The 113925-nt window shown below is 37.2% G+C and overlaps 4 protein-coding genes and 1 pseudogene across 4 annotated transcripts; 4 read left to right on the top strand and 1 right to left on the bottom strand.

Moving 5' to 3' along the window:
• The first annotated feature begins 1797 nt into the window (after positions 1-1797).
• LOC115429615 (arachidonate 12-lipoxygenase, 12R-type-like) lies at positions 1798-10446 on the top strand. The gene is made up of 14 exons (XM_030149223.1): positions 1798-1966; positions 3102-3300; positions 3392-3473; positions 4327-4452; positions 4559-4662; positions 4852-5018; positions 5191-5334; positions 5436-5639; positions 6500-6586; positions 6687-6856; positions 8086-8207; positions 9514-9614; positions 9794-9964; positions 10150-10446. The coding sequence occupies exons 1-14, from the start codon at positions 1817-1819 to the stop codon at positions 10327-10329; spliced, it is 2007 nt and encodes a 668-aa protein (XP_030005083.1). The 5' UTR covers positions 1798-1816; the 3' UTR covers positions 10330-10446.
• Positions 10447-15290: 4844 nt separating this feature from the next.
• Positions 15291-24996, top strand: LOC115429609 (arachidonate 12-lipoxygenase, 12R-type-like). Its single transcript, XM_030149211.1, has 16 exons — positions 15291-15360; positions 15759-15789; positions 16102-16274; positions 16480-16678; positions 16770-16851; positions 17059-17184; positions 17291-17394; positions 17582-17748; positions 18176-18319; positions 19483-19686; positions 19769-19855; positions 21306-21475; positions 21632-21753; positions 21889-21989; positions 22167-22337; positions 23651-24996. Exons 3-16 carry the CDS (start codon positions 16125-16127, stop codon positions 23828-23830), a joined length of 2007 nt encoding a protein of 668 aa, XP_030005071.1. The 5' UTR covers positions 15291-15360; positions 15759-15789; positions 16102-16124; the 3' UTR covers positions 23831-24996.
• Positions 24997-34719: 9723 nt separating this feature from the next.
• On the top strand, positions 34720-35348 carry LOC115428041 (60S ribosomal protein L17 pseudogene; annotated as a pseudogene).
• A 5328-nt stretch (positions 35349-40676) lies between these two features.
• On the top strand, positions 40677-55163 carry LOC115417811 (arachidonate 15-lipoxygenase B-like). The gene is made up of 15 exons (XM_030131978.1): positions 40677-40699; positions 42676-42848; positions 43658-43856; positions 43957-44038; positions 44410-44541; positions 44617-44720; positions 47031-47197; positions 47438-47581; positions 49795-49998; positions 50080-50166; positions 50266-50435; positions 51834-51955; positions 52697-52797; positions 52975-53145; positions 53851-55163. Exons 2-15 carry the CDS (start codon positions 42699-42701, stop codon positions 54028-54030), a joined length of 2013 nt encoding a protein of 670 aa, XP_029987838.1. The 5' UTR covers positions 40677-40699; positions 42676-42698; the 3' UTR covers positions 54031-55163.
• Positions 55164-92290: 37127 nt separating this feature from the next.
• On the bottom strand, positions 92291-113346 carry LOC115429505 (hydroperoxide isomerase ALOXE3-like). Its single transcript, XM_030149017.1, has 15 exons — positions 113267-113346; positions 111857-112032; positions 109503-109707; positions 109290-109368; positions 108594-108716; positions 108366-108469; positions 106887-107053; positions 104721-104864; positions 102895-103098; positions 102095-102181; positions 101814-101983; positions 101359-101480; positions 100824-100924; positions 98505-98675; positions 92291-94457 (listed from the first exon to the last, which is right to left on the bottom strand). The coding sequence occupies exons 2-15, from the start codon at positions 112007-112009 to the stop codon at positions 94278-94280; spliced, it is 2010 nt and encodes a 669-aa protein (XP_030004877.1). The 5' UTR covers positions 112010-112032; positions 113267-113346; the 3' UTR covers positions 92291-94277.
• Between the last annotated feature and the right edge of the window lie 579 nt (positions 113347-113925).

The raw sequence follows: 113925 nt of genomic DNA, 5'->3' as shown, positions 1-113925 counted from the left end.
CCATCACTGTACTGTCAGTCACTGTCAAGCACTTAACCCTACAGGAATTTGAAATGGGATTTTACTTACATCATCAGTTTTATATGAGGAGGTGTTCATTCATGTCCATCAACTTTCTTTAGATTTGGTCACACCCTCCTGCACGTATGTAGCTATATATATGTAGAGTCATGGTGAGATTTCACTGAAGCTCCTTGCTCACTTTCTCAAGGTAAGTCAAACTTTTTAATATTAATTTATTTACCTGGACTGTAACATACAGGGTGGGGAAGCAAAATGTACAATATTTTGAGGCAGGGATTGAAAGACAGTGTATGACCAATTAGTTTATTGAAAGTCATGAGAATTTATTTGCCACAAGAAAATTGACATAATAGAAAATGTTTTTATTCTATGTGTCCTCCTTCTTTCTCAATAACTGCCTTCACACGCTTCCTGAAACTTGCGCAAGTGTTCCTCAAATATTCGGGTGACAACTTCTCCCATTCTTCTTTAATAGTATCTTCCAGACTTTCTCGTAATAGTTTTGCTCATAGTCATTCTCTTCTTTCCATTATAAACAGTCTTTATGGACACTCCAACTATTTTTGAAATCTCCTTTGGTGTGACGAGTGCATTCAGCAAGTCACACACTCTTTGACGTTTGCTTTCCTGATTACTCATATGGGCAAAAGTTTCTGAAAAGGTATGGATAATAGTGTTAGGTATGATTATGACATCAATATATGTTTGGTTTCAAAACAATTGATGTAGTCCCTGCTGAGAAAAAACAACTAAATGTTCATTGTAAATTTTGCTTCCCCACCCTATACACTCTGACTCATCTTGGTATTCATTTTTTACTATATTTATTCATTTAACATTTTTATTCAACCGAAACAAAATAAATGTGAATGTTAAAAATCTACCCACATTTAGATATAAAGGGAAGCCAGTATTAGAAGAACAAAATACATATCACAACAATCATAGTACACAGACCTTTTCACTGCACATCCACAAATGAAATAATATGAATATAATGGAGTAGACAGATTTTACAGTCACAGTTACTCTAATCCAGGGGTGTCAAACTCTATTTAGTTCAGGGGCCACATACAGCCTAATATGATCTAAAGTGGGCCGGACCAGTAAAATAATATAAATAATAGTATGAGAACTTATAAATAATGTCAACTCCAAAGTTTTTTTCTGTTTTTGAGTGAAAAAAGTCAAATTCCGTAGTGAAAATGTTTACATCTACAAACTGTACTTGAACATAACATGACCAAATATGAACCTGAAAATTCTTAAGAAAAATAAGTGCAATTTAAACAATATTACGCCTCAGTTTTTCATTTATACATGTGCATCACAACTTACAGATCACAGCGGATCTACAAATATACAAAACATTTAGTAAGAGGCAGAACATTGTTAAAATTCCACATACTTCTCTTCAGAAATTTCAGGTTATTCAAATTTTTTGCAAAAGGCTAGTCTGTAAATGTAAACATTTGTGTAATTTTACTTTTTTTTAAACTAAAACATAGAGACAAATTTACAGTTTTCATTATTTATAGGTTTTTTTATGATAGTATTTTATTGGTCTGACCCACTTTAGATTGAATGGACCTAAAATGATTTTAACATCCTTGATTGTTAATGTCTTCAGTGTAATTTTTGCATTTCACAAATTCATCCCACGGGCCGGATTGGACCCTTTGCCGGGCCAGTTTTTGCCCCTGGGCTGCATGTTTGACACCTGTGCTCTAATCTGTTGAAAATGGTCACTGTTCTTTTCTTTCAACCAGGATTCTTCTGTTCTCCAGTGAAAATGGTGCAGTACATCGTGACCGTGTACACAGGCCGCCGCTTACTTGCTAATACAGTCAACAGTGCCTACATTAAACTGGTGGGCACAGAGGGGGAGAGTCACCGCAAGCTGCTCAATAATGAAGATTTTGCATCCTTCCGTGTAGGATGGGTAAGTTTTCAATATTCCTCTCCATATTTTAAAGTATACCATACCATACCATACCATACCATTAGAGCTGCAACCGATTCATCAACTCAAAGTGATCCAAAAAAATCATTTAACCACTATTCTCCTGAATCAAAGCTTTGTTTCCTTCATTTCTCTGCTGTTAAACATTGGTTCCACTGTTGTGTTTCGCACGGATGCTTATTAAAGAAGCTTCAATTCAGGAAAACTGCAATAGAATACACTGGTCTACAATTTTTTAGAAATGATTTGCTTCAGAGATTAAATGTGCTAAATGTTGCGTATTTTAATAAGATTAATTGGAAAATAAATGACAAAAGTGCCGGTTTGCTGATCTTTTCAAGGTATATGATTAAGTGTTATTACACATATATGTTGGTTTATGTGCATTTATATAATAGTTTTATAAATCTTCCACTAAATAGAACCTGTAAAGTGAATGTATTCTAATGTGCAGACAGTGTTTTGAAGTAGATCTTGTAGCTTTGAGACAAATATTCCTTTTGAGTCAAACCCATTCTCTCGTTAATTCTTGAATTTCACATTTTGACCCAAGGCTGTATCTTGGAAAGTTCAGCCAACCAGCATTTTTGACTTGATTTTTCTTTATCAGTGACTCTCATGTGGTAAAATTTCATTACTTTTATTCTGGAAGCATTTTCCTTGTAGACCAGTGATATTTCCCTTCAATCAATTCAAGTTGATTCAAGCACCTAATTGATTAATCGGTTATAGCTCTACATACCATACCATTCCACCTTTATTTGTATAACTCATTTAACCAATACAAAGTCCCCAAAGTGCTGCACATATTAAAAACTAGCATAAATAAAATAAAAAAAAACAAACAAACAAGAACATGTTCATGAGCATACAATCAACAATATAATAAATATATTGAATAAAAAACAATCAGAGGATTACACAATTATCATGCCGGGTCAAAAGTATGTAAAACATGCTTCCACAGCTTTACCTCTTGGAAATGATGTGCATGAACTAACAGTGTAAAACCACTGTATGGAAACTGATGGAAACTCTCATCACCTTTAACTGTACAAAGCCTAAACAGGGTATGTTTCTCTAAACATTTTCAACCTTTCTGTCTCTTTCCAAGCCATCTACATTTGTTGTGACCTCCCATAAGCCACTTGGAAAAGTGGTACTGATAGAACTAGAGAAACGCCATCTTATTTTGGGAGACCCTTGGCTTGTTGACAAGGTGGAAGTGCAGTCCACTGAAGGAGAAACCTACAAGTTTCCCATCTACAGCTGGCTCAGTGACAGCTTTGTCCATCGATTCAGAGAGGGAACAGGTTTGTTCAACTTGTTTGTCTGTCTCATTGTACCCAGTACTGTAGATACAGCAAATTCATACAATATCCTGTCTGTGCCTTTTCTTCAAAGCTCTGAGAGACTGTGATGATGACCATCTTCTTGGCAAGTACTCCAGGCAGCAGGAGCTGAGAGAACAAAACCAGACATATCAGTGAGACTCTCAAAAAAGCATTTATTATATGAAATTACACTTTTTATATTGATATATCCACAGTAAATAGTGATAAATGAATCATATGATATTGTTATTAAGTAAAAATATTGAATATGTGAATACTAGTACATTACGCTTGAATAGAATCGAATAGAATCGAATAGAATAGAATAGAATAGAATAGAATAGAATAGAATAGCCTTTATTGTCATTTTGTGCTCAATAAAATTAGGAGTACTACTCCAGTCACTGCAAACAATATGAATAAAATAAAACAATACGTCAGAAAATAAGAATAAAGTAAATATAAAATTACAAAAAACTAAAACGTAAAATGAGGAAATAGAATATAAAATTTAACAAAAAGTAGAAGCTGAGAGAATAAAACCACACATATCAGTGAGACTGTCTATTTGTATAAAACACACAAAAAAAGCATTTATTATCTGAAATCCTTCTTTTTATATTGATATATCCACAGTAAATAATAATAAATGAACCGTATGATGTCGTTGTTAAGTAAAAATATTGAATACTAGTACATTAGGCTTGAATAGAATAGAATAGAATAGAATAGAATAGAAGCAGAGAGAACAAAACACACGTCATTGAAACTGTGTCTGTATTAAACACACAAAAAACTGTTTATGTGAAATTACACTTTTTATATTGCTATATCCACAGTAAATAATGATAAATGAACAACCATATGATACTGTTAAAGATAAAAATGTAAAGTGTACCCTTCTTTGACATGTTATTAATTTAAAATACTGAACATATGAATTTTAGTACATTAGGCTCAGATTGTAGTGTTAGGTCTAATTTGTGCTTTGTCATTTTTTCACAGATGGAATGAAGACAGTATTCCCCACTGCATGCAAGCAGAAAATCCAATAAATCCTTTGTCTCTGCCTCGTGACGACCAGTTCTCCTTTACTAAGGGTGCAGAATTTCTCTTCACAGCAGCTGCTGGGTAAAGGTTTTCAAGTTCTGTCTGATATCTGCCTTGTCTATTGTTTGGCTAATTAATCAAAATGACTGAAAGCATTATATCAAGTTCCTCTGTTGTCCTTCTCCAGGCTGGCAGAGCTGAAACTGACTGGACTGGAAGATTGCAAAGAGAACTGGAAGTCATTTGATGATATTAAGAAAGTGTTTCCCAAGAGAAAAACTGAATTTTCAGGTAGTCTACTGCAAAATACCAACAAGGCACTGAATGAACTGAATACATCATATGTATAAAAATGTGAAACATATATATATATATATATATATATATGAGAAAAGTTTAGCAAATTGCTTACAAGTTACTCTTCCAGCTGAGAGCTAGTCTCTACATTTAACTGTATTAATACCATTGTTCTTTTTCCAGAGTACACCCAGGATCACTGGGAGGAGGATGAGTTTTTCGGGTACCAGTACCTAAATGGAGTTAACCCCATGATGATTGAACTCTGCACAACCCTGCCAGACAACTTCCCTGTCACTGATTGCATGGTCTTCCCTGATGGTAAAACTACCTTGGAAAATGAAATGAAGGTGATTGTCTCAAGCTCTGAAATGAAGTTTACTGAAACTGTCTTACTTGATTTGATCTTAACTTTAATGGGGTTCTTGAACTTACACGTTTTGTTTTTTTTTTTGATCCATGTATCCATTCTGTAGACTTGTTAGTAAAGTCATTTCTCCTCCTTATTGATATTTCTAACAGAACGGCAACATCTTCCTGGTCAACTACAAGAATTTGGATGGAATACCGGCCAATGTCATCAATGGGAAGCAGCAGTATCTGATGGCTCCTCTGGTCCTCTTCCACAAAACACCTGAAAACAAACTGATGCCAGTTGCCATTCAGGTGAGATTAATGATCAAATACAGGGAAAGGTCCGATTAGAGCAATTATTTTCGCGTCATGGCTAATCTTAAAAACTATTGATTCCTTTACTTATTCTGCAGCTGAAACAGCAACCAGCTGAAGACAACCAAATCTTTCTTCCTACTGATAATAAGTACGACTGGATGTTGGCCAAGCTTTTTGTGAGAAGTGCAGATTTCAGTGAACATCAGCTCAACTTTCACCTGCTGCGTACTCACCTGATGGCTGAAGTTTTTACGATGGCAATGCTGCGTAACCTGCCCATGGTGCATCCTCTATACAAGGTAATGATGGTACATACTGGAGGAAAGACATCCACTAATATTTACCTCCACCAAGGAAGTTATGTTTTTGCCAGGGTTGGTTTGTTTGTCTGTCTGTCTGTCTGTTTGTCTGTCCGTTAGTGTGCAACATAACTCAAAAAGTTATGGACAGATTTGGATGAAATTTTCAGGGTTTGTTGGAAATGGGATAAGGAAGAAATGATTAAATTTTGGTGGTGATCGGGGGTGGGGGGGCCCACGGGGGGGCCCACTGATCAGCCTTGGCGGAGGTCTGCGCTCTCCGAGTGCTTCTAGTTATTGATGATATTACCTCCGCCAAGGAATAGCAGAGAATATGTTTTCATCAGGGTTTGTCTGTTTGTTTGTATTTGTCTGTCTGTTTGTTAGCAAGATAACTCAAAAAGTTATGGACGGATTTGGACGAAATTTTCAGGAAATGTTGATGCTGGCACAAGGAATGAATGATTAAATTTTGATGGTGATTGGGGGGGGGGGGGGGGGGGGGGGGGGCTGATCTGCCTTGGCGGAGGTCTGCGATTTCTAGTTAATAAATGGTCCTCTAACATTTATTAATGTTATTACCTCCGCCAAGGAGGTTATGTTTTTGCCAGGGTTTGTCTGTCTGTCTGTCTGTCTGTTTGTTTGTCTGTCCGTTAGTGTGCAACATAACTCAAAAAGTTATGGACAGATTTGGATGAAATTTTCAGGGTTTGTTGGAAATGGGATAAGGAAGAAATGATTACATTTTGGTGGTGATCGGGGGTGGGGGGGGCCCACGGGGGGGGCCACTGATCAGCCTTGGCGGAGGTCTGCGCTCTCCGAGTGCTTCTAGTTAATAAATGTTTTTTTCTTTTTCTTAGCTCCTCAGTCCTCACACTCGCTACACCCTGCAGATCAACTTCTTAGCTCGAATTCGCCTTATATCCCCGCAAGGAGTTTTCACACAGGTAGAACAAAATATAAACTAATCAGTTCCTTCAATCAATTATTTTTGAATACTCCACAGAGCTTTAAATATAATCATTTAACATATTTGCTGCCCTCTAGTTCGCAGCCTCTGGTGGAAAGGGTATGATTCCATTCCTGGTCAAGTCACTGTCCTCCATTACCTACGACTCCCTCTGCATCAAAAAGGACATTGCTCAGCGAGGGATGCAGAACATTACCAACTTCTACTACAGGGATGATGGATGTGACCTCTGGGATATCCTTGAAAGGTATTATTGATAATTTACATTTGGAATCATGGTCATTTGTATGATGTGATGCCAAATCATGGTTATATTTGTATTGTGAGGATGGTGTAAAATTGCACTCACAGTTACTTAACATTAGGGGGGAGATTTCTGTTTTATATTTCATACACTTAAGTTGCTATACTGAAACAAACCAGTCTGCCTTAACTTTTTTTTTTATTTTTTTGCTAAAGTTGTCCAAATTAGAATAGGACAGATCAGTTGCACATCTGTGTAAATGAGTAAACTCCAGCAGTGAGCACCAATCCACACAAGAAAGTAACCTGAAAATACAAATATAAGACTGTAGGTTACATGTTTCACCACCAAGCTGATCTCTAAATTGTGAACCAGGACATCTACTGTTTTACTCTTGCATGTATATTTATGTGTGCAGTTTTTTCTTGAACATTGGAATCTCTTACCTCTCTTCTACTTTATCCAGTAGTTTCTTTGCAACAATTCTGTTGTTAAACAAAAACAATCTTTTCTGAGCACCATGATTGTTTATTGCATTTTGGTTTTAAGCAGTGACAGAATGGTTAAAATCTAAACTAAGTATCATCAAACAGGGGTGTTTGTTAGGAGGAGGAGGTGTAAAACATCCATGTGTTACTTAAAGACCTCAATAAGTAACATGTTCATATGGAACTAAACAACAAGTCCATTTAAGTTTTTTGTAGCCTTTTTCATTAAGTTTTCCAAGAGATAAAACTTAATTTACCTTAATTTTTGTTGCAATGAACCACTCATTTTCACTGAAGGATCTTTCCTCAATGAACAGGGGATATGAGTAACTTGGACAATACCACCAGAGTGGACTTGTTTTTTAGGTTTAGTCTACAAAAGAAGACTTTTTCTATATTAAGCCAAGACCTGGTATCTTTCTTTAACCCAAACCCAGACTTCTCATGGTGCCAATACCTACTCCTAAAAAAAATACACAATGCTCCCTCAGCTAAAATTAGAGATTCATTTGCCTTTTCACAGAACCATATACATTATCTGCAAACAATTTGTATGTGTTCATTTAAATGTTTCTCTTCATATTTGCAGTTTAGTTGCATGTAAACATAGCTTATGAGAAACTGGGTTAACATAACTAACATCATATGTATGACTGTGTTTTTAAAAGATGGAAATAAAAGAGTGCCATTGTTATATAAGAAATGTCTATTACTGAACTTAAACAATATCAACATTTTTCAAAGGTTTGTGAATGGACTGCTCAGTCATTACTACAAGACTGACGCTGAGGTGGTGGAAGACTCTGAACTGCAGAAGTGGATTCAGGACATTTATGAACATGGTTTCTTTTCTCAAGAGACCACAGGTAGACCTGAACAAAAATGATCTTTCTGACAATGAATGGCCTATGATATGTGCAACCACATATTATAACATTTACTTAGAAATCAAATGTACACTCACAATCTATGAAAACTTTGAGACCATATTTTTTGACATAATTTTTGTTTTGAAACCCTAAATTGGAATTTTTTCATATGAATCATTTGTTTAGGATATTGGCATACAGAAACAAAAATCTAAAGTTTCAAGAATAATTTCAAAACAAAACCTTACCATAAGAAAATGGCACCTGCCAAACACAAAGTCACAACAGTCAATACTGGGTATGGCCTCCGTTTGCTTCGATGCAGGCGGCGATCCGTTGGCGCATGCTTCGGACTAGGTGTCGTGTTGTGGCGTTCAACCAGGTTTGTGATTGTGGGTTGGGAACAGCCCATACATACGCCTGGCTATATCACTGTAGCTCAAACCGGCCTCCACCATACCCAGTGCCCGGAGACATTGTTCACGTGATAGATGTGGCATGATGCCGTTCACTGGACTAACTATGGTGGCCTGTTTTGGGCCTTTATATAGGCCTTCAAAACCAATCCTCAAATTGTGCAGATACCCACTGAGTATTGCTCAATGTGTATTTGGTCCACTTTTGCAAAGAGACCAACCCATGTGCAATGAACCCTGACAACATGACAACTCATCATTATCTCAACTACTCGAGCACTAAGTCATCAATAAATCCACAATGAATAATTACAACCCCCTTACAAGTAGAAATATGCATACATTTCTACCTCAAAGTTTCTATTGACTGTCAGTATATATTTGTAGGTAAGGCTAATGACGTTCATTTTGTCTTCTGTTTATGTAAATATACTATTTTCTTTTGCTCAGACGGGGTATAGTTTTTTTAGATGTTACCTGCGTGACAGTTTCGACTGTGACTCCAGTCTTCCTCAGAAGCGTCATCCGACGTGCTGCTGACGTGTCATTTATCAGCTGGTCAGCTTGACGGACCAATCAGAGCCTGTTGAGCCAACCGTGCCTCCTCCGCCTTGGGTGGTCTCTGGAGGAGGGAATCCCAGGTGTGCAAGAGGGTGTACACGGAGGAGGCACGGTCAGGCTCGACGGGCTCTGATTGGTCTGTCAAGCCGACCAGCTGATACATGACACGTCAGCAGCACGTCGGATGACGCTTCTGAGGAAGACTGGAGTCACAGTCGAAACTGTCACGCAGGTAACATCTAAAAAAACTATACCTTGTCTGAACAAAAGAAAATAGTATATTTATTTAATGTATATTTTTCATGGACCTGAATGATTTTTATCAGGAATTCCTCAGAGATTTACCACTGTGGCTGAGTTGGTCAGGTTTGCCACCATGGCCATTTTTACTTGCTCCTGTCAGCATGCAGCTGTGAACGGTGGACAGGTAAATCCTTTTCACTTACGACAAACATCTGCTATTTTTTTTACTTTAAATCAAGTATTGTTTGTTAACCTTTTACAGTTTCCTTTACCTTGGAGACGTTTTGTCTCTTGGTTGTAGTTGTCTTTCAGAAATTCCTCAGTATGATGGTAATAACATTTAGAATCATTCATCTACTGCAGTTTGACTACGGTGGCTGGATGCCCAACACTCCCCTCACTCTGCAACTTCCTCCACCCACCACTAAGGGGAAAGCCAATGAGGACACGGTACTGAAGACCCTCCCTGATGTCAACGCAACTGCACAGGGCATTGCCACTGTTTGGCTTCTCAGCAAACAGTCCTCTGACTTTGTAAGTACTCAATAGTCTATAAAGAAGTGCCCAGAACTCCATAAAAAGTATATAAATCATATTGATGTCCATGAGCATGTCAACAGTAGGATAATATACCAACAGAGCAAAAACAGCACCACAAACTCCTGGAAAAACCTCATTTCCTGAACTTTAAAATTGTCTGTAATCCTTTTTCTGACTAGGTCCCTCTTGGCCAATACCCAGAGGAACATTTCACTGAGGAGAAACCCAGAGAGATGATCAAGAAATTTCAGAGCGACCTTCAAGCACTAAGTGTAAAGATCAACAACAGAAACGAGAAGTTGGAAATTCCATACACATACTTGGATCCAAAGAATGTAGAAAACAGTGTGTCCATTTAAATGTCATAAATGTGAAGATTTCAAATGGAAACTGTCACAAAACCATCTTACATAAATCAAATATAGCCAATTGTCATCACATCCAAGATGTTATAAACTATAATTCAGCAACTCTGTATTCAAACGTATTTGGCTGGAATGGCTCATCATTACATGTGTGTATTAAAGGTTGACTGACAGTGGATGTTTAAAAACTGACACAATAAAACAATAATTTGGAGCATTCACTTTAAAAGATATTACATGTCTGAAATTAATCTTTCACCATTTATGGAACTGTTGAACTTATGGTCTAACAAAGAAATGCATTATAATTAAACACCAGGGGGGATTTTATTATTTAGATCTACTTATTTCCCTCAAAGTTACTTTATGCAGTTTAGAAGGTTAAGCTTAGGCATCAGCCCATCAGAGACTAAGACTACGTTCAGTCAGCAGGTCTTCATGCACAATTTGGATTTTTTGTTGGAATCCGATTTTTCTTGTGTGCTCATTCATATTACACAATAAATTTGACTTCTATCAGTTTGAGTATGAACTGAATATGACCCTGAAGTGACCCACATTCGCAAAAGAGGTCCTGACGTAATACGTGGCCACATGGGCATGAACTGTGTTTACTAAAATAAATCTATTTTTCCTGCTCCTCCTCCTCCTGGGATGTAGAATTGTGACATTTGTCGAATTTCGATGATGTAAAGGCCAGATAAATGCGACCTGGCCTTTCAGACTGAAGTCGCATTGGAAAATATCGAATACGTATCGGATTTAGGACCACATATGAAAGTGGCCTGGTGGCCTTGTGCTGTTCAAACTGTCTTTAACAGATTGGATACAGGTTTCATATGGGGAAAAAAAATCGGTTTTGGGCTGCATTTTCCTTCAATCTGAACGTAGCCTATTGTGCTGTTACCAAAACTTCCTGTGCACATATGATCGTCTATTTGGCTCAAAAATTCCACATCACAAGAAGAAAAAAATCTCTTTTGTCCATAAAAATATACACCCAGTAGCTCCCAAAATTGAGATACCCTTTACCCTTGACATGATTTCACTGTAATATTCCAAGTAGCTGCTTTAGAGGAACTGGTTTTAGTATAAAGTGGACATTCTGGGATTTGTTTGTACAGTTGAGTTTTCTGAAATTAGTGGTGCAAAACTGAAGGCCTTACAGTGTACTTCTTAATGAAGCACTGGCTCCTTTTTTTTATACGTCTTCAGCTTTGTTTTCTCACAAGCTGTCCACTTTGGTGGTTGGTACATGTGTTTAGACACTACATAATTTACAGTAGTCGCTTTTCCATGGACCCTCAAATAAAGTAAACATAAGTTGCGCAAAAAAATTTACCTAATGGAAAAAAGACAATTTCGCCAAAAGTCTCATTTTTCGATTAAAAGTTTTTGCGCTGGCAAGAGGTGTTTTTTCGGGCGTAGCACAAATGGTATGTCACACAAAACTGCAATGGAAAGACCTTTTATTGCAACTAGAGTCAGGTGAATTAAAAAACCGGATGTTGACTTACGTTACAACAAGCAAAGAAGAAGAAGAAACATGTCGCGGTATGTGTGGACACACCAGGAAACCCACTCATTTTTTAATTTAGCACGAGATACAGGGGTAACATATAATAATAATGAATATATCTGTAAATCAACACCATATTTACGTTGGTTGCCATGTTTATGGAATGACTTCTCGTGTCATCTCGTGATAATAAATAAATAAATCATCACATTTATGATTTAATGGAAAAAACGACTTTACACACTTCTGTTTTTTCGACATTTAGTAAATATTGGAAAAGTTTTGCGCAGATGTCCAATGGAAAAGTAACTAGTGTTATTATTATCTCACTTCTGATGAGAATTTGTCTACATGTCAAAGGAAATTATGAAACCTTAACAATCCAATCCAATACACAAATTTAATGATCACTCCTGTCAGGGTCTTTAGAGGAATCCACTCCAATTTAGAGTTGTGCAGCAACCTTAAAGGTTGATGTTTTGCTTTTTCAAAATGGAATTATGCATTTTAAAACATTTCCCTGTGGTCTACATAAACTGTAAATGCTATGTTTGGGTCTGAATTCTTCATTAATTCAACTCCACAGGTCCATCTTCAACCCTATTTTTGAGTAATGACACCAGAAAGGTCGTTTTGAGCGCTGGCCCTTCAAATGCAAATGAGTCACTTCACACCCCACCCCCTCCAGGTTGTTGGCTGTGCTGCTCTGTCCCGTTCAACCAACAGTTGAACATTTTACATATTTGGCTCAAAGTTTGGACATATTTTCAGTATGGACTACAACCGCTGCTGCTGACAAACAATTATGGTGTACTCGGAGAAATGTTCGTCAGAAGTCTTGACCTTATATGTGCAAATGTGGTGACACAACTAGTTATAGACGTAACAAATTAAGCAGGAACTGAAACATGGATTTTTAAAAATAGTGACGAGGAAATCAAAGTCTGGTGAGACAGAAACATGACAGTCTCTTAGTGGTACTAATAAATACAGGGGTTGGACAAAATAATGGAAACACCTTCACCTCAAGATGATAATGCCCCAATCCATACAGCTAGAATTGTTAAAGAATGGCATGAGGAACATTCTAATGAAGTTGAGCATCTCGCATGGCCGGCACAGTCCCCAGACCTCAACATTATTGAGCATTTATGGTCAGTTTTAGAGATTCAAGTAAGACGTCGATTTCCACCGCTATTGTCTCTAAAAGAGTTGGAGGGTATTCTAACTGAAGAATGGCTTAAAATTCCTTTGGAAACAATTCACAAGTTGTATGAATCAGTACCTCGGAGAATTGAGGCTGTAATTGCAGCAAAAGGCGGACCTACACCATATTAAATTATATTTTGTTGATTTTTTAAGGTGTTTCCATTATTTTGTCCAACCCCTGTAAGTAACTTTTGTTAATGTCACTTGCACATTTATAGAAGTCACCTACTGCACACTTGCTACTTTATCATTATTATTATTGCTACTTCTTGTCACTTTAGCCACTTTAACAAACATATTTATATTGTTTATATTTCTATCTCTTCATTATTTCTATCGTATTGACGCATACTGTTCTTGCACTGCTGTACACACTTGAATTTCCCCGTTGAGCGACCAGTAAAGTATATTCAATTCAATTCAGTTCATGATTGAAAATATAGCTAATGCACTAAATCCTCCAGTAGTATTTTTTCTTAGGACACAGTTACTCTTGCAAAAATTAACTTGTGTAAAAGATAATGAAATCTAACGTCTTGTTGCAGAACTTTCTTTATCAGATTTTGTAACAACGTCATTTTGTAGTGAAACCTCACTACAACCTGTGACCACAGAGGGGTTACATCACACAAAAAACTCAAATCAGAGAGACCACATGAGTTTTGGGTTCTTATATCTATCATTAAATACCTGCAATTATGAAGAGAAATAATGTGCTCTTTCAGTTTTTTGTGACAGTCACATAGATGTTGAATCAATCCATACACTGTAAAAAATGACTGTAGAATTAACACCAAAAAGTTGTAAAATTGCAACATAAAAAAACTGTAAGTGACAATACAATGCAAAGTTGTTTATTTGAAAAGATTTTTGTGTTAACGATTGAATCAAATATAGCTGTAGTTCTTACAAGAAGAGTATCTGAACAAAACCAGATTTGTATGTAGAAATGATGCATTTCTATTGTTTTTAGAAAATAAAACTGTAAATTGAAAATCAATGTGGTTAAATTGCAGGACCATAATGTTGAAATAACAGCATATTTGTTTTATAACGGCATATATATATATATATATATATATATATATATATATATATATATATATATATATATATATATATATATGTGTGTATATATATATATATATATATGTGTGTGTTATAAAAAAGTAAACATTTAATAATGTAACATTTTAAACTCGTTAATTAATGGGTTGGTAGAGTTGGTAGAGCGGCTCGTCCAATAACCAAAGGGTTGGTGGTTCGAATCCTAGCTCTGACTGTCCATATGTCCATGGAAGACACTGAACCCTAAATTGTTCCCAGTTGGACCTGGTGGATTTGGAAAGTGCTTTGGACACCATGAAGGAGGAGAAAATGTGCTAAATAAGTGCAGTCCATTTACCAGTTAAATCCAGTGTTTAATCTACAAGTTTAAAATGCTAAATCTATATGTTTAAAATGTTAAATCTACATGTTTAAAATGTTAAATGTACATGTTTAAAATGTTAAATCTACATGTTTAAAATGTTAAATGTACATGTTCAAAATGTTAAATCTACATGTTTAAAATGTTAAATGTACATGTTTAAAATGTTAAATCTACATGTTACTCCGTAAATATGTTTACAGTTGGATGTGTTTTTTACAGTATTGTTCTGGAAACCACAGCTGCCAGTTTTTTTTTCCCATAAAAACAGGATTTTTTTTTTTTTTTTTACAGTGTAGCTATTGTATATATTTTGTTCTTTCTTTAATAGTTAAATACCTACATTTCAACATTGCACTAATAGCTTTATTTTGTCTTTAAAATCTGATTTTAATATCAATGAGTACACAGCAAATCAACATTTTGACAGAAAAAGGAAGTCTGCATGACCTGGAACCCATAACAGTCCAACTCAGAAACCCACTTAACAGTGTGAAGATCTTACACCTGGTAAAACATGATTAAATTTACTTTACAACTTCATCTACTTCCATTGTTTCTTTTATTATCTTATGGAAAGTAGCAGAATGAAAACTAGAAGTGTTTAATAAACTCAGGGACACAGCACTGCAGTGTGTTGAATATGAAGACATGAACAGAATCAGACAGAGCCAGTTGTTGTTTCATCATACGGTTGCTTGGTTCAATAACTTGCATCATCTTCAGCAGTAGTAACGGTACTTGTGGATACATGTTTAAGATTTCATCATGACAGTGACTTCTTTAGATTTGGACACATCCCTTGTATGCAGATGTCACTATAAAAAGATGCAAAGCGATGATGAGATTTGTCATTCACTAAGACAAGGTAAGAGCGAATTTCTGTTTTTGAAGATTTCTGAAAGCAGACGCATTATTCTATAACATGGCAGCATCAGGTTCAGATTGTCAGAAGGATGGTGTACTTTCTGAGTGTTAAATTGGAGCATATTTATTCATTTCATAACACCTGTTTTCATTTTACTTTCTTTTATTTATATATTTATTTTCCATTCTCTTTTTTCTGTACAGTACTTTAAATTACCGCATATTTCATTGTTACTGTACTGTTGCTTTATTGATGTCTTCTGGTTCTCTTTTGAAAGATACCTTTAAATAAAATCTTGCATAAAATTATTTTTTAATATTATTTAACAAGAATGATGCTTGTTTAAATGTTTTTTTTTTTTTTTATTTATTCATTTATTTATTTATTTTTTCTCCCAGGTCAGAAGGTAATCATCTTAAAATAAAAAAAGTAAGTGGCACACCTGTTCCACACCTGTGTCATACCTTGTACACAGTGCCTCTAAAAAGACAGTATTTACTAATACTAGTACTAAAAGACTTTCAAACATGACCAGTCTATCTTCTGGCTCACTCGGGTGTTCTATCCAGTTTTTCTACAATAGCAGGATCAGGAAAAACTTATTGTCCGATATGGGAAATTTGTTTTGGACAAAAGTGCTACACTTTACTGCTTTCACATAGTGGAATGTGTGTAGTTTTTTCTGTTCACTGCGTCACAGTCAACCTAATTTGCTGAAAATGGTTCTTTTCTTTCAACCAGGATTCTTCTGTTCTCCAGTGAAAATGGTGCAGTATATCGTGACCGTGTACACAGGCCGCCGTTTACTCGCTAATACAGTCAACAGTGCTTACATTAAACTGGTGGGCACAGAGGGGGAAAGTCACCGCAAACTGCTCAATAATGAAGATTTTGCATCCTTCCGCGTAGGATGGGTAAGTTTTCAATATTCTTCTCCATATTTTAAAGTAAGTAAAGCATGCTTCCACAGCTTTACTTCTTGGAAATGATGTGCATGAACTAACATAGTGTAAAACCACTGTATGGAAACTGATGGAAACTCTCATCACCTTTAACTGTACTAAACCTAAACAGGCTATGTTTCTCTAAACATTTTCAACCTTTCTGTCTCTTTCCAAGCCATCTACATTTGTTGTGACCTCCCATAAGCCACTTGGAAAACTGGTACTGATAGAACTAGAGAAACGCCATCTTATTTTTGGAGACCCTTGGCTTGTTGACAAGGTGGAAGTGCAGTCCACTGAAGGAGAAACCTACAAGTTTCCCATCTACAGCTGGCTCAGTGACAGCTTTGTCCATCGATTCAGAGAGGGAACAGGTTTGTTCAACTTGTTTGTCTGTCTCATTGTACCCAGTACTGTAGATACAGCAAATTCATACAATATCCTGTCTGTGCCTTTTCTTTAAAGCTCTGAGAGACTGTGATGATGACCATCTTCTTGGCAAGTACTCCAGGCAGCAGGAGCTGAGAGAACAAAACCAGACATATCAGTGAGAATTTCTATTTGTATTAGACACACAAAAAACATTTATTATCTGTAATTACACTTTTTATATTGATATATCCACAGTCAATAATAATATATGAACCATACAATGTTGTTATTAAATTTAAATACTGAATGCTAGTACATTAGGCTTACATACAGTCCAAAGTTTGTTGTTAGTTCTAATTTGTGCTTTGTCATTTTTTCACAGATGGAATGAAGACAGTATTCCCCACTGCATGCAAGCAGAAAATCCAATAAATCCTTTGTCTCTGCCTCGTGACGACCAGTTCTCCTTTACTAAGGGTGCAGAATTTCTCTCCACAGCAGCTGCTGGGTAAAGGTTTTCAAGTTCTGTCTGATATCTGCCTTGTCTATTGTTTGGCTAATTAATCAAAGTGATTGAAAGCATTATATCAAGTTCCTCTGTTGTCCTTCTCCAGGCTGGCAGAGCTGAAACTGACTGGACTGGAAGATTGCAAAGAGAACTGGGAGTCAATTGATGATATTAAGAAAGTGTTTCCCAAGAGACAAACTGAATTGTCAGGTAGTCTACTGCAAAATACCAACAAGGCACTGAATGAACTGAATACATCATATGTATAAAAATGTGAACTATTAAACATTTCTTGCATTTGCTCCAGAGAAAGTTTAGCAAATTCATACAAGTTACTCTTCCAGCTGAGAGCTAGTCTCTACATCTAACAGTATTAATACCAATGTCCTTCTTCCAGAGTACACCCAGGATCACTGGGAGGAGGATGATTTTTTCGGCTACCAGTACCTAAATGGAGTTAACCCCATGATGATTGAACTCTGCACAGTCCTACCAGACAACTTCCCTGTCACTTCTTGCATGGTCTTCCCTGATGGTAAAACTACCTTGGACAAGGAAATGAAGGTGATTGTCTCATGCTCTGAAATGAAGTTTACTGCAACGTGATATCATCACTTGGGTAAATATACACGACCCTTTTAATTGGCGTTAATTGGCCCGTTATCTGTATGCATTATAAGCTTTCTGTGTGTATGTTCATTTCGTGTCAAATACCACACACTGAGGGTTAGGGTTATGTGAACCAGAGATCTTGGCGTAAATTGACACATGATCAAATGGCGTTGAATAACATGCGAAAGGATGAAAATGCAAACGTATAGCATGATAAATGCCAAAAGAACTGGTGTAACATACAATGCTATTTCATGAGATCAGTCTCTTAACTGAAGCTGTAGGGTTCTTGAACTTACATGTTTTTTTATTAATGTAATATCCATACTGTAGACTTGTTAGTAAAGTCATTTCTCCTCCTTATTGATATTTGTTACAGAACGGCAACATCTTCCTGGTCAACTACAAGAATTTGGATGGAATACCGGCCAATGTCATCAATGGGAAGCAGCAGTATCTGATGGCTCCTCTGGTCCTCCTCCACAAAACACCTGAAAACAAACTGATGCCAATTGCCATTCAGGTGAGATTAATGATCAAATACTGGGAAACGTCACATGAGAGTAATTATTTATACTGCTAGTACTAGTAGTACTAGTATGGAATATAAGAGTAAAAACTCCATAAAAAACAAAGAGTTCAATAAAATAAAAAAACCAAAACATTAAGAGCAGGTTGTGCTTGCAATAAAATTAGAATGAAAATAATACAACTCAAACATGCCAACAGGACATGCCTGCCTGATGGTTGGTGCATGAAAAGAAAAGGCCTGCTCACACTCTTTTTCTGGAATTGCCTCTCACCCCAGATTCCTGAGACTATAAAAAAAAAAACAACACACAAGCATGCATCTTCACCAAGTCAAATCAATACAAAGGTGTCATGCCATTAACAATTTTACAGCTTAGCAACACCTTAAAAACAGTAACACCATAAAATTAGCTCTGACCTCTACTGGTAGCCGGTGAAAAAGGCCAGAATTGGAGTAGTCACTACACAAGCTGAGAGCTCTTCTTTGGGAAACCAGAAATAAACCCATTTACAGTAATCCACTTGTAAACCAGTTACAAATGCTTGGACAAGGATGTTGGCAGGTCTGATTTTAGCAATATTTCTCAAATGAAAAAAGGTGACACTGGTGACCTCTTTAATATGAGGGTAGAGAGAAAGTATCTTATCAAAAAACACCAAAGCTCCTAACTCTGTCTCTGCAATGAATAACACAGTCATCCAAACACAGAGTAAAAGTGTCACATGAATGACACAGCCTCGCCAGTTCAATAATTAGCATTTCTGCCATTGATAAATTAAGCAGCGGGAAATTTGCTGACAACCAGCTCTCAAAAAATGCCAGACAGGCCCCAGGTTTATGTGACTCAAAGCCATCTCCTATGGCCAGTATGACATACAACTGCAAATCATTGGCATAACAATGAAAATCAATTTCAAATGATCAAAGAATCTGACCCATTGATGCTTGGTGAGAAAAGCAAAGGACCCAGAACAGAACTTTGTGGAACCCCATGCCTCATACCACAAAGTTTAGGTGGTGTTAAACAAAACACTGAGCTTTCTCTGACAGGTATGAGTTAAACCACCAAAGAACCTGGCCTGACATGCTAACAAAGTCCACAAGCTTGTCCAACACCATGATATTCTTATCCTCTTAAAACTGTTATTCTACAGCTGAAGCAGTGTCCAGCTACAGACAACCCAATCTTTCTTCCTACTGATGATAAGTACGACTGGATGTTGGCCAAGCTTTTTGTGAGAAGTGCAGATTTCAGTGAACATCAGCTCAACTATCACCTGCTGCGTACTCACCTGCTGGCTGAAGTTTTTACGATGGCAATGCTGCGTAACCTGCCCATGGTGCATCCTCTGTACAAGGTAATGATGGTACACACTGGAGGAAAGACATCCTCTGACATTTATTAGTGTTATTAATAAATGTTTTTTTTCTTTTCCTTAGCTCCTCAGTCCTCACACTCGCTACACCCTGCAGATCAACTTCTTAGCTCGAATTCGCCTTATATCCCCACAAGGGGTTTTCACACAGGTAGGACTTCTAAATGCAAAATAAAACTAATAAATACCTTAAAGCAGCGTATGACTTTCATCACAAATTTATTTCAAATTTGTAAAACCGGAGTGATAGCCAAATTACCATTAATCCATTCGTTTTTCTGTGCTCACGGACCTGAATCACCTCCCTCATAGTGAGCAACTTCAAAGATGACTCCATCATAAACATATTCCACTTGTTTACATAACAAACCAAAATGTCACGAGGGTCTTTTTGGAAATTTTGTCACAAAGTGTATTGTGGGAATGGGAATTCCACACAGCAGCAATTGTGCTGTCTCTTTTTGAGTGCTGAATCCAAATGCCACCATTACCTCCATCCACTGACTAAATGTAACAGGGTCAATAATTTAGCAACAATGTGGGTATGTATATTATATTGTGTATTGTTATAGTTACACAAAATCTGTTCATTTTATTTCACTTTCTTTTGGTTGGTGCCTGACATTGTGGGCCTCCAGGTCAGTGTGCGGAAATTTTGGTTTTGGTCTGTTCCCCTGCGAATAATTTACAGTGTGACACTGCGCATTATAACTGGAGTTTTCGCGCCTTTGCCTCTTCCCTTTTGTTCCGGATTTCTGTGGGAGAGATAAGCAGCCATACAGTTCGTGAAAATTTTTGGTTTAGCCTCTGTTAATTTAATTTTTTTTACATGAACCGGCTAGTTTAGGCTGTATCAGGCGCTTGTGATGTGCTTAAACACATTTCTTTATTATTTGGTTTGTGCAGGAGTGTGTTTTGCGGGGATTGCTGACTGGAGGTCTTTATGTTTTATCATTTTTGTCAGGTATGCTGTATATTGTTTTAATTATTCAGTGTATTTTGTGCCCTTTTGTTCCGGATTTCTGTGGGAGAGGAGTGTGTTTTGCGGGGATCACTGACCGGAGGTCTTTATGTTTTATCATTTTTGTCAGAACAATAAACGGAGACTGCCTCCAAGGACACACGTGCGGGTCTCGTCATTTAAAAAAAAGAACACAACGCAGAGTCCGACACCACCGGTTACATATACTCATTCTTAAAAACAACCCTGGTGGAAATTTATGCATTGTAGCAATCTGGCATGTTTCCTTGCCAAATCTTTGAGAAACCACTTTCGCTGGGTCGCTATTCCCACAATGCACTTGGTGACAAAATTTGCGAAAAGGCCTAATTGACATTTCGGTTTGTTATGTAAACAAGCAGACTGTGTCTATGATGGAGTCATCTTCATTGTTCACTGTGAGGGAGGTGATTCAGGTGCGTAAGCATGCAAAGACTAATGGATTAGTGATAATTAGGCTATCACTCGGGTTTTACAAATTAAAAAAAAAAAAGTGATAAAAGACATACGCTGCTTTAAATAGATTATTTTCGAATACTTCACAGGGCAATAACAAAGGCTTTAAATATTATATATGATCTTTTGACATATTGCCCTCCAGTTCTCAGCCTCTGGTGGAAAGGGTATGTTTCTATTCCTGGCCAAGTCACTGTCCTCCATTACCTACGACTCCCTCTGCATCAAAAATGACATTGCTCAGCGAGGGATGCAGAAGGTTACCGACTTCTACTACAGGGATGATGGATGTGAGCTCTGGGATATCCTTGAAAGGTATTATTGACACTCTGAATTTAGAAATATGTTCATTTGTATGATGTCGGTGCAGAATCAAGTTGGTATGTGTTGTGAAGATGGTATAAAATAATTTTCACAATGAATTCACAAATAGTACATGTTAAAATTAAACCACACCAACATTTCTTGAAGGTTTGTGAATGACCTGCTTAGACACTACTACAGCACGGATGCTGAGGTCATGCAAGACTCTGAACTGCAGAACTGGATTCAGGACATTTATGAACATGGATTCTTTTCCCGAGAAAGCACAGGTGGATCTGAACAAAAAAAAATTACTCAGTGATCTATGATATGTGCAATGACATATTCTAAACCATAAGTATGATTATAAATCTAATGAATATTTTTCATGGATCTGAATGATGTTCACTCTGTAATTTTATCAGGAATTCCTCAGAGATTTACCACTGTGGCTGAGTTGGTCAAGTTTGTCACCATGGCCATTTTTACTTCTTCCTGTCAGCATGCAGCTGTGAATGGTGGACAGGTAAATCCTTCTCATTCACAATAAATATCTACTAAAAGTTTTCAAAATTGTGCAGTGGGTTATTAACCTTTTATAGTTTCCTTTACCTTGGAGACATTTTGTTTCTTGCTTGTAGTTGGTTTTCAGAAATTCCTCAGTATGATGATAATAACATTTAGAACCATTCATCTACTGCAGTATGACTACGGTGGCTGGATGCCCAACACTCCCATCACCCTGCAACTTCCTCCACCCACCATTAAGGGGAAAGCCGATAAGGACACGGTACTGAAGACCCTCCCTGATGTCAACGCAACTGCACAGGGCATGGCTACAGTTTGGCTTCTCAGCAAACAGTCCTCTGACTTTGTAAGTACTCAATAGTCAACAAAGAAGTTGCCAGAACTTTATACGAACTATATAAATCATAATAATGTCCATGAACATGTCAACAGTGGGATAATATACCAACAGAGCAATAATAAACACCACAAACTCCAGGAAAAACCACATTTCCTGAACCTTAAAATTGTCTGTAATCAAGAGACATACCCACTATGTTTATGTTTATGTTTATGCATTTGGCAGACACTTTTTTCCAAAGCGACTTACAGGGGAAAACCAATCAAATCACTCAATCAATCAAATTTTATTTATATAGCGCCAGATCACAACAAAAAAGTTATCTCATGACACTTTATATATAGAGTTGGTCAAAAACCAGACTCGAAGCCAATTTACAGAAACCCAACAGAATCCTCTAGGAGCAAACACTTGTGACTGGTGACAGTGGCGAGGAAAAACTTCCCTTTAACAGCAGAAACCGGTAGCAGACCCAGACTCCTGGAGGATGGACGTCTGCCTTGACCAGTTGGGGTTAAAGAGAGAGGGTAAAGAAAGATAAAAAGAGAGCGCAATAGAGATAGAGACTGGGGGAGAAGGGGGGAGTAGGGGGAGACACATGGAGGCAGTTGAGGATAAGTGAGTGATGATGATGAAGGCAGGAGAGAGGCAGGACCACCGCAGCCGGTCCAGAGATAATCCTGGGAAAATCTGTTATAATCCTGGGAAAAACCTTATTAAAATATTTAAAATGGAATGTCTGACAGTGCTAGGACAGGAGGTGCTCTCGGAAGAGCTGGGTCTTCAGGAGCTTCTTGAAGATAGGCAGGGATGCCTCTGTTCTCATAGTGCTCGGTAGAACGTTCCACCAACATGGAACGACCCATGAAAAGAGCCTGGATTGTCTTGTACAAGGTCTGGGGACCACCAGACAACGTTCCCCAGACCACTATAAACGACTGGATTGATGTAGTGTACAATATATATGTCATGGAGAGAATCACATTTAATTTAAGATGTAAAACTGATATTTTTACTGAAAATTGGTCAAAATGGCTCACTTATATCGTAACTGTGAGACCGGACTTTGTATAATTTCAAAGGATCCTCAAACTTTACTGTAAAGGAAAAAAATAATAATATGGGTGTACGAGTATATTGATGCAGGTGTGGGATGTAGGTATATGTGGACTAGATGCTGCTCTAAGGCTGGACTCTCCTCCCCTGTTGTTTGTTTGTTCTGTATTGTTTTGTTAGTGTAAGTATTTGTGTTATGTTTTTCTCAAAAACAAAATAAAAAGTAAATTAATAAAATTGTCTGTAATCCTTTTTCTGACCAGGTCCCTCTTGGCCAATACCCAGAGGAACATTTCACTGAGGAGAAACCCAGACAGATGATCAAGAAATTTCAGAGCGAGCTTCACGCACTAAGTGTAAAGATCAACGAAAGAAATGAGAAGTTGGAAATTCCATACACATACTTGGATCCAAAGAAAGTAGAAAACAGTGTGGCCATTTAAACCTGAAATGATGCAGCTATAAAGATGGAGAAGAATATCACAAAGCCATCCATCTTACAATAAACAACCTGCTTACTAAATCCTTCTTGGTTTAATGTTTGCCATTTTAAATATTCTCAGTTTTTGCTGAAATCTTAGGTAGTTGCTTAAGAATGTGTTTTTGTCAGAAAGGCTGGTAAAATGACTTGATGTGAATAGAGTACAAAATGAATATCACTGAAATGTATCAGCTATACACATCCTGGAGAAAAAATTGTCTTAAAATATTCTTCTGCATCTGGGTTGAGCCTTCTGTTATCCATACTACAGTCTAATACCTCTGTGTTGGCACATGTAATGTTTTTGGCTATTGTAAACAATAGGAGGAATACTATTACAAAAGACAATGGCATTGTCTGCATACAGTCTGATTTTTCGGTTATGTTGCTCTGCACAACAAGTCACTGTAACTGCAACTGTTCATTCAGATATGTCAGAATGAACATATTTTTGGTTTAGAAATGCTTTTTTGGTAAATGACGTAACTTTAAACATACATTAGCAAAACCTCACCCTACTTGCTCCCCCCCTTTAAAAAAAAAAACATGGCTGTACACTCCAAAGTAAGTGATATGCACAGATGTGAATCGAGGGCTTGTTCTTATTCTGCAGAAACAAATGTCAGGCAGATATTACTGACAGGTAATTCTCAGGTTTTGCTCATTTTATCTGAATATGTGCATTCTGATCAATAATTTCCAGTGTTTTGTTTTCAGCAATTCTTAATTGGTTCAGTTAATTTTTTGTTCTAATGAGAAAAAAGAAATCACCCTCTTTAGATTTGGATGGTGGGATTGACTCATCAAATAATGCAGATATTTTGCCTCTGAAGTCTGTCTTGAATTTCATTTTTCCTGAATTTCTGCTTTTTTGTTTTCAGTTGTTTATTGTTTAATGCAGAAATCAAGAATGCCATGAGTTATTTTACTAAAGTTTACTAATAATAAAATGCAAAATACTATGATAGTACAATATAACTCACAATCCTGGCAGTTAATACCCAAGAAACCAGTGGCGGCTGCTCGTCTTTCAGAGAGGGGAAGCTCATTGTCGGCTTACATAAGAAAAAAAAAGTCAAGTTATTTAAACATAAATTCGGCCCTCCATTCCTTTTTAAGAAAATGGTCAGTGACCTTATTGTACATGTATTTATAGGATTAGTGGATCAACACGTTTTAAACATTTTACAACAATAGACAGTTTAGGATGTTTGAGTCTTTATGGGCTAATGAACTTCACAGCTGAGCCACATCATTTAAAAAAAGGGAAAAAGTGAATCTGCAAAGGCTTGTAGAGAAATGTCAACAGCCAATTGCTTTGTGACTGAAACAATGATGATATACACCTCTCAAATTCTGTGGGAAATGTGGCGATTCTCATTCCCACTGCTAGATGCCCTGGAGAGTTAGCTAATGTGTGTTTGTGTGGTCATGGGTCTTGTCTCAACAGTTAGAGGAACGACTGTAGCAGAGACTTAAACTGCAGGTTTTCATCTGACATGCACAGGAATTAACACTCAGAGGATAACTGACATTTTGTGCAAGATGTTTTCCTTTTCAGAATTTGTGATCAGGGTCAAGTCCTCCCTACAGTCCATGTTGAGCCGCATTATGTAATAAATTCCCAAAATGTAATAAAAGTTCAAAATGTAATAAGAATGTCACGTCATCTTGTAATAAAGCTGCATTATGTAATAAACTGACGCATTTTGTAATAAACTACGTTAATGCATTATATAGTAAATTTTTTCACATTATGTAGTAAGTTATTACAATTTGAGAAATTTATTACAAAATGCACTTGACACATTTTTATTTAAAATATAAAAAGTAATAACATTGTTCATTATGTAATAACAATCCAAATTAATATAATTTCAGAGCAATTTTAGAAGAAATTAGTCACAGGAGTAACAGGTAATGTAATCAGAACTTTAACCACACAGTTTAAAGATTAATTTAGCACATTGTTATTATATTGCCGTGTCAGTTGTGTCTGATACAGTATCTTATGATTTTGGAAATGAACCATGTTATAACATTTTCCTGAAAACAAAAATATACATGGCAAAACGGAGATTTATCTGTGTGTTTGTGCCAAGGTTATAATAGTTTTGGATTTTTAATTATAGTTTAGTTTTAATTAGTTTTGACTTTTTTTTCTCTAATTCAGTTCGTTTTAATTAGTTTTTAGAGCATGTTTGCTAGTTTTTATTAGTTATTTTTTTCTGAATGCTTAGTTTCAGTTTAGTTATTTCATATATTTTTCATATATTTTATCTTCCTCACCATCCTGTTCAAAGAAATTAGTGAGGTGCGAATCAGTGGGTTACTCTGGACACTTTATGTGGGGGTCAGGTTAGGGTAGCTCATTGACTGAGCAGAGACACAAACACATATGCAGTACAATGTATAAATTCCCTATAGCAGGTTGGGGAGGGCGCAATCCATACACAACGACACTTACGTGTAAACAATGCAAAGATGTACAAAGCGTGAGAGGAGATGCACAAAGCAGCCAGCAGTAAACCAGATAGAAACATATATAAACCAGCTAACCAGCAGTTAAAGCAGATAGAAACATATATAAACCAGCTAACCAGCAGTAAACCGCACAGAAACATATATTAACCACATATAAACATATATAACCCAGTCCATCAACAGTAAACCACACCTTAGCAGATATCTCATATCTTAATCATCTCCAGTTCCATTATTAGTCAGCTTTGCTTCATTTCAGTTCAGCTAGCTGTAGCTAGGAACATCAAACGTTTTTTAACATCATAACAGGTTCCATACCTCTGTAATTGGATTAGTTTTCATCCTCCTCTTTTCTCCTCTTCTAAACGGTGCAGTTCAGGGCTTGGAAGGCCTTTTCATGGTGATAAACTCTCCAGTTTTTACCTGGATGCTAGTTCAACACTGACTCTGTCATTCAGCTCTGCTCTGTCTCTGTCACTCACGCACACACACAGTGAGAAGAAAAAAAAAAAAAAAAAAACGACCTCATGTATCACTAAAGTAAATTCCAGACAGGACTGTGCTGCTGTGTCCCAGCTTTAGTCTGTATGTTCCAAGTAGAGTGGGGACCAGAAGACGACTGGAAACCACCAGTGACCAAACATGACAGACTGTGAAGTGTCGTATGGTGCTGCTAGCTAAAACTGCTGGAGTGAAATAAATCAATTTCATATCAATCCGACATTGACAAAGACGAAAACGAAGGGAATTTTATCCATAATTTTTATACGTTTTAGTTTTGTAAGCTCACAATACAGTTTCAGTTAGTTATCATTTTTTTCTTTTAATTAGAGTTTTTATTTATTTCAGTTAACGAAAATGTTTTTTCAATTTTAGTTTTTGTCATTTCGTTCGTTTTCGTTAACGATAATAACCTTGGTTTGTGCCTATTGTTTACACGAGAATGATGGACAGACGCTTTGAAAACGGAGTCTCCAAAGTGGAGATTTTGGCAAACAAAGGAAATATTCTACTACTTCACATGGAATGATACATTATAGTGGAAGAGGATGGAGCTGATAAGGGAATTTACAAGTATTAAATGAGAAAATAAGGAAGTTCGGTGCTAGCGAATGTTAGCATCTTAGCTAATTAGCACCATCTGCTTAACAGGATCTTCATGTATTTACTTGATATAGAATAAGGCTTTTATGAGGTGTTTCCACATCTTCATACTTCATATTTTGTTTATCAGTCCTTTATCTGTTCAGTGGAAGGTAAGTTGAGTAATAATTTACGTCCATGCAGCGGTCCTCATGCACCAAGACAAAACGTGACTGAAAAACAGACAGCAGCTGTTAACGACTACAGAACCAACACAGTTCGACTCAGAGTTCAAACCCTTTTTCATCGGCTCTGGCACATCAGAAAAGCAGTTTGTGATTGTAAAAAAAAAAAAAAAGTCACTGGCTCATCCACTTACGTTGCATTGTATTGATTACATATCTCAGATTTGTCTGGAAAACTACATCTCCATAGGTTCATGGTGGAAGTAAAGTTTGTTGTGATTCCTTTCAGTATTCTGATTGGTTATTGGTACTCGATTGTCTCACCTCACTGCCACCTACAAGCCTAGCATGCTCTTGACGGTGTAGATATATGGGGCCGTGGAAACGCAGACTTTTCCGAAAATGGTCACATCTGCACGAGTTTTTTTTTTTTTTTCAGAGAGGGGGAAATATCTGTTTTCAAAACTACCTGGCTATGTGTAAGCCTAGCATTGGAGACATTAAACTGAGAAGAGTAAGGGGTTTATCACTGAGTTGTTAGAGATTCAAGTTTTTTCCTCCTTTGTGTCCTTGGGTCAGACTCGGAACCTCAAACTGCTCCCAGAGGCTGTTCCATGGGTGTGCTCCTGTGTACGAATGGGTTAATCAGACACACTGAAAAGCACATAGAAAGGTGGTGGTTCAACTGTCAGTATTTTTTTTAATGCTTCACCTTAGGCGTCCTGTTGTGAGTCTTTCACAATCTTCCTTCTTTGTTATTTAGGCCTGGTCCATAATCATGTTCCTCTAACACTGACTTGACATTTCCTGAATGCACTGGTGCTGATTTGCTTCTCAGAGGGAACTTTGGATTATGTTTTCATCGTCAGGCCAGAATACTATTGTAACAAATTCTGTAGATGCAGTTTGTGCATTTAATTTCTATCCCATTTTCCTTGAACTTTCAAGTTTTTTAATAAAGCACCAAATGCATTGCGTCATACTTATGAGCAATGTCACAGTTGCGTAGGTTCTTTAGAAATATATCCACATATATCCACATGCATAGCTGTCCTTTACCATCATGACAACTTTGGCAACGACTTGTCTTAGACTTAGAGAACAGCAACTCTCTCCTGCTCATCACTTCTGGACAGAGGAAATGTCTACTGTAGAGCACAACCAATATGGGGTGTTTGGGGCCGATACCGATATTGGGGGCTAAAAAAGCTGATATCCAATATATCGGCCGATATCCGATATTGGCTGATAACCGATATATTGGCCAATATATGAAATAAGAACACTGATCTACACAGGATATAATAATCTTATATTAGATAATTGTGGACAGGTGGATAAACAGTTGCATAAATCTTTGTTTATCTCACAAATATAATTTACACAACTTTCAAATGCAAACTATGCAATCACAAAAATAATTAGAGCAAAAAATATGACTGACCACACAATTATGTTTTCACTCACAAATTTTGATGTGTCTGCCTCACGGCACTACAACTTATGTTGACTAAGGACTAAACTGAGCATGTGCAGAGTGAATTAGGTGAGTCCTAAGTTGTTCCTGATTGGAGCAATTGCAAGAGTTACAACTGACCCGTGTTACAACTGTCCCCAGTCTCCCCTACACTATTAACACCCAGGCCTGCCTGCAGAATGAAACTGTGCGGTAGACAGGAAGTGCATGGACATGGGTGTGGGTGTGTGTGTGTGTGTGTGTGGGGTGAATACTTCCGGGGGGGGGGGGGGGTGGTCCATGATTTTCAGAGGGTTAGTGGTCCATCCTCGTCAGAGGGTGCAGTAGCGGTCTGTAATTTTCGCTGGGGTGGGGGGTCAGAGCAAGGTTATAATAGTTTTGGATTTTTCCATCATAGTTTAGTTTTATTTAGTTTTGACTTTTTTTCTCTAATTCAGTTAGTTTTAATTAGTTTTTAGAGCAGGTTTACTAGTTTTTATTAGTTTTGTTATTTTCTAAATGCTTAGTTTTAGTTTAGTTTAGTTTTAGTTTCTTTATATCTTTTGTCTTCTTCACCGTGGAATTCCATTAAATCCCAGACAGGACTCTGCTTTCTCCCAACTTTAGTCTCCATGTTTCCAGGTAGAGTGGGGACGAAAAGACAACTCTAAACAACAAGTAACAAGAAGTGACAGACCGTTAAATATCATATGGTGCCAGCAGCTAACATTGCTTGAGGGAAATAAATCGATTTCATATCAATCCGACATTGACAAAGATGAAAACGAAGGGAATTTTATCCATAATATTTATACATTTTAGTTAGTTTTGTAAACACACAAAACAGTTTCAGTTAGTTATCATTTTTTTCTTTTAATTATAGTTTTTATTTATTTCAGTTAACGAAAATGGTTTTACAGTTCTAGTTTTCATCATATCGTTAGTTTTCGTTAACGATAATAACCTTGGGTCGGAGCGGGTGGGGGGAGTGGGGGATAAGCAGTCCATCCTTGTCAGAGCGCGCGAGCTGGGGGTGGATTGTGTGATTCCGTGATTATGTGATTGTGTGTGTGTGTGTGGGGGGGTGATAGTGTCACTGTCTGAGCAGGAGCGAAAGTGAAACTAACTCACTTTAAAGTTCCTCTTATTCTTCGGGCAGCACACACACACACACACACACACAGGAACAGCGAGTGACAGAATCTCCGCACAGCAAAAAAAGTTAATATTTCGGCTACATCGGCTACATATTGGCCGATGTCGATTAATTGGTGACACGCTATAATCGGCCCGATTAATCGGCCGGCCAATTAATCGGTCGGGCTCTAGTCTACTGCACAGCGGGTTATTGCAGATCCTTTGGGGCTCCGATGAGGAATAATCAGCCCGCTTATTATGAGCTACCGGTACAACTACTACCAACCCTTATGGCAGCAAAATGCTAAGGTCAAGCTGCTCTTCACCTACGCCTGTCATATAATAACATAATTCCTCATAATCAAAACTGTTGGTGACAGTAGCTCCAGGATAACGGTAACATACTCATCTGTTGACCAGGACATGTCCTAGACAGACCTGGTCAACCTGGTCTTGCAGAATTCCGTGTACTGGCCACAGACCTCTACATCAAATCTGTCATGGTTATCACGGAATCGCCAAAAAATTCTGTGATGGGCCCACAGAAGTGATACACAGTGGTAAACTCTCACACCCCAACATTTGTACACTGAGCTAATTCTTCCCTCACCCTAATCACACACTAAGCAAGAGTTTGCCTGCAAGGCTGGCAGTTCTGCCTGAAGGCTGTGGTTGCTGTTGTGCGTAATTTATGAGATAGCTTGTATATTAATGCATGATACTGGAAATAAATCTGATAAGGCCCTAATGATTGTTTTGTTTGTATGTGGTTTTTTCACACACAAGTAAAGGGTTGGTCCATAAAGCTGACACATACTCTTTAAATGTCATAACCCAACGCTTTTGCACTGATCTAATTATTCCTTCACACGAAGCAAGAGTTTGCCTGCAAGGCTGGCAGTTGTGCCTGAAGGCTGTGGTTGCTGTTACGTGTAATTTATGAGATTGTATATAAATGCACGACACTGGAAATAGAACTGATAAGGGCCTGATTTATGTACTGTATGTATGTATGTATGTATTTATTTTTAGCAAATTGCATCATGAATAGCGGCTTTTAGACACTCTTCTGCTGTTGGTTCGGATACATAAGGTAGACGGTGAGAGAGATTTAAATAACATTTTTTGTACATACAGGGTGGGGAAGCAAAATTTACAACAAACATTTAGTTGTTTTTTCTCAGCAGGCACTACGTCAATTGTTTTGAAACCAAACATATATTGATGTCATAATCATTCCTAACACTATTATCCATACCTTTTCAGAAACTTTTGCCCATATGAGTAATCAGGAAAGCAAACGTCAAAGAGTGTGTGATTTGCTGAATGCACTCATCACACCAAAGGAGATTTCAAAAATAGTTGGAGTGTCCATAAAGACTGTTTATAACGTACAGAAGAGAATGACTATGAGCAAAACTATTACGAGAAAGTCTGGAAGATACTATTAAAGAAGAATGGGAGAAGTTGTCACCCGAATATTTGAGGTACACTTGCGCAAGTTTCAGGAAGCGTGTGAAGGCAGTTATTGAGAAAGAAGGAGGACACATAGAATTAAAAACATTTTCTATTATGTAAATTTCCTTGTGGCAAATAAATTCTCATGACTTTCAATAAACGAATTGGTCATACACTGTCTTTCAATCCCTGCCTCAAAATATTGTAAATTTTACTTCCCCACCCTGTATAGGTGCACTGAAGAATACGGACAGTTTTGCAGTCGTCTAGAAACCTGCACAGCTAATTTCTTCTTGTGGATCTTATCATCCCCTCTCATGCAGTCTGTGTGAGCTGAAAGCAGAAGTTTCCCCTTGGATCTCTGAGGACTGACTTAATCGACTTCTGTGAACTGTGGCTGTTTCTCTGATATTGACCTTTTCCCCCATAATGCAGGCTTATGTACAACATCCTAATGTTTTGTTATCTGTTTGTACTAGATAGCTTAATTTACTTTAGTTTACTGTTTTACCTCCCAGCCTTGCAAAAGACTAAACTAAATATTTTTTCTGACTAAACCGTATTAATCCTGCCTTCACGTGCCATGGGAATTATGGTGAAAGCTAGTTACGAACTCAAAAATTGCACATGAACGCCCCCTCATGTCGTATTTTCCACTGGGGAACTGGGAAAAAAATTTGATACACAAGCTGCCGTGATGAAAATAACCTTTGAACTTTTCAACATGGCAGAGAGCAAATGATAAACAATACTTTTATTAATGTTCTGCTGCTGTTAGTGTTGTGTTCTCTGCCTGGACGTTTGAGGGAGATGGCTGCGTTGTGTGAGTTTTTGAAAAGACCATGAACTAGCTACGTGTCCTCACTCGTCCGTAGTTTATTCAACGACAGCCATTACAATAATGATCTCAATGACGCACATGCGTACAACAACTTCCTCTGAGACAGTATAAATCAATCAGACATGAAACATCGAACAAAACGGTGCATTGCTAGTTTTAAATAAAACTTTTATAAATACATTAGCTTTTTAAACAAAATATGTAATGATTTTAATAACAACCATTTTAAATGTAATATTAAATCTAGTTAGTAAATAGTAAACCTATATTTTCTCTCATTAACAAAATATAAATGTAATTATATTGTACCTGTGTTCTTCAGTACTAATATATATAAAGCTATAATAATACCTGAGAATAAATAGACTTCTTAATGACCCATGGACAACATTTCAAAGAAATAATGCACTTTTTAACCAACAAAAATTAAGGCATTTTAACCTTTCACATTAGCTGATGATTTTGCACATTTATTGCATACGCAATTTGCAAAAAAAAAAATTAATTAAATGTTGTAGCAGACGAATTAACACATCCAAAACTCTTTTACCCAAGTAGGTCAGGATAAATTGTGTGTCGGCCACTTTTCGTTTTGCTACGACAGCAAAACCACTTCAACACAACGCACTTTTAATTTAAATTCACAAGTGGAAAGGATCATTCCCAATAGCACATGAAGGTCAAGGTCAGAGACAGGGCCATTTTATGAATATATTGGACACATTTGCAGCTCACCTATCATCTATATAAGTCTATAACAATAATAATAATAATAATAATAATAATAATAATAACTCTTCTCTTCCTGGAGGTGACATCAATGCCTGTAAATGACAGGCCTGTCCTGGGAAATAGATGTCAGAAATTTTTAACCATCTCATTGAAAAAAGGACAAAAAAAATATCACTCTTTCATCTATAATAAAGGTACAACTATGGCAAATACCTCACCCATTTTCCTCAATCACATTTTAAAAGCCACAACTAAAATACAGTGACAAAAACTCAGTTAGAAAAACAGTATAGGGTTATTGAAAATACACTATTTCATCAAGACCAGGGGTGTCAAACATACGGCCTGGGTTAGGGTTAGGCCCACCAAACGGTCCAGTCTGGCCTGTGGGATGAATTTGTAAAGTGAAAAAAATTGCACCAAAGATATTAACAGTCAAGGGTGTCGAAATCCTTCAGGGGTTACATACAGCCAAATTTGATCTGAAGTGGGTTGAAGTAGTAAAATACTAACACAATAACCTATGAGTTATGAAAACTCCAAATTTTTCTGTTTTGGTTTGAAAAAAGTTAAATTATATGATGAAAATATATTTTTATTTATAAATCATCCTTTCACAAAAATGTGAATAACATGAACAAATACATTATTGACCATAAAGTTGGAATAAAATATTTTTACCTCTTCTCATGAAATGATTGTGACAGTGTGATTTATTCTTGATAGATAAAGTGTAACTGGGACTTTGTATGTAATCATTGTACCTGGTCAAAGTGAATACTGATGTGTAGAAATAGGAGTAAAAAGAGGAATATGTCAGAAAACAAAGTTATTCCAACTTTTTGGGCAACAATGTACAAAGAACCTGAAATGCCGAGAGAAATTTGGAATTTTAACAGTATTATGCACATTCCTAAATATGTTGTGCCTTTGTAGATGTGTGATCTGGAAGTTGTAATGCATGTGTGTAAATGATGAGCTGAAGTATAATACTGTTAAAATTGCATGTACTTTTCTTAATAAATTTCAGGTTCTTCATCTTTATTCACGTTTTTCAAATTTCTTTGAAAAGATAGCTCATAACTGTAATTTTACATTTTTGCACTCAAACATAGAGAAAGAGTTAACATCATATCTAGGGTATTATGCTGTTATTTTACTGGTGCGGCCCACTTGAGGTAGAATTGTTTTGTATGTGGCCCCTGAATTAAAATAAATTTGACAGCCCTGATCTAGAAGAATCTTTCTTTGTCAGTATGTATTGTACAACACACACTACAACTGACACTCTGCTTTTCACCAGCTGAACCTGCAGGAACACACCACACACTGTAGACCAGGAGCAGACGGCTGCAATGACAGGCACCCAGGGATTTATGAGGTTGAGCACCTTTTCCAACAGCAGGTCAGCACATCAGCAAACAATTTCTCTGCTGGTCTGGAGAATCATGCATCATCATCATGCATCTTTTGTCTCTTCCTTCCGCGGCCTCAGAGATATCTGAAAATGGTCCGCTACTCACTTGACCCCGAGAACCCGACTAAATCATGCAAGTCGAGGGGCTCCAACCTCCGTGTTCACTTTAAGAACACCCGTGAGACAGCCCAGGCCATCAAGGGCATGCACATCCGTAAAGCTAACAAGTACCTAAAGGATGTGATTGTCAAGCACCAGTGTGTCCCTTTCCGTCGCTACAACGGTGGTGTTGGAAGATGTGCTCAGGCCAAACAGTTTGGCTGGACACAGGGACGTTGGCCAAAGAAGAGTGCTGAGTTCCTTCTCCACATGCTCGAGAATGCTGAGAGCAATGCTGAGCTGAAGGGTCTGGATGTGGACTCTCTGGTCATCGAGCACATCCAGGTCAACAAGGCCCCCAAGATGAGGAGACGCACCTACCGCGCCCATGGTCGCATCAACCCCTACATGAGCTCCCCCTGCCACATCGAGATGATCCTCACGGAGAAGGAGCAGATCGTCCCCAAACCAGAAGAGGAGGTGGCCCAGAAGAAAAAGGTTTCACAGAAGAAGCTGAAGAAGCAGAAGCTCATGGCACGGGAGTAAATAAGAATAAAATTCCAAACTTCTTAAAAAAAAAAAAAAAAAGAAATCCCTTTATTTGGAGCTCCATAGAAAGAGATACCCCTCAGACGAAGACTGAGACAGTCTGAACCCAAAAATACAAATCACCCTGTAGTCTTCTGTCTCCCATGAGAAAATTATGATGTGTGGAAAGTGTTTTGGTTAGTGTCAGGAACTTAAAGATAAGACCCCTGTGAGAAATGTTGGTTTGGCCTTCTACTGTGGACACAACACAAAAGAGGTCCAAACTGCTCTATAATACACAGTGACATGAATATATCTGAAATAGAGTTAGAAGCCTATATGATATATGAAATATGTGAAAATATATATGAATATATATTGATATAAGTAATTTTGCCATTACAAAACCAACAACCCTTCAGTCACAAGGGCAAGTTTGAAATTTTTTTTCCACAGAGGTGGGGGACTTCGGTCAAATAACTTGATTGAATTCAGACTACAGTCACGTTTTTGAGGACTTGAGACAATCTTGATAAAGACTTAATGAAAAACTTTGATTCATACTTACAACTTCTGTAAAACAAATATCTCTAGGATTTCTCAATGTTTGGGGCTCTTGTCTTTTTACCTCTGCCAAGGGGGTTATGTTTTCATCTGGGTTTGTCTGTTTGTTAGCAAGATAACTCTAAAAGTTATGGACGGATTTTGATGAAATTTTCAGGAAATGTTGATACTGGCACAAGGAATAAAAGATTACATTTTGGTGATCATCGGGGGAGCGGAGGCAGATTTTTTGCTTGTTTGTCCACCTGTTAGCAAGATAACTCACAAGTTATCTTGCCATGACAGTCCTTTTGTGAGCCATTTTTAGCTTACTGGCTGACAGGCCATAAGCTATTGTCGTCATGCGGCATCCATCAGTGTCGGCGTCTGTTGTCGTCGTCATCTGTCGTCGTCTGTCGTCCGTTACAAAAATTTCAATCGTGTTCTTCTCCAAAACTACAATTCCGATTGACTTCATACTTGGTATACAGCTTCTTTCTAATGATGTGAACAAAAGTTAGTGAAATTATTTGGATCCGGATCTGATTCTGGATTTGATGCCACTTTGAAAAATTTCCCCATTATAAGAGATAGGAAGTGGATGGATGCAATAACTCAGTAAATATAAATGATATCAAGTGTAAATTTCTACAGTCCAGCCCTGATGGGGAGATGACCAAAACATAATGTCCACATGCGGATCAGGATCTTCTTCTGGATCCGGAAACTTGCGGAAAATTTAACATGGGCTCTTATGGGGAAAACATTTCAATTGTCTTTTTATCCCAAACTCCAGTTCTGATTGACTTCAAACTTGATATACAGCTTCTTTATGATGATGTCAACACAAGGTATTGAAATTATTTCGATCCGGATCTGATTCTGGATTTGGTGTGACTTTAAAAAATTTTCCCTTTATAAGAGATAGGAGGTGGATTGATCCAATAAATCAGTATCAATGATATCAAGTTGGAATTTGAATTTTTTTTACAGATCTGATTGGAATATGACCAAAACATGGGCTATTTCTGTAATATAATAAATACACAGAACTGGGTGATAATAAATGGCATCTGGATACATTTCCCAAAGCTTTTAATTTAGCCGGTAAGCTACAGGGCCATTGGTCCTATTTTTTTTTTTGGAACAAGTTTCAAATGCTTTAGTACAACCATACAAATGATTATGTACAATTCTCTGCTGTTTCCTACAATATCAATTGCTTTTGTTATGTTAACCAAAGTGTATTTTAATGGGTCTCTGTTGAATAGTCTCACCCCCCCCACACACAACATTTAGGCATTAGTTTATCACATAAGTCTTTACATGCAAAATGGTTGAACAAGTTGTCATAATATGTCACAGCAGATGCTTGCATAAGATACTCTAAAAGATTCTTTCTACGCTGCATCACAACAGAAGATATTTTTTTGTGATGTACAGTAGATGAGAATTTGTGGGTGAACAAACAGGAACGTCAGCAGGTGTAGGAAGACTGGGCTGTAATTCCTACAGCACTGTATGTACAGTTTTCCCAAAGGAGATTGATTGTCTTATGTTCACATTTTCTACTTTTGTGTTTTTTCTATATGCCGTGCAGTGCTCTCTTTTCCTTTCTGTATCGCAATGACATGGTCTGAATTATCATCAAAACTTTAGCCATAGTTTACATCAGAACATCCCTCCAGAATACACTGTTATATTGACAACATGACTACGCTGTTGAACTGTCTTATCTGTACACAATGACACAAAGATTTGTCATTCTGATGGCACTGACATGTTCATTGCCGCAGATATTTACTTTTGAGAGATGAACTAAGGATTTTGAGCGAGAGACTGGACTGGGTTTTGCAGGTAATCTGTGGTGTTTTGCTATTTGTACGAATTGTTTTGGGAAATGCACCGTTTTGCAAATGTCGAGGACAATTCGAGAAATGTACCAAAGCGACTGAGGAAAAACTGTAAGTGGTTTTACATTTGGAAGATTCCTCATACGTACTCTGGACTGACTTGATTAATTATTAGTATGCCCTGTTTTTGTGTGTTTTCTAAAACTGTCATATGCTGAAAAAAACTGGATTCATCAGTTAAAAAAGTCAGTCCGTACCTTTTTTTTGACACTGATTGAAATGATCTTGGCACATAAGTAGTGTAACTGGATCAACAGGTGTCTTGTGTTGCTCAACAGTCACACAAGTTGGGTTCTGTATTATTTTCCTGGAATTTTTTTTTTTTTTTTACTTGGCAATGAGCTGGTTATTCAACGGTAAGCAAGTCTTTTTGGCAGTTAAAACATGTTTTTTTTTTTTTTTGTTTGTTTTTGGTTTTTAATGAGCACACTACTTGATGCCAAGAAACTGCTCAGCTAAATAAGTCACACCCAGTCACTGCTGTTGTTTTGCCACTATTGAAATTAAAATTACCTTTGCACACACCTAGAAATCATTAATGTCACTGTGATCATTCAGAAATTGAACCTGGGCGCTGTATCATGATGCAGAAATAAGTTATTAGCAAAGTACTGTAACTTCTGGTTTAACCCTTTGTTTTCTGTATCACAAAGGTGGTTTACGTCGTATTGGTATAAACCAGGGGTGTCAAATTCATTTTAGTTCAGGGGCCAGATTCAGCTAAATTTGATCTGAAGTGGGCCGAACCAGTAAAATAATAACATAATAATATATAAATAATGTCAACTCCAAACTTTTCTCTATGTTTTAGTGCAAAAAAAGTTCATTTACATTATGAACAGGTTTACATCTACAAACTATCCTGTCAAAAGATGTGAATAACATGAACAAACTGAAAAAATAAGTGTAATTTTAACAATATTATGCCTCAGTTTATCATTTACACATGTACATTAGAACTTACAGATCACAGTGGATCTACAAATACACAAAACATTTAATAACAGGCAGAATATTGTTAAAGTTGTACGTGCTTCTCTTAAGACATTTCAGGTTATTCACATTTTTTGCAAAATTATACTTTGTTTTAGTGTAAATACATGAAAATATTTACATTTACAAAGAGAAACATTTGGAGTTGTCATTATTTATCTGTTATTATGATAGTATTTTACTGGTCTGACCCACTTGAGACTGAATGTGGAACCTGAACTAAAAGGATTGTTAATATCTTCAGTGTAATTTTTGCATTTCACAAATTCATCCCAAGGGCCAGACTGGACCCCTTGGCGGGCCAGATTTGGCCCCCGGGCCGCATGTTTGACACCTGTGGTATAAACCATAACCCAGCAAACATAACCTCTGTTAATCTTATGTAACCTTACAGTACTATATACAGCACTATGCAAAACAGGTTTGTTGATTTAGGAAAGTAAACCAAGCAGCATTAAAGTAAAGACAATTTAGGGCATATGATTGAACATTGCTGGCCACAATCATCCATATTTTCATAGTTTTCTCAAAAGGATAATATTACAGAACACTCAGCAGGTGAACAGTTTATTTTTCGTCACAAAAAGTGGTAAAGTGACTCAGAAATTCCTCCCTGCATAAATCCAGAGAAGGTGCGCCTCACTGCTCAGCTCAGCTAATCCCTGGAATGATCATTGTCTGGGAGAGTTAAAGAGCCATTAATCAATAAGGATTAGTGGATAGAGTACGGAGTTAAAAGGGCACTTCCTCTAGCCAAAAAATATAGGAATAATAGTGTCAAAATCTGCAGCCACATGCAATTTCACTTTACAATAACTCACCTCTGTCTGATGTCTCTGCTCATAAACCTGTTTGAAACTAGAAAAGCACTCAGAGAGCACAGACCTCCGCCAAAGCAGATCAACCCTCCCCCCCCCCCCCCTCAATCACCACCAAAATGTAATCATTTGTTCCGTGTGCCAGTATCAGCATTTCCAGAAAATTTCTTCTAAATCCGTCCATAAAATTTTGAGTTATTTTGCTAACAGACAGACAAACAGACAAACAAACCCAGATGAAAACATAACCTCCACCGTTCCTTGGCGGAAGTAATTAAACTTTACCGATATTTACTAAATGTTAAAAAAAACCAGAAGTGTGTAATGTCAGTTTTTCCATTGAATCACAAATGGGATAATTTTTTTTTAATTATTATTATTGTGAGATGACATAAGAAGTCATTTCATAAACATGGCGACAAACATAATAAGAAAAGCAGTCGGAGAGCGCAGACCTCCGCCAAGACAGATCTTTTTCCAGTGGTAGAGTGTTCGACAGTCCTGCAAGCCATGCACAAACACTTGGTTTCATAGTGGATTTCCAACATTTGGTTATGGTGTATTTAGCTTGTAACATGCATAAGGTAATCATATATTTGTTGGTCTTGCTAAGGTTATGATTTGCAGGGAAAAAAACAAAGATACAGAGTTTGGCATCTATTAATAATTTTATACCTGTAACATAAAAAATCATTTCTTCACTTTTATTTGATTTTATTACTTCACTCCAAAAAGCCTGTATTTGTGGGCAGTCCCGTAGGAAATGGTATAATGTGCCCTTTCTGCCACATTTGTAGCATGTGTCTGGAATATTGGGGTTGAATTGAACTATCATGTCACATTTAATTCTAATAATAATGTATTTTGAATATGGATGACATAGAAGTCAAAGTGTTGTTTGTTGACTTGGCACTTGATCATAGCAGTTTCTTGATTCCTTGATTCCTTGATTACTTGCGGTGACTTGATGTGATTTTTTTTTAACCACTTGCATCTTCATTTCCAAACAAGTAGTAGTTCATACATGCCCAACATTTTATCTGGAAAAATATTTTATTACACTTGGACACACCTCCTGTGTTTGCTTATATATATGTGAAGCGATGGTAATGTTTCACAGGAGCTTCCTCCCCACTTGAACAAGGTAAGAGAGAATTTTTTTGAAGGCTTTCTGAAAGCATCCAATGTACTGTAATTGGACTATAACATACATAGTAGGGTCTGGTTTACTGTTCCATTCAGATTAAGAAAATGGTAATTTAAGATAAGTTAAATACAGTATTTTTTTTTTTTTTGAGGGTGTTGGTTTTATTTTCAAATAAATTTATTACAGGTTTTATACACTCACTCAGTGTTCATTTTTATTACATTCAATCAAGGGAGTAGGTTTGATTTTGATATTGGTGGGGACACAAAAGTGCTCCAAAGCACCACTCCGGAAAGTTGATATTTTTTTGCATTTGCGATCATAATTTCACATCATGTCGAGCTGATCAAACAAGCAAACAATCATAGTCAGAAAAAAAAAAAAAAATCAGTAATTGACAAGTTTATAATGCATATCTGAATATCTAAGGACAATACAAGAATTTAATGCATTCTGCGATGTTTTTCTAATGATTAACATATCCATTATTATTTAATCTCACCTGTGAGTTTTCCACCTCTCCTCCTCTACCTCCTCCTGCCTCTCTACTGTCTGTCACCTGACAAAAATATGTTGATGCATGACATATGAACAGATTAGGGATACAATGATCATAGAGTTTGATGGTACAGTTACTGCCTGAGCGAAAAAGGCTTTTAGTTTCAACTATTATATGTAATTTATTCCCCAAAAATATGGATAAAATCACATCTAGAATCACATTTAGAATCTGAGGTTTTATTGTATTTTCCCCACAAATTTTCTTTTTTGTGTTTTTTTTTTAAACAGTTGCTCTCTTCCATAGAAATGCATTAAAATAATAAGTAAAGTAACTTTTAAAAAGTGTTTCTGTTTGGCATTAACCCCCCAGTATCCCATCCAGCGAGGCCCTTACTTAGCATCAAGTGTGCCTTTTTCGCACACTTGTGGAATAATGTCAAATAAAAATTCATACAGTTTGTTTTTAATTCTTTTACACTTTTTTTCTATTTCATCAACTTGAGCTGTAAATAAAAATACCAAATACTCAATAATTGTCACATTTTTTAACCCTTTCATGCATAGTGGTCGCTACAGTGGCCAGCTATTCTCCAGCTGTTCTCTTGTATTTGTGGGTTTTGTTGTTTTAGTTCCATATCAGCCAACACAGTGGACAATTATGCACCATCACAAACACTGCAATCCCTACCATTACTGTAACTTTGCTGTTTTTGATAAACCTCCTCTGCAGTAATATGTTTTTGCGCAAATCAATTGCTAATTGTTATTAGACTGTAATTAACAGTTTTCTTGAACAAAAAGGTTTTTGTTTTATTTTTTTTTTTGCAAATTATCTCCATAAAGTGAGTAATAATTAGAGTATGTTAAAATGTGAGAAAATATCTGACTAGTGGAATTAAAATATTTTTATATAATAGTTTTCAGACAGTGTATCACTTTCTGATGATGTGACGCTAAATTAACAGGCAATCAGACACTCCCTTCTTTAAAAAAAAATTTTAAAAAAAATGAACAGCTCTTTACAAAGACTCGGTTCCCATCGTTCATTTCAAAGAGCCGTTCAAAAGATTAGCTTCGTTCGTGAACGTCACATCACTAATTGGTAGTGACAACACAGTAGTGGCTGGATATTGGTAGGGACGTGTCCCTAGCGTCCCTATGCAATTCTACGCCCCTGCATTCAATCATTTAACATGGACGATGTTCATTGATCAACAGAAGACATTTAAAGGAATGTGACAGAACTAGAGTTCACCAGAAATCCTACACTTCTTGTTCCAATGTTAAAGAAAGCAGCTAACAAATTGGACTTATAAAAACATAGTTGATGGTCATTTTTAACATACACAGACTTATTCAGTGCACATTCACCAATGAAATAATGTCACAACATAATGGGGTAGACGGCTGTTCATTGAGACACAGTCAATCTAATCTGCTGAAAATGGTTACTATTATTTTCTCTCTACCAGGTTTCTTCTGTTCTCCAGTCAAAATGGTAAATTACATAGTGACCATATACACAGGCCGCCGTTTATTTGCTGGTACAAAGAACCATGTCTACATTAAACTGGTGGGCACAGACAGGGAAAGTCCCCGGAAATTGCTCCAGAGTGAAGAAAGTGAAGGCTTTGTCATGGGGCTGGTAAGTCTGAAATTTTCCTCTCCACACTTTAAAGCATCAAAAACACACTTCCACAACTTTACCTTTACAAAATTACGGTCTTGGATTAATATAATCTGTAACAATGGTCCTCAACCTTTTTTGGCTCGTGAACACATTTTAACATCACAAATTTCTGACAACCCCAGACATTCAAAACAGAGACTTTTTTTTAATAAAATGTATTTGTTTTTGATCATGTAATAGTTTGCTATACTATGCTGCAAATAAACATTAATTTTAGACGACATTTAGTCTATATAATGTATATTATTATGGATGAGGGCAGAAAAGTCAGGTGTAGATTACTGCACAAAGTGAGAATTTTATTTTCCTTGGTCAGGATATGTACAGTCAGTCCAGCTTGGATTTACAAGACTGACAATTAATACTGAACAAGAACTCAAACTATGAATTATGAAAGAGCTGCAGCATCTGAAACTGACCACAATGAACATTTGACAGATAAACAGTACCATAGTGCTTCAGTTTCAGCTTCACAGTTTGTCATGTCTTTAATGTATTGGGATTGTCTCTCTCAACTCACAATATATTTTTTATTAGTAAGTTTTTGTTTTTATTTTTATGCATTACTAGAAATTTCAGGGGACCCCATTTGAATTCCAGGTGACCCCACGTGGGTTCCTGACCCCAAGGTTGAAAAACACTGATCTATAAAGAATATACCACTTTAGAGAAACTGATATAAACACTCACTGTCTTAACAAAACCTAATAATATTTGATATTTGTCTTTCTGAACATGTTAAAATATTTTTATTATCCTTCCAGAGTTCTAGTTTTCTTGTGACCTCCACTAAGCCACTTGGAAAACTGGTGCTGATAGAACTAGAGAAACGGCATAAAGATTCTCAAGACTCCTGGCTTGTTGACAAGGTTGAAGTGCTGTCCCCTGAAGGAGAAACCTTCACGTTTCCTGTCTACAGCTGGCTCACTGACCGCAATGTCCACCGGATCAGAGAGGGAACAGGTTTATGAAAAGCTACTTACCTGTCTCATTACACCCAGTATTGTAGATACAGCAGCATTGTGCAAAATCATGTTGTTGTTGCTGTTTTTTCTTTTCAAAGCTCTGAGAGACTGTGATGATAAACATGAACTTGGCCGGTACTCCAGACGGCAGGAGCTGTGGGACTCAAATGATACCTATGTGTGAGACTGTCTATTTATATTAAGCACAAAAGTAATATATTTCCACCTGAAAACACTTCTTTAGACTGATACATTATGGAATTTCCCCTTGTGGGACAAATAAAGGCTTATCTTATCTTATCTTATCTTATCTTATCTTATCTTATCTTATCTTATCTTATCTTATCTTACCTTATCTTATCTTATCTTATATGCAAAATAAATAATTATAAATTTACAACCATGCATTGATATACATGCAATGGTTTCTTGAAGTGTATCGTGATATAACATTTTATAAAGTTAAACACTGATGAATACTAGTATATTAGGTTTACACAGTTGATTTTCTAAAGGTCTTCACTTGTGTATTCTTTGCTGTTTTTTCACAGCTGGGGTGAGTTTGCTCCAGGACTTCCTCGCTCCATGCAAACCCAAAATCCAATAAATCCTTTTTCTCTGCCTCGTGACGACCAGTTCTCCGTTACTAAGGGTGCAGAATTTCTCTTCACGGCAGTTTCTGGGTAAAGGTCTTAAAGTTCTAATTAATCAAAGTGACTGAAAGCATTGTATCAAGTTCCTCTGTTGTCCTTCTCCAGGCTGGCAGAGCTGAAACTGACCGGACTGCAAGATCTCAAAGAGAACTGGAAGTCAATTGATGATATTAAGAAAGTGTTTCCCCGGAGACAAACTGAAATGTCAGGTAGTCTACTGCACAGTATCAAGTAATACTTGGACATACGTTAAATTCTATCTGTCTATCTATCTATCTATCTATCTATCTATCTATCTATCTATCTATCTATCTATCTATCTATCTATCTATCTATCTATCTATCTATCTATCTATCTATCTATCTATCTATCTATCTGTCTGTCTGTCTGTCTGTCTGTCTGTCTGTCTGTCTATACACAAACAGGGTGTATAAAAAAAAATATATATATACATTTTGAAAAAATTACCCCCAGTTCCGCATTTGATAATTTTTGGAATTTTCTTTTATGGACATTGGTAGGTAGGGGATTGGTGGATATTTGTCCAAATTTACAGACCCAGGTTTTCATGCATGAGTGAGCAGGGGCAAATTGTGCAATCCAAGTTAAAACTGATTTGCGCGAAGTAGCGGTGGGATTTAAATCCAATCAAAGGTCACGGGAGGAGACACTGGGCATCCATCTTGTTTTCCACAAAATTGCCAGGTTACAGCATTAACACTTTGGACACCATGTTGGTTTAATTTCTTTACCCATGGCAGCTGTTCCCGCCAAGGTTATAATAGTTTTGGATTTTTCATTATAGTTTAGTTTCATTTAGTTTTCACTTATTTTTCTCTAATTCATTTAGTTTTAATTCGTTTTTAGAGCATGTTTGCTAGTTTTTATTAGTTTTCATTTTTTTCTAAATGCTTAGTTTTAGTTTAGTTTCAGTATTAGTTTTAGTTTTATCGTATCTTTTATCATCTTCGCTGTCGTATTCACATAAATCCCAGACAGGACTCTGCTGCTTTCTCCCAACTTTAGTCTCCATGTTTCCAGGTAGAGTGGAGAAGACTCTAAACGACAAGTGACGAGAAATGACGGACCGTGAAATACCATATGGTGCTGCTAGCTAAAATTGCTAGAGTGAAATAAATCACTTTCTTATCAATCCTACATTGACAAAGACGAAAACGAAAGAAATTTTATCCATGATTTTTATACGTTTTAGTTAGTTTTATAAGCACACAGTACAGTTTCAGTTAGTTATCTTCTTTTTTTTTATTTATAGTTTTTATTTATTTCAGTTAACAAAAATGTTTTTTCAATTCTAGTTTTTATCATTTCGTTAGTTTTCGTTAACAATAATAACCTTGGTTCCTGCCTTTCAAAGTTAATTCAACTCGATAGGCCAAGTTAACTCTAACCCTAACCCTTTTTTTGATACACCCTGTGGATATATATATATATATATATATATATATATGTAAAATCCACCTCTTGATACCACCACTATGATGTCACAATTATAGAAACCATGAATATCATTGAAAAAAACACAAAATAACAAGGCATGGCATTAAAGAGAGAGACATTTCGTGTTTTGAGGGTGACTACCATTATTACAAAAACAACTTTTTAGAAAAAAATAAAGCCCACTCACCAGAGATGCACATTATTTATATACAACGTCCAGTCTTATTTCTTTGTGCAGGAAAACTTGAGTGACTCTGTCATAGAGGTGATCTGTGCCTTTCACTTCCATCATTAAGTCCTTTTTTATGTCCATGGAGGCCAAGGCTGAGAGTCTCCTCTGTCCAGTGGTATTCCTTACATAAGTTTCTATTGTCTTGTGGGCAGAGAATGTCCACTTGACCAGCTAGCTGGTGTCAGGGTTGGCCGACCTTTCCTCACGATGTCCAGCTTTTCTGGAAAAGTCCGCCTTGAAAATGTATTTTTAAGTATGTCCGAGACCAAATCATTTTCCTCTCCTCCATCAGCCATCGTGGTCATAAAAAATCTAGCTCAAATGTATTAATAGTTCAGTTCAATTATATGACCTTTATTGGCATGAATCAAAAAGAATATTGTCAAAGCTGTATCAAATAAGTTTTCAGTTTTAGTAAGTTTTCAGTCAGTGTCTCATGACAGTCCACCACTGTGACAGAAACTCAAGAACTAAATACATGAATAATATACTGTTGCCCGTATAGTTGGAATAATTTTTTTCAGGCACATTTTATTCCTATTTATACACCATACTAATCACCTATGACCCAGTGCAATGATTAAATACTGAGTTTCAGTTACACTTTATCTATCAAGAATAAACCAAATTGGCTCAATCATTTCATAAGAATAGGCAAAAATGTTTTATTCCAACTCTATGGGCAACAGTGTACATAAATTTAAAATGTCAAAGACCTTTGGCTTTTGCATGAGAAAACTTGAGAAAACGGCCAAGAAGTTGCTCTTTAACCAAAGAGGTGGTCTCTACAGCTACATGTAATAATACCAAGATTTTTGCTTTTTCCAGAGTACACCCAGGATCACTGGGAGGAGGATGAGTTTTTCGGGTACCAGTACCTAAATGGAGTTAACCCCATGATGATTACACTCTGCACAGCCCTGCCAGATAACTTCCCTGTCACTAATTGCATGGTCTTCCCTGATGGTAAAACTACCTTGGAAAATGAAATGAAGGTGATTGTCTCAAGCTCTGAAATGAAATTTACTGAAACTGTCTTACTTGATTTGATCTTAACTTAACTTAGCATGATAAATGCCAAAAGAACTGATGTAACATACAATGCTATTTCATGAGATCAGTCTCTTAACTGAAGCTGTAGGGTTCTTGAACTTACATGTTTTATTTGATCCATGTACCCATACTGTAGACGTGTGAGTAAAGTCATTTCTCCTCCTTATTAATATTTGTAACAGAACGGCAACATCTTCCTGGTCAACTATAAGAATTTGGATGGAATACCTGCCAATGTCATCAATGGGAAGCAGCAGTATCTGATGGCTCCTCTGGTCCTCTTCCACAAAACACCTGAAAACAAACTGATGCCAGTTGCCATTCAGGTGAGATTAATGATCAAATACCGGGAAAGGTCAGATTAGAGTAATCAGAATCAGCTTTATTGGCCAAGTATGTGAACACATACAAGGAATTTGGCTTTGGTTTTTACATTGCTCACGACATATAGTTCCGACATGAACCCAGACAACATTAGGACCTAGACACAATATAGACAAATAGTCCACTAGAGACAGAGATAACAGTGATTTGAGATTTACAGTGGATTTACAATGGAATATGTACAGAGTGCAAATTGGAGTTTTATACAGTGAGTGGGTGTGTGGGTCCGGTCTATTAAAAATATATGTATATGTGTATATTATTTACAGTGGGTTTTACATTGTAATATGTAAAGAAAGTGCAAATTGAAGTATTTATAAAGTGAGTGGATATGTACAGGAATACAGTCTGTAAAAATATATGTTTATGTATATATATGTAACCGGTGGTGTCGGACTCTGCATTGTGTTCTTTTTCTCTTTTAATGATGAGACCCGCACGTGTGTGTCTTTGGAGATAGTCTCCGTTTATTGATCTGACAAAATGATAAAACAAAGACCTCCGGTCAGTACCCCATGTAAAGCGAACTCCTCTCCCATAGAAAACCGGAACAAAAGGGAATACATTGAATTATTAAAACAAAATACAACATACCTGACAAAATGATAAAACAAAGACCTCCGGTCAGTACCCCATGTAAAGCGCACTCCTGCACAAACCAAATAATAAAGAAACATGTTTAAATACATTATAAGTGCCTAATACAGCCTAAACTAGCTGGTTCATGTAAAAAAAATTAAATTAACAAAGGTTAAACCAAAAATTTCTACGAACTACATGGCTGCTTACCTCTCCCATTGAAAACCGGAACAAAAGGGAGGAGGCAAAGGCGCGAAAACTCAAGTTATAGTGCGCAGTGTTACACTGTAAACGGTTCGATGGGGAACAGACCAAAACAAAAAGTTCCACACACACTGATCCGGAGGCCCACAATGTCAGGTACTAAACCAAAAGAAATTAAAATAAAATGCACAGATTTTGTGTAATTATAACAATACACAATATAATGTACCCACATTGCTGCTAGATTATTGACCCTGTTACATATATAAATTATTGTAGTGCAAATATGTTTTTTATAGCATATACAGGGTGACACAAAAAAACGGGAACTTTTTAACAATCCAATAAAACCAAGAGTGATGGAAGAAAAATATTTTATTCATAGCAATTGAAACCTTAAACCATGCCATTTAAGAAACAATGATGGAATTTTCATTTTTTAAAAATTACTTCCTGAAGATGGCGTCCTCCTGTACGAATGCATTCTTGAAATCTGCTGTTGAGATTCCTCATTGACCGCTGCAACATTTCAGCTGGGATACTGTGAATTTCATCCTGAATTCTCTGTTTTAACTCATCCAGAGTTCTTGGTCGAGTCGTGTACACTTTACTCTTGAGATAGCCCCACAAGAAAAAATCACAAATGGACAAATCTGGCGATCTAGGGGGCCAGGGAACGTTACCGAATCTTGAGATCACACGGTTACCGAACAATTCTCGGACAGCCGCCAATGGTTACTATGGTCACCCTGTACAAGTATGGGGTGACCCAAAAAAACGGGAATTTTTGAAGTGCGTATTGGCAGACATGAGCAAGTGGCAGCACTGCGAGACAGTGACCTTGAGCAAGTAAACACACCCCCATTTTAGTAACCATTGGCGGCTGTGCGAGAATTTTTAAGTAACCGTGTGATCTCAAGATTCGGTAACGTTCCCTGGCCCCCTAGATCGCCAGATTTGTCCGTTTGTGATTTTTTCTTGTGGGGCTATCTCAAGAGTAAAGTGTACACGACTCGACCAAGAACTCTGGATGAGTTAAAACAGAGAATTCAGGATGAAATTCACAGTATCCCAGCTGAGATGTTGCAGCGGTCAATGAGGAATCTCAACAGCAGATTTCAAGAATGCATTCGTACAGGAGGACGCCATCTACAGGAAGTAATTTTTTAAAAATGAAAATTCCATCATTGTTTCTTAAATGGCATGGTTTAAGGTTTCAATTGCTTTGAATAAAATATTTTTCTTCCATCACTCTTGGTTTTATTGGATTGTTAAAAAGTTCCCGTTTTTTTGTGTCACCCTGTACATTTTTGTAATTATTTTCTTGTCATGCCTAATGTTAAAACTGTTGATTCCTTTTCTTATTCTGCAGCTCAAGCAGCATCCAGCTGAAGACAACCCAATCTTTCTTCCGACTGATGATAAGTACGACTGGATGTTGGCCAAGCTTTTTGTGAGAAGTGCAGATTTCAGTGAACATCAGCTCAACTATCACTTTCTGCGTACTCACCTGATGGCTGAAGTTTTTACCATGGCAATGCTGCGTAACCTGCCCATGGTGCATCCTCTGTTCAAGGTAATGATGATACATACTGGAGGAAAGACATCCGCCAATATTTATTAATGTTATTAATAAATGGTACTTTCTTTTTCTTAGCTCCTCAGTCCTCACACTCGCTACACCCTGCAGATCAACTTCTTAGCTCGAGTTCGCCTTATATCCCCGCAAGGAGTTTTCACACTGGTAGAACAACATAAAACTAATCAATTCCTTAAATCGATTATTTTTGAATACTCCACAGAGCTTTTAACATAATCATTTGACATATTTGCTGCCCTCCAGTTCTCAGCCTCTGGTGGAAAGGGTCTGGTTCCATTCGTGGTCAAGTCACTGTCCTCCATTACCTACGACTCCCTCTGCATCAAAAAGGACATTGCTTACCGAGGGATGCAGAAGGTTACCGACTTCTACTACAGGGATGATGGATGTGAGCTCTGGGATATCCTTGAAAGGTATTTTTGATCATTTACATTTGGAATTATATTAACTCTGATGATATGATGCTTAATCATATTTATATTTATGCTGCTAGATGGTATTATTTTTTTCATAATTCACATTCACATTAGATATGAGAGCTGAGACTTTATTTTTTCACAGAAATAAGTAGCCACATAGCCACAAACTAAATTTAAATTTATTGCTGAAATGGCTGAAACAAGAATAATAAGACAGATCAGTTCAAATGAAGGATAGTGGGGTACATTTTTCTTCTGTTACGCCCCGGCCTAGGGGTTCACCAGGGCGAACATAATGTGCTCAACTTTTGTCCCCTCCCAGCTCCCAAGCACACACGTCAGTCAAAAACTAAGATTCACAATATTTATTATCAGTATCTTGTTCAACTAAGGAAGGGTTAGGGGAGGGAGCGGCTAAAACAACAAACAAAATATCTTCTTTTACAATTTACTACCTTACCTAACCAAAATAAATGCAGGAAATAAAATACAGAAAACTTACCTAACTATCTAACCAAAAACAGGAGAAAATGGGAAAACAAAAGAGCCGACCTCCCCTACCAGAAAAAGGTTCGATTTAACAAAAACTATTTACAAATACAAACAATCGGAGTTTTCCACGAGCACGAAGACTGACGGTCACACACACGAACACAGGGTTGGGAGCTGACAGGAGGCAAGAGCGAGCAAGGATGGGAGCTCCAGGGCCATCTTTAAAGGGCTGGGCAATCATGCTCCACCAATCAGAAACCTGCAACAAACGGAAACAAAAAGGGCACAGCACACCTACAGGACGGGGGAGAACACACACACTAAACAGAAAACACATACATATACATATAAATAGATAAATTATGACCCAGGGTCATAACACTTCATTGACTTCAACCACACACAGGACTCTTCTACTCTTGGATGTCTGTTTGTGCATATACCTCTCTTCTGCTTCATCCAACAGTTCCTTTGCAACAATTCCGTCACGTTTTTCATTGTACCAAATACATTGTCTGCAAATGGCTTCTAGTTTTTCAGAGCCACCATTTTTGCCTTTTAAAAATTACATTATTTACATTTAATCATTTTGTAACAAGATTTGTAACAAAATATATTTGCAGATACAATTTCATCACATATGAACATAATAAATTAGAGACTGGACGAATATACAGTGGGAAGAAATAGTATGTTAACACTTTGACATTTCCTAGATTTCTGCATGACGGCTCTATTCAATAAAGCCATGAGTTGCTTGCATGTTTGGTATTAGGTAAAGAACATTATATTTGACTATACTTCTGACATAGATGCAGATCTGATCACTTTTTATAAAAATTCAAAACATTTCATTACTATTATCTCGCTGAACTTAAACAATATCAACATTTCTTAAAGGTTTGTGAATGGACTGCTCACACTCTACTACAAATCAGATGCTGAAGTTGTGGAAGACTCTGAAGTGCAGAATTGGATTCAGGATATTTATGAAAATGGATTCCATTCTCAAGAGAGCACAGGTAGACTTGGAGAAAAAAACCTCTTTCTGACAATGAGTGGCCTATTACACTGGGTTACAAAACAATGTTTTTTGCAAGTTGTCTAGGTTTTTTCAACTGAATTAGGACCATTTTGCACCGCTAAATCCAAAAATGACATCTGTTTTTCCCAATCAGGTCAGGTTTTTTTGCTAATTTGATTTTGAAAAATTTGATCTTCTCACAAAATTGATTACATTTTTGTGACTTTATCAATTGATTTTTTATATAGTTCTCACCCAAAATATATGTTTTAAGAGAAAAAAAATCATTTTCTAACAGGATGTATTTATTATTTATTATGTATTCACCACAGATGTAGCAGAATACGTCAGGCTTATTTTTGCAAGATCTTCTAGTCGAAGCCATTTCATTCACCTGTAATATCAAAAAAAACATTAATCATAAATTGGCAAAAGTAAAATCTTCAGAACTCGTTTATTGCAAGAAATATGAAAGAATTTTGTATCATATGATGTGAAAATGCCCATAAATGTAAGCAAAAATGTTAAAAAGCCAATATGTAGCATAGTTCAGAAAGTTGACCTGATTGAGCAAAATTAATGTGATTTTTGGATTCAGCACACCAAAATTATCCTAAATCAGCTCAAAAAAACTTAAACAATAAATTTGTTGTTGACCAGTGTTATGTGCAATAACACATTGTTCCATAACTATAATATGGAAAATATATTTTTCATTGACTCTTTGTAATTTTATCAGGAATTCCTCAGAGATTTACCACTGTGGCTGAGTTGGTCAGGTTTGTCACCATGGCCATTTTTACTTGTTCCTGTCAGCATGCAGCTGTGAACAGTGGACAGGTAAATCCTTCTCATTTACAACAAACATCTACTATCATTTTTCTAAATTGTGCAGTGGGTTGTTAACCTTTTATAGTTTCCTTTACCTTGGAGATGTTTTGTCTCTTGGTTGTAGTTGGCTTTGAGAAATTCCTCAGTATGATGGTAATAACATTTAGAATCATTCATCTACTGCAGTTTGACTACGATGGCTGGATGCCCAACACTCCCCTCACTCTGCAACTTCCTCCACCCACCACTAAGGGGGAAGCCAATGAGGACACGGTACTGAAGACCCTCCCTGATGTCAGTGTAACTGCACAGGGCATGGCCACTGTTTGGCTTCTCAGCAAACAGTCCTCTGACTTTGTAAGTACTCAATAGTCTATAAAGAAGTGCCCAGAACTCCATAAAAACTATACAAACTAGAAGCACTCGGAGAGCGCAGACCTCCGCCAAGGCTGATCAGTGGCCCCCCCCGTGGGCCCCCCCACCCCCGATCACCACCAAAATTTAATCATTTCTTCCTTATCCCATTTCCAACAAACCCTGAAAATTTCATCCAAATCTGTCCATAACTTTTTGAGTTATGTTGCACACTAACGATCAGTGGCCCCCCCCGTGGGCCCCCCCACCCCCGATCACCACCAAAATTTAATCATTTCTTCCTCATCCCATTTCCAACAAACCCTGAAAATTTCATCCAAATCTGTCCATAACTTTTTGAGTTATGTTGCACACTAACGATCAGTGGCCCCCCCCTTGGGCCCCCCCACCCCCGATCACCACCAAAATGTAATCATTTCTTCCTTATCCCATTTCCAACAAACCCTGAAAATTTCATCCAAATCTGTCCATAACTTTTTGAGTTATGTTGCACACTAACGGACAGACAAACAAACAAACAAACCCAGGCAAAAACATAACCTCCTTGGCGGAGGTAATCATATTGATGTCCATGAGCATGTCAACAGTAGGATAATATACGAACAGAGCAATAATAGACACCACAAACTCCTGGAAAAACCACATTTCCTGAACCTTAAAATTGTCTGTAATCCTTTTTCTGACCAGGTCCCTCTTGGCCAATACCCAGAGGAACATTTCACTGAGGAGAAACCCAGAGAGATGATCAAGAAATTTCAGAGCGAGCTTCACGCACTAAGTGTAAAGATCAATGACAGAAACGAGAAGTTGGAAATTCCATACACATACTTGGATCCAGCGAAAGTAGAAAACAGTGTGTCCATTTAAATGTCATAAATGTGAACATTTCACATGGAAACTGTGTCACAAAACCATCTATCCTACATAAACCAAGTTTCACACTTGAGTTTTGATGATATGGCCATATCTGTGCACCATTTTTCTCACCAAACATAGCCCACCATTGTCAAACCTAATGAATAAACTTTCATTTAGCAGCTCTTTATTCAGACATAAGTGACTGGACTGCACAGCCAGTCTCTTGGTGATGGAACCATTTTACATTCATAAATAAATAAAAAAATAAAATAAAAACTGAAAGATAATCAGCGGTATTCTGCACAGCAATGTTTGCATGAATTTCCATATAATGTAGTTCTGCTCATGTCTTTAGAAAAAATTTTGCAACAATTGTGTTATGGAAAAATATTACTCTACTAATTCGTCTATAATAAAGAAGGATAAGATCAAACGTTCAGTGTCAAAGAAATCACTTTATTTGGAGCTCCATAGAAAGAGATATCACTCAGACAATAGACTGAGACGGTCTGAACCCGAAAATACAAATCCCATGTAGTCTTATGTCTCCCATGAGAAAATTATGATGCGTAGAAAGTGTTTTGGCTAGTGTCAGGAACTTAGAGATAATACCCCTGTGAGAAATTGTCTCCATTCTACTCAGGTGTTGGCCTGGCCTTCTACTCTGGACACAACACAGAACAAGTCACACTATCTGAAATAAAGTTAGAAACCCATATGATATATGAAATACATGAATATATATGAATATATATGGATATAAGTAATATTGCCATTACAATTGTATGAGTCTGAAATCTGATAGAGATGTTTAATATCTGTTGTTAGAGCTTATTTAGTGTCTTTTTTTGCTTGAAAGCATAGATATAAGAAAGTGTAAACTGGGAATTCATTTTGTTGCTGTAGTGGGCTTTCAGAAAATGCCTTTGTGATTACTTTTGCCTTCATGTTTTTCACTTTTTGCGTCATATGCATTTATAACCATGTGTTTTTGAGGTATAATGACTTGATGTTAAAGGCATATACACTGAACAAAAATATAAACGCACCACTTTTGTTTTTGCTCCCATTTTTCATGAGCTGAACTCAAAGATCTAAAACTTTTTCTACAAACACAAAAGGCCTATTTCTCTCAAATATTGTTCATAAATTTGTCTAAATCTGTGTTAGTGAGCACTTCTCCTTTGTCCTTTGCTGAGGTAATCCATCCACCTCACAGGTGTGGCATATCAAGATGCTGATTAGACAGCAGGATTATTGCACAGGTGTGACTTAGGCTGGCCACAATAAAAGGCCACTCTAAAATGTGCACTTTTACTGTATTGGGTGGTCCAGGGGGGTCAGAAAACCAGTCAGTATTTGGTGTGACCACCATTTTCCTCGCACAGTCTTCTTCATGAATTCTCTGAAACAGCTTTGGAGATGGCTTATGGCAGAGAAATGAACATTCAATTCACAGGCAAAAGCTCTGGTGGAGATTCCTGAAGTCAGCATGCCAATTGCATATTCCCTCAAAACTTGTGACATCTGTGGTATTGTACTGTGTGATAAAACTGCACATTTTGGAGTGGCCTTTTATTGTGGCCAGCCTAAGGCACACCTGTGCAAAAATCCTGCTGTCTAATCAGCATCTTGATATGCCACACCTGTGAGGTGGATGGATTATCTCAGCAAAGAAGAAGTGTTCACTAACACAAATTTAGACAGATTTGTGAACAATATTTGAGAGAAATAAACCTTGTGTGCACACAGAAAAAGTTTTAGATCTTTGAGTTCAGCTCATGAAAAATGGGAGCAAAAACAAAAGTGGTGCGTTTATATTTTTGTTCAGTGTAGAATGTTTGCTTTTTAAAAATGTTTTAATGATACATATACATCTGATGGACATCAGTCAAGTACAAGCTGAATAAAAATTACATTCATTACCTTCAGTCTTCCTCTACAATTGATTGATTTGAGTCTCCTGGTATCAACACTAGTGTTCATTCCTTTTATGTTTACATACAGTACAGAATGAAAACACTAGAAATCACTGTAACTACAACTATTTATTAATCTAACAGGCCTACAGAGTATGAGTACCAGTGGAGGGCACTAGGGCACCATCCCACCTGTGACACATAACTGAATAAGGCCCTGTCCATATGAAGACCGTCTTAGTCGTATCCACAAAAGTTTTGTATCGGATAGGCCTTTCATCTACATTAAACCGACTTTTTGAAACCAGGTCCCAGATTGGACAAATTTAAAAACAACGGTTTTGCGTCTTTGTATGACCAAAATGCAACTTGTCATAGCTCCACCTCTCTAACCTTTCGCACCGGAAGCAAGACACCACTTCACAACAACAACAACAATGGTGGACTACAGACTAGTGCTCGTGCTACAACAACTATTGAGCTTATTGGTAACGTTGAATCAAAATCTTCAGCTAGTCTTTCATTACAATGAGCAACAAACAACCATAGATAACAATATTCACTACATCCTCTTGGGTGTACCACGGAGAGGGGCAACCAGGAGGAAATATCAGATCAGATCCAGTAGAACCAAGTAGGCTTTATGCGCATGCTCCACGTCTTCTTCTCCGTTTTTTTACTAGAGTATTACAACGTATGGTATGTATTTTTGGTCAAGGACCAGACTAACAAAAACGGCAAGTTGATAGGACCAATTTTTTGGGAGATATTAGTAATTTTGGAATACAATAGCCTTACATTCATGTTGCTATAACCAAAACGCTTTGGTGCTGACTGCTGGACAAATACAGTAAAGCATGCACTAATACACAACAGCATAAAACTACCACATCTAGAACCCATGGATCCCCACAGGTCAACACACTGGTCAGTCCCCCCAGGAATTCGTGATATTGTGATCGCAACTATTAACGCAAATTCAACCAATCACCACGAATTCTGCGTGGCGCTGCAATTTCATCCAATCACCGCAAATTTTCCACAAATTTGACTAATCACCTTAGCCCCTTTCTTCCACCCCCGTCTACGTGACATGTACATCATCACGTTCACTTCCTTTTTGACGGTTGAGAAGATGAAGGCATGTGCGATTCAAAACACTCACATTTACCGACAAATATCACTGCCAAAGTTCGTGCAAGTCAGTTTCCAGATGTGTTACACAAAAGCAGAAGTATACTGTTCTGCACTGCCTGCAATATTGTGGTGGAACACGAATGAAAGTGGACGCTCCACAGACACTTTTCAACCACAAAACATGCAGGAGAACGGCTGCAACTGGAAGAGGAAAGACGAGACAAGTCCCAAAGACAGAGGCTGTTGGATCCAGAACAAGAGCAAGAGCGGAAAAGGTCCAGGTTAGCGCAGATCTACTCTATAAGGCAATAGAAGAGAAGAAGAAAGAACCTGTGGAGGCATGCTTTCCTTTCTGTGTAGTGTGTGTGTGTGCGTGAGGGAGTGCGAGCGTAAGTCTGTGTGTGGAGTTAAAAAATGAGCTCACAAACAAAACTCTGATTGGGTGGTGTTCCGTGACGCTGTGTTCTCATTGGCTGGCGTTCTGTGACGCTGCGCTCTGATTGGCTGGTGTTCCGTGATGCTGCGCTCTCATTAGCTGGAGTTCTGTGATGCTGCACTCTCATTGGCTGACGTTGTGTGACACTCTGCTATCATTGGCTGGCATTCTGTGACGCTCCGCTCTCATTGGCCGGCATTCTGTGACGCTGCACTCTGATTGGCTGGTGTTCCATGACGCTGCGCTCTCTTTGGCTGGAGTTCTGTGACGCTGCACTCTCATTGGCTGGCGTTCCATGACACTGCACTCTCATTGGCTGACGTTGTGTGACACTCTGCTCTGATTGGCTGGCGTTCTGTGACGCTGCGCTCTGATTGGCTGGCGTTCTGTGACGCTGCGCTCTGATTGGCTGGCGTTCTGTGACGCTGTGCTCTCATTGGCTGCTGTTCAATGACGCTGCACTCTCATTGGCTGGCGTTCCGTGACACTGCGCTCTCATTGGCTGGTGTTGTGTGACACTCCGCTCTCATTGGCTGGCGTTCTGTGACGCTGCGCTCTGATTGGCTGGTGTTCTGTGACGCTGCGCTCTCATTGGCTGCTGTTCAATGACACTGCGCTCTCATTGGCTGGAATTGTGTGACGCTGCGCTCTCATTGGCTGGCGTTCTGTGACACTGCACTCTCATTGGCTGACGTTGTGTGACACTCCGCTCTCATTGGCTGGTGTTCCGTGACGCTGCGCTCTCATTGGCTGACGTTGTGTGACACTCTGCTTTCATTGGCTGGCATTCTGTGATGCTGCACTCTGATTGGCTGGCGTTCTGTGACACTGCGCTCTGATTGGCTGGTGTTCCATGACACTGAGCTCTCATTGGCTGGAGTTCTGTGACGCTGCACTCTATTTGGCTGGCGTTCCGTGACACTGCACTCTCATTGGCTGACGTTGTGTGACACTCCGCTCTGATTGGCTGGCGTTCTGTGACGCTGTGCTCTCATTGGCTGCTGTTCAATGACGCTGCGCTCTCATTGGCTGGTGTTCCGTGACACTGTGCTCTCATTGGCTGATGTTGTGTGACACTCCGCTCTCATTGGCTGGCGTTCTGTGATGCTGCGCTCTGATTGGCTGGTGTTCTGTGACAATGCGCTCTCATTGGCTGGAGTTGTGTGACGCTGCGCTCTCATTGGCTGGCGTTCTGTGATACTGCGCTCTCATTGGCTGACGTTGTGTGACACTCCGCTCTCATTGGCTGGTGTTCCGTGACGCTGCACTCTCATTGGCTGGCGTTCTGTGATGCTGCGCTCTCATTGGCTGGCATTCCGTGACGCTGCGCTCTCATTGGCTGATGTTGTGTTGAAACTCCGCTCTCATTGGCTGATGTTCTGTGACGCTCCGCTCTCTTTGGCTGGCGTTCTGTGACGCTGCACTGTCATTGGCTGGCATTGTGTGACACTGCCCTCTCATTGGCTGACGTTCCGTGACGCTGTGCTCTCATTGGCTTATGTTCCGTGACGCTGCGCTCTCATTGGCTGATGTTCTGTGACGCTGCACTGTCATTGGTTGATGTTCCATGACGCTGCGCTGTCAAGGTTCAGATATTTGTCCTTAATGTATTTGATCACGTTGATCTGGAAAATGGAGTTTCCCTGAGAGGAATCCAATACGACCACGTCCATCTGTCTTTGTTTACGTTTACGTTTACTTACTAATTATATTCCCTTAATTATGTATAATAATAAATAAAAGTGTGATTTATAAATGTGTACAAATGCCCTTGTTGTTGATACATATAATTACTGGAATTCTATGTAGTTCTTTGAGGATTTTTCCGCCCTACACAAAGGATTCGTCAAAGCCATATATTATGTTTCTGTCAGTGTATGGACAAAATAGCTATTACCTCCACCAGGCGCTATTGTGATCACTTTGCTTTGTGTGTTTGCGTGCGTGCGTGTTTGTTATGGACAGATTTTCATTAAATTTTCAGGAAATGTTGATACTGACACAGGGAAGAAATTATTACATTTTGGTAGTGATGGAGGGGGTGGGCGGGGGGAGGGGCACTGATCTGCCTTGGCGGAGGTCTGCGCTCTCCAAGTGGTTTTCTTGTTATTATTATTATTATTCATTCATTCATTCATTTTCTGAACCCGCTTTATCCTCACTAGGGTCACGGGGGTCGCATGGAGCCTATCCCAGCTACATAGGGGCGAAGGCGGGGTACACCCTGGACAAGTCGCCAGTTCATCGCAGGGCTGACATATAGAGACAACCAATCACTCTCACATTCACACCTATGGGCAATTTAGATTAACCAATTAACCTATTAGTGCATGTCTTTGGATGGTGGGAGGAAGCTGGAGTACCCGGAGAGAACCCACGCAGACACGGGGAGAACATGCAAACTCCACACAGAAAGGTCCCACCCCCCGTCATTTATTATTATTATTATTATTATTATTATTATTATTATTATTATTATTATTATTATTATTATTATTATTATTATAAAATTGCAAAAGTCAACATTAGGTTTGTTTATTTAGTAAAAAGTTCTAATGACCACACAAACGTAATTTCTTAGTCTCAGTGTATTAAAATCCAATCTGGACATATGTGTAGTAGTATGTGCAGCAGTAAAAACAAAAGTTCCTAAGGGAAAAAAAATAGCTTTTATAAACCAAAGTGGTAGTATTTACTGTGACTTGCCATTGCACTTAACATGTCTTATTATAATGTGCGTGTGTGTGTGCGTGTGTGTGTGTGTGTGTGTGTGTGTGTGTCTTTTAAGACTGTGAACATATTTCCTGTATTTTCTTCTATTTAAGGAAAAGAAAACAGTTAACTCCCCTATTCAAAAACAAACTTAGTGGTCAAAAGTCAAATGATCAAATCTATTAACATCTTTTAACTGACTTTCTGATATAATTATTAATTTGATGTCACCAGCATGATAAACTGCTGTCATGTCTCTAGAGCCACATCAAATTTAGGCAAAGGCTCAAATCCGGGTTGTCTGACAGAATTAGTCTCTCCCTGATTTCTTGTGTTTGTCTGATGTGCTTTTTAGTGTATGTCTCTTTATTTGACTCTGCAGACTTACCTGTACATATTATGTTGTGTACTATATATGACGAGCCACTAGATGGTGTTAATGTCACATTTTATTCAACCTCAGCATGGCTCTGAGGCACTGGTTTCCATCTGTGTCCCATCCCTTCACTTAGATTTCAAAAATTAAGGCATGAATTTCAGACTTAACAGTTCTGCTGCTTTCTATTTTTACTGAAGGGGAGGCAAGGGGTGCTGTTTTTGGTTTGGTTTGTTGTTTCCTTGGTAACATTTTAGCAGCAAAACTATTGGATCAATTCATACCAAGTTGGGTTTATAGATTGCCAGTGACCGTGAATAGATGTCATTACATTTTGGGAACAGTAGGTCAAAGTTAAAAATTTTAATGATTTAAAAAAGAAAAAAAAAAAAAAGGCACTACTTGTTCTCTTGTCTTTATTCTCACCAGCAGAATTTATGCATTTCCACATCACTTTACACAAATACATAGAATTCCAAAGTCTCAAAGGTGTGCATTTTTATTCCCTACAAATGTAATATAAACGACACATTTCTGTTTTACTTATTCCCACTTAAGTCATTTGTCGGACTAATGTAGTCAAGTGTCACTGGAAGTTAAATAACAAGTATTAAACATGGTCAGAATATTCAGCTAAGATCAAAAATATATGATCATCAGCTGGCGTTGAGCATCAGGCCATCAGCTCAATGTTGATTAAATTTTGGCTCCATGTTGTTCGTAAGCTGTGAAAACTAATTTCAGTCCACCGTAATGAAGTTTGCAGCTGAGCCACATCATTTAGAGATAGAGAAACAAATGAAACTGCAAAGGCCTGTAGAGAAATGTCACAAGCAATTGCTTTGTGACTTATAAACAATCACGACATACACCTCTTGAACTCTGTAGGGAATGTGGCGATTATCATTCCCTCCCACTGCTAGATGTCCTGGAGGACTACCTAATGAGTATCTGTGTGGTCAGGGCTCTTGTGTTGACTTACAGTAAAAAAAAAAAAAAAAAAACATCTATAGCAGATACTTAAAGGGTACCTGTAATGAATTTGGATTGCTAGTGTGATACGGATCGTATTAAATGGGAGTTGAATGTGTGACTTTAAATCTGGCTCTAAAAAAATGTTGGATGAACATCATAAATCATACATCATGAACCAAAATGGAGAACCAAAAATGTAATGTTACAAGTTCTTTTGCTTAAAGAGTCTTTTTATTTTTGCAAGTCTTAAGTTATATTCTGAGTTATATTTTCCAACTGTATCTTGTATTTTTTATTTTAAGAGGTACTGAACAGTCAGGTTTGATTGATGTGTGTGTGTGGTTTTGATGTACTCACACCTTCCTGTGCTGAACTTGGAGAAGAGGTCAACTGCAACGAGAAAGATCTAATTTTATAGCTTTAGAAAGTAGTTGTGGTAAAGAGAGTCGAACAGAAAAAACAGATTTTGAACCTGGGGAATTTTTGTGGTCAAGAAATGCTAGCCTAATAGTGCAGGTGTTAGGCGAAAGCTGTGCACATGCAAAAGCATGTGCTTTTCTTAGAATTGGCTTATGGAGTGACTGACATGTTCTGCCCAGTAACTACCATTAACCTATAATAAGCATATGACCAATGATGTCATTGAATAATGGGAGTCTCCGAGAGTCACTAAAGACTATAAAAAGTCATAAAGGAAAGTCTTTATTGGCTTTTTTTTTTTTCTTTTTCTTTCTGTGACGAAACATGTGTTTCATGCTAGATTCTTTTTGTAACTTTTTAAGCAAAAAAATCAAGCTATTGTTTTTAACTTTTAAAACCTCAAACCTTCTTTTTGGTGAGTTCTTCCATTTCTCCTGGTTTGGTCCGTCCATCCGAAACTTAACGGGTGAGTTCATTTAACTTATGCAACCCCCCTCTGGTAAGCTGCCTAAATGGAGTAGTCCAGAGCCATCGTTGGTCTGAAAATCTCTAGAACACGCAGACTTTTGTCCAGATAACTGAAGATTTTTTGGTACCGAGGTGGTTTATAGTTTAAAGAAACTGGGGCAGTAGTTCATTAACCATAATAAATTGTGGTTTTTGAGATTTCCTGCTTGCTGCGTGTTTACACTAGCCATTTTCAAAGATCACGTATAATAGTAATGGTTGTCAGCGGTGGTCAGCGACATGTTACCTCCTTCATTGGCTGTTCCAGCACTGGTAGTGACGCAGACTCATTGTATTGTTCGATTACCTGAGCTGTGATGGACTGGTCACTGACCCTGTGCAGCAGACACCAGTCTAAGATGACACATTATTGGTCAGTGCTGGGTCAAGTCTCCAAAACAATGGTGGAGTGCAAACTTTATGGCTGCACAAACAACAAACGTTACTTTTGGTCAGCAATGGCTGCTCCCCATAGCTTCTGCCCCCCTGTGTAATTCATGTAATAAAAAGGTCCAGCGTGTTTAGGGCAGTGATTTTCAACCTTGGGGTCGGGACCATACGTGGGGTCGCCTGAAATTCATATGGGGTCACCTGAAATTTCTAGTAATTGATGAAAAAATGTAGATAGATTACTAATAAAAAATATCTTTTAATGATTCAGTATATATTTCATTATAATTAAAATACTCCACATTTTTCCTGATAAAAATCAAGTTGTCTCTACATGTCAGCCCTGCAATGAACTGGTGACATGTCCAGGGTGAACCCCGCCTTTGCCCATAAGTAGCTGGGATAGGCTCCAAGCGACCCCTGTGACCCTAGTGAGGATAAAGCAGGTTCAGAAATGAATGAATGAAAATCAAGTTCAAATAAAATGCAGGATATAACATCTCAGAGGGCATATCTTGATTGACCCGATCATGTAACCGCTCACATTACTACTGTACAACCTGCCTGGACGCAGTCAAAACCGGACCAAACAGAGAATGGAAAGATTTTCTCACCCACCTGGCCTCGCTAAGACATCTCAAAGAGAAAAATGTCTCAGTTTTGAATGTCTAGATTCGCCAGAAATTTGTGATGTTAAAATGGGGTCACGAGCCAAAAAAGGTTGGGAACTACTGGTTTAGCATTAGCACCTCTCTTGCTTATCCTCCTGAAACCCACAAAAGTACAAGTTTTGGCTTTTTTTATATTAAATAGTTGCCTTTATTGGTAACAGCACAATGCAACAATTTTATCAGATGCATTTTTAAAATTTTTATGGAATGTCCTTTACAGTGGACAGCATTTTTTGTTTTGTTTTTTCCAATATGAAACTCTTGTCCCCTACAGAGGACAAAAAAAGTATTGCTGGGTCTCAGGAGGTTGTAAGTACACTTGTCCCTCACTATAACACGGTTCACCTTTCGCGGCCTTGCTGTTTCGCAGATTTTTTTAGTGCAATTTTGCATGCTTTTTTTTTTTTTTTTTTACAGCGTATGAACGTGCATTTTGTTCTGCGCCCTGATTGGCTAAGGGAGAACCCGTGCATTGTGTTCTACATCTTGATTGGCTAAGGGAGAACCCGCGTATTGTGTTCTGCATCCTGATTGGCCAAGGGACTGTAGACCATTGTCAATCAATCTCCTCTGTGCCGTGTCTCCTGTATAGTACAGAATGCGTTCGGCTTGCCAAATTTACATAAATGTTCGATCACTAGCAGTGTGACTCTGAAGTGCTGTATGTTTGCAAGTATAACGTGAGGGTTCGTTGGTGGTTAATAGTTCATTCTTTATAAAATGAGACTGCAGGATGGAGACAGATTTCTTCATACAACAGTGCTTTACTTTTCATGCGCCGTAACAGCTACCACAACACTTCCTGAAAACATCATCTCAAATGATCGAACCAGCCGATCAGGAACTAACAGTACCTAGATCGGTATATGTAAGTGATTTAGAAAAGGCACATTCAACATGTTATTTTAGCTGCTTATATACAACAAATGAAAATAATTAAATGTGTATATGTGTAAACAATAATTCTGCAACATAAATGTAAATAGTTATTTGTGTAAACACTGTCAATATATTTTTTTTAACAAATACCTGAATTAACTTATTCCCTGTAATTTGCTCCATTGTTAAACCTTACATTCCTTCAACATAAATTATTTTAACTGCTGAGCCTTACACAAGTTTTCTTCTCGACAAAACTCACAATGTCGACGAAACGTTCTGCACAGACAAAGGCACCTGCGGTCGCACCCAAAAGGCAGAGGAAGATGCTAACCATCGCACAAAAAGTTGGACATCTGGACATGCTGAAGGAAGGTAGAAGTTACGCAGCTGTAGGGCGCCATTACGGAAAATAAATGAATCTTCTGTTCGTTACATAAAGAAGGAGGAAAATAACTTAAAGAGAAAAGTGTATAAAGTGGGTGGTGAGGGGTTTTACAGCCTTAAAACGTATATAATAATTGTAAAAAAATAAAGCTGACTACTTCGCGGATTTCGCCTATTGCAGGGTATTTGTAGAACGTAACCCCCGCGATAAACGAGGGACCACTGTAATACACAAAGTACAATTCATGTTACAAACATGACCAGTCCAGGTACACTTTAACCTGTGTGAGGTTTCATCTGACAAGCACAGGAGTGATTTATCTTCCAATGGTGTATCTGTATCGTTGTAAGTTTCTTTCTCATTTCGGTTGCTCACTAACCCAGGAACACACTAGATGATGTACAGACCTCTCACCCTTCAGACTACTTGACTGTCCTCTCCCAGATTATTGCCCTCCATGACCCAGAGCTGAGCAACCACCTAAATGAGATCGGCTTTATCTCAGATGTAAGTTACCGAGAACACATGCACCCTGACAGATGGATGACAATAGACAGCAGTAGAGGACATATTAAGATAACAACATTTGTCTTTCCTTGCAAGTTTAGCCCTAATGGGAAGAGAATGATAGTTATATATAATTCTGGGTTCTGGCTGTGCACCAGGGGTTTAGAAATGACCGTTCATACATCACTTTGAATAACTTTTTGATGTCATTGACATTTTTTGTTACATATCCTCCTTTCCAGAATTTGTGACCAGGGTCAAGTCCTCCCTATAGTCCACTTCCGGTGATTTATACAGTAACTAATGTCTGCTAGGCACACTTAATGATTGTCCTCTGCCAGGCTTACCTTATTTCTCTTACTCTGTGCCACCTCTTCCTGCCCTTCACTTTCCTCTTTACAGCATCTACTCAGACTGTGACAAGGTTAAAGTCTCTCCTGTCTCTGGGGTTTCACTTAGTGAGCTGATGAATGTGCATCACCTGTGGACCAACCTCTGGGACAGAAAAGTGGGGGTTTTATCACCTAGGAGTCAGAGATTCAAGCTTTTTAGTCTTTTCTGATGCTGTCGCTTCCTTTGCAAATTGTTATAGGGTGATGACGAAATTGAATTGTGGTTTTTGGTTGTCATAATCTTAAAGACGATTTCATCAGTTTAATAATTACAGGCCCATTTCTCTTCTGTCACAATTTTCAAAAATTTTGGAAAAATTATTTGTAGTAAGGATGGACAGTTTCATAAACAAACACAAACTACTGAGCAACCACCAATATGGATTCAGAGCAAATATATCAACTTCAATGGCAGTTATGGAGCTAGTGGAGGAAATTTCAACAGCAATAGACAATAGAGAATATGCTATAGGTGTTTTTATAGACTAAAGCAAGGCCTTCGACACTATTGACCATTCAGTGTTATGGTATCAGAGGTATTGCAAACTCCTGGCTGAAAAGTTATCTCAGCATCAGAAATCAATATGTATACATGAATAATGCAAGTTCTGAAAGGAGAATAATAACTCATGGAGTACCGCAAGGCTCTGTATTAGGGCCCAAATTATTTATTATGTATATAAATGACGTTTGTCAGGTTCTAAAAAGCCTCAAATGTATTTTGTTTGCGGATGATATCAGCCTCTATTGCTCCGGCAAAGATTTAAGTCAAATTGTAGATACAGTTGAAAAGGAGCTTGCTATACTAAAAGATCGGTTCAATGTCAATAAACTATCATTAAATCTTAGTAAAACCAAACATATTATTTTTGGTAAAAGGAAAAATAACAAACTAGTTAAAATTAGAATTAAGGACACTGAAATTGAAAGAGTGTCTGCAACAAAATTTTTAGGCATTATAATTGATGACCAGTTAAATTGGAAAAAGCATGTAAACTTACTTAGATCAGAAATAGCCAAAAGTATTACTATAAAAATATAGAACATTAGAAGTACGCATAAAATAAGATATTATAGTTAACTGGTTATCATGATAGGAAGATACTATCATATTTATTGATCATTGTATTTGGAGTAAATATTTGGGGTGGATATGTATATTATAGTTTATATTGAAAACGGTTGATTATTGCAAATCTGATTGTGTATGAGGTGACTAAAAAAAAGTGTACATGAATGGTTTTTATGGATGTTTTGTGTTATTGTAAAAAATATACAGAGGACAATGTGTGGTAACAAAGCAAAGGAGGCGGATCTAGTTTGATTATTAGTTTGTAAAAAGGAGTGGGAGTCAATAAGTTATACTTCTTCCCACTCCTTTTCGAGCGCAAAAAAAAAATTGTGTTTATTTGTTTTACCATGTTGTATGATTCTTTGATATCTGATGATTCTATGTGCTCGAAATAAACTACTACTATTACTATATTTGTGCACAAACCTTATCTGTATGTGTTTTTAATGCTTTACCTTGAACAGATGTCCTATTGTGACTCATTGAAAATTGTCCTCGTCTGCCCTTTAGTAAAAGGTATGCTCCTCTGATGCTGACTTGGCACTTCCTGCATGAACCAGCACCGACTTGCCTTTCAAAAGAGACATTGTATATCTGTTTTCATTGTTAATCCAAGGTAATATTGTAACAAGCTTTGTTGATACAGCACTGATGCATGATGTCAATCCCAAATATTAGACATCACAAACCATAAATCCCCTTTTCCTCCATAAACATTCTCTGATGTTGATTTACTGAGGTGAAAAGCTCACCAAAAAAACTAAAAGTCAGTGAAGAATGAAATTAGTATATTTTAACATACACACATATAAACAAATAGCGTATGCACCTATGCATATGACTCTAGTTGCAGAAGAAGGTCCTTCCATTGCAGTTTTTCGTGATATACCAATTTTGCTCCGCCCGAAAAACCACCAAACTTTTAATAGAAAAATGAGAGTTTGGACGAAATTGTCGTTTAACCATTAGGCAAATTTTTGTGCACAAGTTATATTCGCACAATTTAAGGGTCAATGGAAAAGCGACTAATGTTACAGTTGGTAAAAATAACACTGTCTTAAAATATTCATAGTTCTGCATCAGCTGATAGTTTACATTGTAACTCTGTTATCTTAGCTCTGTTTTTAGACAAACAGATACAGTTTTCAGTACAGTTTGTTTCATCAGTAGCTGCACTAAAGATCTGTTGGGAATCATCCAAACAAGGTAAAAAATGGAGTGGAAAAAATTATTAGACCACCCTTGTTTTCTTCAATTTCTTGTTGATTTTAATGCCTGGTACAACTAACGGTACATTTGTTTTGGACTAATATAATGATAATGTAAGGCTCAGAAGTTAAAATAATTTATGCTGAAGAAATGTAAGGTTTAACAGTGGAATAAATTACGGGGAACAAGTTAATTCATGTATTTGCAAAAAATGTATTGACAGTGTTTACCCAAATAACTATTTACATTTATGTTTGCAGAATTATTATTCACATATTTACACATGTAATTATTTTCATTTGTTGTATACAAGCAGCTAAAATAATCTGCTGAATGTGCCTTTCTAAATCACTTACATTTACTGATCTATGTACTGTTAGCTCCTGACTGGTTTGTTCAGTCATGTGAGATGATGTTTCAGGAAGTGTTGTAGCAGTAATTAAGGTATGTGAAAAGTAAAGCACTGTTTAAGAAGAAATTCATCTCCATCCTCCTGTCTCATTTATAAAGAATGAACCATTAACCACCAATGAACCCTCATGTTACATTAATAACCAAAATAGCTCATAAGAGTTTAATTTCAGAGCTGATATGTATCCATTTTCCATGTTTTCTTGATAATAACCAAAATCACTTCAGTTCTTACATCAATATCTATGGCATTGTACTGACAAAAACAGTGCTTTTAGGCATTCCATGTGTTCTTTTCTGTCTGTTTTAGTCACATGATACACACAGGAGTTAGTACTTGATTGTATAATCAGGGGTGTAGAATTGCGTAGGGACGCTAGGGACACGTTCCTACCAATATCCATCCACTACTGTGTAGTCCCTACCAATCCAACCGCTGTCTGTAGTGTTTAGTCAGTGATTACTGCACACAAAGGGTTAATAGTGGGTCTCCGGTAGAAGTCCCGCCTCTAACCAAATTATCACTCTCTGATTGGCTCTGTGGTTTTGCTATCGTACATGTGATTGGCCGTCCCTGCTGTTGCTCCATCTACTTGTGAAAGCTACTGTTACCTGCTAGTTGGACAGGACAGGAAAAACAAAAAAAAGTTTGACCGGACAGGAGGAAGTTCATATCTCCAATTGCTTAGGGTAAGTTGTCGACAAGGACACATTTGCTCTGCCTGGGTCCTGTCAGCTAGACGGATTTAAATGTCAGAGGTGTCATTTACATGTACATTTGTACGTGTGTCTGTTTGCCTGCATGCGCGTGCGTATGCGTGTCCGTGCGTGCAGGGCCTGTTTGTGGCATAGGCTGACAACTGATAACATGATAATTTCTCATTAATTGTCTGAAAAAAAAAGAAATGAGAGGCAAATAAACAAAACAACAACCCTCCCTGTAATTTCTCAGGTGAGCTCTCCCAGACCGGTGCTCACTGAGCATGTGTGTGAGTGACAGAGACAGAGTGTAGCTGAATGACAGTCAGACAGGTGTAGAAGTAAACATCCAGATAAAGAATGGAGAGTTTATCGCCATGAAAAGGCCTTCCAAGGCCTTAACTGCACAGTTTAGAAGAGGAGGCAGAAAAATAATCCAATTATAGAGGGATGTAACCTTCTATAATGTTAAAAAATGTTTTATGTTGCTAGCAACAGCTAGCTGAACTGAAATGAAGCAAAGTTGGCTAATAATGGAACTGTAGATGATTAAGATGTGAGATATCTGCTAAGGTGTGTGGTTTACTGATGCTGAACTGGTTTATAAATGTTTCTATCTGGTTTATATATGTTTCTACAGGGGTTGGACAAAATAATGGAAACACCTTAAAAAATCAACAAAATATAATTTAATATGGTGTAGGTCCGCCTTTTGCGGCAATTACAGCCTCAATTCTCCGAGGTATTGATTCATACAACTTGTGAATTGTTTCCAAAGGAATTTTAAGCCATTCTTCAGTTAGAATACCCTCCAACTCTTTTAGAGACGATGGCGGTGGAAATCGACGTCTTACTTGTATCTCTAAAACTGACCATAAATGCTCAATAATGTTGAGGTCTGGGGACTGTGCCGGCCATACGAGATGCTCAACTTCATTAGAATGTTCCTCATGCCATTCTTTAACAATTCTAGCTGTATGGATTGGGGCATTATCATCTTGAGGTGAAGGTGTTTCCATTATTTTGTCCAACCCCTGTATGTGGTTTACTGCTGGCTGCTTTGTGCATCTCCTCTCATGCTTCATGTATCTCCTCTTTGTGCCCGCCTGTGTGTGTGTGTGTGTGTGTGTGTGTGTGCATGTGTGTGTTTTTTAAGGGGGGGACGGGTACCAAATTCATATCTTGCCTAGGGTGCTAAAATGGCTAGAACTGATTGACTATGATTGTTTGCTTGTTTGATCAGCTCTACATAATGTGAAATTATGATCGCAAATGCAAAAAAACATCAACTTTCAGGAATGCTGCCTTGGAGCACTTTTGTGTCCCCACTTATGTCATTATCAAACCTACTTGCTTGTGCATAACTATTGATTTTGATGACTTTTGATGGTCTAATAATCTTTTCTGCGACTGCATCCCTAAATACATATACTTTCCAAACCATAGCTAGCATAATAGTCAGGTGGAGGAGTCTTTCAAAACACTGTGGTTTTTAAGGCCTGTGCTCTAGAAATACCTTTGCTCATCAACAAAAAGTCAGATTGCATGCAGCCAGTGGTTTAATTCTAATCATTTCCAATGTGGCCACATCTTCTCTCCTGGGTTCTGCCATTTACACCTACACTAATCCAATCTGCCTAGACCCGCTGTCCTGTGCTGCTGCTCAAATTGAGGCTGATACTCGGAGTGCAGCTGCTCTCTCCTGCTCATCACTTCTTGGCACGGGAAAAGTCTACTGAACAGCCACCAGCTCCTCTACAATTAGCCATCAGTTAAAGGCTGAGGTGAGCTCCAGTATACCTGCACACCCTGCTCCAAAGCTTCTCTACTGGATATTACAGAACCTCTGTGACAGGGGCCAGCAACTGACAGGAACTAGAACAGGTGGTTAATGGTGGAGTTAGTGTCTGTTTTAGGTTGCCAGTGTGTGTGTGTGTGTGTGTGTGTATGTATGTGTGTGTGTGTACTTTAATTTCAATTTTATGCATTTCCTCTTGGGGAAGTACAGAATGGAAAGAGTGAGGTAGGAGAGTAAAGAAGGGAAGACAAGATTGGTATAATGAGATTCATTGTTAGTTTTCTCCCTGTAGACTAATAACTGATCTCAGCAGTTTTCTCTTCATTGCCATTTGTTTTTCTCAGAGGCCACAGAAATGTGCAGCCTGTCTTAAAGAAACTGTAGACACCTCTCAAGCACTTTGTTTGAGAGCAATAACAATTTGTTCTTGTATTTGTTTGTTCTCTAAGCAATTTGTTGTCACACAGGGTATAGTATTTACACAGGTAAAGGCTGCATTATGTCACAAATGCATTTAAGTGTCTTTTTTCCCTCTTATCTTACCAAAAAGCTTTTTGTGAGTTTGCTTCAAGTATTGTTTCAATGAAAGAGAATGAAAAGGTCAGTGGCTCCAGTATGGACATGTTCTTTTTTTTTTTTTTTTTTGCAATGACCTTTTCCTTTTCTAGCTGCTAATTACTTCTGCTCCTAAAGGGAAAGGACTCGACCGCTCACTTTGACATTACCTCAGACGTTCACCATTGCGTAGTCACTGATTACATCATCAACTGGCTCCATCTGAGCTATATTTGACCTGAAACTGTGGCGTAGGCTTCATTCACACTGCAGACAAAAGTGGTCCAAATCTGACCCCTATCTGATTTTTTTTATGGCAGTCTGAACGGCACAAATCCAATTTTTTTCAAATCGGACTCAGGCTACTTTCATATGTGGTCCTAAATTGGATTCATATCTGATGATTTGCGATGTTATGCGACTGATGACACAATGCTGCACTGACGGAGGGTGGACTCAGTAATATGGGGAGACATTTGTTTCTTTATGCATCAGTCAAAAAGAATGGATTTGCAATTAAAAAGAACATTGAAAAAAAGAGATTTGAGAGCAAAAGACAGTAAGCGGCAATAAAAAAAATTAAAGCTAATTTTGCTTATAAATCAGTCCTCTTTTCTTGTGAGTTAAAAACTTTTGCTTGCAACTTCAAAAGTTTTGCTTGCGAATATAACTGCACTTAATGGGCGGGGCTTACGCTGATAGATGAGAGAAGAGTTTCTATTGGTGGGTTTGACCTGGCTCCAGCGCCGGCTCCAGCTTCCACATTAAACTCACTTCTCCGTTGTGTTATGTTACTTGGAGGTCAGTTGATAATCTATTGCTCTTTGAAATGGAAATGTATCTCATAAATAATTAATTACACTAAATAGCGTCAGCTACAGCCTGTACAAGACTTTAGATTTACTTTATTAGATTTACTTTATTTAATCCCCTAGGGGAAATTCAAAATACAAAATGCGGTCACCGCTCCACAAACACAGTGGACTTACTGTCTTTTGCTTTCAAATCTCTTTTTTAGTTGCAAATCTATTCTTTTTAATTGCAAATCCATTCTTTTTGATTGATGAATAAAGGAACAAATTTCTCTCCACAGACTCTACATGAGTCTGACAGCAGTTGCATTGAAATAATAATGTCAACAAACACGTAATGACCTGCAGTGTGAGCGTAAGATATTCCCTGTTGAATTAAGTCTAACACATTCATTTTTGGCATCTGTTATAATCCAAAGCATACAGGACTCAGGGTTTTGTGAAAAGGTTATTGTTAATAGGTTAACACAGATAAAAAGCCAAAATAAAGCCGACATCATAAGACACCCTCTCTCTGCTATAGTTTTACTCTGTGTCTGAAAAGATCAGTAAACAAAATAATACCACGGGCATCACAAATACTATTTTTCTTTTTTTTTTCTTTAGGTAGAATCATTCCAAACTGAAGACGGAACTGAAACGCCAAGTGCATCATTATAAAGTGCTGCCTAAATATTCATTATGCAAAAAGTTTCATGCTTCACATTCATGAATAAGATGACTTTGCAAGTAGAAGGTCTGGAAACTAACAATCCAGCATCTAAATTAAACATGTATCTATGAGAATGTTCTTTCTTCACATTAAGTCATTCCAGTCTGTGATAGCCTCATTTATCAGAAGTACAGCGTGCATGTCATTGTGGGCGTTGGGATTGTTGTCACAGGTCGGCTGGTTCAGGCATATTGATTACATTGTCATGGAAACTGTCACCGGAAAATACATAATTAATATGTTTTGATCCTTCATTCATGAGAAGATGTTTAAAGTCATGTTAAAGAGTAAAAAATACAATATATCTGATTCCATCTGTAGGCATATAGATTCAATTCCAGGCAAAAGTAAAAAATATTTCAGTAATTGTAGATTCAATACACTTAAAAATATATGAACACTAAGCATTCATATATTTTAATAAACATTTGTTTTTACAACAGTGAGTTCTCACATTTGGATGTTACTACAATATACTCATAAAACATATAACTCATGCAACTATAAGAAAAATGAGTCAGTAAGTCCAGAATTTATGTGTTTTATGTATTTATGGAAAGTGTTTGATTAAGAAATGACTTTGAAAATAGGATTAGTCTTGAGATGGGGTGAAATTTGAATCATTATAGCTATAGGAAACTTGAAATTTTATAACAAACAGAACAAACTTCAACATCTAACATTCAGGAAGTGCTCAAAAGGGTTTGTGTAAATTAATCCAAGGTCTCAATGGTAAACAATTCATCAAAAAAAAAAAAAAAAAAAAAAATTGAGTTATAACAGAAACAAGATCTGTTGATAATAAAAATGAGTGTAAAATAAATGTTTACTCAAATGTTCTAGCTGAGACTGGGATTTGTCAGGTTTTGAGGCTATGGTTCATTTGTTTCTTGAGTTTTGCAGTTGTAGAGCAACATACACAGACAACACTACATTTTACACTTCAGTTAGCATCATGTATATGAGCCATCACATCCTTTTTGCTTCCTCATGGGAACATGGAGGCTCTATTTTGGCTTGATTTGTCAGTTGATGGCAGCATTACACTTTAATATTTTTACAGAGCACAGCTGAAACTCTAAAAAACATGAACATTTTTTTTTTTTTTTTTTACAAGGGTCATCATACAGTTAAATTCTAAGCAATTAACCTTTGAGTCAGTAAGATGCAGCCCCATTAGGAAATTGAAGTGTTTGAATAGGTTTTTGCCTCCTTGCTTTCATTTTAGACAGTTGCATAAAACTCTGCTTTTCTGTGCTTATTATTGATTGTAGCCCAGTCGGTCTGTGTCTACAGTTCTTCCATTGATTTAACTGCTCTGCGGTTGTGAAATCCTTTATTCTTTAGTCATACATCCACACATATACATAACACACACACATACACACACACAGAGACCCCTCATGGGGTGGAGAGTGTGAGGTATGACCCCTTTACCCTTTTCCCTCTCCCTGAGGCAGTGAGTGAGTCCAGTATTCAGGAGGTGTGCCCCTCTGACTGCTAATGCCCCCAGTCCGATATGAGACAAGGTTGGGGGGGTCATCTTCCATTCATACACACACACTCAGATGCACACTGCCTGTCACTCACATGCACCAGTCTGCACCAGCTGACTGCTAATATGTTGAGGACCTCTGAGGGAATTCTTTCCCCCACTCTTTTCTCCGAGCTTCGCCACAGTCACACACTGCCCACACACACGTCTACTGCATAGCATCTACCTCAGCAAACCCTGAGATGATAGAAACAGGTGGACAGCACAAGTTTTATGCATAAGTCCCAGCAGGGAGAGCATTAAATTCTAGAATACTGAAAATAATATGAAATAACTGCAGTGGGATATATCATCAGGATGTGGTTTTATTTTGGCTTGAAATAACCTGTTCAAGTTCCTTTCTCTTAAGCTCCTCAGCCCCCTGATGTTCTTCCTGTCATTTTTCCACAACAACACCCACCTAAAAACATTTTCCCAGCTGCCTCCCCCACATAAAATATCCCTCCAGGCAACCTTACCAATGTACAATTGTGCTTAGTGAGTTTCCCATTTTCAAGCCATAGAGCCATGTTAAGCAAATGTGCCATGCACATGCAAATCATACTCATTATATATACTCATTCCCCATTTCTCACTATGTGCAGTTTGCTATTATCCCACTTGCAGAATTCTATTGTGCATCCTTGAGGGATTTGTCTTCTTGGGCATTCTCATACTCATTTTGTAAAAATCTTTTACCTATTGTGTTTCTTGTTTGTGCACCATGCAGATGTTTCCACTGCACATGAGCTTTCACCTGTGGGACACACTCCTACAGGGTAACTCCTTATTCTCTCTTTTTGTATATGGAGACCCCTACAGACTTAGATTGCAGCAACCTCATAAATTAGTCAGCATCTAGACTGTGAGACGTGGATCTTGTAAATTTGGGTATCCATTCTACGTGATATCATCATGAGTGCTGTGGGTAGGGAAATGTACAAGAAGAAAATGTCATCAGTACATGTTGTCTACCTATGATTCTGGAAAACAGACCAATTTTGGACAACAATTTTGCAATGACCATTGAGGTTAGTAGCCTAGTTTTAGGTACATAAAATCACATTGATCATTGTGTCGTTTTATAGTGACCTCCTGCAGATTTTGTTAAAGTGGTGTCTCAAACCATCTCTTTAAACCAGCTCTATCGGACAAAGCCTATTCTGTTTGGGAGGACAGGGGGATTAAGACCTCTATGGCAATGGCATATTCAAGTCTTTCACCACTCTTATTGATATATATCAGATCCAAAACAGAGACTGTTTACAGATTTGTGACTTTATGTCCAAAATGATACCTCAGTTTCTGTGACAGTTTGTCACTGTTAAGTATGAATACAGGCACCTTTTTTCACTTAAGCACTTTAACTTGCACATGTAGTTTGGCAGCACAGCACTTTAAACAAACGTATTTGCACAAACAAAATAATTGCACATGATTGGTTTTAAAAGTAGTTTATTGATTTTATTGTCTTTCCTTTTCAGTTTTTACATCCAGTGGCACTTGTATTTTAATTGATGATTGCTTGGCCCTGGAGAAAAAGGGAGACATAAATTAGATCACAAACAGATGCAGTGCAATGTAAATGTTCAATATTTAAGTTTAGCTTTGTGTAGTGTCTGTGTGGTTGTGGATTTTAAAGTGTTTAGTGAATGGTGTTTTAGTATGTTTGTACATACACTGTCCTTGTGTCCACGTCCGTCAGCAAAAAGAGTCCCTTAATAAGCCCTTAAGAAAGTTCCGGCCCTGACCAAGGCAGAGAAATGTGTGGGGGAGCCAGGAGGTGTATTTTATTGGTTTATGGGTTTTTATTTATCTTTGGTGTTTGGGTTTAGAGTTTTTAGGTATATAGCTTGGGTTTTATGTAGGTTAAGGTTGTGGGTTTTAGTTATGGAGGTTTTAGGTTACTTTTAACAATGTATGTAGATTTGTAACTCCCCTGTGGAGTTGTAGTGGTTTTATCCAGTTGGCTGAACACTATAAAAAGCGCCCATTTTCATCAGTTGTGGTTCTGCTGCTGGAGAAGACGCTGCTGCTCCGACCTCCATATGCACTTGCACTTTTTTTGGCATTTGCACTTTTTAGCATTCACACTTTGTTAGCACCTGCACTTTGTCTGAAAAAAGGATTATTGAAAATATATTTTAAAAAAATTGTGGACCACGCCATCTCCTGCCTCTGCCTCATCTCCTTCCTCGTCACTTACCTCCAACCACTAAACAGCCAGCCTACGTCACAGTTTCCTAATGGTCTGGGAAGAAATCCATGTGACTCAATTTTAGAACGTCCCCAAGCACTGAAGGGAATAATTTCAACTCTATATAATAAATTTTTAAATAATCAAAATTCATTTCCCTCAGTTTCAAAAGCAGAATGGGAAACTGAGTTAAATTTAACAATTTGTGGCAGTCTTTGGCTTAGCATTTTAAAGAAGGTTCCCACATCTTCTGTCTGTGCTAAGCAGTCATTTATGCAGTGTAAAATTTTACATCGCTGTTTTTGGACCAACCGGCAGATGGCACAGATTTTCTCTGATGTAAATCCAAACTGTAACCGCTGTGGTGCTGCTCCTGCTAATCATGTTCACATGTTTTGGACTTGCTCAAATCTTAATACTCTTTGGAATAATATACTGAACAACAAAAGAAACGCAAGTATGTTTCGGTATTGGTTTATATGGGAGTTTTATTATGAATATTGGTTTCATATGAGATATTTATATCCAGCTGTGAAATTTACAGTGGGTCTCTCTTGCTGTCCTTGTAGCACTGAATTGACGGTCACGGAGATGGGCCAAGCGAATATGACAATCCTGATTACGGGTGGTCACACGTGGTCTTCCGGATCTTGGTCTGTCCCGAGTGGTCCCTGTGTCACGGAATCGTGTCCTCAGCCTACCGATGGTGGACTCGTGCACTTGCAGACGTCTGGCAACGTTGCAAGCTGTTAAACCAGCATCAAGCATACCAATGGCGCGTTCTCTCAGATTATCGTTAAGGCGAGGCATCGTGGTAATGCAGTAACTTTTGAATCTTACCATTTCTTTTATAGCCCCCGGATAAACAAAGGGAATTGCCACTCCCATTTGTTGCTCCCACTACCATATCACTCGAAACGTACCGCACCTCCGATACTTTGTAAACGTGCTCAACATCACTCGTGGTCGTGTTTGCCTGCAAACACACGCTCCGATGGTTACAACTCACTTATTGTAATGTGTATCTCAGTTGACAACTCAACAGGACAGCTGAACTCTTGCCTAAATTAACGACCAAAACTTGCGTTTCTTTTGTTGTTCAGTATATTTTTGCTTTGATTAGCATTGCTCTGGGTAAATCAGTGCAACCATGCCCCCTAATGGCTATTTTTGGAGTTTCCTCACCTGTGCTGGGATTGTCCAAAGCCCAAAGTGACTCGATAGCTTTTTGTACACTATTAGCCCGTTGTATGATTCTCTTTAAGTGGAAGGAACCTCTGCCACTCACTTTTGTGCAATGGGTGCATGATTTACTTTTCTTTTTAAAGTTGGAAAAGATTAAGTTTTCTGTTCTTGGACAAATTAATTTGTTTTATCAACAATGGAATCCTTTTTTCTCTCCTGTCTACAAGAGTGTCCTGCTGTCTTCTATGTCCTTTTGACGAACAAATGTGTTATTAGTTTACATTATGTTAACTCTTAATCAGCCTTGAGTATTGTAAAGAGGAGTTGATAACATTATTTATCTTTTTGTTGTTGTTGTTGTTTGTTTTTTTTTGTTGTTGTGTTTTTTTGGTTTGGTTTTGGTTAAGCAGTCATACAAAAGTAAGCATACACTACATCACAGAAAAATACAAAAGTAGATTTAAAAAAAACTTAAAAAGCTGTACAATTAAAAACAACAAAAAAAGAACAATAAACTAATACCAAATAAAACAACAGAATAATAATAATAATACATTCATACATCTCACATGGTTTCAAAAGCCAAGGAGAAAAGATGGGTTTTAGGAAGGGTTTTAAAACCAGACAGAGGAGGCCTGTCCGATATGGAGAGGCAGATGGTTCCATAGTTTAAGAGCTGCTGCAGCAGAGGCATGGTCACCCCTGAACTTAGGCTGAGTTTTTGGCACACTGAGGAGCAGTTGGTCAGCTGACCTCAGAGTGTGTGTGTGTGTGTGTGTGTGTGTGTGTGTGTGGGAGGGGGGGTTATAAAGCTGCAGTAGCGTGGAAAGGAAGGGCGGGGCGAGACCATTAAGGGATTTAAAAGTAAATAAAATGGACAGATTTGTTCAGTTTCTTTTTCCTGTAGTCTTTGTTCATTCTTCTGCCTTCGTTCCCTTTTTTATAATGATCTGCTCAGTCTTGTCACAATAACTGTGATCATATTTAATGTAGTATCACTGTAATATTATGAGTATGTTATAATGACATATAATCTGCGTTATGACTTACACTACACCTATTTCAATAATCACGTGTTTACTTCAGTAACTCCACCTGGTAACAACCTAAAAGTAGAGATGCACCAATCCTGAGGATGGGAATCGGTAAGAATTTAACAATTCCGATTCCATTATCGATTTTGCTTATCAGTCCGATTCGTTATCGATTCTCTTATCGATTCTTATTGGGTGAGGGAATAAAAGAGTACAAATGGGTGTGTTTGCACCAACTGTTTTATATTTCCATCTGTGCACAGAAAATATAACATCCAGTATGTACAAATAATAATAACAGATGACACTGGGCCCGGTTTGGGGTGGAGGAGCACTGTACAGTGAAAGTGAAACTTAAGACACTTTACTAATTCCTCTATGTCTCCCATTGTTGTGCACCTCATTTCCTTTCCCCTACCTTCGGAAACTTTTATTTGAGGGGGCAGGATATTTGTTACCCGCGCTGGAACCGGGCCCAGATGACTGCCTGGTGTTTGCTTTGCCGCTAGATTCACAAGCATCGCTAAGTAGCACATCAAATACGTGACATTCCTGTAAATGAATCAAATGCTGTGTGGACAAATGTTTGCACATATTGAAGGGATTTTACCCTTTTGAAGAAATGGAAGCTTTGCATGTGTTACAAGTGTCCCTGGTGTCGTCTTTTTGGAGTGTTTCTGCTTTAACACCATGTTGGCTACATTCTGACCAAAACAATGCAGCGTTCATGTGATGTCATCATGCATGCGCAACGAAGGTGGAGTTGATAAGCAGAATTGTTAAGAAGGCAGGCAAATGATTCCAAGGAATCGAGCTACTGGGAACTGATTCTCTAAAAGAACCGGTTTTCGATTCCCATCCCTAACTAACCCCCTTACATAAACACCCAGCTGTTACTCTACTGGTGACAAAGATAAACAAGTATTCAGAGAATGCAAACCTCCGCCAAGCACCCCGAATGGTGTGCATGTGTGGATAGACTATTTCTTTTTAAATTAAACAACAGTGGATGTGGACAATTTTGTGCCAGATACAAGATATTGTTATAAGCTACGGGTGTATCAAATTGGAGGCTAATCTGAGTTATTTAGAATTTTTTTATGAATTTTCGAAAATTGCTCAATGATGAGAGATAGGAAAATTTGAGATTTTGTGACCTTGCTGTGACCTTGAATTTTGGCCTACTTGGCCCAAAATTTAATGGATTTGTCCCAGGGCCTAGGCCTGTCTGTGGGTAAAATTTGGTAAAGATGGTTGTAATAGTTTTCCCGTAAAGTTGCTAACAAACAAACACACAAACAAACAAACAGATAAAGCAAAGTGATCACAATACCTCCTGGCAGAGGTAAGAAAATAATCTATTCCGATAAATTTGAGTGAATAACAAGTTGTACTGCAGTGCTGTGTCTTACCTGAGGTAGAACAAAAATAAACCCCATTACTAACAGTAATAGAATTTCTTGTTTCAAGTCCTCTTTAAGAGCATTGAAGTCATTGCCTGCTGCCTACCAGAAAACAACAGGGGTGTTCCAAGTACAGCCTGGTTCTAATGTTCCTCACAGAACCTGTTGCATTTCTGTACCTCGGTACACCACAGCAGAGCTCCGATAATGGCCTCACACATATTAATGGATACTTGATCCATCGACCCTCAACTCATCTGTGCTGTTCATAACCTCTTGCTCTCAAAGATGTTTTATAGAACATTTAGCTTTCTTTGCTAACAGTCTGAACAGTATGTCCACTTTTCTTGAATCTGTTTCTTCCTGTGAGCCCAACACTCATACATATTCTTTCCGATAACTGTATTTTAAGTCCTTGCAAAAGTTTTTTTTCAGTCACATAAAACTCTTAAAGACTGAAACACAACAGGCTATAAACTACTAAAACAGATTACCATAAAAACAATGCAAAATGTTAGAATAAAATGCCCTATATCACCCCCATATAACATTATGTGCATCTATATTGTAAATATGTATAAATTATGTAAATCTAAATTTATACATCACAGATTTCTTTTTTTCTCTTAATATCTTTATAAATGTTTCAAACTGTACATTTTCAGCCTGTCTTCCCTGCACTTTATTTCAGGAACTTCTTGCTGCCAAATGTGAACTTTGTCCATAATGGGTTCAATAAAGTCTTATCTCATCTCATCTCATCTCATCTTATCTCGCCTTGCCTTCACTTATCTTACCTGACTGTTCCTTATTTTATCTTATCTTGCCTTGCCTTATCTTAACTTAACTTTCCTTACCTTACCTTATCTTATCTTTACTTTGCTTAACGTATCTTATCTGGCCTTGCCTTCACTCTGCTTACCTTACCTTACCTTTCCTTATCTTATCTGGCCTTGCCTTCACTTACCTTACTTTACCTTATCTTATCTTAACTTTCCTTATCTTATCTAATCTTATCTTTCCTTATCTTATCTTTTCTTATCTTAATTTAACACTCCTTTTCTTATCTTAACTTATCTTAACGTTCCTTTTCTTATTTTAACTTATCTTATTTTATCTTAACTTTCATTTTCTTACCTTAACTAGTCTTAACTTAACTTTCCTTTTTTAATCTTAACTTATCTTATCTTAACGTTCCCTTTCTTATTTTAACTTATCTTATTTTATCTTTTCTTAACTTTCCTTATCTTACCTTAACTAGTCTTAACTTAACTTTCCTTGTCTTATCTTAACTTAACTTATCTTAACTTATCTTAACATTCCTTTTCTTATTTTAACTTATGTTAACTTTCCTTATCTTACCTTAACTAGTCTTAACTTAACTTTCCTTATCTTATCTTAAGTTTCCTTATCTTATCTTAACTTTCCTTGTCTTGTCTTAACTTTCCTTTTCTTATCTTAACTTTCCTTGTTTTAACTTAACTTTCCTTTTCTTATCTTAACTAACTTATCTTAACGTTCCTTTCCTTATTTTAACTTATCTTACTTTATCTTATCTTAACTTTGCTTATCTTACCTTAACTAGTCTTAACTTAACTTTCCTTATCTTATCTTAACTTTCCTTGTCTTAACTTTCCTTATCTTATCTTATCTTAATGTTCCTTTTCTTATTTTAACTTATCTTATTTTATCTTATCTTAACTTTCCTCATCTTACCTTAACTAGTCTTAACTTAACTTTCCTTGTCTTAACTTATCTTAACATTCCTTTTCTTATTTTAACTTATCTTATTTTATCTTATCTTAACTTTCCTTATCTTACCTTAACTAGTCTTAACTTAACTTTCCTTATCTTAACTTTCCTTATCTTACCTTAACTAGTCTTAACTTAACTTTCCTTGTCTTAATGTATCTTAACTTTCCTTTTCTTATCTTATCTTTTCTTATCTGAACTTAGCCCTCCTTTTCTTTTCTTTTCTTTTCTTTTCTTTTCTTTTCTTTTCTTTTCTTTTCTTTTCTTTTCTGTCTTTATTTGCAGTACTGGGACTGTGCACTGGCCTCCCCCCAGTCCTCCCAGTCTTAGTTCTCCTAATTGCAAACTCTGATGGTCGTCCACACAGCTACCTGTCACCTGGGTGTTCTCATAGTTCTACGTTCTCACACACCCACTCCCTTGTGTCCAACAGTAATATAAGTGTATTGTCCTCACCCAAATGCCCAGACCTCTGAACTCCACCCAGCTGCAGTGATGCACCATGGGAGGATGTGTCCTGGTAGCTGAGCCTCCTGCCAACATCATAACAGCTGCTCACATTTGTCAAACCCACTCTGCAGATTGCTCCATACCCTGGTTGTGTCTCTGTGTTATGTTGTGTAGCTGTCATAATTCAGCGGATCTCCAATGCAATTCCTCCCCTCAGCCATTCTATGGATGAGAGCAGTCATATGTCACTATAGCACAAGTCTGAAAAACCACACCATCGTTTCATGAAAACAAATGTAAAACTAACAGTGGCAAATTGAAAAACAAAACCCACTTGTGGTACAATGAATAAGAGCTGTTGTATCATATTTATTTACTTCTACATCTAGATAGCAAAGGACAATTAATGAGGAGAAGACAGACATGAAACTAGTAAACTGACATTTTTCTATTCTACTACCTCTTCGAGGGAATAACTGTATTTTTTACGGAACACAATATTTTCATCTTGCTAGTACAATGTTCACTTTTCAAGGGCACTGTTTGGTTTTATCTGAATACTTGTCTTGATCCTGTTTTGCATCAACAACCCTTTGTTTGTGTGGTAATACAGGGCATGATGGAACAAAAACCTTAAAAAGAGTTTTGTGGTGCAAAACACTGCAGTGACCTCTTGCTACACTATGAAAATGTTCTAGATCTGTCATGGCTGTGGTGCCATCCTGTCAGTATACCCTATCTTATAGTTGTAGTGATCTGTTAGTTTGCTAAATCCCCTCTTAAGCTATTTAGAGGTTTATGGTAATATTGCATTGACAGCGACATAACAAGACTGGTCATAGAATTTGGGCTGCACATAGCGAAAAAGTAAAACAGTTTTCTTATTTGCTACTTTTATAAGGACAGAGATGTTTATATTAACAGTTAATAACAATAAAAATACAGGAACTTTTAAAATTATACATATAAAAGGAGAAATAGAACACTGCGTTTCAGAGAATAGCACCAGTTGTTGCAGTCACTGCCATTTTACAAAGGAACAACAACAGCCATTTCCCCTAGTACTACTACTACTACTACTAGTACTACTACTAGTACTACTACTACTACTACTACTACTACTACTACTAGTACTACTACTACTACTAGTACTACTACTACTACTATTACTACTACTACTACTACTACTAGTACTACTACTACTACTACTACTACTACTACTACAATTACTACTACTAGTACTACTACTACTATTATTACTACTACTACTACTACTACTACTACTACTACTATTACTACTACTAGTACTATTACTACTACTACTACTACTACTACTAGTGCAACTACTACTACTAGTAGTGGAACTACTACTATTATTATTACTACTACTACTATTACTACTACTACTACTATTACTACTACTACTACTACTGGAACTACTACTACTACTAGTGAAACTACTACTACTACCACTAGTGGAACTACTGCTTCTACTACTAGTGCAACTACTACTAGCAGTACTACTACTGCTACTACCAGTGCAACCACTACTACTACTGCTGCTAGTGCAACTACTACTACTACTACTACTACTAGTGCAACTACTACTACCACCACTATTACTACTACTAGTAGTAGTGCAATTATTACTACTAGTGGAACTACTATTATTATTATTACTATTACTACTACTACTACTACTACTACTACTACTACTATTGAAACTACTATTACTACTACTACTATTACTACTACTAGTGGAACTACTACTACTACTGCTAGTGCAACTACTACTTATACTACTACCTACTTCAACAGCTTTCACATTCTTCATTATTAGGAGAATATGGAAGTATCACTGGTTTTGACAGAACATGAATGAATACATGAAGATGAAGATCTACAGATACAAAGATCTGAAGTAATTTCAGTTCCTGGTTTGTTGCATTGCCATTGCTTATTTACTCAGAGATAATCGGAATATCTCTGGTGCCACTACAGTAGCATCATACAATAGCAAATATCCTATTTCACATTTTATATTTATAGTTTCCTTCCCAAAATCACAGCGGGCATGACGCCAGGTCTAGGTGTAAGTAAATAAAAGCATGTGACTAAACCTGAGCAAAAAAATAAAAGGAATGTGAAATAGCAAAGATAAAAGTTTGGATAAGAGAGTTAGTACAAACTTCTATTTCCACCTTGTTACAACATCATGATACTGTGGTCAAATTCTCAGCAATAGGATGGTTTACCTTTTATTTTCCGCATGTTAAGCTAGTTGTAAACAAGTGGAAATGATGAAAAAAGCACCTTTTCTGTCTTTCCTCATTTAGACTGAGAGTTGATCTGTATCAGCAGCTGCCATTAATTTAATATATAATATGCTGAAGTATCGAAATTTAAGATATCCTCAGAACAAGCAGCGATGCACTATTACACAGACATCCAGTACTCCCTCTGTGATGTGCTCTAGGCATGCCACAGTCTGCTCTGCATCTGCTGAGCAGTCAGTCTGCTGCTGAAATCTGTTGTTTACCTGCTTTGCTGACACTTAATATCTTCATCCAAACCTGTAAGCCCATCTTTAACACCAAAGACGTTTAACCAATCTGGTGCTTTGTCATCAAAATAAGTTGATGTTATTCTTTTCTTCATCATTATCAGACATGAACCAAAGAGGCCATATGGCATTTCATTACACCATGTTTGAAGGCAGGATTACTCATGTGAGAAGGGAAGATAGATACAATAACTAATGGTTACAGTGAGCATTAGAATGCAAGGCTTGCAATCTGCCTGAAGCGGTACCTGTTGTGCTTATCCAGAGGCACCATTACAGATTTGTATTTAAACCTGCAGCAACATGAAAATGTGATAGGAATTGGTATTTCATAATGCGTAAAATATATAAAAATGATCAAGAACTGGCATAGGTATGAAAAAAATTATCATGCATGATGTACCTATTCTTATGTGCATTTGCAGTTCATTTTTTTAAGAAGGTCTGTCTGTCCATTAATATATCAGTCATTCTCTTTACCTTGAAAATTGACAGAATGGCACAAAATACGGCACAAATGTTCACTTAGACTGAAAGATGAATTGAACAAATCTTGGCGGTCAAAGTTTAAGGTTGCTGTGACCTTCTTTCATTTATATGAACAAAATGTCCAAGGCATGCCTTGAAGGATTTTTTTTTCTAATTTGGCACAAATTCCCTTAGACTCGAGGATGAACAGATTCAATTTTGGTTGTCAAAGGTCAAGGTTGTGACTTCACAGCATAGACACACTTAGAAAAGAACACACAGTCTCAATTACAGCTCCTTATTCGAATATTACATTCAAAGATAAAATGAGGTGTGAAGGAAGGTGAAATACCAAATACTAAAGCCTGTAAAGCCTGAACCATTAAATCACTGACAGAAAATTCCAGTTCTTTGAAACCGGAGCCTTTATTGGTCCTTCTGGATTTTTTTTTTCCAAATATTAATTTCCATGTATGAGTTTCAATTTTGTATCATATTTGATACATCAGGTCTCAATGCTCAAATATTATTATTTTTGAACAAACAAAAGCATAATATAACACAAACATGTCTAATAAATTGCTAATTCCTTTTTAAAATTGTCAAAGTTCTGCCTCCTTCCTCATTAATGACAGTCTTGTAGTGTCACTGGAAAGGCCTCTGGTGAATTAATTCCTCCCCTCTGGTGGATTATCCATGCATTGCATGTATCTAATTGCATACATCAGGTTTTTCAAGAAAAAAAATGTTGAGGGCTTTAAAACTCATGTATCAAATATAAAATGTTTGGCACTAAAGGGTTAAGTGTAACTTAACTAATTACACTTTTCTTTGACACAGCTATGTCCTTGGACTGTCACTGTAAGCAGCTAGTAAAAAACTGCTTTTATCACTTGCGAAATATTTCAAAACTGAGGTCTCTGGTTTCATAGAAAACTCAAAACTGAAATGGAGATGATCATACATGCTTTTGTTTCTTTCCACATTGATTACTGCAATGCTCTTTTTATGTGTTTGAACAAAAAAGCTGTTGATCGCCTACAGTCTGTGCAAAATGCAGCAGTAAGGCTTTTAACGGGAACCAAGAAAAGAGATCACATTAGCCCGGTTTTATATTCCCTCCACTGGTTGCCAGTCACTTTTAGAATTCAGCTTAAGATCTTAGTTCTTACCTTTAGAGCCCTTCACAGTCAAGCCCCTCTACGTAGTTGAGCTCCTGAGACCCTATTCTCCCTTGCGCTCATTAAGGTCATCAAACCTGAGACTCTTGATGGTTCCTTGCACCCAATTTAGAACAAGAGCAGAGCGCTCTTTCCAAGACAGTGCTCCACGCCTTTATAATGCACTACCTCTAACTCTACGTAGCATAAAGTCCATTGACTTCTTTAAAAAGGAGCTTAAAACTTATTTTTTCAGGCAGGCATTTAACCCAGGTTGATTTTTTTTTCTTTTTGGGCTTGTGTTATTATCTGTTTCTGTGTGCCATTGTTTTGTTTTTATCTTGGTGTATGTATGACATTTTATTTTCAACTGTAAAGCACTTTGTGATTTTACCTGTGAATAGTGCCTTACAAATAAAATTTACTTACTTACTAATTAGGATTTTAGTCCATTAATCCTTTAGCCCCTGATGTGTCTATGGTGACCGTTTTAAATGTACGATTTATTTTAAGTGTTAACCATTTCCTCAAAAGGAAAAATTTCAAAACATGCTGATAGAATAGACCTTGTTCCTTCCATAGACATCTGAGCATGCTCAGTGCACCCCAGGCTACCTGTGTAATGGGGGGCAAAATCACAGAACAGTGAGTGAGACAGACCTGCTATAATAATAGACTTTTTTTTTTTTTTACCTCCACCAAGGAGGTTATGTTTTTGCCGGTGTTGGTTTGTCTGTTTGTCTGTCCGTGTGCAAGATAACTCAAAAAGTTATGGATGGATTTGAATGAAATTTTCAGGAAATGTAGATACTAGCACAAGGAACAAATGATTCAGTTTTGGTGGTGATGGGGGGGGGTATGATCTGCCTTGGCGGAGGTCTGTGCTCTCTGAGTGCTTTGCTAGTTACCTAGTTGTGTGTTTGCGTGTGTGTGTGTGTTTGTTTGTTTGTTAGCAAGATAACTCAAAAAGTTATGGATGGATTTTCATGAAATGTTCAGGAAATGTTGATACTGGCACAAGGAAGAAATGATTACATTTTGGTGATCGGGTGTGTGTGTGTTGGGGGGGGGGGTTGCCATGGGGGCCCCCTGATCTGCCTTGGCGGAGGTCTGCACTCTTCAAGTACTTTTACTGTTGTTTGTATTGTTGTGGTGATTTTCCATTATTTTATTTTTGCTGTGCTATTACCAAGTTTTGACCATGTAACTGCTGTTTTGGAGTTCAACCAAATGCCACAAAGTAGCTAGACTGATTTAATGGGGGCCCACTGATCTGCCTTGGCGGAGGTCTGCGCTCTCCAAGTGCTTTTCTTGTTTTTACTGTTGTTTGTATTGTTGTGGTGATTTTCCGTTATTTTATTTTTGCTGTGCTATTACCGAGTTTTGGCCATGTAACTGCTTTTTGGAGTTCAACCTAGTGCCACAAAGTAGCTAGACTGATTTAGAAAAAAGAGCCCCAAAACAAAAATGACTAAAACTAACATTCAAATCCTTGTTGTCGTTCAGTGTGTTCCAGTTCACAGTTCATGTTCAATATCCTAAATCTCTTATTGCTGTACATTCTCAGTGCCTTATTTTATTTAGTAAAAACCTGTCAAAGTTCAATTTCTCTCTTTGTCTTTTTCTGTTATTTCACCCAGTTTTGACCCTAAAACACACAGTAAAGCAAAACCACTGAAGAAAAGGAACACAAGCACATATTCACAGCAGCTTTTATGATACTTCTACAGACTCAAATTCACAGCAGCGTGTCTGACTGAAATCATGTCTTAGGGGCTAAGGAGTTAAAGGGGAAAAAAAAGAGGAATTCAGCTCCTTTTGGAAAACAGCAAACAGAAGCACACATGTTGAAAAGAAAAAAAGTCTGAGGGATGTGAATGCTTCCTCCTGTGTTGGTTACAGGTATTTACTGTATTAACAGAATGACTCCACAGGGTCTTTAATAAAGTGTAGGTAGACAGCGATGTTGCCCCAGGGAACTTGCTGTTTTTGTCGGATATAGATGCCACACAGACGTTTAAAATCCTTCATACACTTTACTGGTCCTTCTCGGCTGCTCAAAGCGAATACTTCAGCCGAGTATTGGTGACATAAAATCTGAGAACAGCATTCATAATATACAGTATATCTTCAGAATGTACCTCTCACTTGGGGGATAGCGCAAGCAATTTCCTTTAAGACTCTATTTCCAAACGGTTGCTTAGCTTTCTTTTTTTGTAGCTGAGAGGTGGAATGACACGGTGTTTTAAAAACCAACACAGACAGGGGTGATTTGTCCAAGAGGAACACTGTAAACCAAAGCCAGCAGCCACCCCTTCTGCCTAAACTCACTGTTACTCTACTTCACCGTGCTTTACTGCCCACGTCCAACAGATTCATGTGATTGAGGCAGAAGAGAAAAGAAGAGCCAGTTCTCCTTATAAAGGTAAAATATGTCGGCCTAGAGCTGCAGTCTGCTACTTTGGCAACATTTCCTGCGAGCGGCTGCTGCTGCCAGCTCCTTTCTGTATATCACTGCCAGCCTCATTATCACAGCCTGTGTATACCTAGGTAGTTACAGCGTAGTATCTGGCACTCTGTCTAAACTATATTAGGAATGAAGTCTTGGCTGTAGAGTGACCTCAAACTAGACTTGTTTATATAAGCTTCCAGCCATCCTGTGGTCTGCAGATACTTTATAGAATTTAATACAAGCACAGACATCCAGTTCAATACCCTACCGTTAGGTATTTACAGAACTGACTCACACTGTTTATGTCCGCTTAATGATGGTGGATGTCTTACTACTGCTTAGCTGTTAGCACTTAAATATTTTGAGTGAACATATAATTAATTTACTCTGACATCGAGGCAAATATAGGTTTTGTCCGCTTAGCTTTTGTTGGAAGCAAGGTACCGCAGCTTAGTCCGAATGATTTTCACACATTTTCATCATCGCAAACACATACATGTAGACTGTCATTTATGAAAGATAGACTGTGATTTGTAGCCTGCACCTGCTCCTTTCAGTTTTCTGGCGTGCAAAATTGATGTCATCATACAAGTGAGGCTCACATTCATTTGTTTCAGGGCAGACTCCACATGTTCTGCATGTTTGTAGCTACAGGAACTGCACGTTCTCAGAGAAAAATGTCCCTCCGCTGCTGGCCTGACATTATAAATGGAGAAAAATTGACTTACCGGAGGAAAACACAGAAAAAAAAGTCAAGAGTATGCAGTGTGTTTTTGTTTTTTTTTATACATATATATTAAAAAAAAAAAAAAAAAAAAAAAAACATTGGAAAAAAACTACAACTTCTATGTATAGCAGTTCTCATGCAGGTAATTGCAGAGTAAAAATAATAAATAAATAAATAAACAAATAAAGTTTAACATAAAAATAAAATGCAACGGCTACTACATCTACAGTACCATAAAACAGTTAAACTAGAATAAAATACAATAAATAATTGTGCAAAAAAGCAATGAAGTAAATTAAAATAAGGTAAATAACTCTCATAAGAAAAGTAAAAAAGGTTCACGTTCTTTTTCTGATTTTATTTTTATGATGCACAGCTTAAGCACAGTGACATAGCACATGACAGACCTTGTTTTAAAAGCGCTTTATATAGTATTTCTATTTTAAAATATTTTCAACAAATGACCTAAAATAGCATAATGTTACGTGACAGATGCCAAGGCACTGGAGTGTAGAAATATGCACTGAAATTGTTTGTACCCATGGTCCGGAGGATTTATGCAACCACTAGAGGGAGTAGTGAGTAACTCCGGTCTCACGTGATGAGGAAAATGAATGTCATGGGGTCGGTATGCTGGAAAAACTGCTCCAGGATACGCCAGCACTAATGGTAACAGTAACTGGAATGACCCAGATGCAAGCAAATGTAACGTTGCAAGGAGTTTTGTCACAGAACGTATTGCAATGACTCCTCCTTGTGAATGGCCCCAAATCATCCCCTAGTTCATCTAGAAGTTCTAAAATGGCATTGCTGGACAGCGACACCAGATTCATTTTAGAGGCAGTGGGGTGGGGTGAGGGGGGCATGTTGGTTGTTGAATTGAATGACTGTTAGGTGCAAATAATTTTGTCCCAATGTAGCCTAATGTCAGTGCGTATTTTTATTCACAATCATCAGATCAAGTGGAAGCCTTTGCTACAAGAGTCCCGTAAAAGTAGGTGGGGCCATACGTCTCAAGGATTTTTTCTTCGGTCATTCCAAAATTGTTGACGCAAGTGGAAAATATTCATTCTCTGCATTGCCTTTGGTTGTGCTTATGCCGCCTTTTTGCCACAACAACTGCAGCCAGTTTTGCACAAAGCTGTGCCAGTTAAAACCTGACTTTCAGACGTGTTAAATGTAGACACAAAATCAGCCACCACAATCAGTTTTGGGTTTGGTAAATCACATTATGCACACTAAATAAATATTTGCATCTACTCCTCCCAATAATTTTGTGCGTTCTGGCAGAAACACCCATATTGCATATTCATCAAGGCAAACAAGCTAAATGGGTTGAGCGAGCTATTTTTGTCCATTTGAGAGACACAACCCTCAGTGCATCCTGTCAGTAATAAGAATAATAATACATCAAATTTATATAGCGCTTTTTTGGACACTCAGAGACGCTTCACAAACAAACAGAACAAAAAGAACAAAGAGAACAAAAGGGCTCAAGAAAATGAAAGTTTGAACAGTCGAGTTTTTAATAGTGATTTGAAATTTTGTATTGAGCCCAAGTTCCTGATGTAGTAGTAGCAGTAGTAGATAAGCTTCAGCGTGTTTTTGCGTGCGCAGTCAAGTTTGCACATGTTTTTACTCATGCAAATCTTTAGTAAATCAGGCCCTAAGTGTGTTCTGGTTTAGTAGGTGTTCTTCCCCTACTGTTTAGAATTTAGAATATCAATACTACATATAACCCTGTAATGGCTGTGTCCATTATAAAAAGCAAAAAGTACCCCACATACACTGTATTTTGACCCAAATTTATGTTCACACAGCTTTTTACATTTTGACAAACCCATAACCACACATGTGTAAGATTTAATTTGAAGGTTTCGTAAAAAGCCTGTTCTCTTCATATTCCTGTCTGCAACTGCTGAAGTGAAAGTTACCAGTCAAGGTAACGTTACAGGACACTGACTCCTAAATGATTTAGACACAGTCCTTTCTTTCCCTCCTCCTAGGCAGTAAATGGGGTTAGTGACAATAATTCTCAGCGACAAGCTTATTACACATAATGCAGAGAAGTCTATAGTTGCCAATGTTGTAACAAAGAGAAGAGATTCCGATTTAGTTTAAAAATGTGATAGTCACTATGAGTCTATGTTCACCTGTTGCTTCTCCAAATGCCAATATGTCAGTTTGGTCACATGTTGTATTACCCATGAAATTTATTTTAACCTTGTTAAATAATATTGCGATTCTGTGTTAAATGTTGCTCATGTCCCATTAGGTTTTATGGGTGATATTACATACAGTATGTAACACCCTGAAATAAAATTAAATGTGAAACAGGTAAGACCTGTGCTGCAACAATTTGCCTCGAAGCTAGCAATACATCTCAGCCTGCCATTTGTGGGCAATTAATCTCATTTTGCGATTCCCATTTGCTTAGTCTTGTAACCTCAGGTAATCTATAACTTTCTCTTGTTTGGAGACTTCATTGATTCACAATGGAGCAGAGAGGCTCTCTGGCTGACAGGAGCTGTGTGTTTACTGATGATGCAGCGGCATTTGCCTTCACGGGACATTAGCATCTGTCTTAATGAGAAGAGCTGGGTACAGAAGTGATGAGTGTTAGTTATAGACACTTAGTTCTGGGAAAAACAACCATGTGCTGCTGGAACTACCCATGGCATTGCACACAAGGACACCCCTAGAACACCGTCACAAGAAGAAGTACAACATTGATTTTTCAGCTTTGTTTTTGGTATATTTGTCAAAGCTAGCCTGTGTAGCCAAAGGTTATGCCCTGAGGGGGTGGTATTACTTTCAAATAAATACAACAGCCAACATATCCAGTTCAAATGCTGCTTCAAGAAGGTTTATTACTTTAAAGAAACTATGTTCAAGTGTATATGTTAGCCCATCAGTGAACTGGTGACACGTCCAGGATGTTCCCCGCCTTCACTTGTAGGTAACTGGGATAGGCTCCAGCAACCTGGGTGGATGGATGGATGGATGGATATTAAACCTATTGATAAATTAGTCTAATAAAAGTGATAGATAGATAGACAGACAGACAGACAGACAGATAGATTAACATTAGGTCAGTATGCTAGTGCTTAGTATTATTTCACCTCTGATCCCTCAGGCTCCTGCACGTCCGTCCCTTTTGTCCAAATATGGTCATTTCCAGCCCCAAAAAGCTGACATGGTGATAAACAAATTGCAAATTACTGGCTTCAAAATAGTAGCTCTGTGAATGGATTGGTGCAGTCACTCTACCTGTCTCCCAGGGCCTTGAAAAATAACCACAATCAGTTTTTGACTAAAGCATCAGAATGCAGTGCCAGAAAGCCCTGGGTCTGCACCTTCAGTCCACTGCTGCTTGTTTTTAGCATCCATAATTCTCTTTTCAGACTAAAAACCTGCTGGTTGTAGTTTTAAAAATGGCGGTTCATAGCCAGCGCTGTTCCTGTTCCTGTCCTGGTTGGTTGGTTGATTGGATGGATGGATGGATGGATGGATGGATGGATGGATTTTAAAGCAATTGATAAGTTAGTATGATAAATGGATAGATGGATAGAGGATGGATGGATGGATGTTAAAGATATTGATAAGTTAGTATAATAGATAGACAGACAGACAGACAGACAGACAGACAGACAGACAGACAGACAGATAGATAGATAGATAGATAGATAGATAGATAGATAGATAGATAGATAGATAGATAGATAGATAGATAGATAGATAGATAGATAGATAGATAGGTGTGATGGTCTTTTACAGTGCGCATGTTCTTAATCATCAAAGAACGAACGAAAAAAGAATTTATATTTTAAAGAATTATTAAGTAATTACTGCAGAAAGAAACTAAAATAATTCGTACTCATTATAGAGACCAGTGAGGGTTTTTTTCTTATGTAATGTGTTTATTTAGAGAAGTGTTTTGATTATTTCAAAAATAAAGGCTGCAACTAAAAATAAAGCATCTACAGTACATGAAAGAAATACATTACAGAATACTTCTGCCAGGTGAAAATGAAGCATAAAGTTTAAATAAAATATTTTCCCCTCTACTTCTCATGAGATGATAGTGATAATGTAATTTATTCTCGATAGATGAAGTACAACCGGGACTCGGTGTGTAATCATTGTACCTGGTCAAAGGTGATTACTGATGTGTATAGGAATAAAAAGAGGAATATGTCTGAAAACAGAATTATTCCAATGTTATGGACGACAGTGTATAAGAGTATGCATCAGTTTACGTGATCACACTGTAGTACTTTCTTTTCAATAATTCTCTTTGTCTCTTCGTAGATGTGAAGCTGAATTTGAGTAACAGCTCTGCGGATAACATCCTTTAAATGGCCACACTGTTTTCCACTTCCTTTGGATCCAAGTATGTATATGGAATCTCCAAACACTTGTTTCTGGTTTTGATTGTTATACTAAATGCTTCAAGCTCTCCCTGAAAATCCTTGATCATCCTTTGAGGAATCTCCTCGGTGAACTGTTCCTCCGGGTATTGGCCGAGAGGGACCTAGTGAGAAAAGAATGATTAAATACAGTTTACAGCTGCAGGAAGTGTTTTTTTTTTTTTTTTTTTAACAGGAATGTCTTTTATCTAAAAATATATTATTAGTAATGCATTACATGACCCTGTATAATGAAAAACATACATTTAACTGAGAGCAGAGGTCAAACTGGTTTTGTCACAGCCTTTACCATTTATACATTTTGCTGATTAAACAAATTATATTTACTTTAACCCGTAACGACCCAAACACCAACCGGTAACCAAAAGCATCTACTGATCTAAATTATTTCTGTACCACTAATCCTATCAATACAGGTAAATAATTGGCGTAAAATACAGTTATTCATCTTTTCATTGTCATCAGATATGACCCATTTGGACGTTCAGAGACTCCGTAGTTACCGTGGAAACACCATCATCTTCTACAACATTGATTCACCAGTAAAACCCATGGAGTTGGATCAATGACAGTGGAAAAAAAATGCTTGTTTTTATGTTCAATAATTGATATCTTTTCTGTAAAAGTCCCTTTTTCTTCAGTTTCTCTGTTTCTGATATTATATTCCTCAGCTTTAATTTGAGCTTTTATTTCCACTGAAAAAAACGCAAAAATGTAGAGGATAATACTATAATAAATGGTGATAAACCACTTAGGAAATGTTAAATATGGAGAAAAACTTATAAAGTAACACTGGGTCGTTATGGGTTAAATTAATATTTAAAACAAGGCCTCTTATTTGATACCAAAGCAAAATCAATGACGGAAGACCATGTAAACTCATCTATTGACTCAATGGCTCAGAAAGATGTAGGTGTTTTTCAGGAGTCCACAGTGCCTAGTCTTGCCTTAGTGACATATCCACCTTCTTTCAACAAGTAAATGAGTATTAATACGATTGGCAGTATTGTGCAAAAGTCTAAGGCAGCCTTTAGCTTTGTTATTTTTGCAGGTTTTAACATGTGTTTCTTTATACCTAACAAAAAAATCTTCAGCTCTCTTGGGTTGGCAGTCTGCACTGCAAAAATCCAAATCTTACCAAGTGTATTTTTCTCATTTCTCGTCAAAATATCTCATCACACTTGAAATAAGACATAATCACCTAAAGAGTAACTTTTCAGTGAGATATAAGAACTTATGTTTAGACAATAGAGCTTGAAAATCTTATTTCAAGAAATCTTATCAAGATCATTTTCACTTGTTCCATTGGCAATTTTTTATCTTAAGTCAAGATTTTTTTGCTTAATTCAAGATTTTTTTGCTTAATTCAAGTAAAAAAAAAAAAATCTGCCAATGGAACAAGTGAAAATGATCTTGGTAAGATTTCTCGAAATAAGTTTTTCAAGATCTGTTCTCCAATAATAAGTTCTTATATCTCACTGAAAAGTTACTCTTTAGGTGATTATGTCTTATTTTAAGTGTGATGAGATATTTTAACTAGTATTGAGAAAAATACACTTGATAAGATTTACATTTTTTCCAGTGTGGTTGTTTTCTTAACCTATAAAGACCCAAACATCCACCATCGACCAAAATCATCTACTGATCTAAACTGTTGATCCACTAATTCTATCTAACCATGTAAATAATTGGTGTAAAATACAGTTTGTCATCTTTTCATGAAATCAGATATGACTCATTTGGATGTTTAGAGGCTCCGTAGTGAATGTAGAAACACTGTCATCTTCTATAACATTGATTCACCAGTAAAACCCATGGAGTTGGATCAATGACAGTGGAAAAAAAATGCTTGTTTTTATGTTCAATAATTGTAGTAAAAAGTAAATGAGTATTAATACGATTGGCAGTATTGTGCAAAAGTCTAAGGCAGCCTTTAGCTTTGTTATTTTTGCAGGTTTTAACATGTGTTTCTTTATACCTAACAAAAAAATCTTCAGCTCTCTTGGGTTGGCAGTCTGCACTGCAAAAATCCAAATCTTACCAAGTGTATTTTTCTCATTTCTCGTCAAAATATCTCATCACACTTGAAATAAGACATAATCACCTAAAGAGTAACTTTTCAGTGAGATATAAGAACTTATGTTTAGTCAATAGATCTTGAAAATCTTATTTTAAGAAATCTTACCAAGATCATTTTCACTTGTTCCATTGGCAATTTTTTTTTAACTTAATTCAAGATTTTTTTGCTTAATTCAAGTTAAAAAAAAATCTGCCAATGAAACAAATGAAAATGACCTTGGTAAGATTTCTCGAAATAAGATTTTCAAGATCTATTGTCTAAAAATAAGTTCTTATGTCTCACTGAAAACTTAGTCTCTAGGTGATTATGTCTTATTTTAAGTGTGATGAGATATTTTGACTAGAATTGAGAAAAATACATTTGGTAAGATTTACATTTTTTCCAGTGTGGATGTTTTCTTAACCCATAAAGACCCAAACATCCACCATTGACCAAAATCATCTACTGATCTAAACTATTGATCCACTAATTCAAAAATAAAATAATTGGTGTAAAATACAGTTTGTCGTCTTTTCATGGTCATCAGATTTGACCCACTGGGACGTTCACAGGCTCCGTAGTGAACGTAGAAATGCCGCCATCTTCTATAACATTAATTCACCAGTAAAACCCATGGAGTTGGATCAATAACAGTGGATGGACATGCTTCTTTCATGTTCAGGTAATGATATATTTTATTGAAAAGTCACTTTCTCTTAATGTTTTTCTGTTTTTATTGAACAACCTTTGAATGTTCTCTTGAGCTTTTATGAAAATCTACATGATCAGTGAATTAAATATAGAAAAATACATGATTTTTACTGGAAAAAATGCAAAATTCTGAGAATAATATTGTAATAAATGGTGATAAATCAATTAGAAACAGGTTAAATACAGAGAAAAATCATTTGGGAACTGCCACAAAAGTCACATTGGGTCCTTATGGGTTAAATAGTCTTGTGTTATATTACATCGTGTTATATTAGAGAATTTCATGGTCTTTTATCCTTTTCTCTGTCCAGATGATCCCATATCACCTCTACAATATTCATATTGTTTTTAACCTTTTCATGCATGAATTATAAGAGCCTTAATCAAGATTTTTATTCGTGAGTGTTTTTATTCCTCGAGGCATTAAAAAAACAATGCGATTGAAATTGTTTTTATGAACCCATTTTTCATGGACTTCCAAAAATGTCCACTCAGCTGGATGCCATATATTTAAATTTTGAAGCAAAGAAACATATTTACTGATATAATGTGTGAAAACTATGAAATAAAAACATTTTTAATGCAGATAATCTGATGTTTTCTCACATTTTAACATACACTAATACTAGTCATTACTCACTTCATGGAGATAATATGCAAAAAAAACCCATAAAAAAAACCCCTGTTAATTACAGTTTAATAACAATAACAAGCAACTGATTTACACTCAAACATGTTAGTGCAGATCAGGTTTATCAAGAACAGCAAAGTTACAGTAACAGTATGAATTGCAGTGTATGGAATGGTGCATGCACTGCAAAAATGTAAATCTTACCAAGTGTATTTTTCTCATTTCTAGTCAAAATATCTCATCACACTTAAAATAAGACAGAATCACCTACAGAGTAACATTTTTTTTGTTTAATTCAAGTAAAAAAAAATCTGCCAACGGAACAAGTGAAAATGATCTTGGTAAGATCTTCCAGATCTGTTGTCTATAAATCAGTTCTTATATCTCACTGAAAAGTTCCTCTTTCTGTCTGATTTTAAGTGTGATGAGATATTTGGACGAGAAATGAGAAAAATACACTTGGTCAGAGTTAGATTTTTGCAGAGTGAGTGTCCGCTGTGTTGGCTGATATGGAACTAAAACAAAAAAAAAAACCATGTATATACAAGAGAACAGCTGTCCACTGTAGTGACCACTATGCATGAAAGGGTTAATGCTATTTACATATTTGCTGTGTGTTCCAGTTGTACATATATTACTAGAAGACTGGGAAATGCATACGTGTGATGATAGCTAAAGGCTGCCTGAGGCTTTTGCACAGTTCTGTTTATACTCTTTTTTTTTTTTTTTTGGATGTTTTGGGGTACTTACAAAGTCCGAGGACTGCTTGCTGAGTAACCACACAGTAGCCATGCCCTGTGCAGTTGTGTTGACATCTGGAAGTGTCTTCAGCATCATTTCTTCACTGGCTGTCCCCTTAGTGGTGGGTGGAGGAAGTTGCAGGGAGATGGGAGTGTTGGGCATCCAGCCACCGTAGTCATACTGCAGTAGATGAATGAATTATAATTTTATGATGATCATGATGCTGAACTTTTTAAAGCCAACTAAAGCCAAAGACACTGTACATCTAAGGCAGCATGATTATATACACTGAACAAAAATATAAATGCCACACTTTTGTTTTTTCTCCCATTTTTCATGAGCTGAACTCAAAGATCTAAAACTTTTTCTACGAACACAAAAGGCCTATTTCTCTCAAATATTGTTCATAAATTTGTCTAAATCTGTGTTAGTGAGCACTTCTCCTTTGTCCTTTGCTGAGATAATCCATCCACCTCACAGGTGTGGCATATCAAGATGCTGATTAGACAGCAGGATTATTGCACAGGTGTGCCTTAGGCTGGCCACAATAAAAGGCCACTCTAAAATGTGCACTTTTACTGTATTGGGTGGTCCAGGGGGGTCAGAAAACCAGTCAGTATTTGGTGTGACCACCATTTTCCTCACAGTCTTCTTCATGAATTCTCTGAAACACCTTTGGAGATGGCTTATGGTAGAGAAATGAACATTCAGTTCACAGGCTAAAGCTCTGCTGGACATTCCTGAAGTCAGCATGTCGATTTCATATTCCCTCAAAACTTGTGACATCTGTGGTATTGTGCTGTGTGATAAAACTGCACATTTTAGAGTGGCCAGCCTAAGGCACACCTGTGCAATAATCCTGCTGTCTAATCAGCATCTTGATAGGCCACACCTGTGAGGTGGATGGATTATCTCAACAAAGGAGAAGTGTTCACTAACACAAATTTAGACAGATTTGTGAACAATATTTGAGAGAAATAAACCTTATGTGCATACAGAAAAAGTTTTAGATCTTTGAGTTCAGCTCATGAAAAATGGGAGCAAAAACAAAAGTGGTGCATTCATATTTTTGTTCAGTGTACTTTCTAACAAGACTTTTTCTACATGTTTTTACATCCCATCTTCAGACATCCCCCTGAAGCCACGCCTCCAGAGTACTGGCACGCGCAATGCTTGTTCTCGAGGGTTCACTAGCGCTGCACGGCAATAATTCACCCGGCTCCAGCAGCCCTGGTCCATGCATACCTCATCCAGTCTCCTCCAGCACCCCCGCTCTTACAGAACAGCCCCAGTTCTAAACCTATCTGGCAAATGTTACATTTCCTAGTGATTTATGTTAGTAACAAAACAGTTTGCCGGTGAACTTTCCGTCCTATTATAGCTAATATAGCCAAGCTCTGGCTCTGACTTCATTTCCTGAACAAGTGCTCCAAGCCTCTGAAAATGCATGATTCATGCACGAAGAGGGGTTTGCGTCAAGGTTGTTATTGTTAGCGAAAACTAACGAAAAGATGAAAATTAGAATTGTAAAAACATTTTTGTTAACATAAATAAATAAAAACTAGAATTAAAAGAAAAAAAGATAACTAACTGAAACTGTATTGTGTGCTTACAAAACTAACTAAAACGTATAAAAATCATGGATAAAATTCCCTTCGTTTTCGTCTTTGTCAGTGTCGGATTGATATGAAATTGATTTATTTCTCTCAAGCAATTTTAGCTGCAGGCGCCATATGATATTTAATGGTCCGTCACTTCTTGTCACTTGTCGTTTAGAGTCAGGTTTTCGTCCCCCTTCTACCTGGAAACATAGAGACTAAAGTTGGTAGAAAGCAGCAGAGTTCTATCTGGGATTTATTTGAATTCAACGGCAAAGAAGATAAAAGATATAATAAAACTAAACTGAAACTAAGCATTTAGAAAATAACAAAAACTAATATAAACTAGGAAACCTGCTCTAAAAACTAAGTAAAACGAACTGAATTAGAGAAAAAAAGTCAAAACTAAACTATAATGAAAAATCCAAAACTATTATAACCTTGGTTCGTGCAAAGGGGGTAGGGGGTAGGGACAAATGACAGATGAGTTTGATAGACATATCACCGTTCAATGGTTTCGATTGGGCACTCAAAATGATTGGATGGTGTTTTTTCAGTCCTGTCCCTTCCACAGGTGACTAAATTTTTTTTATTTTTGTGTTAGAGCATTTAATTAATTGGTTCTAATCGGGGTGTGAAGGGGATTTTAAGCAATATAATAAAACATGCTCCAGGAAAACATCTCGCACCCCACCTTTAAACAAAATATATTGGACATTACAAGATTTACCTGTCCATTGTTCACAGCTGAATGTTGGCACGAACAAGTAAAAATGACCATGGTGACAAACTTGACCATCTCAGCCACAGTGGTAAATCTGTGTGGAATTCCTGAAAATTTACAAATAGTGAACATCACACAGCCAACTGAAATAAATATATGTTTGATTTATCTATAGCCAAGTGACAAATTAAAGGAAAACTAATGTTAAGTGTCTTAATGAGCTGCTGATCTACCACCTTGTCCAGAACAGCTTCAGTGCATCTTGGCATTGATTCTACTGATCTGTGAACTCTGAGGGATGAACACTGACTGTTCTTCGAAAATATAATGGTGGTGTAGAGTGCTGCCACATAAACTGGTCCAAAACCTTAGTACATGTTCAGATTGGGATCTGGCAACTGCGATTCACATCATTTTCATACTCATCAGTCTATTCAGTGTCTCCCTCATAATCCAGAGGGGGATTGTCACCTTCTAAAAGACCACTCTATCAGGTTTTTCCTTTGATTTGTCACGAGGATAAACTTTTGTGTAAGTCCACCTGTGCATTCTTGAGAAAGGAATCCATGTTCATAAATGTCCTGAATCCACTTCTGCAGTTCACAGTCTTGCACGACTTCAGCGTCAGTCTTGTAGTAGTGACTGAGTAGTTTATTCACAAACCTTTAAGAAATGTTGATACTGTGAGTTCACTGACACCTTTTGATATAATGCATTAACCTCAAATAATATTGGCCCATCCCAATATGTCTGAATCAGAAAATGCACAATTTGGAAAAAGATTTAGAATATCCAAGTAGAATATGATGATTACATTATATCTGTTAAAGAAAAGAAAAGAAAAGAAAAGAATTAGTAAGTCTCTGTCAAAAGTGATCGAAAATCATTTGTATAATTTTTAGAGTTGAACTTTATATCTGTCCACCACAAATACCAACATGATTCTGCGTTAATACACTATGAATCAAACATATGTTAAAAAGTTATCAATAGTACCTTTCGATGATATCCCAGAGCTTGAGCCCGTCATCCCTGTAGTAGTAGTTTGGTACATTTTCCAGCCCTCGATGAGCAATGCTGTCTTTGATACAGAGGGAGGTGTAGGTCATGGAGGACAATGACCTTTTCAGGATTGTCATCATACCCTCTCCACCAGAAGATGCAAACTAAAAAACAGACATATGTAAAATGAATATACTTGAAATTGCTAAAAAAAAAAAAAAAAAAAAAAAAAAAAACTTTTTTAATACTGTGAATGTTTACTCATGATCCTTTACCTCAGTGAAAACTCCAGTTGGGGATATAAGGAGAAGTCGAGCTAAGTAGTTGATTTGCAGCGTGTAGCGAGTGTTAGGGATGAGGAGCTAAAGACAGACGAAGGAAAGGAAAGACTGACGTCTATTACACTGGTCAACAACAAATTTATTGTTTAAGTTTTTTGAGCTGATGTAGGATAATTTTGCTGTGCTGAATCCAAAAATCACATTAATTTTGCTCAATCAGGTCAGCTTTCTGAACTATGCTACATATTGGCTTTTTAACATTTTTGCTTGCATTTTTGGGCATTTTCACATCATATGATACAAAATTCTTTCATATTTCTTGCAATAAACGAGTTCTGAAGATTTTACTTTTGCCAATTTATGATTAACAGTTTTTTTAATATTACAGGTGAATGAAATGGCTTCGACTAGAAGATCTTGCAAAAATAAGCCTGACGTATTCTGCTACATCTGCGGTGAATACACCATTGTACCTAACAGGAATCCTGTTAGAAAATGAGTTTTTTCTCTTAAAACCTATTTTGGGTGAGAACTATATAGAAAATCAACTGATAAAGTCACAAAAATGTAATCAATTTTGTGAGAAGATCAAATTTTTCAAAATCAAATTAGCAAAAAAACCTGACCTGATTGAGAAAAACAGATGTCATTTTTGGATTTAGCGGTGCAAAATGGTCCTAATTCAGTTGAAAAAACCTAGACAACTTGCAAAAAACATTTTTTTGTAACCCAGTGTTAATAACACAAATACCTTTTATTGAATCAGTTTTTATCCCTGTATGTTATTTTCTTACTTTGTACAGAGGATGCACCATGGGTACATTGCGGAGCAGTGACACTGAAAAAACCTCAGCCAGTAGGTGAGTACGCAGGAGATGAGCGTTAAGCTGATGCTCATTGAAATCTGCACTTCTCACAAAAATCTTGGCCAACAACCAGTCGTACTCATCATCAGTAGGAAGAAAGATTGGGTTGTCATCAGCTGGACACTGCTTCAGCTGCAGGACAACAAAAGGAACTGATTGAATAAACATAGTTTTAACATTAGCCATGACAAGAGAATCAGTACTCTGATCTGAATATTCATTACATTTGAATGCTAATCTCACTGGAATGGCAAGTGGTGTCGGTTTTTCATCATTTCTTTTGTGGAGGAATGCAATAAGAGCCACTAGATAACACTGCTTTCCACTGATTGAGTTTGATTTTTGGTTAATTCATCCAAAAGATTATAATATATTTTGTTTATAAATGACAATGCTTATGAATTTACTCTCTTCTCTCTTCTGGAAAACCAATCCAAACAATAAATAATGAAAACAAATAACTTGTGCCATTCTGTCCTAATAGATCAGTGGTTCCCAACCTTTTCAGGCTTGTGACCCCATTTTAACATCACAAATTTCTGGCCACCCCAGGCATTCAAAACAGAGACTTTTTTTTTTTTTTTTGCTGAAATGAATTTGTTTTTGATCATATAATAGTTTTCTAAACTATGTTGCAAATAAAACATAATTTTAGACGACATTTAGTCTATATAATGTATATTATTATGGACGGAGGCAGAAAAGCCAGGTGTAGATTACTGCACAAAGTGAGAATTTGATTTTCCTTGGTCAGGATATGTACAGTCAGTCCAGCTTGGATTTACAAGGCTGACAATTAATACTGAACAAACAAGAACTCAAACTATGAATTATGAAAGAGCTGCAGCATCTGAAACCCACCACAATGAACATTTGAAAGATAAACAGTACCACAGTGCTTCAGTTTCAGCTTCACAGTTTGTCATGTCTTTTATGGATAGGGATTGTCTCTGTCAACTCACCATATATTTTTATTAGTAAGTTTTTATTTTTATCAATTGCTAGAAATTTCAGGAGACCCCATTTGAATTCCAGGTGACCCCACGTGGGGTCCCGACCCCAAGGTTGAAAAACACTGTAATAGATGAACCACTGACTTGCTAATTTTCCTGTTTTTTTATGGTACAGTTTTGGTGTTCTTATATAAAACTGTAACACTAAATCACTCTAACTGAAGGAGCTGAAGTCATGGGGAATTATCACCAGAAGTAGTAATAAGATTAAGATTCTTTATTGTTGGCATACATGCACCACACACTGAAATTTAACTTTTTAACATAAATTTAACATTTTAAATTTAACTGCTTTTAACCCATCCTTAGAACATGCAGGAACACACCACACATGCAGACTAGGAGCAGCGGGCTTCCCATATCAGGCGCCTGGGAGCAAATGGGGGATCGAGTGCCTTAGGCAAGGGCACATCAGCCAACAACGTTTTCTGCCAGTCCATGGAATCAAACTGGCGACCCTTTGGTCACAAACTGACTTTCCAGCTGACTCTACAGCTATGAGTCACATATTTATAACCCTACCTATCATAGACCACCTATAATTACACAAAACCTGCATCACTGACTATATTTTCTCCTGAAAGCACAAGCAATGAGCAGATGCAGAAGACTTGCATCCTCTCAGACCACTTGAAATACAATATGCAGAAAGGTGATCATGGAATTTTTGCCCACTGAGGCTAAAAAAACTATTGAGCATTGCAGGTTTAGGGTTTCTTCCTATTTGAACTTTAATCTGACCTGAATGGCAACAGGCACCAGTTTGTTTTCAGGGGTTTTGTGGAGGAGGACCAGAGGAGCCATCAGATACTGCAGCTTCCCATTGATGATGTTTGCTTTTACTCCATCCAAATTCTTGTAGTCGAGCAGGAAAATGTTGCCGTTCTGTTAGAAATGATAGACATGATATTACACTGATCAAATTAGACATGTAAATGCAAAAAGCCCACTTCAATTTTCAAATTCATTCATACATTATCTGAACCTACTTTATCCTCACTAGGGTCATGGGAGCTGCTGGAGAACTACCTCAGCTACTTATGGGCAAAGGCGGAGTACACCCTGGACATGTCAGCAGTTCATCGCAGGGCTGACTTATACAGTCGCGGAAAAAACTATTAGACCACCCCCTTGTTTTCTTCAATTTATTGTTCATTTTAATGCCTGGTACAACTAATGGTACATTTGTTTAGAGAAATATAATGATAACAAAAATAGCTCGTAAGAGTTTAATTTCAGAGCTGATATCTAGCCATTTTCCATGTTTTCTTGATAATAACCAAAATCACCTCAGTTCTTACATCAGTATCTATGGCACTGCACTGACAAAAACAGTGCTTTTAGGCATTCCATGTTTTCTTTTCTGTCTGTTTTCGTCACATGATACACACAGGAGTTAGTGCTTGATTGCATAACCATTGTTTTTGGTGACTTTTGATGGTCTAACAATTTTTTCCGTGACTGTAGAGACAAACAACCAATCACTCTCACATTCACACCTATGGGTAATTTACACTAACCTATCAGTGCATGTGTTTGGATGGTGGGAGGAAGCCGGAGTACCCGGAGAGAACCCACGCAGACACCGGGAGAATATACAAATTCCACACAGCAAGGTCCCACCCCCATCGACTGGTGTTGGAATCAAACCCAGGGCCTTCTTGCAAGTGCTATCCACTGCACCACCGTGTCGCCCAATTTTTTTAATTTATCGTGGAAATGCATGATTAAAACAAGTGTTCAGAGAACGCAAACCTCCGCCAAGCACCCCGAATGGTGTGCATGTGTGGATCGACTATTTCTTTTTAAATTAAACAGTTTCAAGGTTGTTCCATACAGCAAACAAGTTGAAGCTTGGTACCAGTCATGTGTATGTCAAATTATATTAAATTCCAATCAATATTTGTTCAGTTATAATGAAAAACGTGTCGTAAATGGGATTTTCAATGTTAAATTGAAATGTCCACAGAGTCCACATTCCACAGTGGATGTGGACAATTTTGTGCCAGATATAAGATATTGTTATAAACTACAGGTGTATCAAATTGGAGGCTAATCTGAGTTGTTTTGAATTTTTTGTGAATAGTAGAGGAAGTTGCATGTATTCTCTATATATTTGCATGCATTCTATTTGTCACATAGACTTTTACATCTATTCCCTGTGTCTTTGCACAGACCACATAAGATTGGATGACTTTCTTTGTAGTTTATGGCACCTGTAAATTCGTAACCTTTTATGACCTTTCTTATCTGTTGTGTTTAAGTCACAGGCCCGTGTGACACTTGGCGGGGGGGGGGGGGTAAAATTGAGATCTCACAGACACTCAGAGAACCCTTATCTCTGAGTTCTGGGTCTCTCTCTCGTGGGTATAAGACACAGAAACTCCGTTGATTTTTCGTACTCTCAGACAGACAGCGTCAGCCTCTTTCTGATCTGTATACCGTTTTTTGGAGCTCCGATAAACTTTCTTCCTTGAAGACGCTGAACGCTTGAACTGACCCTTCTTTATTGAAGACAAATTATTAGAGTGTTATTTTTTCCATAACAGAATTTTCAAAAATTGCTCAATGATGAGAGATAGGAAAATTTGAGATTTTGTGACCTTGCTGTGACCTTGAACTTTGGCCTACTTGGCCCAAAATTGAATGGGTTTGTCCCAGGGCCTATGCCTATCTGTGGGTAAAATTTGGTAAAGATGGTTGGAATAGTTTTGTAATAGTTGCTAACAAACAAACACGCACACAAACACTTTTTTTTGCTTTGGAAAAAAGCGTCTGCCAAATGCATAAACATAAACATAACCAAACAAACACACAAAGCAAAGTGATCACAATACCTCCTGGCAGAGGTAATAAGAAGATCAAATCAAAAAAAGACTGTTTCAATAAAACTCATGAGACAATCACCTGCATTTCCTTTGCCAAGGTAGTTTTACAATCAGGGAAGACCATGGCATCAGTGACAGGGAAGTTATCTGGCAGGGCTGTGCAGAGTTTAATCAACACGGGGTCCACTCCATTTAGGTACTGGTAGCCGAAAAAAGCGTCTTCCTTCCAGTGTTCTTGGACATAATCTGAAAAAGGTAGTTGTAGGGTTGTAGAGGATAGCTCTCAGCTGTTAAGGGGTAACTTTTAGACAATTCTTGAAGGTTTTCTCATGACAAGAGCCAAAAATGCAACATTGAACCTGTTTACATGCACACCAATACTCCCTTCATAATCCGAGTTATCAGATTATTCAAGTGATCATATAAACAACACAATCTGATCTGTTTTATAAAAAAAATAAATAAAATAAAATAAATCAGATTAACACATGTAGATTTCTCCCCAATACTCCAATATCTTATTGCATATAGTTGCGGAAAAAAATATTAGACCACCCCTTGTTTTCTTCAATTTCTTGTTCATTTTAATGTCTGGTACAACTAAAGGTACATTTATTTGGACAAATATAATGATAACAACAAAAATATCTCATAAGAGTTTAATTTCAGAGCTGATATCTAACCATTTTCTATGTTTTCTTGATAATAACCAAAATCACTTCAGTTCTTTCATCAATATCTATGGCACTGTACTGCCAAAAACAGTGTTTTTAGGCATTTCATGTTTTCTTTTCTGTCTGTTTTAGTCACATGATACACACAGGAGTTAGTATTTGATTGCATAATCATTGTTTTTGATGACTTTTGATGGTTTAATATTTTTTTTCTGCGACTGGTATATACAGGTTAATCTGATTTATTTCATATTTTCACATTTGCACATGTGTAAGCACAATTGAAATTGTAGAAATAAGAAGTTACATAGTCAAATGTGCGCAGAAGACAATAACAGGAAGTTTGAGTCTACTGTTGCTATGTACATAATCTGAAGGAAATGTGATAAACGACTGGAGGGTCTAAACCAAGTGCATGTGAATGCATCTCATTATTACAATTCTTATATTAGCAAATTTTCTATGGTCATGTAAACAGGCTCTTTCTGATACATATTACTCATGTAGTTCTTGTATTTCTGTCATAACTATCAAGATATGTACACTACAAACAAAAAATTATGGATATTTCTTTTTTGTGTGTGTGATTTTTTTGGGTCATTTTTGCCATTTGTTAATAAAACTATGTCTGGTCATTAAAAAAAATGTGTTTCAATTCACACACAAAAAAGTAAAAAGGGCTGTGCAAGAATCCCAACTGAAAAAATAGTCCAAATATTAAAAATATCCTTAAAGTTTTGTTTATAGTGTATCACCATCCACAAAGTAAAAAAAACTTATTTACTTATTATTATTAGAAATTATCAATAAAACATATCAATTTATATCAATATTCATATAGTATCTGGAACTACCTGAAATACCATACTAGCAGCGTACAGTACCTGATATGTCCGATCGATTGCAGCAGAACACTCTGTTAATATCATCAATATTAGTCCAATTCTTCTTGCAATTATCCAGTCCCTTCAGTTTCAGCTCTGTCAGCCTAGAGAATAAAAACAATGGGAAACCTGACACTATGACACATGTAATCATTTTGATAGATTACATAGATTAGTCAAAAAAAAAAAAAGTATCCGTTAATATGTGACAGAATCTAAGTGCTTTACCCAGCCGCGGCAGTGAATGCAAATTCCGAAGTCTTGGTAAAGGAGAATCGGACCTCACAAGGTAGAGATAGGGGGTTTTCTGATTTCATGCAGTGAGGAATTCCCTCTGCATACACTTCCCAGCTGTGAAAAACAGAGTACGATACACTTTAACCCAAAAAGACCAAAAGCATCTGCTGATCTAAACTGTTTAATACCTGTTCATCCACTAATCCTATAAATACATGTACGTAATTGGTGTAAAATGCAGTTTGTTATCTTTGCATGGTCATCAGATTTGACCCATTTGGATGTTCAGAGGCTCCATAGTTACCGTGGAAACACCGTCATCTTCTACAACCATTGATTCAGCAGTAAAACCGATAACAGTAGATGGAAATGCTTAGTTATTGTTCAGTTAATGATTTTTTTACTGAAAAAGCCACTTTTTCTGCAGTTTTCTGTTTTTGATATAAAACCCGTCAACTTTGCCAGTAAATTAAATATAAGAAAATACCTGATTTATACTGATAAAATGCAAGATGATATTATTATAAATGGTGATAAATCATTTCAGAAAGGCTAGATATAGAAACATTTCACTCAGGAACTGACACAAAAGTAGTGCTGGGTCTTTATGGGTTAATAAATCTTTGCATGTGTAACACTACTTTTTCACTTAGATATATTTTTGATGAGTTTAAATAAAAGATTCACCGATAATCTCGCTCTCGTTCTTTCAGCTCCTGTTCCCTGGAGTACTTGCCAAGGTGGTTGTCGTCAATGACTCTCAGTGCTTTGGGAAAGACAGGTACCAACAAGGTTTGCAAAATAAATAGCATATGACACTTGACATGACAAGATTTTACATGACTTTGTTGTGTTTACATTAGTGGGTGCAGTGAATTGGGCAAAGAAGCTTTAACAAACCTGTTCCTTCTCTGAATCGGTGAACGCTGCGGTCAGTGATCCATCTATAGACGGGAAACTTGTAGATTTCTCCTTCTGGGGATTTGATTTCAACTTTGTCAACGAACCAGGAGTCCTCTGGGAACAAAGGGAGCCTCTGTTTGTCTAGCTCTATCAGTACGAGCTTTCCCATAGAAGGAGGGCAACACAGTTTAAATGTAGACACCTAAGGCAAAGACAGAGAAGGTTTAGAAAAAAAGGAACCTGTTAAATTTTCCTCAGAATATAGATGATTAAACATCATTGAGAAAGAGGGAAGGAGAGGAGAGGAAAGTGAATGAGAAATTATGTGTAGTCTTTTCCTTTCTTCTCTTATTTCTGTATACTGTACTACCTTTTTTTTTTTTTTTTTTTTTTTTTTTTTTTTTTTTTTTTTTTTACGATTTGAGTCCCTTTATCATTATTTATGGTTTCTGTTTTTTATTTCTTTTATGTTTTTCCTTATTTATTTATTTATTTATTTATTGTTATTATATATATATATATATATATATATATATATATATATATATATATATAAATAATAATAATAATAATAATAATAATAATAATAATATTATTATTATTATTATTATTATTATTATTATTATATTATTATTATTATCATTATTATTATTATTATTATTTATTATTTAATTTAATTTAATTTTTTTGGCCTGTGGGTTGGGTGGGTGGGAAGGGATGGGTGTTGACAGTCAGATATGTCATTCTTGATTGTGCATTGACTGTTACGAATTGATATACTGTCTGTTGTGTTCATTGAAAATGTTCAATAAATATAGTTGAAAAAAAAAAAAGAAAAAAAGGAACCTGAAATGCATTTCTAAGTGAATGTATGTGTGTAAAATGATAGACAATGAGCAAATGGGAAATTTGTGAAGACCATAATGATTTATCTTGGTGAACATTGCTAGAGAAATGCAAATTAGAGTTTTAAATGAGTCAGGTGTAGTCGTCGGATTTTGAATAACCTATATGTGTTGACTTAGCTGTGCTTCTTTCCTTTTTTTTTTTTTTTTTTTTTTTTTTTTTGGTGATGTTGGGTGTAACTGCATACATATATGCCTGAATGGCTGCATTACGCTGCTCACTGATGAATGTATGATGTAGGGATGGGAATCAAGAACCGGTTCTTTTTCAGAACTGGTTCCCAGCAGCTTGATTCCTTGGAATCGTTTGCCTGCCTACTTAACGATTCTGCTTATCGATTCCGCCTTCATTGCGCATGCGTGATGACGTCACATGCACGGTGCATTGTTTTGGTTTAGAATATAGCCAACATGGCGTTAAGGCAGAAATGCTCCAAAAAGACGACACCGGGGGACACTTGTAATACTTGCAAAGCTTCCATTTCTTCAGAAGGATAAAATCCCTTCAATATGCTCAAACATTTGTCCACAGCATATGATTAATTTACAGGAATGTGACGTATTTGATGTGCTACTTAGCGACACTTGTGAATCTAGCGGCAGAGCGAACACCAGGGCGGTTCCGGTGCAGGCAACAAATGTCCTGTCACCTCAAATAAAAGTTTCTGATGGTAGAGGACAGGAAATGAGGTGCACAACAACAGGAGACAGAGAGGAATTAGTAAAGTGTCTTAGTTTCGCTTTCACTGTGCACCCCCCCTCCACCCCCCAAACCGGTCCCGGTGTTATCTGTTATTATTATTTGTGCATACTGTTTATGTTAGATTTTCTGTGCACAGATGGAAATACTAGAAAAGCACTCGGAGAGCGCAGACCTCTGCCAAGGTAAATCAGTGCCCCCACCCCCCTCCTTCTGCCAGTATCAACATTTCCTGAAATTTTCATCCAAATCCGTCCATAACTTTTTGAGTTATCTTGCACACAGAAAGACAGACAAACCAACCAACACCGGCAAAAACATAACCTCCTTGGCAGAGGTAATAAAAGACAGTTCACGCAAACACACCCGCTCTTTTATTCCTTCACCCAATGAGAATTGATAAGAGAATTGATAAGGAATTGGATCGATAAGCAAAATCGATAATGGAATCAGAATTGTTAAATTCTTATTGATTCCCATCCCTATGTGTTTGTTGCTTGTATTATATTTACGATTCAGTTCTTTAGCTACACTCTACACACATGCACACACATATATGTTTAGATATTGCTGAGTTTATATCAGTTTCTCTACAGTGGTATTTCATTCTTTATCCATTGTGTGATCTTTTACAATTACAACTACATTGTTAACACTTTAGTTCCCGCTGATAACTTCCAAAATGTAAAGCTGAGGAGGCATGCTTAATGTGCTGTACAACATGGAGAAGAACACTCCAGACTTACTGCCCCTTGGTAGAAAGATGCAGCTCCTTTTAAGCCAACAAGCCATTTGCGGTCACTTTCTCCATCTGTGCCCACCAGTTTAATGAAGATGTTGTTGAAAGTAGTAGCACCAGCAATGTTACCCGTGAACACAGTCACTGTGTAAGTCACCATTTTCAATAGAAAGCAGAAGAATCCTAGTGGAGGGAAAATAACAATAACCATTTTCAGGAGATTAGATCAACTGTGAATCAATGGTGAATAGTGTGAATAGCGGTTGTGCTTGAATAGGTCTGAGTGTATTAATTTAATACACACAGATCTATTCAATACTATTAAAATGATTGCCTGCAATGAATGTTGTCAGTTTAACCCTTTCATGCATAATAATAAACTTTATTGCAGACACAGGTCCATAAACCACAAGCATACAACATACAGAATAAATAAAATAAAAAAGATAAAAAAGAATAAAAAGGAGATAAAAAAAAATAAGCACATTATAATATAGTGTAATATATAGTGTTAACTGCAGTGGACAGCTATTCTACAGCTGTTCTCTTGTTTATTCATGGGTTTCGCAGTTTTATTTGCATATCAGCCAACACAGTGGAGGCATGTGCATCATCATATATACTGTAATTTATACAATTACTGCAACTTTGCTGTTGTTGAGAAACTTGATCTGCACTAACATGTTTGAGTTTAAATCAATTGCTAATTGTTATTAGACTGTAATTAACAGTTTTCTCAATATAAAGTTGTTTTTTGTTGCATATTATCTTCATAAAGTGAGTAATAACTAATATTAGAGTATGTTGAAATGTGAGAAAACATCAGATTAGCTGCATGAAAAAATGTTTTTTATTTCATAGTTTTCACACAGTATATCACTTTCTGATGATGGGTTTTAAATACATGTTTTTTTGCCTCAAAAGTTAAATGCACTGTGTCCAGCTGAGTGGACATTTTTGTAACACCATGAAAAATAGGTTCATAAAAAAAATTTTCAATCGCATTGTTTTTTTCATGCCTAAAGAGGAATAAAAACACTCAGGAAAAGAAATCTCGACTAAGGTTCTCCTAATTCATGCATGAAAGGGTTAAAGCTGCTTTCTTCTAAATCTGAATGCAGAGTTTAGATTTTTAGTCAACTTTATTCCGTTTCTGCTGATCAGTTATCCTTGGTAAATGAATAAATATCTTAAAAAGAAATACTGAAATGAGTCTGTGTCCATAAAAACAGCTGGTCAGCAGTTGGTCACAATTACAAGGACACCCACAAAGAGCACTGAATTATATGTAATTTGTCTTTTCAGTGACACCATCACTTTTAAAATCTGAATAGAATATTGCTGCAGATTCTGACATGTTAGTCTAGTACAACTGTTGCTTTTAGGAATCTTTAAAAAATAAAATCCCCTCTCTTACCTTTACAAAGTGAGTAAGAAGCTCCTGTGAAATCCCATCATCACTGAGCCTCATATATAGGTAAACATGCATGAGAAGGGGGCGGGGCAGGTCCAGTTCCAAAGAAATGTGGTTGAACATGTTGGAACAGGTCATGCTTGCTCAAAGGGGATGATGTGGTTACAACCAACTTTCACAATGTTTCATTACACACGGTGACGCATTTTGAAGTTTTTTGCAGCAAATGCTATGATGAAATGCTAAAACGGCTAACAGTACTTTCACCTTCGCTGTAAAGGTCATAAGATTCCTCTGGTTACATGGTTCTGAACAGATGCTGAGGAACTACTGACACATACTTTCACTGGTCCCAGTTTACCAATGCAAGACCAGTTTAGAGACCACAACTGAGCAGCTGTGTCATGGCTCAGTCAAAATTCAAGACGCATTTAACAAAGGGGATGTTTATTTAATTGAATACACTTTGTCACTTTCACACCAGTTTGGTCAAAATACACCTGATTTCTTTCTCAGCTCAAATTCACTTTTTCCAATCATTCCTTGTGTTGAATTAAATCTTCAGCTTTTTGCCCACATTTATTTGCAAGTATATAACTATATATCTATATATATATATATATATATCTATAGCTATATCTATCTATCTATCTATCTATCTA

Source organism: Sphaeramia orbicularis, chromosome 1 (assembly GCF_902148855.1).
Source record: "Sphaeramia orbicularis chromosome 1, fSphaOr1.1, whole genome shotgun sequence".
In the NCBI taxonomy this organism is placed as follows: domain Eukaryota; kingdom Metazoa; phylum Chordata; class Actinopteri; order Kurtiformes; family Apogonidae; genus Sphaeramia; species Sphaeramia orbicularis.
Note: the sequence above shows the minus strand (reverse complement) of the source record. Positions and strands in the feature narration are given on the sequence as shown.

Excerpts from the sequence above, each read along its gene's own strand:
- LOC115429615 (XM_030149223.1), top strand. The coding sequence starts at position 1,817 with ATGGTGCAGTACATCGTGACCGTGTACACAGGCCGCCGCTTACTTGCT. Across the intron at positions 3,474-4,326 it reads GAACAAAACCAGACATATCA|ATGGAATGAAGACAGTATTC; the intron begins GTGAGACTCTCA and ends ATTTTTTCACAG. Across the intron at positions 9,965-10,149 it reads GCAAACAGTCCTCTGACTTT|GTCCCTCTTGGCCAATACCC; the intron begins GTAAGTACTCAA and ends TTTTCTGACTAG.
- LOC115429609 (XM_030149211.1), top strand. The coding sequence starts at position 16,125 with ATGGTGCAGTATATCGTGACCGTGTACACAGGCCGCCGTTTACTCGCT. Across the intron at positions 19,856-21,305 it reads CACAAGGGGTTTTCACACAG|TTCTCAGCCTCTGGTGGAAA; the intron begins GTAGGACTTCTA and ends ATTGCCCTCCAG. Across the intron at positions 21,754-21,888 it reads CTTTTCCCGAGAAAGCACAG|GAATTCCTCAGAGATTTACC; the intron begins GTGGATCTGAAC and ends TAATTTTATCAG.
- LOC115417811 (XM_030131978.1), top strand. The coding sequence starts at position 42,699 with ATGGTAAATTACATAGTGACCATATACACAGGCCGCCGTTTATTTGCT. Across the intron at positions 49,999-50,079 it reads TGGTGCATCCTCTGTTCAAG|CTCCTCAGTCCTCACACTCG; the intron begins GTAATGATGATA and ends TCTTTTTCTTAG. Across the intron at positions 50,167-50,265 it reads CGCAAGGAGTTTTCACACTG|TTCTCAGCCTCTGGTGGAAA; the intron begins GTAGAACAACAT and ends GCTGCCCTCCAG.
- LOC115429505 (XM_030149017.1), bottom strand. The coding sequence starts at position 112,009 with ATGGTGACTTACACAGTGACTGTGTTCACGGGTAACATTGCTGGTGCT. Across the intron at positions 101,984-102,094 it reads CAACTGGAGTTTTCACTGAG|TTTGCATCTTCTGGTGGAGA; the intron begins GTAAAGGATCAT and ends TCTGTTTTTTAG. Across the intron at positions 100,925-101,358 it reads CCTTTCTCAAGAATGCACAG|GAATTCCACACAGATTTACC; the intron begins GTGGACTTACAC and ends GTAAATTTTCAG.